The 144179-nt window shown below is 39.0% G+C and overlaps 5 protein-coding genes and 2 long non-coding RNA genes across 10 annotated transcripts in view; 4 read left to right on the top strand and 3 right to left on the bottom strand.

Moving 5' to 3' along the window:
• The window catches only part of dhx9 (DEAH (Asp-Glu-Ala-His) box helicase 9), a 34407-nt gene extending 12680 nt beyond the window's left edge, over positions 1-21727 (bottom strand). The window contains exons 1-18 of one of the 3 annotated variants that reach the window (XM_059344921.1): positions 21657-21727; positions 19050-19206; positions 18826-18966; positions 16007-16145; positions 15060-15253; positions 13332-13480; positions 10734-10780; positions 8135-8271; positions 6456-6545; positions 6202-6363; positions 4544-4621; positions 4275-4466; positions 3381-3522; positions 2592-2674; positions 2317-2473; positions 1208-1305; positions 901-1114; positions 1-39 (exon numbers count right to left, since the gene is read on the bottom strand). The exon at positions 1-39 is cut by the window's left edge and continues 56 nt beyond it. In XM_059344921.1, the coding sequence (XP_059200904.1) occupies positions 1-39; positions 901-1114; positions 1208-1305; positions 2317-2473; positions 2592-2674; positions 3381-3522; positions 4275-4466; positions 4544-4621; positions 6202-6363; positions 6456-6545; positions 8135-8271; positions 10734-10780; positions 13332-13480; positions 15060-15253; positions 16007-16145; positions 18826-18966; positions 19050-19160 (2173 nt within the window). In that variant the 5' untranslated portion in view covers positions 19161-19206; positions 21657-21727. Of the gene's footprint in view, positions 40-900; positions 1115-1207; positions 1306-2316; positions 2474-2591; positions 2675-3380; positions 3523-4274; positions 4467-4543; positions 4622-6201; positions 6364-6455; positions 6546-8134; positions 8272-10733; positions 10781-13331; positions 13481-15059; positions 15254-16006; positions 16146-18825; positions 18967-19049; positions 19251-19836; positions 20365-21656 lie in introns of those variants that run through there. The other 2 variants (XM_059344920.1, XM_059344922.1) reach the window with 2 other exon arrangements.
• A 3958-nt stretch (positions 21728-25685) lies between these two features.
• On the top strand, positions 25686-46129 carry lamc2 (laminin, gamma 2). The gene is made up of 21 exons (XM_059345320.1): positions 25686-25887; positions 31986-32162; positions 32246-32363; positions 32875-32990; positions 33099-33230; positions 33650-33839; positions 34684-34796; positions 36165-36557; positions 37391-37624; positions 38310-38446; positions 38595-38751; positions 39956-40161; positions 40740-40819; positions 40907-41044; positions 41206-41350; positions 41441-41590; positions 43466-43580; positions 43676-43872; positions 43973-44131; positions 44616-44715; positions 45484-46129. The coding sequence occupies exons 1-21, from the start codon at positions 25806-25808 to the stop codon at positions 45735-45737; spliced, it is 3393 nt and encodes a 1130-aa protein (XP_059201303.1). The 5' UTR covers positions 25686-25805; the 3' UTR covers positions 45738-46129.
• LOC131981031 (uncharacterized) lies at positions 33672-37497 on the bottom strand. The gene is made up of 3 exons (XR_009395264.1): positions 36983-37497; positions 36006-36570; positions 33672-33809 (listed from the first exon to the last, which is right to left on the bottom strand). It is a non-coding gene; the product is annotated as an uncharacterized LOC131981031 (long non-coding RNA).
• Positions 46130-50152: 4023 nt separating the features above from the next.
• Positions 50153-85058, bottom strand: nmnat2 (nicotinamide nucleotide adenylyltransferase 2). Its single transcript, XM_059345051.1, has 11 exons — positions 84870-85058; positions 80714-80802; positions 78561-78628; positions 77296-77374; positions 75862-75988; positions 67726-67806; positions 67251-67295; positions 67007-67083; positions 51948-52049; positions 51791-51858; positions 50153-50481 (listed from the first exon to the last, which is right to left on the bottom strand). Exons 1-11 carry the CDS (start codon positions 84952-84954, stop codon positions 50379-50381), a joined length of 924 nt encoding a protein of 307 aa, XP_059201034.1. The 5' UTR covers positions 84955-85058; the 3' UTR covers positions 50153-50378.
• On the top strand, positions 63126-64625 carry LOC131980750 (E3 ubiquitin-protein ligase TRIM35-like). The gene has a single exon (XM_059345050.1). It carries the CDS (start codon positions 63126-63128, stop codon positions 64521-64523), a length of 1398 nt encoding a protein of 465 aa, XP_059201033.1. The 3' UTR covers positions 64524-64625.
• A 7772-nt stretch (positions 85059-92830) lies between the features above and the next one.
• On the top strand, positions 92831-121588 carry smg7 (SMG7 nonsense mediated mRNA decay factor). Of its 2 annotated transcripts, XM_059344244.1 has the most exons (23): positions 92831-92940; positions 93763-93794; positions 95702-95819; positions 95934-96066; positions 102089-102260; positions 102919-102990; positions 104441-104591; positions 105392-105527; positions 106174-106336; positions 107810-107969; positions 108053-108123; positions 109611-109671; positions 109753-109872; positions 111530-111956; positions 112111-112246; positions 112390-112760; positions 113409-113786; positions 114584-114733; positions 115596-115682; positions 117058-117205; positions 117289-117468; positions 117690-117850; positions 117928-121588. In XM_059344244.1, exons 1-23 carry the CDS (start codon positions 92915-92917, stop codon positions 118036-118038), a joined length of 3564 nt encoding a protein of 1187 aa, XP_059200227.1. In that variant the 5' UTR covers positions 92831-92914; the 3' UTR covers positions 118039-121588. The 2 variants fall into 2 exon arrangements, with proteins under 2 accessions (XP_059200227.1, XP_059200225.1); XM_059344242.1 differs by lacking the exon at positions 114584-114733.
• Positions 97366-101702, top strand: LOC131980085 (uncharacterized). Its single transcript, XR_009395181.1, has 2 exons — positions 97366-99186; positions 99218-101702. It is a non-coding gene; the product is annotated as an uncharacterized LOC131980085 (long non-coding RNA).
• Positions 121589-144179: the final 22591 nt, after the last annotated feature.

Below are 144179 nucleotides of genomic sequence, written 5' to 3'. Positions count from 1 at the left end.
TCTGTGAGTGGAGCGGCAGGATCCGGTACCGGTTACTTCCTGGAAACAAATACAAGACACAAAGAACACTTTAATTCCATTTGCACTAACCAGATGGTAAATGGGGTGCACTTATGTAGCGCTTTTATCCAAAGCGCTTTACACTACAGACTGCGCTCATTCACCCACTCACACACACATTCATACTGGTGGCCGAGGCTAGCAGGACACTCCTGCCACCAGGGAATTCATTCACACACCGATGAACGCAGCAGGGGTTCAGTATCTTGCTCAAGGATACTTTGACATGTACGGGATCGAACCACCAACCTTCCGGTTACTGGACGAAAGCTCTACCAACTGAGCCACAGCCGTCCTGCTAAAACATTAAATTCTGCTTTAATGTATCAATCATATCTTAAAACACTTTGAAGATATGATTGATCAAACGTGACAAATATTCACTGAAAATCTGTTTACAAAGAGCAGAGAGGAGAGGCTGTTTACACAGAGCAGAGAGGAGAGGACAGGAGAGGCTGTAAACATGACAATACTTCAATATGTACAATATGTGGTACATTCCTGACATTTGGAAAAGTGTTTATATAGAAATTACATTTAACTGACATTTTTTTTAAAATGTCAGAGAAAGTTTTTTTCTGATTTCTGTCAACCTTACTGTGTTATTCTGCACAAAAACATGTTTGAGTTGTCCCCATTTCTAGCCGTTGGAACAACTAATAATTGTAAAAAAGAGCAAAAACACCCTGAAACTGCTTGTTGTGGTTCAGAGTGATAGGCTGAGAATGAACTTATTGGACTATTTTTTATCAGTATCAGGCATTGTGTTTTTTTAGTTTCTCTGTAGGTTTCTGGTGACGCGGCTGCAGTCGGCCGGCTCTGGTGGGCATGGTGACCTACCAAAGTGCGGGTTTGTCTCCAGGTGTCTCTGCATGGAGTAGATGAGGTTCCAGCCGGGCAGGAAGATGAGCACGGCTCCGGCCACCTGCAGCGTCTCGATGTACCTCAGCAGAGCCTCGACCAGCTCGAAGGACGTCTCCTTCTCGTTAATCTGAGCCATAGATCGCTTCGTCTCTGGCGTGTAGTCCGGCCCACAAATCACATTACAGTTCGTCTGCAGACAAAAAACAATCTCTTTTTATCGTCACTGAGCTGAACAAAAGTTGTGTTTTACAATAGCTGAAACATGAAGGAAAAGGCTGCTTACATCTTCGTCTCCTCCCTCCTCGTCTTTGTCTTTCTTCTTGCGGTCCATCGGCGGAGGGACGAAGTTGGTCATCTGGATGCAGTCTTCCAGGAAATACTCTGTTTTTAAAGCAAAGATTGAGTTACAGTCCCAGCTGTGGCTTTGTTTAGTTGGACAATAAATAATGATGAAATGTTATTTCTAAACATTGGTTTCTGCTCTTTCATGTACGGTAATTTTCGGACTATAAGCCACGCCTTTTTCCCAATTTTTCGATTCTGCGGCTTATATAACGGTGCGGCTAATCTATGGATTTTTACAGCTAACGGCCACTAGGTTACCTCCTAAATCTATGGATTTTACAGGTTACAGTCCACCAACTTTAACTCTATGGGCTCTATGACCGGTCCCCGAGGAGCGGCGGGCTCCAGCAGGAAAAGCTGGAGGCAGGTGTACGTACCAGATCGGCTCGGGGTCCTTCATATACTTTTAAGCTATTTTTCACTTGTCTGTGTGTATTTGTGTCGAAAGCTACTTAGTTTGTCGGAGACGCCGTGCCGTAGCGTTTTGTGTGACGTAATCAGCGGCAGACGAAGGACCCCGAGCCAATCTGGCAGGGCGCCGGAAAAGAGTGAAACAGGTAGCGCGCAAAAGTAAAAGTGAAACCGAGAGTGGTACGAGAGACAGAACGAGAGCAAGACCGACATTACGAGAGCGAGATAGTTTGTGTAAAGGAAGTTTTCATGCACAAACCCTCATGATGGAAAACAAACGTAGAAATGCATATGATGCAGCTTTTAAGTTAAAGACAGTCAATCTGGCTGTAAAAGAAGCTTCCTCAAGCAGCCATCTCTTTCCCGACAATCCCCTCTGTGCACGAACCCTTACATATGGTAATTAAACATTAAAACACCTGCGGCTCATAGTCCAGTGCGGCTTATATATGTACACATCATTCAATTTAGCTGCTGCGGCTTATACTACGGTGCGCCTTATAGTGCGGAGAATACGGTAAAATGAAGACAAAATACCAACTGAAAATTGCTGAAGCATTAAAAATCGGGAAGGAAAATACAAGTGTAGGCGAGCCAGGCAGGTGAGGTGAGCCAGGCGAGTAAGGTCAGAGGTACCTTGCACAGGGAAGGTGCGTCCGAACACCTCGATGATGGGGGCGTTGAAGAAGTATTCTCTGAACATGGTGGTGTCGATGGTGGCTGACATGAGGATGATGCGGACCTCTGGGTAGGCCTGGACCACGTCTCTGAGGACTACCATCAGGAAGTCCGTCTGCAGACACAAGGAAATTCAACATTTTAACCTGAACCACTGAGAATCCTTTGAAACGACTCTGATGACTCGAGAGTTTGATGGAAGCACCGCGTCCCTCCGTTACAAAAAAACTCACATTGATGTCTCTCTCGTGGATCTCGTCGACGATAACGTGACTGATGCCTCTGATTCCTGCTTCAAGCTTCCGCAGCAAAACACCTTAAAAACACAAAACACACTCAACATCCTGCTGACACTTGCTGCTTATTTGAGTTAGTGGAAAATAAATAGCGAGAAGTTCAAACAGTTTAACCCATAAGAACCCATGGTGACACCCGTGTAACAAACACGTTAAATCTTCTATTTTTTGTTACTAGGCTAAGTTTAAACCCATTTAACAATTCTAATCCGTTAATAGTTTGTCCTGTATTGCATTTAACTTGTTTTGACCATATTTCCTGAACAAATTAAAGTCACAATTTTGATAAACAAAAAGACACATGGTTATTTGTATTTATTTATTATCGATTTATTATTATAATGCTACCCAAAAACAAATCTAAAAAATAATTTGTTGTTAAACAGAACTAATAATGTCACAATTTTGATAGATGTTGTGGAGATGCAGAGAAAAAGGCAAATTTGTGTCTAGTTTTTTTAAATTTTAAAATACGAAATATTATAAACATAAATACTTGAAAAAAAAGCGCCTAATGTAATGTTTATGTCACATCACAGATCTTTGACATTTAGGGATAGTGTTTTTGAAAACACATCAGAAATGGTGGTATATCCCCCATAACTTTCCTTTAAGGATAACTGGGTCTGGGTTCTTATGGGTTAACAGCAGTTTTGATCCAGCAGCTTCCAAAACACTTCCTTTATTTTGTGTCCTGATGTGAAGCACTTTTTCATTTTGACGTACCGACAGTGCAGAAGAGGACGCTGGCGTGCGGTCGGGGCAGGATGGACTCGAAGCGGACGCTGTAGCCGCAGCTTTTCCCGACATCCTCTCCTCTCTCGTAGGCGACTCGCTCGGCCACCGACACAGCGCTGATCCTCCGCGGCTGCAGGGACAAAACCAGAAAATACTGTCAAATATCTACAGGCAGCTGTTTGCTTTAATTTCCTTTAAAACTTCTTCCTTCTTCCTTTAAAAATCTTAATCTAGCAGATTAAAAGTTATCTTTTCTACACTGTCGGACAATTTGTGTTTATCCTTCAATCCATTCACCATTTCCAAGTTTTCAGTGTGGATTTCTCTAAATTAGGAATCAGAATCATAAAAATATGAGGGGAAATAAATCCGAAGGCGGTTAATAATTCTACATTTCTACCAAGTTCTGTTTTAATTTGAGTTGCTGCGCACAAAAATGAAGGTGGCAAAATAAAACATAAATAAATGCAGGAATAAATGAATTAATATGCTGTTGAATGTATCAAAAATGATATTAAAAATAAATGTATACCTAAAAAATGTTTTTGAAAGAAAATAAAACAGAAGGGAAAATAAATTGGCAGAAAAATTTAAGCGGAAAATAATCCATAAATAAAATACATAAATTAATTAATTGATTTTAAAATGACTAAATAAATATAAAATAAATGCAACAATTATTAAATATATTTAAAAAGAAATACAAATACATAAATTAAAAGGGAAACCAAATAGGAAAGAAAACAAATATGAGAATTAATACAAAAACTGAAATATCAATGTCACATATTATCCAGCTGTTAATGTCAACAATTACTTTTTATGTCAATTTGATGTAATTTATTTATTTATTGTAATTTATTGTGTGAGCTCTGGTATTACCTGAGTGACGACGATGTTGCAGTCGGACGCTGCTCCTCTTTTGATGAAGCGGTCCAGGATGAACTGAGGAACCTGCGTGGTTTTCCCGCAGCCCGTCGCTCCTCTGATGATCACCACGGCGTGCTGGTCAACGGTCGTCATGATCTCCTCCTCGAACTGTTTGACGGGCAGCTGGTCGCGATCCGACAGGATCTGAAAGGCAGGATTTAAATTGTGATCTCCTCATTCTACTTAATAAACAGGAGAAGAAGAATAAAAATCAGACCGACCTTCTGCAGGTTGTCGTCGTGGTCCAGCTGGTACATCAGCTCACTGTGCAGATCGCTGTTGATCTGCTCCGGAGTGCACTGAGGAGGAGACACGTCACTTATCACACCACTCAGTGTAACATGGCTCAGTCAGAATACCAAGCTATCAACAAATAAATGTCACTAGAAACGTCAATCGGAAAACTAAATGTCTTGTTTCCTGAAGCGGTTTTACCTCCACCCCAAGATATTCTTCCTTTGTCTTTGCAACCAGATGTCACTTATTAAAGAAAACAGTGTTTGATAAGATCAGTAACAGTTCAGAGAGCAGAGCTGCAGTACAGGACACAAAATTAAAAAAAACATTCAGATAGAGTTCTGGGAAACTTTTATGAGGGAAAAGCTGCTAAAAACAAGAAGAAGACGCCACAGAAGCCGAAGAAGAGAACGTTACCCGCCAGACCGAGGAACACGGACAAATAACACTTTTACACGTCCTCTGTTAGTTGATTGTGTGTTTGCAGAATTACAGAAGATGTTTGAAATGATTCAGAAAAGATGGGAAGTCTAGTTTTAGCTCTACAATTGGTTGGTAATTGAAGTCTTGTCTGTATTTTCATTGTTTGACTAGTGTTTTGCAGAAACAGACAGCAGCTTTGAGCTGGACTGCACAGGTCACAGCAGCGGCTTTAATCTTCTTTTCAACTTTGTTTGTTGACTCCATCCTTCAGGTTACTGCAGGCACCCGTAGCAAAACTAAAAACCAGTTGCTCAGGCAGGATCCACATCCCACTGCAGTCCTGTGAAGCAGATCACTGCAAACCTGAGCGGTCCTTCAGCAGACAGCCGTAAATGTGCACATGAAGTGTTAAGCTGGTCGGCACAGCAGTGTGAGAGATCAGCTGCAGACAGACAGAGCTGAACACGTTTCTCTGTAGGTAAACCACTTAACAAATAACATAAACCCAGTGTGGCCTGCCGCCAGAATGATACGCCACATTTTTTGATAATAATAATAATATATATGATAATGATATCATATGAAACTAGAAGATCTCTAGAAACATAGAGTCCAAGCATGTTAGGGTACCATGTCGGGAAGTTGTTGAAAAAAAAAAACTAGAGACATTCAGAAGAAGTGCTCGTCATCCAATCACTGAAAATACAGAAATCTCCAAAATGACCAAAGTTTTTGAACCCAAATCTCAGCATGGATTCTTGATATATAGGTCTTGATATGTTGATGTGATATAGTGGAGGATTTTTGGACCATTTTCGATATGAATAAAATTGCCTTATTGAGCACCCAATGTGTGTAACAAATGGTATCAACCCAAAAATTGTTGCAACAACTTTTGGGACACAGTTGAACATGGACTGGACTTTAGAAAGCGTACCCTAATGTTATGACCCTTTATTCACCATAATAGGTTTCAATAAATAAATAAATAAATAATGAATTCATCAAGTTATTTTTATTAGATATTTTTGACCAGAACAACTTGACACACAATGCTGAGCTGCATCTCAAAATAATCTTAAGATTCTCAGCTTTCAGAAGACTTTAACCACTTCTATGTTGCATTTAATGTTGACCTGCTATCTCCCCTTAAACATCCACTGCCCACAACCTCCAAAAAGGTCTTTGAATAGTTAGAGGTTAAAGAACAGAGACTCACGAAGGCCAGTGGTCCCTCGTCGATGTTGCTGCTGGTCCAGGGGTTCCAGTTGACCTGTGGGGGCGACCAGGGCACGACCCCGGACACGCTCTGACGCTGAGACGGCTCAAACGTCGCAATCTTCCCCTGAACCAGAGACACCTTGTTGGAGGGGTCTGCAGGCTGGACGAGACGACAGCAAGAGAAGTTAGACATTAAAGTTCAGGGTATAAATCTATCATCACGTTAATGCGGTCTGTGCTCAGGTGACTCACGGGTGGGGGGATGTGGACTCCGATCTCTTGGACCACGTTGGCCAGCTGCTGCTGCAGCTCAGGAGACACGTTGACGTCGTACACCTCCAGCTGCACACAAAACACACGACGACACAGACTGTGATAGAGAAGACCTGACATGCTCATCTTGATGTTGTGGATGAGATAATGCTCTAACTAAAGGTAACATTTTGATATTAGACTTTGTTGTGAGCTAACGGCAGCCCCGCGGTCTAAGGAGCTAGCTAGCACAGACTGCCTGGTGTCGATCAGACTGCAGTTAAACCAAGGGTGTAACTTTGAGTTGAACATTGGTGGGGTTGAGATTTCCGCCTGTGAAGCAGGTCTGAGGACATGAGAAAATATTTAACTACACACATATACACTACCGGTCAAAAGTTTTAGAACACCCCAATTTTCCAGTTTTTTTATTGAAATTCAAGCAGTTCAAGTCAAATGAACAGCTTGAAAGGGTACAAAGGTAAGTGGTGAACTGCCAGAGGTAAATAAAAAAAGTAAGCTTAACCAAAACTGAAAAATAATGTACATTTCAGAATTATACAAGTAGGCCTTTTTCAGGGAACAAGAAGTGGGTTAACAACTTAACTCTATGGAGTCTTGGGCTATTTTGTCCATTTTTTAATTCTTTTCATGTCTTTGTAAGTCATTTTGTGTCTTTTGTGTCTTTTTGTGTCTTTTTTTGGTCATTTTGTGTCTTTTTTTAGTAATTTTGTGTCTTTTTTTAGTCCTTTAGTCCAACATAAAATGTGATTTTCTTTTTTTTTAACTTTCAAAACACTATCATGCTCAACAAAGAATTTTAAATGTTGCAAATGTGCATTAATTTCACAGTAGACTGAGACATTAAACTGCATAATTTTCAATTAAATTCTGGAAAAGTTGGTGTGTTCTAAAACTTTTGACCAGTAGTGTATATATATATTGCAGACAGATACAAACATTTATTGTCATGTTTCCTGCACACCCAAACACGGGTTCTCCTTTATCTCAAGCACATTTACTGCTCTCAGCTTGTGTTAAATGGCCGTTTTTACATTACTTATTAGGATTTACAGCTGATACCGCCGATAGTAGTGATCAGACACGGTCACGAAACAATCATCGCCATGTATATAGACGGCTGATAAAGTGACCTTTAGCCCATCATGTGACGGTGCACGGGTATTCTGTTGGACACACCGATGGGCTCAATGGAAAGCTTTAAGTGTACCGGTTGAAAAAAAAAAAGAATTATGTTGCTAGATGCCGGCGACCTCTTAATTAAATAGTTAATATGATGACAAAGTTGCCATGTTAACTGAATAGACACAGCACAGCAAAAAGAAGACTAACTTTTGTTCAAAATCTAACCTTTGACTGGTGAGTGGTGGCACTGGAGCCCTAGCTGTAGCTACCTCCTGTTGGGAAGATATTTTCATTATTTTGCCCAACCAACAACTTAAATTGTTGTTGGTTGGCTGTCCGACGTACAGCCAATCACAATGTACTCCTATTCAAGCGTACAGCCAATCATATTATGTGACATAATCAACAGACAAAGAACCCTGAGCCGATCTAGTACCTACACCGGTCCTGCCCTGGTGGAACGCTTCATCCCTAGCATAGACAGCTAGATAAACACTACCAGATGACTCAAACCATCCAACCAGCCTACTCACAGTCTCTCCATCCTTCTTCTTGGTGACGCCCGAGTACGCCTCCAGCACCCCGAGGTGGTACAGCTGTCGGACCAGAGACAGAGCACACGACTGGGCCGCCAGCTTCTTGTTGGAGCCGTGCTCTCGAGACGTGATCCCTGCAGAGCACACGGAGCCAGACACGCTTTATAACCGGATCAGGTTCTATATAAGGTAAGGTAAAACTAATGTGTTTGATTTACCGACAGTAGTATAAGACGAAAGACATAAAATACAAGTGCAATAAGTACAAACAACACAGTTCCAAATTGTCGCTCACTGTTAAATGTAGTAGGATAATAAAAGCATAATGTCCTGACATCACTGCTTTTTTAGAGTGGCGGATGGGACAGAAGAGAACCTGGACCTATTGGTGCTGCATTTAGAGAAAAACCTTCACGCTGAAGGAAGAAGCTGAAACTAAGCATGCAACGGGTTATTAGAGTCAGAAACAATGGTCTGAGCCTTGGAGATGAGCCTTTCTTCATGTAGCTGCTGAAGATTTTAAGGCAAACATCAGTTATTTTACAGCACAGCCCGACCAGTTTGTTTTGGTGAGATATCCAAACCAACTGATAACGTTAAAGGAAAGTTCAGACTCATAAAAGCATAATACAAAATTTTCATAAGAGTCCTGTCTACATTAAAACTCTGTAGCTTCCTTATAAAAAAAGACACAAAATGACCAAAAAAGACATAGGGTTTAATAACTTGACTGTAAATGCATGACTGCATTTTTTTTTGTCATTTTGTGTATTTTTTGGTCATTTTTGCATCTATTTTTGGTCATTTTGCATCTTTTTTGGTCATTTTTACATCTATTTTTGGTCATTTTGTGTCTTTTTTGATCATTCTTGATAATAACCAAAATCATGATAAACAAAACCATGTTGAATGTCTAGATATCAGCTCTTAAATAAAACTCTTATCAGGTATTTTTGTTGTTATCATTAAATTTGTCCAAAAAAATGTACCTTTAGTTCTACCAGCCATTAAAATGAACAAGAAACTGAAGAAAACAAACAATGGTCTAATGATTTTTTCCCGTCACTGTATAATGCAGGAAATGTTGCTTGGCGTGATTAAGAAATGTGGCTGGCTATTAATTAATTGATTTTTTTTTAAGTCAGCAGTTGACTAAAACTGAACAGTACTAATGTCTATTTTATCTCCTTCTTATTCTAATTTTCTCAGTTATCATATATAGAACAGGCTGACATATTTTGTATCAATTATATTAATGTTAAATATTATATAATACAGTTTTATGTTCGAGAAAGTAGCTCTCTGGGGACATTTGCAGAGCGGTGAAAAATCGCTGAACGATCTACTTTTTTTAAAAAAAAAGGTATAAAATTTTAATTCCAGCTATATGTCCCATTTTGAAAACCTTTTTTCACAATATATAATAAAGAAAATATTGCTTGCCGTGATAGATTTCGTTTAGAAATGGTCTAATTTATTTTCTTATTCTTTTTTTCAGTCAGAAATTGGCTGAAACTGAAAAGTAATTATGTTTATTTAGCTGCTTATTTTATTCCTATTTATTGTTTATTATCTCATATATACAATTTTCTAAAACTGAAATACACTGTTTGTATAATAATGTATAATAATCTTAAATATTATTTAATAGAATTAGAATAAGAATATCTTTATTGTCATTGTAACAAGTACAACAAGATTTAAAAGTGCCATCTCATCTGTGCAGCATATAAAATCAATCAGTTTTAATCCGTTTGTCCTTGTTTTTATTGCTCTGTAGCGTTTGCCTGACGGCAGCAGTTCAAACTGTTTGATTTAAATGTTTGAGAAAGTTCTGTCCCCTCTCTGGGGACATATGCAGAGCAGTGAAAAATCGCTGCACAATCCACATGAAAATGGTTAAAAAGTTTTCGTTCCAGCTAAAAAAATGACTATCGGCCACCATGTCTGTTATCAATCAGTCTTTTTGCTCTAAAATCATCGGTCTCAGAAACCCAGATTCTAGTTAACGTCCCCACAGTCTGGAAAAACTGCGTCAAAACCTTTAGGTGTTGTTGAATATAATATAAAAAGCATGTCTTCACACGATATAGGGATGAAAACGGGTGTGTAAAATGACAGTAGGTGGTTATTGTTGACGTTTTATTTTTTAAATGTGTTACTATTTTTTCTTTTTTGTGTGTTATTGTTGTTTGTTTATTCATTGTTGTCTCATTGTGACTACATGGGTATATGTGTACTTATGTGTTTGTAAGTTAATAACAAGTTATGTGTGTTAATAATGGTAATAATGAGTTTATAAACTACATTACTATGTGTTATACATACATACATATATATAAATATTATTGTTGATATATAACTGAATATAGTAAATTAACATAGGGAGAAGGGATTTAATAAGCTTTGACTCATTTTGAACACAAATAAGTGTTGAGTCTTGTTGTTTCATTTGTATTGTTGTTTTGTATTTATTGTTGTTCGTTTGTTTTTAAATGTTCATCTTTTATTTTGTGTTCAAATAAATTCTCGATCAATCAAAAAAATCAAAGCGTCTCAGACAGTGAATCTACAGAAGAATATCTGAGAGTCTTACTTCTGCCGAGCTGCCTGACAAACAGCTGCATCTCAGCGATGAAGCTCCTGCAGACACAAACACAACAAACATCGCAGTTTCACTTTCTCCGAGCCTTTCAAAATAAAACAGTGACTAAGCCGTGATCAGAGCGATGGACTCACCTGCCGCGGCGTCAGGAGGAAGCCTGTATGTTTTTCTGCCAGACTTGAGATTAAAAAACACCAATGAGCAGCTGAGATACTCCGTCTGGCCCTGCGGTGACACAGCGACACCAGAAATCACAACCAGACTCCAGCGAGCCGCACCATGGGACAGCTTTAGTGCACCTAAACGCTGTCCCATGTCTTCATCAGTGAGGCTGTGAGTTCTGGCGTCGCTCCTGACCCCTAAACGCCTCATTATGATTATAGTTCTGACTGCGATTAGGCCTGTCACCATAATTACTATATCGACTATTCGACTATCGTTCCATATATAAAAATGGATACAATAGTTTTTTCTGGACTCAACATATTGTCTTTTACATGTGTGACTTTTTGTGCTTTTTTGTGTTTAAAGTAAAGCTGCAATAGTTGACAGGCAGCACGAACTGCCAAAAAAACCCTATATTTCCCAAGCAGCCATTCCAGCTGTTTATACGTTATTTTATTAATAAATCAATATAATACATAATGATTATCTCATTGCAATGTTTTGTTAACAGAGCCTGAAAGTCTATTTTATTTGTTTTGGTTGTAGTTTATTTATTTATTTATTTATGTTTTATTATCTAGGATATTTTAATATTTCTATTATTATTATTGTTTAATATTCTTGAGATTTGAAACTTAATTGCTGTGGAAAAAGACACACTTATTATGCTCTAATATGGTTCAAACTAAAACAACATTGATACAACGATACTATTGTTTATCCTGAAAACATATCGTCCTAAATAATGTGTTATGGTGACAGGCCTAACTGCGATATGATTCTTGATGTTGGAGAGAATTATTCTTTATTATAATGATTATGGGGGGATTTATTGGAAGGATTTGCACTAAAAAACTAATATTTTTTTCTGATTTGATTCTGATTTGGAGACCATATGTAAAATGTAATAAACTTGATCAATTGTGCAGCTCTAGTTGTTTGTTTACATTTTTATGGTGATTAATCTGTTGTCTTTAGTGGACAAAATGTCAAAAAATTGCTCAAGAAGTTATCAGAATCACTTTTTATTGTCACTGTACCAGGGTACAATGAAATGAATAAACACCACCAAGTCAGTGCGAGAGACAATGTCTCAGAAATAATAATAATAATATACAAATAATATACAAACAGACATAAGGTGCACACTTTGAATTTCAGCAGTGAAAAATAAATATGGTCCATATACATGTGAGATATTGCACTTGTTTGGAGGTATTGCACAAGAGGGAAGATCAAGATTATTATATCAATATTATTTCCTACTTTAACAGAGTTAAATATTTTAACATAATCACAAAATAAAAATTAATATTCAGATAAACTGTTCCGATTGTATTAAAATGCCCTTTTAAAGTTTTATATAAAACAGTCTTATTTGTCTTAGTCTTAGTTGGACATCGGTAATAACTGACTTTTTAAAATTAAAACTGTACATATATATAATTTGATTATTATTATTTTTTAAATTATTATTATTTATATTTATTACATTTTTTAATATAAATTCTTATTTTTTATTTGCTTGTGTTCGTTTGCAGTTTAATATAGGTATTTATAATTTATGTTCAGTGTAAAAAAAAAATTAGAAACTTGAGAGAATAAATTTGATGTCTTGGGTTTTTTTTGCGCATCAAAACATGAATTAAATTATGAGTGATACGTTTTTGTGTTCTGATGGTTCAAACTGAAACATGAGGAGATGTTTCTGATGTTAGAATGACACAGTGAGATCTCTGTGGTGTAGCCAACACACTGCGGAGGTCTCTGGGTTACTGCAGGCCAGCAGAAAAACATACAGGAGCATCCTGACACACACACACACACACACACACACACACACACACACACACACACACACACACACACACACACACACACACACACACACACACACACACACACACACACACACACACACACACACACACACACACACACACACACACACACACACACACACACACACACACACACACACACACACACACACACACACACACACACACACACACACACACACACACACACACACACACACACACACACACACACACACACACACACACACACACACACACACACACACACACACACACACACACACACACACACACACACACACACACACACACACACACACACACACCTGAATGATCTGAAGGAACTTAATGACAAAAACTCATAGAAAATCAATTAAGAGTTGAAGTATTTTGAAATGTACCTAAAGCCCAAAATGCCATCATCATCATGCGACACTAAATGCTACTGAAGAAATGAAAAGCAGATTGGTTCTTACTGGTCAGTGTTAAACTTTGGATATAAACTAGTTTTAAATGTCAGGTGTGACACTGCTGAGCACCTGCAGTGAACATTAAAACCTCATCAGTAACATCAGACTGGGTTCGAGCTGCTGGTCCAGACCTGTTGTGGTCCGGTCCCACTTGGCTGTATTTATACTCAGCGCTGGTTTTCTCCTTCTGGAAGAACTGGTTCAGACGGGCCTTGGCGTTCTCCAGAGTCCAGTTACCATGAAGGTTGGCGTTCAGGTCCACCTCCTCCGACTCCAGAGTCTGCAGAGGAAACACCATCTATTTCAGCCTTTCTATAAATATATATATACATATAAACAACTTTCCAACAAGTGTCCACGAGTTAGTTAAATTAGTAAAATTAGTAAAACCAGTTTTCTCCACATACTGAAGTATTGTCATGTTTCCTGTCCTCTCCTCTCTGCTCTGTGTAAACAGCCTCTCCTCTCCTGTCCTCTCCTCTCTGCTCTGTGTAAACAGACTCTCCTGTCCTCTCCTCTCTGCTCTGTGTAAACAGCCTCTCCTGTCCTCTCCTCTCTGCTCTGTGTAAACAGCCTCTCCACTCCTGTCCTCTCCTCTCTGCTCTGTGTAAACAGCCTCTCCTGTCCTCTCCTCTCTGCTCTGTGTAAACAGACTCTCCTGTCCTCTCCTCTCTGCTCTGTGTAAACAGATTTCCAGTGAATATTTATCACGTTTGTCAGCGTTGGTCTCAGCCGAATCAATCATGTCTTAACAGTGTCTCTGAGGAGCAGAATTTAATGTTTAGTGCAAACGCTCTATTTTAAATGACACATGTAGGAATAGAGAGATTCTGGCACTAATATCAACATTTAACACAAGTTTGGTCACTTTTTGTAACATTAAACCGGGAGGTTTAAAGTCGGGAGGTTCAAACTCTGACGATAATGTCTTTCTTGTCATAAGAAAACATACTTTTTTAAACCGGCGGGATGGTTCAGAGTGTTAAAAATCAACTAATTGAAAGCAACAAAGAAATAGCCACAACATGCTGCTCCTAACATTATTATTATTAAAACACTTTGTCTTGCAATCTGATGTGTTTAAAGCTCTCCAGTGAAAATAATTCCATCTCTTATTTCGCATCCCTGCTTCCCTCACTTGCGTTGTTTCCTTGCGTCTTAGTCCCGCCCACCGGGGATGCATGGACCGAAGCAAGGAGAGAGGAAACGATTTAAGAGATTTAAAATTAGGCCCCATTTCAAGAGAAAATAGTAATAAAACCTGAATATTCTTTTTAATGATTCTTTTTTTTTGTTGCTGCCATCCAAAAATGAACAATGTTTTCAAAACATAAGTTTCACTAAAAGTTGACATGAGCTACTCGGTGCATTCCCATCAAGAAATTATTATTTCACTGTAACCATTTTTAAAAAATCAGGTTTTATTACTTTTTTTCCTGTTGAAATGGGGCCCTAATTTTGTATATTTGACTAAAATTAATAAATAATAATGACAAAAAAATTATATATCAATGTGTTGGTCTTGAGTTGCCTTAAAAGGTGAAAAAAAAGTTGTTAATTTTTTTCTACATGTCCTAAAACCAGTCTGATGTCATGGGGTCCTTTTTGACCCCTGAGGACCATGGGTGCTATAAAAATGTATAAAACACATAAAAATATATGAAGAAAGTTGAATTTGCAGGATGCAGAGGGGCACATATGCACATAATTACAAGTAATTCTATGAAAGTTAACGCATATAAATGGTATGATGAAAATGATTTTTGGTTAAGAACATTACTCATATTGAGGCTGCAGAGTTCAGAGAAACAGAAGGAGGGAAAGGATGTTGTGGACGAAGTAAACGGGAAGTGTCCTACCGCCTGAGCCTCCTGTTCGTCTCTCCTGGCGTAGTACTCCTTCAGGTTGGCTCCTCGGTCCCACTGAGCTCCTCCCTCTCCTCCTCCTCCTCCTGCTCCTCCTCCTGGTCCTCCTCCCCACCCAGAGCTCCCTCCTCCTGAGTATCCCAGGCCAGTGACTCCTGGTACTGGCCCGCTGCTGAGGCCACCCTCATCTAACGAACAGACAGAAAGACTCACCATCAGCGGACCGACATTTAAAACATCGGGGCTTAATGTCATTAGTGTGAGCAGCAGGTCAGGGAGTAAAAACATAAATAAAAGCAGATTTAATGGTAAACGGCTCCACTCTGGAACAGAAACCGAGACCCCAGAGCCAAGAAATGAACCCAATGGTGAACTTTGAGCAGCCCTCTATCCCTTTTCTCTTTTATTCCATTAATAATCAGATAAAAACAGCTTAATGTTATTATTTCCAGCATGTCATTCCAAAGATAAAACATTCTGCCTCTTCTATACTGCCCTACAAAGTCTAACTGCAGTTACTACACAAAGGATAAAACTGAGAAGAAACTGCTTTAAAGTAAATATATATTAATAGAAATTCTAAGTTTATTTGATAGGGAAATTATTATCTAGATAGTGATGATGTAAAAAAGTGAGATACAATGATATTAAGACTAAAATATAACATTACTTTATGATATTAAGTCTTTTTCTCTAATTCATTTCTAAGTTGCTTCCAGTGTTTCCTCACTGCTCAACGTTGTTGTTTTATTATGTTTTCTTTTTTTTTTATTATTGTTTTTCATTTTTCATGTGAAGCACTTTGTGTTACATTTTTTTTGTATGAAAGAAATAAAGTTTGATTGAGTTTGATCAAAATCTGATAGACTCAGACTGAACATCACCTCAACATTCGGCTGATGTTTGTACGCCATCAGACAAACTCTATAATGACTAAATACCTTTTTCAGCTTTGACTACGAGGTGAGGGGGCAGAGGGCCGCTGGAGGGGAGGCTCCCAAAGCCGCCGTCTGCTGCTCCTCCTCCTCCTCCTCCTCCTGCTCCTCCTGCATCCATCTGGTCTCCAGCTGCAGCGCTCACCTGGTGACACAAGACATCTACCTGTGAATGTGCCGCTTTAATCCACATTAACAAACAAACAAACAAAGCTTTTTAATGCAGCATCAGGCTTCTAAATGAGATGTCTCAGAATCTCCTTTCTGGTCATTTTCCAGCTGCAAAAAATGTTTTTAGAAATCCTAAAAATCTTAATGTCCAATTCAGCTGCAAGGGCCTTAAAATGACATTTTACATTCACCTCTCTGTGTATTGAAATAGATTATTAGTTAATTGTTTCGTTAAATATCATTACCCTGTGGAACTGTGAGCTGTAAAACCTGTTAAAACATGAAGTTCAAAACATTTAATTTAGTTAAAAAAATCTAAAATTGGAAAAATTAATGAGCCTGAATTGAACATAATTTTGATTTTCTAGCTTAAATTTTTGTTTAATAACATTTATAAAAGCTAAATTAGCTGTCTGTGCTGTTATTATCTTTCTAATTTTGAACGTCTTTTAATTCATCAAAGGTTTTTCACCTGTGCCAACTGTGACTAAAAACAAACTAAAATGCACTGAGTGGAGAAGATAAGGGCACATTGTTCCACTGTATATGGTCATGTCCAAAAATAAAGGAATTTTGGGAAGAGGTTAGAGTAATAATACAGGAGATTTTATCAATTAGACTAGTGAGGGAACCCAAATTTTTCCTACTGGGCTTATATCCTGTAGGACATAACATAAATGGCTCTGAAAAAATGTTCATAAATATGGGAATACTACAAGCAAAGAGAGTGATAGCTCTAACGTGGAAAAATATTGGCAAACCAAGTATTACGCATTGGTTCAAAGAAATGTCTTTATGTTTACCATTAGAAAAAATTACATATACTCTAAAAGATAAACAAGAAATATTTCAGAAAATATGGGGGTGCTACATCCAGTATATTAAGAACAAAGATTTATCTGATGTACTGTGTGAAACAGGGACAGCATAATTTTTCCCTGTACAGGACCACAATCATATGCTGCATCCTGAAGATTGCTTTATATCATCTGTAAGAACTCTCATGGACTCAAGTGCTCTTATAGAATGTACCCAATGTTTGTATAGCGTTTGAATATGTTTGTCTATGTATTTTGTATATCTATGTAAAAACTCTAATAAATATATTGTTGAAAAAAAAAATGCACTGAGTGAAGTCCTGCGTCTGGTTTATAAAGAGAGAGTGAGGCCCTTCTCTTTCAGGGGTCGGAGAGCTGCACCAGCAGAACACTTGACATATAAAATCTATATAATGTATAAGTCCAGCTCAATGGAATCAGCACAATCAGAACAACTCAAATTTACACCACCTCACCTGACGCAATCACCCTCCATCATGGCTTCTCATACCATTGTTTCACTGATGATACCCAGCTGTTCCTTTCCTTCCCACTAAACGACCTCACAGTCTCGGCTCGTATCTCTCCTTGTCTTGTGAACATCTCCACATGATGACAGAACATCACCTTCAGCTTAATCTCTCATAGACGGAGCTCCTCATCATCCCACCCCATCCCACCTTATATCAACCTCTCAATCTTCAGTTTAGATCCATGCAACTCGTCCCACAAGCTCTGCATGAAACTTGGGTGTCATGACTGATGACCAACTGATCTTCAAGGTTCATGTGTCCTCAACTGGCAGATCTTGTTGATTCTCCCTGTACAACATCAGGAAGATCAGACCCCACCTGACCAAACAATCCACACAACTCCTGGTTCAGGCCCTTGTGTTATCCCGTTTAGACTACTGCAACTCTCTACTGGCAGGTCTTCCTGCTGCACCACCAAACCTCTGCAGATGATCCATCTGGTCTTCAACTGACCCAGGAGAGCACATGTCACTCCGCTCCTCAGCTCTCTCTCTGGCTCCAGGTCTCAGCAGCATCACATTAAAGCCTTGTCTGTCTACAGACAGCAGCACAGCTCCTTCTTATCTGAACTCCTTTGTTGGGATTCACAAACCCTCCCGTCCACTACGCTCTTCCAGTGAAAGATGTCTGGCTCCTCCACCACTGAAGGCCTCTGCGTCTCAAACCAGACTCTTCTCCTCTGTAGTGCCCCTATAGGTGGTGGAACCAACTTCCAAACTCCATTCGTTCAACTGAGTCCTTCTCAATCTTTAAGAGACTGAAGACCAACTCTTTACTGAACACCTTCTCTCTTGGTCTACACTGACGACTATGACAAGTATCGCACTGACCGCTCAGCGAAAGACAAACCAACAATAAATGAGTGGATTGATGTAATATACAATATATATGTTATGGAGAGAATTAAATTTAAACTGAGGAACCAAACTGATATTTTTGCAGAGAACTGGTCAAAATGGCTCAGCTATGTGTTAACTGTAAGACCTGATTTCATATAGATCGCAAAGATAAGATCAAACCCTTTATTAAGATTTAAGTTTTTCCCTATTTTTGAGCATCTTTATATTTTTATATAAAATGTGCTTATGTTGACTGTTGTTTTAATTAATGCACAATCCTCCCCTCGTCATGTTATGTTTATGTAATGTTTATGTTTTTGTGCCCAACTGGCACATATGTGAAGAAAAAACTGATAAAAAGTCAATTAAAAAAAAAAGTGACCTTGTAGAATTGTTGAAACATGTCTTTGTGCAGAATAATACAGAATGACAGAAATCAGAAATATATAAATTAATTTTCTGACCCCCATAGCCGGGACCTCCGCTGCGTTCATCTCCCCGATGCGGACCAGGTAGTTGACGAAGTCTCTGGCGGCATTGGTCTGAGCGTCCTTCTTGTTGGTGGAGTTTCCCATCCCGGTGTAGTTGTAGCTGTCGACTCGGACCTGAGCGCGGAAGAGTTCAGGGTGAGGAACGGGGACTCTGGGATTAGAGGGACAGCGAGTTCACAGGACAGACAGAAACTCACCTCACACATAAACTTCTGGCGGTTCTTGTTCCCTGCAGCTCGGATGTCGTAGCTGGGAGTCAGCTTCTTCTTCCCGCACCAGGCGTACAGGAAATTCTTAATGTCCGCCATGATGGACCACCGGGCGGGGAGTTTCCTCCTCTGGAGACCCTTTAATCTGAGATTAATCTGAGATTAATTTAAGGTTAATCTGAGGTTAATCTGAGAAATCAAAAAGAAAAAACTCCTGTCAATTAACTAGCAAACTGTGAGAATGTTCCGCTGCTGTTTCAGTGACTGAATGTGTTGATGACAAACTTCAAAAAGTAAAACAGAAGCTCCTCAGACTGAGATGGGACCAGTGAATCCAATTATTTGAACAAAAACAAAACTTTTCCTACTGTGCAAAATGTATATTCCACCTTGGTGCAGTAATGTTCACCACATCCTGTTTATATTCAAAGTGAAAAAAAGAATAATTCAAAAATATATGTCAAATGACATACAATTATATTCCCTTATATGTGGATAATTCATAACTGAATGTGTTCATTTCTAATTCTTCATATATTTGGCATATTATTAACTTTTGGTGTGGTAGTCCTAAAATGTGTCCACCGGTGCAACAAAATAATGAATGTCATTATTTAATTCAGAGAATGTTGGACAGATAAGATAGATAAGCCCAAGGCATATTAGTTATGAATATTTTTTTTTATCAATTTACATTATTTTCAATGATCAATCAATGTAAATTGATAAAAAATATTCAGATGAATATTTAAACTGCGTTGTACCAAAGGACTACCTTAAGACGACCAGTTCCAACACTGCATGGAAATAGTAATATTATGAAAATATTTGAGACAGAAGCGATCTTGTGTGCAGTCCACCTGCTCCAGAGATGTCTTCTGTCCTTCCTGATTCTGGAAGGACCCCTCTCAGTAATGGGGTGGTCACATTAATGCCTGTTTTATATCTACATCATGGCGTTGCTCCAGGAGGACAAAATGTAATGTGTCATAATAACTCTACATAGGGACCTTAACACTTATATCCTCTAGATTCATTAAGTAAACACTCGTATGACATGCATTCAAGTATTTTAATGTATTTAGATTAATTTTTCATTAAATTACAGTTGTTTTAAGATAAGTTATGCTACCTAGGACAGTTGCACCGGTGGACAAATGTCATGTTCAAAACAGAATATTTGCATAGTTGAAGAACGATACTCATTGTCTGCAGATGGATTAGATGTAGAAGAATGAACTTCATATTAAAACATTAATTTTAATTAAATTTTAGTAATATTTGTCACTGGGAACACAAAAATTGAGCGTCACGTCAACCACCCATATATATATATATATATATATTTATCACCCCCTTGTCCATTTTAAATTTAAATTGATCTTATATTTGTTCTACTTTTATACTACCCCTGTTTACACTGATCCTTCTTGCTGCTGTAACGGTGCAGTTTCCCATCGTGGGACTAATAGAGGATTATCTTGTTTTAGGGTAAATATCACTCAGTCATGAGTTTTTTGGAAACACCAAGAGAAGATTGAGATAGATGTAAGATTAATTACTTTATTAATCCCACAATGGGGAAATTCAACCTCTGCATTTAACCCATCCTTTTTTACACACAAGTGAACACACCATGCAAGGAGAAAACTATTGTTTCCAGTCAGACTTCAGAGAAACTAAAGAGAATCTGATAACCAAACTGCAGCCATTAATCAGAACATTTTATGCTTAACTAACCTTGGGGGCATACTAGATTGTAATGTCGAAAGTAAACACATTTAATGCATGACAAGACTTTCCTCTTAGACTCGGGTAGAAATTAAGACCCTATTACTTTTATTTCAGCTCTAGACCATACTGATTTGTAATGGGCCATTTGGCGTGGCAGACAAAAGATGCTTGCTTTAAATTCTGCTGTTTTAAAAAAAATGGAGTCTGGCTTGCAGCTCTGAATAAAAAATAACCCATAAATATAACTTGGTCTTGCGTTATCTGCAAAAGGACACAACAACAGGGACGAGAATCCTTATTTACTGCAAAACCTAGGAAACATAATATCATAACCAAACCCCACCCACAAATCAGTACATTTTATTCTTGCTAACATTGGGAACACACTGCCTAGTAATCTGGAAAGTAAACACTATTAATGCATAAATAGACCTATCCCCTCAGACTCGGGGTAGAAATGAAGACTTTAATATTATTATTTCAGCTCTAGACCAAGTTGATTAGTGAAAGACAGGTTTGGTTTTACAGATAAAGTTCTCGCTTTAAATTCATTGTTTTTTAAAGGACTCTGGTTCGCAGCTCTGGAAGAACAATTAAAACCAGACAAATGTTATAAAACACAACTCGGAGACGACGCTGTGTTTTCTGGAATTTAAGACGGAAAAACTAACACTTATTTATTAGCTTTATTATTATTATTTATATTTGTATTATTGTAAGCCAGTAAGCTAACATTAGCTTTTTGCTAACAACCGTTCAGTTATTTGCTCTGCCGCCATTTTTTGTCATTTATTAGTTAAAGCTGCACACAATAAACGAGTTAAATAATCAGTTTAGTGTTTAAAGAGCAGGTTTACTCACAGTCAGGATTTATTTAAACTCTCCCTTGTTCACACACACCGCCGGATCCTGCCGTCGGTCACTCGAACATCCTGCCGGGGCTGATGGACCCTGGTCGGCCTGTTTTCTGATCGCCGCCCCCTGCAGGACCGGAGGAGAACTGATCCCGTCAGTGGACATGGGTTTGATATTTTATTACGGTATATAGTTTAATGATATCAACATTTGAATCTAATAACAAAACAGTATGCTTTATAACAAATATTATGCTTCTGATGGGTAAGTTTCACATCCACAAGATGAATTTTTCCAAATCCCTCCCAAACTTTAATGTTTTCACAATGAATGAAATTTATATTGAAATTTTAGAGTTGATGTCAAATAAGAAATGTGAACACACTTTCATACACTTTAAAAACGTATTTTCAGAAACCCCAGAATAATATAAAGGTAAGTACCTTATACCCTATGTGCCTTATTATGTTATTATTTCTCTCTCTCATTATATATATATATATATATATATATATATATATATATATATATATATATAAAAGGTAGAAGGAAGACTATAAAGACAATCTATATTGAATTTTCATTTTAATTTGAATCACATAAAAGCAAGTCTATAAAGTGTTTTTTTTTTCAATTTAAAAATTTTATATTTGAATGTACTTCTATATTTTTTCCTGAATATTTTATCTGCTTGTTTTTAGACTCAAATTTTTGAGTCCAGTCCCGTAGGAGTAAATGAGTGATTGTCTGTCTCCATGTGTCAACCCTGTGATAGTCTGGAGACCTGTCCAGGTAAACCCGCCTCTCGCCCAATGTCAGCTGATTGGCTCCAGCCCCCCGAGACCCGAGGAGGAGAAACGGTTAAAGATAATGAATGAATGAATGAATGAATTACAAAATAATGACATAAATCATGACATTTTAAAAAAAAACACTTTATAGACTTGCTTTTATGTGATTCAAATTCAAATTTAAATTCAATATAGATTCTCTTTATAGTCTTCCTTTTACCTTCTAATTCTGTTCTTATTATTTTATCGGGATGCTGTTCTTTGGTATCTGAGAATGTCTTGTGATTGATCCTACGCTGTCTTTATTGTTTGTTTTTTTAATGTAAGATTTGTTTTTGTTTTGGCCTCATTCTATCATTCTTCTCTCTGATTAACTGTCAAAGCACTTTGTAAGCTTTTGTTTTTAAAAGGTGCGGTTTGAATAAAGTTATTATTATTATTATTTTCATTATTATTATGATACATACAAAATTTAGAAATATATATAGACACTTAACAAAGAATAATTATTGTTTTATTTGTTATAGTCATTGTTTCTGTATATAATTATTTATACAACTATAACAAAACATTATATATTATTATTATAACATAATATAATATAATATATAACATATATTATAACATAGTCATATATTATTTTTCAATATATCTTCATATATCTAAAGTACAGTAAATGTTTTTTTTATTCGTACCATCGGCAGATATTTTAAAAACATATTACAATAATATATATCCATTGTTGTCATTACTTATTTCCTAAAGTTCCTAAAGTTATAATGATAATATTAATAATAATGATAATAATAATAATAAAAATAATGATTATAATAATAATGGTAATAATAATAATAATAAAAAATTGAATTTATCAACGCCTTTCTAAACACTCAAGGACACTGTACAATAATATATATATAATATTACATATAACTATAATATAATAACTAATAATTTAACAATAAAATATATTATATATAAATCAATTAAAATAAAATAAAATAGAGTTCTTATAGAGCAGAATTTATTTTTCAAAATATCTTATTACACTCAATAAAAATGTGGGAATTTTCCAGAGTAAACGTCTCTCTACAGACTGAAGTTGAAAGTGAAGTCAGAGTTGAGAAATGCAGCCAGGTGTTGATAAGGTGTGTGTTCAGGGTGTGGCGTCGGCACGGCAACAGGAAAGAGCCGGGTGTGGCTATGTGTGTGTGTGTGTGTGTGTGTGCGTGTGTGAGTGGCCTGCGGCTGTGTATTTGTGCAGATTAGCGGTGGGGAAAGTGTGTGTGTGTGTGTAACCAGGTATTGGAGGCAGGGTGTGTGTGATGGATCATTATGTGTGTGTGTGAGTAAGTGTGAGTGTGTGTGTGTGTGTCTGGGACGCAGGGTGTGTCTGCTCGGTCATACCTGCAGCCTCAGGACACAAAAACACACACATGGAAACAACCAGGAGGAAACGTTTCTGCGGGTGAAGAGTAAATGTTCCACACTCAGATATTAAACTGATTCATATTAAGTGTAATAAGATATTTTAATCTGTAATAATCTTATTTAAGTAATTTTTGCTCTATGAGAACTCTATTTTATTTTATTTTATTTATATTGTTCTTATTATTGTACAGTGTCTTTGGGTGTTTAGAAAGGCGCTTATAAATTAAATGTATTATTATTATTATTATTATTATATCTTTAGGAACCTTAGGAGATAAGTAATGACAACAATGGATATATATTATTGTACGTATGGTACTTTAGATATATGAAGATATATTGAAAAATAATATATAATTATGATATAATACATTATATATATGTTATATATTATATTATGTTATAATAATATATTATGTTATGTTATAGTTGTATGAATAATTATATGTAGAAACAATGAATGTAAAACTGATTCATATCTGGATATTATTCATTAACTATCAGAAAGGAAGATTCTTATGATATTCTATATCTAATCCAAAAAAAAAAGTTTAAAAGAAAGTAAGTAAGTCATAAGTCAATAGAGAAATAAAATAAATAATAAAAAATATAAACAAAAAAGGAAAATGTTTAAGTAAGTAAGTAAGTAAGTAAGTATAACAAAAATAAATAAATGAACAAATAAATGATAAAGAAAGGAAAGAGTTAATAAGTGATTAGCTAAATAAGCAAATAAAAACATAAGTAAGTAAGTAAGTAAGTAAGTAAGTAAATTGATAAGTAATTAGATTTACAAAGTTTAATAAAATAAAAATAACTAAATAATGAAATAAATACAAAAGTAAGTAAGGGAGTAACTATGTAAGTAAATAGATAAATAAATTAAATGAAATAATAAAAAATGTGTCACAAATGTGACATTTTCCCAGCTGAATAAATGCAAACTAATAAGTAAATGAAATAATTAAGTAGGTAAGAAAATAAAGAAATAAAATAAAATAAAATGAATGAATGAATGAATAAAAAACAAGCAGTTAAAATATATTCTGTAAGAAGACTCATTTCATAACAAAAAATTAAGATAATTAAATACTTTACAATCCTTTATTACTTGTGTTATTGTGTTTTATTGGTGCTGTTCAGTCTGATCAAGGTTCAGCTTCACAAGTTCACTATAGTGGTGGAAAGTAACTAAGTACATTTACTTAAGTACTGTACCTTAGTACAATTTTGAGGCACTTTACTTGGGTATTTCCATTTTATCTAACTTTTTACTTCTACTCCACTACAATTTGAGGTAAATATTGTACTTTTTACTCCATTACATTTAGCTGACAGCTTCAGTTACTTTTCAGGTCGAGATTTAACATGAAAAACATGAGCAGTTTTAAGTGATTAGATATATTTTGATACTTTAAGTACATTTTGATGTTGATACTCTTGTACTTTTACTTCAGTAAGTTTTGAATGCAGGATTTTAACTGTAGTGGAGTAATTTCACAGTGTGGTATTAGTACTTTTACTGAAGTAAGAGATCTGAATACTTCTTCCACCACTACTTAATTATAATATTTTCCGTCTGTGGAACAAAATGAGTATTCACATGAGATTTCTTCATTTCTGTCTTGTGAAACGTCTTTGTGTCATAAACATGTAAAATACAGAAGAAGAGCCCCAGAGAACACACGCCGCACTGTCCACACACACACACACACACACACACACACACACAGTCATATCCTCTGACCGTGTGTGTGTGTGTGTGTGTGTGTGTGTGTGTGTGTGTGTTTGTGAATCATGAGTGTGTGTCAGTATTTGAGCGTGTTGGGACCTGCAGAGCTGCAGCAGTTAAAAGGCGACTCTCTGAGCAACTCTGGGATTTTGTGTCTTGGACTCTGACACACACACAGACACAGAGCGACACACACACACCATGAAGAACAGCTGGATCTGGATTTTACTCTGCGGACTCGTGGCTGCAGTTTGTGGCGTCCAGGCGACCTACACACTCTACGGTGAGTCCCTGAACACACCTTCTCTCTCTATAACTGTCAGACTGAAACTCACTGAGAACCTCCAACAGTCAGCGAGTCAGAAAACTTTATATAGTTCTTTATATTATAGTTCAGAATATTTGTCTCATTACCCTGAATAAACTTCTAAGTAAATAACCACATGAGAACATAGATGGATGAATAGAATAAAATGAGAATTAAAATATTAATCTTTGTTGTCTTTACTTATTGGTGAAGTGACGTATGTTCCCAGTAAAATTCATAAATAAAGTTATTCACTAATTCTGGCAGAAAATTTTACTTTTACAGCTTCTTATAGAGAAGAATTAAGTACAGTAATTTCTAGTCAAATGATTATATATATATATATGTATATATATATATATATATATATATATATATATATATAATATAAATACATAAATATTATATGTATTTTTATTTAATACAAGAAAAAACAACATTATATTAATTGTTTTCTTAAATAACTTTGGACAAAGATAAAAAGCAAAACTTATCAACGAGTGAGAAATCATTATTTCTTTACACTTTAAATCCTTAAAAACGTTTTCTCATTTTTGTTTCTCCGACCTGAGATACAGAAAATTAAATCAGTACTTCACAGTTTTACCACCTCAGGTTTCACTGAGGATCAAAGTCCTTTAATCACAAACCTCCAGTTGTCCATAAACAGATTAAATTATGATCAGAGAGAAGATAAGGTGGGACGTTGAGGGGGAAACTGACTTTATCCTTTATAAACTAAAGTTAACATCCACAGAGAAATGTTCATTAACTCTGGCAGGAAGTTTGACTTTTCCAGCATCTGAAAGAGCAGAAAAATAACAATTAATACTTAACAGAAACAGCTGATTAGATTTATTAATGTACATATTCAGCTGTAACTCACACATATTTTAATTCTCAGTGATTCTGCAGATTATTTCCATTTCAAAGACTTTTTAAACACACCTTTGTTTTAATAATACAGAGCAAACTAGAAAGGAAAAAAAAAGGAAAGAAAAAAAATTGTGGGTGAGGCCGAGTCGTGTCGCCGCAGGGAGGGAATGTATTACCCTTCATGTTTTAACGATGTGTTGCTCTGATGAATGACTTACAGAGAATTAAATATCTGTGTCTCAGTGTGTCAGAAGAAAAGTTAATAACTTTACCTGAGCAGAGGTGATTCTCACGTCTGTCAGCTTCCGATCTGAGGACAAGAACACACGGAAGGAAACAACATCTCAGAGGTTACACACTGAAAATGTTTATAAAGGATTCAAAGGAAGCAGAAAACTGTAAAAAGTTGTTTTTTTGACAGTAAGATGAGACAGATAAGACTGACAGATTAGGCTTCTGCATCATCACAGGTGGCAGACAGTTATTTTCTAAAAACTATTTCTTCTAAAAATGAAGAATGAAGCCCTGACAAGATCCTTTCACTTTACAAAAATATAAAGAAAAGAACAAAGAAGATAAAACATGTCATCCTGCAGTGTGGTGTGTGTGTGTTTGTAGTCAGTTGTACAGAAACAGCTGAACATTTAAAAGGTATCCCTCAGGGTTCTGTCCTGGTGACGCTGTTATTCACTATCTTTGCTAAGATTTCAGGTCTAAATGTGGATGGTGGCTTCACTTCTTTGAAGATGATACCATCATTTATTTTGACAGTTCCTCTGCTCAGCTGATGCTGTTTTTAACATGATTCAGATTCAGGTTTCTTAATTCTAGCTGGTTTAAAATGCAGATAAACTGAAGGATGAAGCCTCTATGAACACTCTGGATATTTCTGACTGCTCAGGGAAAGGTGTGAGACATTTTCTACTGTTATAAATATCTCAAGCGTCGACTCGAGGCATGGAGATGGAAGGGAACCAAGGGGGCTGAGAGTCAGGGTGGGGAGGTCTCTATATCCCCCCTGGTAGTTCCTGTCTATAATTCTACAATTAGTGGCGGAAGAGCCAGACGTCCTTCACTGGAAGAGCGTAGTGGGCGGGAGGGTTTGTGGACCTGAACAAAGGAGTTCAGATTAAGAAGGGGCTGTGCTGCTGTCTGTAGACAGACAAGGCTTTAATGTGATGCTGCTGAGACCTGGAGCCAGAGAGAGAGCTGAGGAGCGGAGTGACATGTGCTCTCCTGGGCTGGTTAAGAACCAGATGGATCATCTGCAGAGGTTTGGTGGTGCAGCAGGAAGACCTGCCAGTAGAGAGTTGCAGTAGTCTACACATGATAACACAAGGGCCTGAACCAGGAGTTGTGTGGATTGCTCGATCAGGTAGGGTCTGATTTTCCTGATGTTGAACAGGGAGAATTAAAACGATCTGGTAATTGAGGACACATGAACCTTGAAGGTTAGTTGGTCATCAGTCATGACACCCAAGTTTCGTGCAGAGCTTGTGGGACGAGTTGCATGGATCCAAGCTGAAGATTGATGGGCTGATATAAGGTGGGACGGGGTGGGATGATGAGGAGCTCCGTCTATGAGAGGTTGAACTGAAGGTGGTGTTCTGTCATCATGTGGAGATGTTCATAAGACAAGCAGAGATACGAGCCGAGACTGTGATGTCATTGGGTGGGAAGGAAAGGTGTCCTGTAATGAAACAGAGAACTCTGAAATGTAAAAAAGTTGTGGGGGAGGGATGGTTAGAACGAAGTCAGAGGGGACGGCAGTGAGTCAGAAGTTTGTGTGGAAGCGGGTTGTGTTTGAGGCGCGGTCTCTGTTCCTGAACCTTGTTTAATAATAATAACTAGATTTCTTGATGACAGTGATCTGCTGTATGAATGCACCTGAACACTGTTTGTGCATGTTAGATGCTGAACATCACACGTGATGCTTCTGTTGTCTGCTCCCAGTGAACAGACTGATCTGAGTAGAAAGCTTTAACTTGCTTTGTCCTCTCACTTGAATCAGCCTTCAGAAAGACAGAGATTTGGTGTCTCTGCCTTGTTCTCTTTAAGTGCAGCAGTGAATGACATTTTAAGCTGCTTTCTTGGCCTGATCTCAGTGTAAAAGGGATCATTAATCTCCACGGGATATATTTGGTTAAATATGGTTTAAATAAAAATGTAAAAATCTGCAGCAGAAAGAGCGGAAAACTCTAAGAATAAAGGAAGCCCAATAAAAAAGGTGTTTTTGAGTTGTTAAAGAAGAATAAATTCCATGTTTGGACAGCTCTTAAGTTTCACATTTGAGGTAATATTTTCCACATTAGAGTGAGATGTTTGAGGGTGTTGATCTCTATGGAGAACAGAAACAGTGGAGTTGTGAAATAGCGTTTATTGTTTTTACCGTCACGTTTCTGAACATTCAAAGGACTCCTCTCAGACTGACACATGTTGGAAACTGTCCCACAGCCGTGATAATATCTGAGCTCAGGCTGCCGGCAATCAGCTCAACATTGACTCTATCACAGAGTGAGTCAGAGGATGAGTGATCTGAGGCGAACCTCCAGCCGACAGACAGACACACCAACAAACAGACGCACCTTAAACTCACCTCACACTCACCTGGATGCTTATATTAGGGGCAGCTGTGGCTCAGTTGGTAGAGTTGGTTGGCCCCCAACTGAAGGTTTGGTGGTTCATATCCTTGAGCAAGATACTGAACCCCAAATTGCTCCCGATGCTGCGTTCATCGGTGTGTGAATGAATTCCCAATGGTGGCAGGTGGGACCGTTTAGGGTAGCCTCTGCCACCAGTATGAATGTGTGTGTGAAAGGGTGAATGAGCGCAGTCTGTAGTGTAAAGCACTTTGAGTGGTCGCAAAGCGACTAGAAAATCGCTATATAAGTGCAGGTCCATTTACCATTAGTCTGAGAGGAGAAAACATCATTCTCACTGACTGACAAGTATTCAAATATCTTTCACTTTGGAAAAATCAACAACAAATAACTCCTTTAATCATCGTGTTTACAGACATGCCCACTTTATGCTGATAACATGGGTCCATTGGGTCCATTTTCAAAGGGTCCCTTGACCTCTGACCTCTGACCTCCAGATATCCAAATAAATTGGGTTCTATGTGTCCCCATGAGTTTCCTCTTTACAGACATGCCCACTTTATGCTGATAACATACAGTTTGGGGCAGAAACCTGCAATTTTCTCATGCAAAGGGGATATTTTTGCCCAAATTCCACGACTTTATGTTAGTATTTCTGCATCCTGGGTTCCCTAAACAGTCTGTGAGCTGCATAAATCAGGTCTGACTGGAAAGCTGAGACTCTTGTGGATTCAATGAGCCCAATGTTCTTCATGTGTGATGATGTTGATGATGTATAAAATGAGCTGCTGTGACCTCTAGGATAATCACAGCCTCATGAAACTTTACAACCACAAACTAGAGACCTGGAGCATTCAGAGGATGGATGGCTAGACACTAGATTCACAATAAGCAGCAACACAACACAAGAGCTGACATACAATCACACAAAATACACAAATCTACTAAATGAAACCAGATCACAGCATGGATTTTTCTCTTCTGTTTTAAAGGTCTTGGAGTCTGAATGTGGGATTTTAAAGCTGCTGTTAGTATTTCTATGTTCAACACATTTCCAAGAATAGACTGGAAACAGACTTGCAGTACATCACAAAGCTTCTCACGTCTCAAGAAGTTACGATCAAGAGTTTCAGATTAAATGTAAAATATGAATTATTAATAGAAGATGTTGAGGTTACTCTGGTTCTTCTGCTAAAGCTGCTGATATGTGTGACTCCAGCAGCAACAAGCAGCAGCCTGTTGAAACTCTGTCAGAGTTTAAGAAGCAGCTTTAACAGAGCTGATCAGGTGTGTGTGTGTGTGTGTATGTGTGTGTGTGTGTGTGTGTGTGCGTGTGTGTGGGGGGCGTCGGCTGCTCTGGGTGTGACCGTGTGGTGGTGATGATTTGTCTGCAGGCTTCAGGCGTGGACCTGCAGCTCTCTCAGGGATTTCTGAACAAACCGCAGAACGAAAGCTTGGCCTGTCGCTCTGTAAACAGACAGACGGAGCGCAGTGTCTCCCCCTGCAGGCCGCATCACACTCTGCACTGATACATTTCTTCACTCTAAATATTCTATGAAGAGTTTAAAGACTTTCTGACGTTTCCTACAACACCAGCATCAGTGCAAAGCCTCAAAAAAAACTATTAAACAAATACTTTTAAAAAAATGTCCTGGACAACTTTTAAAAACATGATCTTTCTTCGTGCACCATCCACAGAACAAACTTTATATTTATACTCAGGAAATGTAAACATCTACAGGTCAGACTGACTGAGAGGTGATCCTTAAAATGTATGTTTTAAAAAAAAAAAAGTAATTTATTCTGGAGTAAAAAAAAAGAATAAAAACAAACAAAACAAAAAGAAAATAAACCTGAAAATAATAATAATAAGTAATAGTGAAAATAATGAAAATAATAAAGAATTTAAGAAAATGTAGAAATATAAATGTAAACCATTTTAATAATAAATGCATGTGGGCATACAACAAAAATTAAGAAATTATAAAATTATATTTTAAATGCTATTAATGAAAGGATAATTACATGTGGAAATATAAAAAATATTTTATGATAATCGCAAGAATTGTCATTTGTTTTCACTATTAATTTGTTAATTTATTTCTGTATTAATGAATTTATATGTTTTTGATATGATGCAAATTAAAGATTCAATAAAAAGATATATATATATATTTTAAAGATATATAATATATATATATATATATATTATATATAATAATATGACTATATAATAAATCAATATTAATATAAATATTATTAAATATAAATAAATAAATAAAATATATATAATAAGATTTATAATATCTATAAAATTACAGAATAATCAAATGTGGAAATATAAACAGAAATAAATAGATATAGGTGGTAAGAAAAGAGAAATAACTAAATATTAAGATTTTTCATTTATTTGTGTTTATATGTTTTTTTAAATGATATATTTAATTGTTGTTTTTTTTGCATTTAAATGACATAATATAAATAAAAATACAAACAACCTGAGCAATCAGTAACTTCATAATAGTAGATTCTCAAATGTATGGTAAAGGATATATGATAAATGATAAAACAAACTAACCGTGGCTCCTTCCCCTGCAGCGACGGCGCGCTGCGACTGTAACGGCCGGTCCCGGTACTGCCTGCGGGACGCCTTTGGCCTGCACTGCGTGGACTGCCAGGGGAACACCGAAGGGCGCCACTGCGAGCGCTGCAAGGACGGCTTCCACCTGCTGGGGGCGTCTCCAAGCTGCACGCCCTGCCACTGCAACCCCGCTGGTGAGGAACCACAACAACAAACAGCTTCTTACTGAAAACCCTCCTGATGTTCTGAAACTGATCGTTTGGTTCTCTGCCTCCAGGTTCTGTCGGCGCCACGTGTAGCAGCAGCGGGCGCTGCAGCTGCAAAGACGGCGTGACGGGAGATAAATGTGACCACTGCCCAGACGGGCCGATCGGTCCGAACGGCTGCTCGCAGAGGTGAAGAAACACTTCAGATTCCCTTCATGTTAAACTGACACTTCAACTTTTTTCAGCACTTCAGTTCCTTTCTGTGAATTCACTTCAACTGAAACTTTAACTTTTCTCTCCGTCTGAGTTCAATCTGCCACTTTCAATGTACTTTTTTAAGCTTAAACATTAACTGACGCTTCATTTCAGCCCAGCCACTTCAATTGACACTTCAACTTCTTTCAGCACTTCAGTTCCTTTCTGTGAATCCACTTCAAATGAATCCTAAACTTCTTTCTTAAACTTCTCTCATCGTCGGAGGTCAATGTGTCTCTTTAAATGTGTTTTTTTTTTAAACGTTTAAACCTTAACTGACACTTCAACTCCTATAATGCAAATACAAAGAGTCAACATTCTGAGTATAAACTGAAGCTCTGCAGCTCACACACTTTATTAGAGATTTATTACATTATCTTCACTTCCACTTCATATTTTTTTTTAAATCAGTTTGTCACAAAATTCTGTTTTTTGTGTGTTCCAGCCGGCAGCCCAGAGAGGATTCTGGGAGTCAGATGTGTTTCTGTTTTGGCCACAGCACTCGTTGTTCTGCCACTTCCGGTTTTATCATCCGCGACATCACCTCAACCTTCTCCGACGGTAAACTTTCACCTCACCTCTTTACAATAAAAGACCCACAGTGGATTCTGGGTGTGACTTCAAAATAAGAGCTTCCAGAGGATAGTGGTTGACTCTGTGTGTTTTTAGGTTTGGACGACTGGACGGCGGCGACCTCGCAGGGCGCCACGCCCGACAACGTCCACTTCCGCTGGTCACCGAAGCACCAGGACGTGGAGGTGATCTCCTCCAACATCCTGCCAGTCTACCTGTACGCCCCAGGTGAGAAGAAGCACCGCCCCTTTCACCTCCTACTGACAGCTCCTCTTTTCAGTTGTTTCCTCACCTCGCCCAACTCCCGTCCTCTCTTTCCTTTCCTTTTGTCCTCCTCTCCTCCTCTCCACGTCCTCCTCCTCTCTCCTCCTGCTCCTCCTCCTCCTGCTCCTCCTAACCTCTCCACTCCTCCTCACTTCTCCTCCTCCTCCTCCTCCTCTCATTCTCCTCTCCTCCTCTTCCTCCTCCCCTCCTCTTCTTTCTCCTCCTTTCCTCTCCTCTCCTCCTCTCCTGACCAGGTGTCTTCTCTCCTCCTCCTCTCCTCTCATTCTCCTCTCCTCCTCTTCCTCCTCCCCTCCTCTTCTTTCTCCTCCTTTCCTCTCCTCTCCTCTCCTCTCTGACCAGGTGTTTCCTCTCCTCTCCTACAGCTCCTTACCTGGGGAACCAGCTGCTGAGTTACGGTCAGAACTTGTCCTTCTCTCTGCGTCTGGACCGTGGCGTCCGTCACCCGTCCACCAGTGACGTGGTGTTGGAGGGTGGCGGCCTGCGGGTGGCGTCCTCGCTGGGCGACCTGCGCTCCATTGTCCCCTGTGGACAGAAGATCAAGTACAGCTTCAGGTGAGTTTGTTGTTCTGACCGTTTGAACCTGTTCGTTCTCATTCGAGTGTGAACATTCCTGAAGAAGAATTCTGAGCAAGTAGAAACAAACTTCTGCTGAGAATGTTTACACATGATTTACTGCACAGAAACAAGCTGTTTTATCCATAAAGCTCTCATGTTAAAACAAAGTTATTTAACTTTCTGTGTGAGACTCACCTGAAGCATCTCAACAGGCAGTGGTGGAAAGTACATTTACTCAAGTACTGTACTTGAGGTACTTGTACTTTCCTTGAGTATTTCCCACATTTGTAACTTTATACTTCTACTCCACTACATTTTTAGACAAATATTGTAGTTTTTGCTCTACTACATTTAGCTGACAGCTCAAGTTACTTTTCAAGTCAAGATTTATCATGAAAAACATGATCAATTTAAAGTGATTAGACATTTTTTTTAAATCAAACATCATTCACTTCCTCCTTTGATTTCACACTCCGTATTGCCACTTCACGGACACTAGATGGTGCCAACAACAACATAGTGAACATAGCAGCCGATAAATGAGCTGATAACAACCTGCTGGACCTGCCAGCAGGTGGAGCAATACTGATAATAAACAACCATTTCACAGTGTGATAACGACTGAATCTGCAAGATCTGAGAGAAAAATCTAACATTGCCATTAACAACAATAATAATCTAAAGAATCTGAGCTGAAACAATGTTGTTTCAACACTGTTGGTGGAGCCCTAAAATAACAGTAATAATGGATAAAAATAGGGGAAAATAAAGTCAGTATGGTGTCACAATGGTGAGAAAAACTAATAATAAAAAACAATGTGGAATGTTTTGCTGTGGACAGACTGGACGAGCAGCCCAGCAGCAGGTGGAGGCCTCAGCTCTCCTCCTCTCAGTTCCAGACGCTCCTGCAGAATCTCACCGCCATCAAGATCAGAGCCACGTTCGGCGAGAATGGTGAGCTTTCCGTTCTTTTATGGTTTTCCTTCTTTAAATTCTGCACTTTGTCACTTCCCTCTCTTTTGTTCACATCCTTTCTTTGTTCCATCCAGCCGGCCTTCCTCTCTGGAATTCACTTTTCTTCTGTCTTACTGTAACATTTAGGTCTCAAGTTTTCATCTTCAGTTTGACTGCAGTATCATTTATAACATCAGCTTCTGCAGGAGCTGTGTCTGGATGACTGCCAGTACAGCGTTAATACATCAGTCTGGAAGTCTGAAGCTAAATAAAGACATCTATCTGTGATTTAATGTGAATAAACGGATCTAAAGTATGCAGAAATAGCTACAACATGATGCTGATGTGGAAAAAGTCTGAATTGATTCTTTGTCAGGTCTGTGAGCAAGAACACAAGAACACTGCTGTTAAAATGATGGTTTCTATATATGGAGTCTGGTGCAGCAGAGTGAAGCTGTGCAGGGGAATCTCAACGCGGTTGGCTTTTACAACACAACGTCAAAATTCTTGAAAATGTTCAGCTTAAGTGGCTGACTCGTGACATTTCATCATGTTTCAGCTTTTAGCAGTCAGACTTCTTCCGATAGTTTCTCCTGGTATAATTAGGGACCAAGCACCGATGGTGCGAGGACCCTATTGAGATTGGTCTGTTTATTATTATAAGGGCAAATGAATTTGTTTTTGAGGGCTTTATCTTATTCCAAAACTAGAATTGAGCCCCCAAAACAGGTTTGTTGTAGAGACACAAAATTTGGTACATACATGTATCATGGGAAGATGCACCAAAAAGCCTCCAAACAAACAGGAAGACGGTCATCTTGGATCGAAAATGCAGTTTTAGACATTTTTCGCCATTTCCACGCCGCATACTACATAACATACATAACAGACTCCTCACTATAGATTTAATCCGAACGACTTCAGACTTGTTCAGTACCATCACAAGGCGTTTGACATCAAAAGTTATTAAAAGCTTTGCAGACCATCACACTATGTGGCTGTGACATGGCGGCAAAATATGGCGTTTTTCATAAAACACGAGACCTTATAACTTGACCATACATTGTCCAATCTGCCTCAAACTTGTCATGCATGAAGATGGTCCATCACTGAAAAGTTATACATAACAATATTTCATAAAGTCCCGCCCTTTTAGATTAGCCATCTCCCCTTTTCCTAACTAATGAACCGTTTGTCGTAGAGACTTACATGAGGTGCCAGTGTACTCAGCAGAGAGTCCTTGATTATCTCGCCCCTTCAACAATCGGTGGACCTAGCATGGCTGGCTCCCCCGACGACTCCACTTTGCTCAGGTCCGTTCATCGCTGCTTGCTTTAATGACATTTTGTGTTTTTTTCTGTCTTCCAGGCCGTGGTTACCTGGACAATGTGAAGCTGGTGTCTGCGCAGCGTGGTGACGGCGCCCCAGCCAGCTGGGTTCAGACCTGCAGCTGCCCGCCGGGTTATGAGGGCGACTTCTGCGAACGCTGCTCGGTGGGCTTCAGACGCAGCCGGCCCGCAGACGGATCGTTCAGCAGCTGCGAGCCGTGCAAGTGCAGAGGAGGCAGCTGCGACCCGCAGACGGGAGACTGTTACTCTGCAGACGAGACACCCGGCGAGCAGAGCTGCTCCCAGGGCTTCTACCGTGACCCCTGGCAGCTCCGCAGCTGCGTGAAGTGCCCCTGTCCGGACGGCGTGTCCTGCTCGCTGCCTCACGGCTCACTGCAGCCGCGCTGTGAACGCTGCCCGGCTGGAGCCACAGGTCGGTGATGTCACTGTGACGTCATGAATAACATAATATAGACCCTTTTTCAACTGACGTCACAAAATTTTGCATGCGCATTCTATCAACAGAAGTGGTGTTGTTCTCCAGTCGTTCTGACTGACAAAGAAGCATTTATAAGCATTTACAAACTGTTCCCAGCATCATTAGTGATTGGTCTCTAGTAGCTTTGTTGTTTTGTGTACATAAACACAGATAGCACAAAATCAGGACTACTAGAGTCCAATGACGCCTCGCCTGCAAATAAAACACAAGCACGTTTGTTTAGCTTAGCAGGCTACTAGCTAAATCTAACGCCAGCTTACGAACTTTAGCTGTATTTGATTACAATTCTACATAGTAAAGGCAATCCCTAATGTAAACAAGGCCTCCCCTTAAATCAAAGAGTAGATAGATAACCTTACCTGATATAAAGTGGGCGCTGCAGACGCCAGCATTTCTGCTTATGTCCTCATTCCAGTCCACGTGTTTAACCGCCTGCAGACACAGACGCCGCCGGTTGCTCTGAAATGGTCGTGGTCCTGTCGGGATCCTATAAAACTTTAGTCCACAGGTGGAATAGCGATTCATACAACCGTATAGGCAACAACCAGACATGTTGATGCTGGGAACAGTTTGTAAATGCTTATAAATGCTTCTTTGTCATTCAGAATGAGTGGAGAACAACACCACTTCTGATGACAGACTGCGTGCATACTTTCTACATCATCATTGTGTACAAACAGTACAAGGGTCTATAGATTCTAAACCCAGTCGGATAATAGTAATAATCTGATGATGTGATGATGACATTGAGTCTGTTCCTCCTGCAGGTTTCCGCTGCGATGTCTGTCAGGAGGGGTTTTACGGCGACCCGACGGGCGCTAGCGGCGAGCGGCGTGCCTGCAGGCCCTGCCAGTGTAACGGACACATCGACGTCAGCGTGGCAGGAAGCTGCGACCGCAGCAGCGGCGAATGTCTCAAGTGTCAGAACAACACGGAGGGGCGGAGCTGCGAGGCCTGTCAGCGAGGATTCTACCGCCAGCGGGACGCCGACGCCTGCAAACGTGAGAACGACCAATAAGTTTACCCTTTAATGATCAGAGGAGTCACAGGAGAGCTACAAAAAATAGATCTGGGAACAAACAAAACAAAAAAAAATATTTTTTTTTTAAATAGTCATTTATGTGATAAAAAAAACGAAATATATGTATTTCTATGAATGTAAAAGATAAATAAAAATCCTCATGATTATTCTTTCATAATTTTTTATTTGTCTTTATATTTCTATTTATTTATTCTTTGATTTTATTTATCCTCTCTATATTAACACATACATTTCCTTATTTATTTTTTTAATCATTTCACATCATATTTCTACATTTTTCTTTACTTTTTTATTCTTTAATTTACCCTTTTTATGTTTCCATATTTATTTGCTGATTGTTTTACAGATTAACTACCATGACTCCCAGAAACTGAAAATGAAGAATGAACAGAATTGTTAGTTGCAGATTTCTTAAAAGAGATTATGTATTTATTCCACAGAGGGCTGCCTGTAAACCTGCTCGAGTTTAATTTAACATGTGAAGGACAAAAAAAGTGAATAAAATGTTTGATATTTGAGATGAATCTGATTAAATACAGTGTTAAATTGGACTTTAATAAAAGGATTTCTTACGTCTTTGCTTGTATGATATTAAAACATTTCCACCTAGTTGAAATATTAACTTTTGTCTGTGTTGTGGACAGCGTGCAACTGCGACCTTCAGGGGTCAGAGGTCAGACAGTGTGATGACTCCGGCCGCTGCCGCTGCAGAGCCGGCTTCGAGGGTCTGAAGTGCGAAAGATCCAACTGCCCCGCTTGCTTCAGCCCCATCAAGAACAAGGTTAGACCTGAACACAGTCACAGCAACTCTTCAAACGTGTCGTCTGAAACCTTATGCCACAGAGAGTATTATTGGATCCAGAGTCTTTGGAACAGGTCGCTGATCAGAAATAATGATGTAAAAATGTGTTTCTTGTGTTCTTTTGCAGATGCAGGCGTACGCGGACAAACTGAAGGAGCTGGAGGCTCTGCTCTCGCAGGTGGATGGTGGTTTGAAACCGGCCAACAGCCCCGACATCGAGGCTGCTCTGAAGGTGATGGAGGAGCTGGTGGACGACCTGCAGTACGACACCGAGCTGCTCACAGGTGAACTTCCTGTCATTACCAGCAGACATTAAAGGGACAGTTCAGGCAGGCAGGATGGATTTTAGACACCGAAAGAAATCAGTTTCCTCTCAGTCAGACAGGCTGTCACCAGACTCCTTTGTTAAAAACAGTCATTTTAGGGAGCTGCCTTCATCAGATTATGTGTTTGTGTTATTATGTGACTTAACCCCAGTTATTATTCAGAGGTCCCGTCGGAGGGCGTTGCTCAATTTTAGGAATAAACTGGAGATACTGATATTATATGAAACAAAATGGTAAATGGTAAATTGACCTGCACTTATATAGCGCTTTTCTAGTCGCTTTGCGACCACTCAAGCCGCTTTACACTACAGACTGCAGTCATTCGCCCGTTCACACACATTCATACTGGTGGCAGAGGCTACCCTAAACGGTGCTACCATTGGGAATTCATTCACATGCCGATGAACGCAGCATCGAGAGCAATTTGGGGTTCAGAATCTTGCTCAAGGATACTTTTACATGTAGGCTGCCATGGTCAGGGATTAAACCACCAACTCTCTGATTGGTGGGCAACCCGCTCTACCAACTGAGCCACAGCCGCCCTGACTAGAATGTGACCTCTGAGGTCATGCTATCTGAATGAAAAAAGGCTCTCTGGGTGCCCACGTCTTATCTTTACATAAATGCAGTTTAATGCAAAAACAACAGTTTCATGAATAAAATTGCATTATTCAGCACCAAATGTGTGTAGCAAATGGTATCAACCAAAAAATTTCTGCAACAACTTATGGGACACAGTTGAACATGGAAATAGACTTTAGAAAGCAAAACTAATGTTATGAGCCTTTATACACCATAATAGGTCTCAATTAGTAAATAATAAATTAATTAAGTCACCACCTATTTGGAGAACCACCTATTCTCCAAATAAAGGAACCAGAATAGTAACTGGTTAAAGTGTTGTTTCAGATACACCAGAGACAAACAATAACACAACCAAACTCACAGACTGAACTGGTGTTATATTTAAAGTTTAGCTTAGAGGAAACTGAAGCTGTTATCAATGCTGTCCTCGAAAGCCACCAGACTCCTTTGATAACAACAGTAATTTTAGCTCACAGAACACAGCAGTGGTTGGTGTGTTCGCTGCCTCCAACGTTCAGACGGTTTGTGCTCGTTTTGTTCCACATGTGATAACAGTCTAACCTCCTGCCTCCAACAGGACAGGAGAAGAACCTGCAGGGCCGCCTGTCATCCATCAGCAGGAGTCAGCTATCCGACGGTCTGGAGCTCCAGAACCTCGCCGACGCAGCTGATGACATCAAACGAACGCAGCAGACGTACAAGACGAAGGAGAAGGAGCTTCAGAGTCTGATAGAGGACATGAAACGCAAACTGGCCAAGGCCAAGGCAGACCTCAGATCAGCTGTAAGTCTCTAACTGACCTCAGATCAGCTGTAAGTCTAACAGACCTCAGATCAGCTGTAAGTCTAACAGACCTCAGATCAGCTGTAAGTCTCTAACTGACCTCAAATCAGCTGTAAGTCTAACAGACCTCAGATCAGCTGTAAGTCTCTAACTGACCTCAGATCAGCTGTAAGTCTAACAGACCTCAGATCAGCTGTAAATCTCTAACAGACCTCAGATCAGCTGTAAATCTCTAACATACCTCAGATCAACTGTAAGTCTCTAACAGACTTCAGATCAGCTGTAAGTCTAACAGACCTCAGATCAACTGTAAGTCTCTAACAGACTTCAGATCAGCTGTAAGTCCCTAACAGACCTCAGATCAGCTGTAAGTCTCTAACAGACCTCAGATCAACTGTAAGTCTCTAACAGACCTCAGATCAGCTGTAAGTCTAACTTACCTCAGATCAGCTGTAAATCTCTAACTGACCTTTGAATTAATCAGAACTGAACTAAAATTAAAGTAACAGTTGGTGTAACCCTGACGATGAGATGATTGGCAGGTATCCTCTAACAGCTGTGACTCTTCTTCCTGTCAGGAGATTCCTGTGGGCGATGCTCCACTGGGTCCGGACCCGCTCTCCTCTCTAGTGCCGGTGGCTGAAAGTCTGGCTGATAAGTGAGTCCTTTTCATTGAACCATTTCATGCTGTAACTGATAAACTTTTGTTCCCGTGCTCATCACTTCCTGTCCCTCTGTCCTGCAGACACCAGACGACGGCCGGCGGCATTGAGCAAATCGCCAACGAAGCTCTGAGCGACTCGCAGAAGAGTCTGGCTCTGGTCCGAAACCTCATGAACAAGGAGAACAAAGTCAAAGAGCTGATCGGAGATCTGAAAACCATGTGAGTCTTCTTCTGCCTCACAGTTGATGTTCCAGTCCTGTTCTTTGTCCTTTTATAGTCAGAACATCAGAAAAAGTACAAGACCGTTACAAAAGTTGCACGAACCAGAACAGAACAGTTCTGTGTTGGTGTATGAATACTGATGATGTTCTTGTATTCAGGTACGATAAGACTTCGGCCCAGGTGAAGGGTTTGGAGAACCAGGCGACCCGGCTGAGTGCTGAGGCCAAAGATGAGAGCAAAAGGGCAGACGGCATGTTGAAAGACATCGCCAGTCTGGAGGGAAACATCCCGACTCCCCTGAAGGTAACTAACTGTCAGAGGTCCAGTGCTCAGAAACAACCGGTGCTGACCGATCATGAGTAAATTCTAATCCCGTTCTCCCATCATGCTCAGGGGCTGGTGGACACCATGGTTTCTCGGTTGGACGATGTGAAGGGGGCAGTGGACAACGATATCTCAGGCCTAGAGACGCTGCGGGATGGCGTGCAGCGAGACAAGACCGCCACAGAGGACCTGCTGGCCAAGGGCAAAAACGCACAGCAGGTACTGACGGATTACAGATCGTTTAAATCTGCTCTGAAGTGACGAACCGAACCAGCAACAAGATTCATAATTATAATAATAATAATACATTTTATTTGTAAAGCAGTTTTCATGATGATGATAATGATGGACCAGTTTTTCATATACAGTTGTGTGTCGTTAGTGTAGCAGTGGAATGATACAGATTCAGACCTCACCCAAGGTTATAATAGTTTTGGATTTTTCATTAGTTTTAGTTTTAATTTCATTGTGAATTTTTGTTTTCAAATTCAGTTAGTTTTAAGAGTGAGTTTTCTAGTTTTAGTTTAGTTTTTGAAAATGCTTAGTTTTAGTTTAGTTTTTATTAGTTTTAGTGTTAGTTTTAGTTTTTTTGTAATGGGCTATGTGTCGGGTGCCAGATTCAAAGAGTTCATAATAAATTTTGCCTTTGTTTCCTTTGGTTTATTCATCTCAGCCCCAATAAGGTTATTAACTCTTACAGTTCTGGGTGTTTTGAATTTTGGTTGGAGTGTAGACATCCCAGTCTCAGTAAACATATTTACCATGTGTTGCATGTTCAAATAGAAACACTGAATTACGAATGAAAAAAGTTAACAAAAACGAAAACTAAGGACATTTACACTATAATTTTAGCTAGTTTTAGTTAGTTTTGTAACCACGCAATACAGTTTCAGTTAGTTATCGTTTTTTTTAAAACTCTAGTTTTTATTTTTATTTCAGTTAACGAAAATCTTTTTTCAATTCTAGTTTTCGTTATTTCGTTAGTTTTCGTTAACTATAATAACCTTGACCTCACCTTACACATGGAACATAAAGTCAGTTTTCAAACAAGTTAGGAAGATGGTAAATTTACTTGGTTGATGGTGAGGAACCTGCAGACACACAACGCAGATACTTCGTCAGCTTCACAGCTACAGACCTTGAAGGCTGTTGTCTCTACTTAAAAACTCCCCACAGCTTGTTTCTACAGCAGCTTATTACAAACCATGTCTTCATCTGGAGTTAGTAGCGCCCTCTTGCGGCTGTAGTAATTGGGAGTATAAAGCACAAAGTCTCAGTAAGGGTGGGGGGGAGCGGACCAGGTCCACCGTTCCAGGACGTTCACCAGGAGATGGAAAGGACAGAAAAAATAAAGCCATAAAAAAAAGTATGTAAAATGACCAAGAAAGACACGTAAAGATACAAAAAGACCCAAAAATATGTAAAATTACTTAAACCAAGTCATATAAGACATCAAAAGCTGTTACCTGTTCCCCAGCAGACTAGTATTGGTGTCCCATGTTGTCCCAAGTGTAGCATGTGATTCAAACATCTCTTAACTTCCTGCATCATGTTTTTACTGAACTATGTCACTTCCAGTAGTCACGTCGTCCTCCTAACTACTTCACTTCCAGCATTTTACTTATTTCCTCTTTAAAGTGTATTTTAGAGCTGAACCAGGAACTGCTTGGCCCTAACCTTAGAGAAGTGCTGACGGAGCACAAATTCAACCAAACTGAAGCTTTTTGTTCCAGCAGTGATGTAGAATGACATGTGTCTGTTTCTAGAAACTCTGAACCAGTGAAACGCTTAGGCGACGGAGATCTTGTTGCTTAAATCATGTAGTTCTGTTTCAATGGAGCTTAATTCATTTTGCCAGTGTGAATAAAGCTGCTGGAGTGTTTTGTAACCCTTATATATCAGTCATCATGCTTGTTTTCATAAAACAGCATCGACACTTTTCTTTGTGTTTGTTCTGAACAGACTTTAAGATGAACAATAAACATAAAAAACCTCTATCAGAATTTTCACAGCACAAGAATATAGATCTTGAGTCTGGTCTGGTTTTTGTGTTGAGTTGACGTGAAAGTTTTCATCCAACATGTTTTCTCGCAGGTGTTCGACCAGCTGGTGGACAGAGTCGATGTCGCCGAGGAGGACACAAAGGGCGCTCTTCGACTCATCAAGAGCAATACCAAGGAGCTGGACGACGCCCTGAACACCCTGAGAGGTGAGCACCCTGACACCCAGAGGGAATCTCTGTGTTTTTTCTGTAACAACTACTGACTGACTGACTGACTGACTCGTCTCCATCTTCCTCCACAGGGTTCGACAAGCAGATCGCCGACAGTAAAGCTCTGGCCGACGCCGCCGTTGGCCGTCTTCCTGGCATCAGCGCCACCATCAAGGAGGCCGTGAAGAACAACGCGAAGACCGCCTCCGTCCTGGGAGACGTGTCCAACGACTTCAGCGGCGCAGTGGGAACCATCAACATGGCGGAGAACCTGTGGGACAAACTGAAGGTAACGTCTTATTCATGGACAGACGGTTTAACTAGACATTAACAGCCTGTCCATCAGAGACACGTCCGCTCTATGTTCACTTGGTGTCTTCGTTCTTCAGGGAACTTTGGATACTTTGCCATCTCCCACCAATCTACTGAATGAAGCGACCAAACTGAAGGAGGATGCCAAGGATCTAAAGACGCAGGCTCAGGGGACAGTTGGAGACGTGGCTGCAGAGCTGGACGAAAGCAGGACGCTGAAGGACGCAGCTCGCCAGGTAAAGTGTCCTCACAGAGACGAGAAAATCCTGAAAGTCATTAGGAGAAACATCCTCAAAATAATGATGTATCGTCTAAGAAAGTTCTCATTATTTAGAAATAGTAAATCATTATTTTGAGAAAGTTTCTTAGTTGTTGCGAAATGTTCTAATTATTTTGAAGTTATTATTGAGATATAAAGTCTAAAATACAGTTTGAATAAAACATTTTTGTTATTATGAAGTATAAAGTTGTTATTCTGATAAAGTTTCTCATTCTTTTGAGTTATTGAGATATAAAGTCATTTTTTAAATAAATGTTCTTGTTATTTTGAGAGGATTTCTCATTATTTGGATAAAGTTTGCCGTGATGACTTAAAAGATATTTTTTTTACTTCATCACAAGTTTTCTTTTTCTTTTTTTTTTTCATTTTACTGGTGGAAGTGTCCTTCCATAGAGATAAAAAGTCATTAAGTTTTAAAGATGTGAATGTTCTCTCTGCAGGCTGCTGCTGAAGCCGTTGAAGCTTTCGACAACGCCAGAGGGACGAGGAGCGCTGTGGGACAGACGCTGAGAGACGTCAACGACCTGCTGGCCAACATGAGTGAGTTAAAGAGCGACTTCAACCTAAAAAATGAGAAATACATATTACTGTTTTATATATTAAGACAGTTTTGGTTTGATTTGCAAGAGTTGGGCTGTAGAGATATTGGCCTTCTCTCCAGTGTAATGGAACTAAACTCCTCAAAAAAAGTTTTGAGACAACGCTAATTGGTGCTAAATTCTATATGGTTGTAAAACCTGATTAGTTGCCTTTACAACGAGGTACAACTTGGAAACTCTGTGCATTCGTGAAATGAGCAGCAAAGCTAAACATGTGGGTAGTGCCCCAAACAAATGTGCAAAACCCTCTGCAGTATCTCTTGTTATTGTTCTGGTTCTGAGCTCCAGGTGCTGCAGGTGTGAGACCTGATTGGCTCCTGATTGACAGTAGTTGTGTGCATTGGTCCTGCAGCTCTGTTGAGTTTGTGTGTGCATCCAATACACCAGGCAACTCAAAAGGGAGAATACTGCAGGGGGTTTTGGCACATTTTGTTTGGGGCACTCCCCAGACATTTCGCTGTGATGCTCATTCCACAGAAGCATGATCCTTACAAGTTGTACCTCGCTGTAAAGGTGATTAATCAGGCTACCCAACCATATAAAATACAACACCAGTTAATATTATTAAAGGAGAGAAATAATTGACTGAAATAAAGTTTCAAACCTTCTTTGAGGAGTTTAGTCTTTGATAAGATTCCAGTCTTTCATGCAGGATGAATGCATGATTTTCACTTATTGTAAGAAGAAATATTTTGATTCACCCTCTCAGACCAGACTGGGACTGTGGACGAGGAACAGCTGAAGCAGCTGGAGGACTCTCTGGCCGGCGCTCAGAGAGACGTGGAGGCAAACCTGCGCCCTCGGCTCAGGAACGTATTGGATCAAGAGGCTGCCCAGCGCCGCCTGCTCAACCGCCTCAATCTGGACTTGGACACCATCCTGGGAGACATCAGCAACCTGGAGGACATCCTGGCGGCCATCCCCACAGGCTGCTACAACAACGCCCCCATCGAGGAGGCCTGAGGACCGCCAAGTTCTGGTTCCACAGAGTCCTGATCCACTATCAGCCAACACTATCCACTACCATTCCAACAAGAATCTACCCACTTGTATTAAAACACATGGTGAAATCTGACAAAACTCAGTGAAATGCTTGTGCTGCGTTCATGGCACATTGTATCTGTTAATATCAGTTTCTGACTCTTGACAACTGTTCAAGTCAAACCAAACAAATCTGACCTGAACATTACTAATTGTTACTAAGGATTTTTTTCTGGTATTTTACAGAAAAAAACAGAATGATTTGAAATAAACTGGGTAAAGACTGAATGTACCAAAGAGCTGATTCTGCTGCAGACCAGCAACATATTAAAATAAAGATATAAACAATGTTTGACCCGGAAATAGATATATATATATATTAACACTATTGCACTTATCGACTGATAACCTTTTGAAATAAACATTAATAACGTTTAGTATCAAACTTTTCTGTCTCATATATAACTTTCTGTGTATATGAAACCACATTTTTCTGTTTAGGATTTGATGTTTGTGCGTAAATGTCAGTGTTTTTTTATTTATAACTGTAAAAACAGTTCATGAGGTTTTTTTTATTTGTTGTGTTGTCTCGCCAGCAGAAATATTTATGTTTTGTAACCTTTTTGAAATAAAACCTGCTGCACTTTTTTATGTTTTACAACAATTTGTAGTTGTCTCTTTTTTCATCTCTCTGATAATATTTATAGATTTATGATTTTTCTATTGGAAGCACCTGCTGAGATTATGGAAGCCAAATCAAATAAATAAATACATTTAAAAATTAGATAAATTACAGTTGCAGAATGTGTAAAAAGTGAATCAGCTGACCTGTAAGGTAATAAAAAGTGTAATAAAAAGTGTGTTGGTGAATAATAATTATAATGAAGCAGCCTGCATTCATATTACAGAATAAACTTTATTGTGTTGTTTTAATGACAAGAGTTACTGTTCGAGTCACACATGCAGGATGAAGTCAGAGAGGCGGAGCTACGAGCCTGTCAATCAGCCACACCGACACGCCCACTATGTGTTTTAATGTATATATCTACGGAAGTGGCAGATTATGACTCTTGTAGTTATTATAATGCAGGTTTTAAAAAAACAAACATGAAGATCCATCGTTTAGTCTCACGTTAAACTGAATGTGTCATTTGCAGAAATTCTGCCAGTACCCAAGAAAAGTGCCGACCCCAGCTTTAAATAAACATCAGTTAGCCGGGGTAGGTGGAGTTACTTTAGTGTCTTTTCTTTCCATCAAACAGAAGAATCTTTGGGATTAGCCGCAGAAATTTTGGATTTGTCACAAAACTTTTAGATTTGCAACAAAACGTTTAAATTGGCCACAAAAACTTTTAGATTTGCCATAAAAGTTTTAGATTTGCCACAAAATTTTAGATTTGCCACAAAACTTTTAGATTTGACACAAAACTTCCACATTTGCCAACAAAACTTTTTGATTTGCCACAAAGCTTTTTGATTTGCCACAAAATTTCGAGATTTGCCACACAACTTTTAGAGTTGCAACAAAAATTTTAGATTTGCCATAAAACTTTTAGATTTGCAACAAAATTTTTTTGATTTGCCATAAAACTTTTAGATTTGCAACAAAACTTTTAAATTGGCCGCAAAACTTTTAGATTTGCCATACAACTTTTAGATTTGCCACAAAACTAGCAGATTTGCCACCAAACTTCTAGATTTAGGTTTTTAGATATTACATAAAACTTTTTGATTTGCCATAGAACTTTTAGATTTGCCACAAAACTTTTAGATTTGCCATAAACTTTTAGATTTGCCACAAAACTGTTGGATTTGCCACAAAACTAACAGATTTGCCACAAAACTTTTGGATTTGCCAACAACACTTTTGGACTTGCCACAAAACTACCAGATTTGCCACAAAAGTTTGGCATTACAACCTTTTTAAAATGCAGTTTAAGAATTTATTTACTCTCTAAATAATTTGCATAATAAAGACACACAGTAACTCCGTAGCATTCCGGATTAAACAATGGCGGTTCATCCACCAATGAATTGATATTATTTGCCAAAGAAATATTTTATTTAAATAGCATAAGAGGGTTTTCACTGCTTCATGTAACCAGAGTTTTAAATTATTTAAAATCAGGAGAGCAAAAAATCCCAAAAGAAAAATCCTAAATTTAAATATTTTCAAATTCAGTTTGGTTCTGATCTTTTCAGTTGAGTCCTCAGTTTATAAATGTTTGACAATAACATAAAATGAAATTTAGATCTGTAAACACACACACACACACACACACACACACACACACACACACACACACACACTAAAAATGACAGATTGTTGTTCAGAGTGCATCACTGTTTACAATCAAAAGAAGTCAGAGCAACAAAAGGCAGATTAATACAGAAGACAAGATAAATTTTCAGCTACATAGTTCAAAAGGTGACACACACACACACGCACACACAGATGAGGCGTCGGTCTCGAGTACGTACAGATTTACAGCGTGAATAGAAAATGGACAAATGTGGGCGGGCACGGTCCCCACTGGATATTATATTTATATATTTTATATATATTTACTTTTTGTGTCGTTCCTTTTCTCTTTTTTTTGCAAACACGTTTACAAACGATCATTTCCTACCAAGTGATGAACACTCATGCCAGAACAGAACCAAACTGTTGAAGCATGCAGTCTATAAGAAGAGCTAACAGCAGAAAGAAAACAGCCTTAAACACTCCAACAACAACAACAACAACGATAACAACAACACGACAACATCAACACTGCTGCTGAGGATGTGTTCTAGAAAAGTCCATCATCGTGACGTTCAGGATCCTCAGCGCCTGATAGAAGACGGAGTTGATCTGTAAGCCTGATAAACCTTCAGCTCCGAGGTTAAACTGTTGACCTGAACTATGATCTTGTGTCTCTATGTACACTTTTAGCTACAGCGGGACTGAGACCGCGGCGGCAGCGGGAGAGCAAACAGAGCAAACTGGTTGGAGAAGTTAAATTAGTTTTCCTTAAAACGGCCTCATGCAAGAACACGTTTACCTTCTACCTCTGCGTTCACACAGAACATATAAAAACACGGCTGGTTAGTGTTTATGTTAGAATGTTACCTGCCAACTGAACGGACGTTTATCAGCAGCTTTTATTAGTTTACCTGCGCCACCTGCTGGCAGGTCCAGTAGGTTGTTTTCGTCTCGTTCAGTAGAGACGGAGCGCAGTGCGTCACTCTCTGAAAACCACATCCACCGCCAAGCAAACCACCAGGAGCTGAGACGCTAACAAAGTGCCTGAAGCTAAATAATAACATTATATTACAACTTCTGAAATGGTTATTGTAGCAATCTGCATCTACCAGAGAGGACAAGGTAGCTGTTAGCATGCTAATGTTAGCTGTGTGTTAGCACGCTAATGTTAGCATACTAATGTTTAGCGTTTTAGAAATGTTTTAGTGTTTAGCACTTGTTAATAACATTACCACATACACTGTAAAAAAAATCTTTAAATCTTGACACCGTCAAATATATATATTAGTTATTTTACAGATAATTTCTATAAAAATACAGATAATATACAGTAAATATCTGTATTTAAAATGTATATCTGTAGAATAGCTAAAGTTTTTTTTAAAAACTTTAATATGACAGTAAGTGTTGCTGTCAGATGTTTAACTGTTTGTTTTTTTTACTTTTTTTTTTAAAAACATTACATTTTTACTGAAAGAAAAACATAAAGTTTCCCTAATGTAACATTTAGCAATATGATGTGTATTATTAGAATTTTTACATACAAGATCATTAAGAAACTAAATAATACTGTAAAATAAATTGATAATGTCCCGTTATATTAATTTACAGATTTCAACTTTAATTTTATTGGTAATATTTGGAATAAAATTTGTTATTTAGTTATCTTATATCTTAAACATTTAGTCTGGTAGAATAAATTGAGAATAAAGCATCAAAGAACAAAAAGGACCAGTAGTTTATTTCATACATGTAGGTGCATGTCGTATCTTGTTATGTTAATGAAAGTGAGAATAGTTTGTTACTTTCTAGTTTCATAAAAATCAGGCATTCTCCGGGCGATAAAAATGGGAAAATTGGTGAATTTAACCCTTTCCTTACAGAATCTGTTGGTTGGAGTGGTTCTTGCATGAGGCCCAGTCAGCCTGTCGTCTCCAGCTCAACGCCACCATCATCCACAGGTTGTTTTTCTCTGAGCATGCCTGGCTGTGAGTCATGCACCGCTAAACTTTAATAAAGACAGAAAACAGAAACACTGCCATCACTGCAGTGAAGATACATCAACGACACCTCTGCAGCCCTTTGGGATTTCCTCCGACCCTGCTCTGCAACCCCCCCCCCCCCCCCCCCCCATCCCTAACCACCCCACCACCCCACCCCCCGACCCTTGACCCCTCCCTGATGGTAAAGTCACATGACACAGACAGAGGGAGGGACACTAATGCTCCAGTCAGAAAGCTCAAAGAAGAAGAAGAGTATATGTTTGACACAGAAGACAGAGAAGGTTTGAGTTGTTTTTTGAGGTGGGTGGGGTCATGGTTATACAGAGCCCCGCCCCCCTCCTCCCCTCCGGTCTCCTCGCTGTCAGGGAGTCGTCTCTATCCGGAGGCGTTGATGTACAGCTGACTCTGCAGGATGTAGTCGATGACGGGCTGACTCAGGTAGTCCACCACATGGCCGTCACCGTGCTGCAGCGCCAGTCTGAAATATCAAATAAACATTTACAAAACATAACTTACACAAAAACATAACTCTTTAGCTTATCTTATATTTATTTCTGTATATTTGATTCATGGACTTTATGTCTACTAACACACAAGTGGTGGAAGAAGTATCCAGACCCCTTACTTCAGTAAAAGTACTAATACACACTGTGAAATTACTCCACTACAGTAAATGTCCTGCATCCAGGAAGTAAAAGTATCAAAGTATCAAAAGTAAAAGTGCTCATTATGCAGAATGGCCCAACTCAGATTGTTTTATATATTCCACGTTATTGGATTATTATTATTGATGCCTTTATGTAATTAGTGCTTCAATTTTCTCAAGAAAGGGCTACTTTATACACTGTTATGAGGTTTAATTATTTAAAAAAAAGTCACAAATATATATTTTATGTATAAAGTTACATAAAATGGAAATACTCAAGTAAAGTAAAAGTACCTCAAAACTGTACTTAAGTACAGTACTTGAGTAAATGTACTTAATTACTTTCCACCACTGCTCACAACAGACCAGAAACTGTTTAGTGATGAGCTAAAAGAAAGAAAAAACATCTGTTTAAAGGAGAGTTTAGTTGTTTTGAATTGAGGTTGTATGAGGAACTGACACACAGTCAGATTATGATTATTTGACTATTATTACTCATCATATTGACAAATGTTAAATTAAGGCAACTTTCCATGTACCGTAAAACTCAATGGTTCTACAGTTGAGAAAAAGTAGTGCCAAATGAAACGGCTGATAGCAACAAAAATCTTTGGGTATATTGTGAATATAGCGCACATATAAACCAGCCTGTTCTCACACATTCATGTGGAATGACCACGACTTCTTAACACTGAATTCACTGAAACAATGTCAATGTAAAGGCAGTAAAAATCCTTTTTTGGCACATGGCCTCCCTGTGTAACAGCATCACTCAGTGACGTGGCGGTAATGATTGGACAGGTGGACGGGTCCAACAAACTTTCTCCAGGAGAACGGGGTTTGTTTCCAAACTATGGACCTGCAGACCATCATCTGCTGCAGAAACACACTGACTGAGGGCCAGTACCTCATACAACCTCACTGCAGGAAATCAGAACCACCTCCAGTGGCCGGAGCTATTATGGTGGAGTAGGATGAACACAGAATTTGATGCAGGTCGCTGTTTGTGTTCAGTGTGAAACCAAAAGTCAATGTTGTGTTACTTTAAAGTCCCCATGAAATGAAAAATTCCTAGTTTTAAACTGTTACTGAGTAGGAACATATTGTAGGAACAACATCAGAGACATGGGTTAATCCCGACCTGCTCTTGGTCGAGCTGACGACAGACATCGGATGGCTCGTCCCGTCCTTCACCACGGTGATGTTGTCCTGAAAAGCAGAACAGAGTCAGATGAGACAGAGTTGGAGGACGTTTGGGGGTAAAAGCTGACTCTGTCAGAGTGAAAAGTGACACTGACCTTGAACTTGCGGAGGATGGAGGAGTGATTCATGATCCTCTCTGTGTCGGCTCCGTCACGGGGAACCACCACGATCCCAAAGTCCCCCACGATCACCTCCATCTGAAACCAGAACCACAGTTGGAGCGAACCAATCCATCTCTTGGACCCCATGATCACAATTAACTTCTGTGGCGAACTTTGACACATTAATTATCACTGCTGATAAACTACAACCCCGATTCCAAAAAAGCTAGGATACTGTGAAAAACAAACTGTACAAAAAAAAGATTTAATGTTTCACGAGATGGACATGCACAGGCCCCAGCTCATTTGACATGGACTGACACAAAGTCCATATTTCAGATACAGACAGAATCAAGGATTAGGAGACAAAGTCAGGAACTGGCCAGGGACTGGGACCAGGCCAAGCTGGTGGTAAAATAACTGGGCATAGATTTAACAAGCAACAACCAAAAGGTTAAGCACAATATCTGAACTGTAATTAATGATTTGGTTTAATGTGTGTTATTAAGTATTGTTGTGATACCTATACAGGTTACTGGCAGCAGGTTTTGCCACACCACTGAGTTAAATGTTAGTTTTGCTTTACGCAGACACAGGATCTTGCATGAAAACTAACTATTCCCTTTGTAACCTGGCACTGCCAAATTACACAATATACTCTGAATTGGCTTTTCCAAACACATCGATTTATTTATGCTTTTATGATCCTCATCTTACCTTTGTTTTAAAAAAAAAAATCATGCTGATTTAGGTGAAATGGCTATTTTCTCTGTCTTACAGATCTGAACGGTTCCCCACATGGGGTTACTCAGAGTAAATCAAGTCATATGATTAATATATTTTTTTATGATTATTAATTGTGCCATCTTAACACATAATATAACTGTGAGAACCATATAAGTGGTGCTCAAGTTTGAGGCATATGTAAACCCCAACATGTCCCGAATTGTTTCTGGCCCTTCCTGCCTCTGATCTATCCATCTCGCCTGACTCCTGGTAAACTCCCTGACTTGGAGTTATTCAGCTTGTTGTATCTACTGCTCTGCTGGAGACTTTATTGAGAGACTTGGCGGTAGCATTCAAGCTGTTCTGTGTGCATATGACTTGCATTGGCCTGTAACTGCTGACTTTTACATTAAAAGCCATTACCAACTGTACCAACTATAGAGTAGAACACTGCGTCAGGAAAAAGGAGACAAAGTTAGGGACTAGGAGGCAAAGTCAGGGACTAGGAGACAAAGTCAGAGACTAAAAAACATATTCAGAGACTAGGAGCAGAGACTGGGAGACAAATTCAGAAACTAAGTCATAGATTCATAGAGTAGAACACCACACCAGGAACTAGGAGGCCAAGCTCATCAGAGAAAGACTGACACAAAGTTTAACAGCACTATCCTGGACTCTTGTACCAGGGGAAACTGATCTTTTTTCATTGTGAGATCACGTGAAAGACTTTCAGAGGGAGATTAAATAACTGTAGAGTTCGGTTAACATTGGACCAAAAGGTAATCATGGTAGGTTTACTACCTGCTGAATATGATACATGCCTTAGAGTTGTGTTTATTGAAGAGTCATCTGACTTTCTTAAAATGACCAATAAATCAAAGTTCACTGTTTGTTAAACTTGTTGACTGGATTTAAGAATCTCCCACAACTCTTCCCCTGATTCGACTCATCTGACACAAACCAGGCAACAGGACACACACATACCAGGAGACGATAAGATTCACCTTCAGACCAAAACCTTTTCTTGGACTGAAAGAGGACATTTACATGAGGGAACACTGGGAATACTGGAACTACCACTTCACCCAGCTGCTGATCCACAAGAAAAATGTCCTGCCTGCTGTGATTTCACTCAGAGACTAAATGGCTTCCAGATTAGAGGCAGAACTCTGCTGTCCCGTCTGTCATGACATCTTCAAAGATCCTGTCATCCTGTCCTGCAGCCACAGCTTCTGTGGAGAAAGAGACCAAAGAGTGTCCAGTTTGTAAGAAAAGAGACTCAAGGGGCTTGATGCCTCCCAACTTGGCTTTAAGGAACCTGTGTGAGGCCTTTTTACGGGAGAGAGATCAGAGAGGTTCAAAGGATCTCTGCAGTCTGCACTCTGAGAAACTCAAACTCTTCTGTCTGGACCATCAGCAGCCAGTGTGTCTTGTCTGCATAGACTCATTTGAACACAAGGATCACAGCTTTAAACCCAGCGATGAAGCTGCACAACAACACAAGAAGGAACTTCATGAAACTCTGGAGCCTTTGAAGGAGAAGTTAAAGGTTTTTAAAGGAGTTAAAGTGAAGTTTGATCAAACAGCAGAACACATTCAGGTCCAGGCCCGACGCACAGAGATGCAGATTAAGGAGCAGTTTAAGAAGCTTCACCAGTTTCTAGAAGAGGAAGAGGAGGCCAGGATGGCTGCACTGAGGGAGGAAGAGGAGCAGAAGAGTCAGATGATGAAGGAGAAGATGGAGGCTCTGAGCAGAGAGATAGCAGCTCTTTCAGACACAGTCAGAGCCACAGAGGACGAGCTGAGAGCTGAACACGTCTCATTCCTGCACAACTACAAGGCTGCAGTGGAAAGAGTCCAGCAGCGCCCCCTGCTGGAGGATCCACAGCTGCCCTCAGGAGCTCTGATAGACGAGGCCAAACACCTGGGCAACCTGACCTTCAACATCTGGAGCAAAATGAAGGACATGGTCTCCTACAGTCCTCTGATTCTGGACCCAAACACTGTTGGTCGAGGACTCCTCCTGTCTGAAGATCTGACCACACTGAGAGGAGGAGAGAGACAGCAGCTTCCTGATAATCCAGAGAGGATTGGTTACTGGTCTGTCCTGGGCTCTGAGGGCTTTAACTCAGGGACTCACAGCTGGGATGTACAGGTTGGAGACAATACATTTTGGTCACTGGGTGTAATAGCAGAGTCTGTCCAGAGCAAGAGACGTGCATGGTCTGGATTATGGAGAATACGGGTCGCTTATGGTGAATACAGAGCAGTCTCTCCATTTCATCCAGACTCTATTTTCTATGATGTGAATTCCCAGAGGATCAGAGTGAACCTGGACTGGAACAGAGGAAATCTGTCATTCTCTGATGCTGACACTAACACACACATACACACCTTCACACACACTTTCACTGAGAGGATGTTTCCATTTATTAGCACTGGGTTTAATCTTCCAGTAAAGATTTTACCATTGAATGTCTCTGTGACTGTAAAACAACAGAAATAGATGATGAGTCTTTGAGTAAAGTGTCCAGGTCATGTCGTTGGTTGTCACCTTGATCTTCATATACGGTATAATAACGAATAATAACATTTGTCAACATCTGTGATGAAAAAAAAAATCCACAACATGATCCAGATAAACACTTGTGTTTGATGGCAGCTTCTGATATATTTTGGGGGTTTAGGATTCTATTATTTTTCATATCTTTAAAGTGAACTTATTCCTCATGATTTCTCTATTCATGTAAATGTTTCTAGATTATTATTCACTCAGCCAGGAAGGTCGTTTGTCTGTCAGCAGAATTAGGGAAAAACATCTGGCCTGATTTTAACCTGCTGGAAGAGTTTAGCATGGGCCAAAGATGAAGCGTACATTTTTGAGCTAAAATGAATCAAAGGGCAGATACACAAGTTGTGAAGTTATTTCGCACTTTCATTATCATTGCAAGAATGGAGGTCTGCACTCTCCAAAAGTCATGTGATTTGTTCAAGTGATCTGTGATTTCAGAGGGTTAAAGCCTCACCTGAAAAACTGAAAGACTAGGAAACGAAGTCAGGGACCATTTGACACATTTCGAAGCTTGGACAGGGACCGGGAGACCAAGCTCATCTTAGATGGACTGACACAAAGTGGAAAAACTCTGTGGAGCTCACTTAACACGGGACCAAAAGTTAATCATTATATGTTTACTCCCTGATAAACAACACATGATTGAATGTTTTTGCTGCCTTAGAGCTCACCAAAGTTCACTGTTGTACTATCATTTGTATTTTTGTTCCTTTTGTCATACATGATATTTGCCTTTTTTTCTTTTGTTTTTTGTTGCTTTGTTTTTCCATTTATTGAAGCACATTGAGTCTACGCCTGTCGTATGAAATGTATGAAAAGAATCAGCTACAAATCATCCTTTTATACAACAGATGGAGATTGTAGAGTTCAGTAATGTGATGTCGTTGCTGCATTACCTTCAGAATGAGTGTAAATTTACAATAAACAATAAAGTTTGAACACTAAGTATATTGTCTTTGTACAATTATTATTTAAATATACATCAAAAGCAAATTAATGCACTCAGTTGTATTTATGTTTTATACAGCGTCCTAACTTTTGTGTCTTTCAAATATCGATGCAAATTTGTCCCTCAATCAGGGCTTTTGGAGCCATTCTGATATTTCTTTGGGCATTTTTCTCCTTAATCTGTCTTAATTTCTGACACTTACCCAGGGGGCAAAACCCATATTTTTTGGAAAACTGACACGGAATGTTGTAAAAGGTTTCACACCAGAAATGATATCTAGGACCTTCAAGGATCACAACCTGGGTGGACAACCCGGTCAACTAGCTACTGGAAAGCTACAGGGGGCCAAAATCCCCCTTTTGGGGACATTTTCCTGGCGAAATTTTGTAAATGCAAATATTTAGGTACTACAAAGGCATAAATAGTCCTACAACTTTAAAATTTGGCAGAGAGTATCCTGACACATAGGGGAAAGCAGGAAAAAAAGATGCTGGGGTTTACTGCAACTCTAGTTTAAGATATCACCCTCAACATGCCAAAAAAGACAAAAAAAAGTACTGTTCGCCTGACAAATGCTCATGAAAATTCATATTTTTCAACACTTTATGTTGAGTATCTATACCTAACATATATATAGAAAACTTCCCTAATTCATAAGCTTCCATTTGAGTCCAAGATGGCCTTTCTACTAGCTACTGGAAAGCCATAGGGTGGGTCCAAACAATGCAACCCCTATTGTGAAAAAAGAGTCAATTATGCGGATCAGACTCCATTCTATTTCTGAGTGGTTATTTGGAGATAGATTTGGAGAGATCATTCTATAAAAAACTGAGCCAACCTATCAAAAGAGCACAAAATACACTTTCAGATGATGCCTTGGTTAAGCAGCTTGGTTCCCACTAAAGCTACATGAGGGAACTGTGCATTTTGTGGTCTCCCCAAAATGAACAAGCAGTGCACTTGTGGTCTTCTGGATTGCTTGCTGTTCAAAATAGGTAAATATGCTTAAAAAAATTATTTCTTTATAAAATACTGAAGGATTTACATTAATATTATATACAGAAGGACAGTATGTATGTTTGCCACCTATGCTAATTTTAGATTTTTTGATGTTTCAGAAACTGAGAACTGTTTCAGCTTGCTAGCTTGCTAGCAAGCTATTAAGCTAGCAGCTAACATTCAGCTAACATTCTGAAAGAAACTGTAAGTCCCTTGTACTGTATTTTTCATTTTATCAATATATATTTTATATATATGTATATATATATATATATATATATGTTTATCACTGATTGAGAGTATTCCATGTGATGTACCAACCATTTGTTGCAGTGCTGTATGGGATTGATGCCACACCATGATGTACACGATGAAACATCTATACTGTATTTAGCACAAGTAAAGAATAGAGTGAGTATATTGAGACAGGCTGCACTACATATGCTTCAATATATTTTTATAGAACATTATATTCAGTGGTGGCTAGTGGTGAAATTGATTGGGTGGGTTAACAAATAAATTATAAAGTAAAAGTAACTCTCTCTCTCTCTCCCTCTCTCTCTCACACACACACGTGCGCGCCGTGATCCACCTCATTCATGTTAGCGCCTGCCATTTTTCTTCTTCTTCTTCTTCTTCTTCTTTTTCTCTCCCATCTTGTCATTGGTCTGAAAACAGCAGTATTGGGCTAAATGAAATCAGCCCAAATGACAAGTAAGTCACGGGGGAGTAAAACGACACCTGTCAATAAGTTACCGGCCACCAGCCTGCTTCTAATTGGTCAGAACCGATCGGCCTGTGGGCTGAATGAAAGTAGCCCAAATGGACAGCAAATGGAGAGGGCGGGACATGGACGGGCCTGTCAATCATTTACACCCTGAAAATAAATTAGAGCACCCATTTAGAGATATCCATGTTTTCCTTTTAACTATTTGGTGCTTTTGCCACTTTAGATTTGACTAAAACTACATTACATTACATTACATTACATGTCATTTAGCAGACGCTTTTGTCCAAAGCGACTTACAATAAGTGCATTCAACCTGATGGTACTAGACATAGACCACAGGAATCAAGTAAGTACATAACTTTAAGAGCTAACTGTCATTGCTACAGGATACCAAAGAGGTTGGCTCCTTTCCTCGCAGCCACTGCTTATTGCAAATTATACACCTCTTCTTGGATTTAAATTTTTCAGTGTTTCGCCTGGTGAACCTGACATCATGGTGTGAGGAGCTGAATCCTGGATCAGCTAAATCTGATGCTTGTGCACTCACATCAGCTGAACGTCTCTTCTCAGCATATTGGTAGCTCCTCTCATTTATGTACCAATTCCGACATTTTGGGTGCCACTTTGGTGCACTGTCTTCCAACCATTTTTCTGACACAGAATCATGGTGCAGTCTTTGGAAGACTTCATCTTGACGCGCATTAATGGCTTTTTTAAACTTGGATTTCGTTATGGGAGTAATAAAGTGTAGGTATGTATCAGACTGTCCTTGACATATGATACACTTTGTGTAGTCAGTGCTTTTGTCTTCACAACCCTTGCCACCAGACCATGTTTCAGCCGCATGGCAATATCTCCCACGTTTCTTTGGCTGGCTTGTCATCTTGCTACAAGAAGGAACATACAAAGAAATTACTCAAATTATATAATTGTAAATTTAAAGTAGTGGATTAAATTGTGAAAAATTACAATATAATCAGTGATGGCTGGTATAAATGGGCTAGCAGGGCTAAGCCCTCCCTATATTATGCAATAAAGATGAGAAAGTTATAGTTGTCTAAATAACATACAAAAGATTGTTGTTTAAAGTTTAGTTTTAGTTTGTCTGAAACACAGGCAGCAGCACGTATCTCTGCATGTCTGGCCGACATCTCCCAGTGGATGTCCTCGCACCACCTCAAACTCAACCTGGGCAAGACTGAGCTACTCTACCTCCCAGGGAAGGGCTCTCCCACCACTGACCTCCACATCACTGTCCAGGACACAGTGGTTGTCTCCACAGAAACCGCCAAGAACCTTGGCGTGACTCTTGACAACCAACTGTCCCTCTCCACAAACATCACCGCCACCACCAGATCTTGCAGATTCTTGCTGCATAACATCAGGAGAATCCGTCCGTTTCTCACTCAGAAGGCAGCTCAGGTCCTGGTCCAGGCACTGGTCATCTCACGCCTGGACTACTGCAACTCCCTCATGGCAGGTCTGCCTGCCAAAGCCATCCGACCTCTGCAACTCATCCAGAATGCAGCTGCTCGATTGGTCTTCAATCTTCCCAAATTTTCATACACAACACCCCTCCTCCGCTCCCTGCACTGGCTACCAGTGGCTGCTCGGATACGCTTCAAGACTCTAGCTCTGGCGTACTCTGCTGCTAACGGTTCAGGTCCTACTTACATCCAGGACCTTGTCAAACTCTACACCCCTGCCCGTCCCCTACGCTCTGCATCAGCCAAACAGCTGGCGACTCCCACCCTGCGTGGGTCAACTCGCCTCAAAACCTCCTCCAGACTTTTCTCTGTCTTGGCTCCCAAATGGTGGAACGAGCTCCCTACCGACATCAGGACCTCAGACAGCCTGGACGTCTTCCGCCGCAGGCTGAAGACCTATCTCTTCCAACAATACCTCGGTTAAGCCATGGTCACCTAAAACATATATATATTTAAAAAAAAAAATTGCTCTTCTTCTTCTTCTTCTTCTTTTCTATTCTTTTCTTCTTTAACATATAGCACTCCTGTAGCAATGATAGTTAGCTCTTAAAGTTATGTACTTACTTGATTCCTGTGGTCTATGTCTAGTACCATCAGGTTGAATGCACTTATTGTAAGTCGCTTTGGACAAAAGCGTCTGCTAAATGACATGTAATGTAATGTAATGTAATGTAGTTTTAGTCAAATCTAAAGTGGCAAAAGCACCAAATAGTTAAAAGGAAAACATGGATATCTCTAAATGGGTGCTCTAATTTATTTTCCGGGTGTAAGTGATTGACAGGCCCGTCCATGTCCCGCCCTCTCCATTTGCTGTCCATTTGGGCTACTTTCATTCAGCCCACAGGCCGATCGGTTCTGACCAATTAGAAGCAGGCTGGTGGCCGGTAACTTATTGACAGGTGTCGTTTTACTCCCCCGTGACTTACTTGTCATTTGGGCTGATTTCATTTAGCCCAATACTGCTGTTTTCAGACCAATGACAAGATGGGAGAGAAAAAGAAGAAGAAGAAGAAGAAGAAGAAAAATGGCAGGCGCTAACATGAATGAGGTGGATCACGGCGCGCGCGTGTGTGTTTGAGAGAGAGAGGGAGAGAGAGAGAGAGTTACTTTTACTTTATAATTTATTTGTTAACCCACCCAATCAATTTCACCACTAGCCACCACTGAATATAATGTTCTATAAAAATATATTGAATCATATGTAGTGCAGCCTGTCTCAATATACTCACTCTATTCTTTACTTGTGCTAAATACAGTATAGATGTTTCATCGTGTACATCATGGTGTGGCATCAATCCCATACAGCACTGCAACAAATGGTTGGTACATCACATGGAATACTCTCAATCAGTGATAAACATATATATATATATATATATATATATATATATATATATATATATATAAAATATATATTGATAAAATGAAAAATACAGTACAAGGGACTTACAGTTTCTTTCAGAATGTTAGCTGAATGTTAGCTGCTAGCTTAATAGCTTGCTAGCAAGCTAGCAAGCTGAAACAGTTCTCAGTTTCTGAAACATCAAAAAATCTAAAATTAGCATAGGTGGCAAACATACATACTGTCCTTCTGTATATAATATTAATGTAAATCCTTCAGTATTTTATAAAGAAATAATTTTTTTAAGCATATTTACCTATTTTGAACAGCAAGCAATCCAGAAGACCACAAGTGCACTGCTTGTTCATTTTGGGGAGACCACAAAATGCACAGTTCCCTCATGTAGCTTTAGTGGGAACCAAGCTGCTTAACCAAGGCATCATCTGAAAGTGTATTTTGTGCTCTTTTGATAGGTTGGCTCAGTTTTTTATAGAATGATCTCTCCAAATCTATCTCCAAATAACCACTCAGAAATAGAATGGAGTCTGATCCGCATAATTGACTCTTTTTTCACAATAGGGGTTGCATTGTTTGGACCCACCCTATGGCTTTCCAGTAGCTAGTAGAAAGGCCATCTTGGACTCAAATGGAAGCTTATGAATTAGGGAAGTTTTCTATATATATGTTAGGTATAGATACTCAACATAAAGTGTTGAAAAATATGAATTTTCATGAGCATTTGTCAGGCGAACAGTACTTTTTTTTGTCTTTTTTGGCATGTTGAGGGTGATATCTTAAACTAGAGTTGCAGTAAACCCCAGCATCTTTTTTTCCTGTTTTCCCCTATGTGTCAGGATACTCTCTGCCAAATTTTAAAGTTGTAGGACTATTAATGCCTTTGTAGTACCTAAATGTTTGCATTTACAAAATTTCGCCAGGAAAATGTCCCCAAAAGGGGGATTTTGGCCCCCTGTAGCTTTCCAGTAGCTAGTTGACCGGGTTGTCCACCCAGGTTGTGATCCTTGAAGGTCCTAGATATCATTTCTGGTGTGAAACCTTTTACAACATTCCGTGTCGGTTTTTTTACTTTGCCCCCTGGGTAACTGGCTTTCACCACACTAACATGAAGTTTAAATCAGTGAACTTGTTGACTGGCTCAAATTATCAGAACAAAACTGGTAGATGAGGACATAAGTTTAACAGCACTATCCTGAACTCTTTATTAAGAGAAACAGATATTTTCTCACTGTGAGATTAATAGTCAATCATAATAGGTTTACTGACTAATAAACATCATACACGCCTTATGAAATATCACCAATAAATCAAAGTTCACTGTCATTGAACCAGTTGACTGGATCAACAAATGGCCCATGTAAGGGACACGGGTATGCCACGAGTGTTCATTTATATACATGAATGAATGAATAATAATAATTTACAATAATTGTTAATAAATTGGATAGCCATCTAAACCCACAACATTATATTGTCCATCCCGTTTACTAATTTTCTTAGAATTTTGGTGCCCCTTAGAGATATATCCATTGATTTATTTGATGAGGCATAATCACATATTCAGTACATTTATTTATACATTTACCCCTATATCTGTACCAGATACCCCTATATATTGGTGCCCCATCTGAGGCACCATATATTTTACCAGATACCCCTACACCCACAACTTGTCCTTTCATACAACAGAAGGAGAATGATAAGTTCAGTCATTTCTTTTTGAAGAAGTGTTGTGTGTCAATTTATTCAACTCAAACCAAATTATTCCACATAGTTTTTTGTTTTCACCTTCGTGAGAATTTCCAACAAGTTAGAGACAAGGGCACAAAGTCATGGACTGGGAAGCAAGGCCGATCTGAGATGGACTGAAACAAAGTGTAAAATGTGCTGTAGTCTGATGAGTCCACATTTCCAATAAAGACTAATTCAGGGGCTAGGAGACAAAATGAGGAACTAGAAAACATATTCAGAGACTAGGAGCAGAGACTGGAAGACAAATTCAGAAGCCAGGAGACTAAGTCATAGAGTAAGACACACCACACCAGGAACTAGGAGGCCATAAAATGACCAATAAAAATCAAATCAAAGTTCACTGTTCTTGTTCTTGTGTTGAACTTGTTGACTGGATTAAAGAATCGCCCACAATTCTTCCCCTTATTCTGCTTAGCTGAGACAAACCAGGCAACAGGACACACAAGTACCAGATAGACTATAAGATTCACTTTCAGACCAAAACCTCTTCATTTACAGGAAGGAACACTGGGAATACTGGAATACTAACTTTACCAAGCTGCTGATCCACAAGAACAAAGTCACTTTCTGCCTGCTGTGATTTCACTCAGAGACTAAATGGCTTCCAGATTAGAGGAAGAACTCTGCTGTCCGGTCTGTCATGACATCTTCAGAGATCCTGTCATCCTGTCCTGCAACCACAGCTTCTGTAAAGACTGTCTGCAGACCTGGTGGATGGAGAAAGAGACCAAAGAGTGTCCGCTTTGCAAGAGAAGACATTCAAAGGATTTTTTACCCCCCAGCTTTGCTTTAAAGAACCTGTGTGAGGCCTTTTTACAGGAGAGAGATCAGAGAGGTTCAGAGGATCTCTGCAGTCTGCACTCTGAGAAACTCAAACTCTTCTGTCTGGACCATCAGCAGCCAGTGTGTCTCGTCTGCAGAGATTCAGAAAAACACTCTAACCACAGATTCAGACCAACTGATGAAGCTGCACAACAACACAAGAAGGAACTTCATGAAACTCTGGAGCCTTTAAAGGAGAAGTTAAAGGTTTTTAAAGGAGTTAAAGTGAAGTTTGATCAAACAGCAGAACGCATTCAGGTCCAGGCCCGACGCACAGAGATGCAGATTAAGGATCAGTTTAAGAAGCTTCACCAGTTTCTAGAAGAGGAAGAGGAGGCCAGGATGGCTGCACTGAGGGAGGAAGAGGAGCAGAAGAGTCAGATGATGAAGGAGAAGATGGAGGCTCTGAGCAGAGAGATAGCAGCTCTTTCAGACACAGTCAGAGCCACAGAGGACCAGCTGAGAGCTGAACACGTCTCATTCCTGCACAACTACAAGGCTGCAGTGGAAAGAGTCCAGCAGCGCCCCCTGCTGGAGGATCCACAGCTGCCCTCAGGAGCTCTGATAGACCAGGCCAAACACCTGGGCAACCTGACCTTCAACATCTGGAGCAAGATGAAGGACATGGTCTCCTACAGTCCTCTGATTCTGGACCCAAACACTGTTGGTCGAGGACTCCTCCTGTCTGAAGATCTGACCACACTGAGAGGAGGAAAGGAACAGCAGCTTCCTGATAATCCAGAGAGGATTCATTCCTACTACTGGTCTGTTCTGGGCTCTGAGGGCTTTAACTCAGGGACTCACAGCTGGGATGTACAGGTTGGAGACAATACATTTTGGTCACTGGGTTTGATATCAGAGTCTGTCCAGGAGAAGGGATGTGCATGGTCCAGATGTTGGAGAATACGTTTCTGTGATGGTGACTACAGAGCACTCTCTCCATCTCATCCAGACACTATTTTCCCATTGAGGAAGAAGTTCCAGAGGATCAGAGTGAATCTGGACTGGAACAGAGGGAATCTGTCGTTCTCTGATGCTGACACTAAAACACACATACACACCTTCACACACACTTTCACTGAGAGGATGTTTCCATTCATGTACACTGGGTCTGATCTCCCACTGAAAGTTTTGCCACTGAACGTCTCTGTGACTGTAGAACAACAGAAATAGATGATGAATCTTTGAGTAACATGTGACTGTGTTGTCCAGATCATGTTGGTTGTCATGGTTATGTGGATGGCATCTACAGTATAACCACAAATAATAAGAAAACATCTGTGATTTAAAAAAAACAACAATCTGCAACATGATTCAGATAAACATTTGTGATTGGCAGCAGCAGTAATTTTTCCCTTTCATTGATGTTTTGCTTCTAGTTAATGTGTTTCTGTGCTGCTGCACTCAGCTGATAAAAAATGAGATTAAAGCTTTAGCTGGAAATTAAGAGACCAGGACACAAGTCAGGGACTAGGAGACTGAGTCAGAGACTGGGAAACTGTGTCAGAGACTGGGAGACTGAGTCAGAGACTAGGAGACTGAGTCAGGGACTAGGAGACAAAGTCAGCGACTAAAAAACATATTCAGAGACTAGGAGCAGAGACTGGGAGACAAATTCAGAAACTAAGTCATGGAGTAGAACACCACACCAGGAACTAGGAGGCCAAGCTCATCAGAGAAAGACTGACACAAAGTTTAACAGCATTATCCTGGACTCTTGTACCAGGGGAAACTGATCTTTTTTCATTGTGAGATCACGTGAAAGACTTTCAGAGGGAGATTAAATAACTGTAGAGTTCGGTTAACATTGGACCAAAAGGTAATCATGGTAGGTTTACTACCTGCTGAATATGATACATGCCTTAGAGCTGTGTTTATTGAAGAGTCATCTGACTTTCTTAAAATGACCAATAAATCAAGTTCACTGTTTGTTAAACTTGTTGACTGGATTAAAGAATCGCCCACAACTCTTCCCCTGATTCCACTCATCTGACACAAACCAGGCAACAGGACACACACATACCAGGAGACGAGTCAGAGACTAGGAGACTGAGTCAGAGACTGGGAGACAGAGTCAAAGACTAGGAGACTGAGTCAGAGACTAGGAGATAGAGTCAGAGACTAGGAGACTGAGTCAGGGACTAGGAGACTGAGTCAGAGACTGGGAGACAGAGTCAGAGACTAGGAGACTGAGTCAGGGACTAGGAGACTGAGTCAGAGACTGGGAGACAGAGTCAAAGACTAGGAGACTGAGTCAGAGACTAGGAGACGAGTCAGGGACTAGGAGACTCAGTCAGAGACTGGGAGACAGAGTCAAAGACTAGGAGACAGAGTCAAAGACTAAGAGACTGAGTCAGAGACTAGGAGACTGAGTCAGGGACTAGGAGACTGAGTCAGAGACTGGGAGACAGAGTCAAAGACTAGGAGACTGAGTCAGAGACTAGGAGACGAGTCAGGGACTAGGAGACTCAGTCAGAGACTGGGAGACAGAGTCAAAGACTAGGAGACAGAGTCAAAGACTAGGAGACTGAGTCAGAGACTGGGAGACTGAGTCAGGGACTAGGAGACAGAGTCAAAGACTAGGAGACTGAGTCAGAGACTGGGAGACTGAGTCAGGGACCAGGAGACTGAGTCAGGGACTAGGAGACAGAGTCAAAGACTAGGAGACTGAGTCAGAGACTGGGAGACTAAGTCAGGGACTAGGAGACTGAGTCAGGGACTAGGAGACTGAGTCAGAGACTGGGAGACAGAGCCAAGGACTAGATTCTAAATATAAATTTACATTCCTAAATAACTGTAGAGTTTACTCAACACTGAACCAATAATTAATCATTATAGGTTCATACACGCCTGATAAAATATCAGCAATAAATCAAAGTTCACTGTCGCCAAACTTGGACTAGATTAAACAATTGCCCATGTATGAGTGTTCATTTGTATATATGAACTAAGTTGAATGAATAATAATTATTTACAATAATTGTTAATAATTCAAATAGCCATCTAAACCCAATTTTAAACCCTAACATTATATTGTGCATCCTGTTTACTCCTGTTAATATCCATTTATTTAATTGATGAGGTATTATGACATGTACAGTACATTTTTTATAAATGTATTTGTAACCCCTATACAAGTACCTGATACCCCTACATATGTTGGAGCCCCATGTGAGGCATTATACATCTGTACTAGATACCTCTAAACTCACAACCTGTCCTTTCATACGACATAAAACTTTTATGGAACATGTTGCTGCATTAAATTGAGAATGAGTGGATATTCACAATAAACAACATTAAACATTAAATATATTGTCTTTGTACAGTATTCATCTAAATATATGTCAAAAGCAAATAATCGCAATCTAATTTATGCTTTAGACAGCGTCCCAATTTCTTTTGAATGTGGTTATTCTTGTACTACATCATCAATTTTATCATTCAAACCTTTAATACCTTCATTGTCTCTTGCTAACAGCTAGCATTCATATTAGCATGTGTGCTAGAAGAGTAACACTGCATGCTAACACTTTTTTTTTGCAGGGGTTCCCTTTGTTAACCATCGAAATGATCTGTCGGGGTTATTACCCGTCGGAGTTATTACGATGGAGTTCAGAGGAACGGGTTTGGGGGCGGGGCTACAGTGTGCTTACATCACTGTCCTTCCACAGGCCAGGGATGCAGAAGGACTCCAGGAGATCACTGCCACACAGGAGCAAGATGCGTAACTCTACAGACGACAAACAGGCAGGAGGAAAGAGACACGTCCTCAGTAAACAACATGTTTACTCAGTAAACAACATGTTTACTAGATACAAACAAACCAGAAGGAGTTCAGACACAGAAAGGAAGGAAAACCAGACGACACAAGAGTCAGTACTGGTTCAGACGACTCACCGATCTCCTCGTATCTCATCGCTGTCCCCAGGTTAGCGTTTTCATCTGACACAAAGAAGCACAAAACAAACGTTATTTTGTAAATCTGCAGCGTGCATTTGAATAATAATTTTGCCTACATTGAACTGAAATCAACTGATCAACTTTAAAAAGATATTATAAATGATTTATTGTATTCTCTGTTGTTTTGTTACCGCTGTTGCTGCTTTCCTTTTAACAATAACAATAACAATAACAATAACAATAACAACAACAACAACAACAACAACAGCAACAATAATAACAATAATAATACGTCTTCACCTAGGTAAATTTGATAACTTTTTGATTATAATACAATAATATTCTGAAATGGGACCAATCAGCATAATGACTACTTTTATTTGAATGCAGGACATTTACTTTAAGTTTAACCTTCGTACTTCTTCCACCAACGTTCAGCTGACTTTACTTTACTTTGCTGACGTTTACTTACCGACGAAAGTGAATCGTTCGATGTGAGGGCGCATGCAGCAGATCTTCCCCAAACTCTCGCTGACCTTCCCCCACAGTTTGACTGAGCAGAGAAAGAAAGAAAGAAAGAAAAAAGAAAGAAAGAAATAAAGACAAAAGGAAAAAAAGAAAGAAAGAAAAAAAGAAAAAAGAAAGAAAGAAAAAAGAAAGAAAAAAAGAAAGAAAGAAAAAAGAAAAAAGAAAAAAAGAAAGAAAAAAGAAAGAAAGAAAAAAAGAAAAAAGAAAGAAAGAAAAAAGAAATAAGGAATAAAAGAAAGAAAGGAAAAAAGAAAAAAGAAAGAAAGAAAGAAAGAAAAAAGAAAAAAGAAAGAAAGAAAGAAATAGGGAAAAAAGAAAGAAAAAAAAAAAGGAAAAAAGAAAGAAAGAAAAAAGAAAGAAAGAAAAAAAGAAAGAAAAAAGAAAGAAAGAAAGCAAGAATGAAAAAAGAAAGAAATATTTGAGTATTTCCATATATACAACTTTATACTTTTTACTTATCCTGACAGCCTTAGTTACTTTGGTCGAGATTTAACATGAAAAACATCAGTTTTCATTATTTTTTTTAATGAGCACATTAAAGCACATAACAGTATTTTAAGTAATTAAAACAGTAAAAGACTGCTAACATAAATGCATCAATAATAATATTCCAATAATATATTTAGAATATATGAAACAATCTGCATAACGAGTACTTTTACTGTAGTGGAGTAGTTTCACAGTGAGGTATTAGTACTTTACAGTAAAGTAATCTGATTACTTCTTCACCTCTGGTTGAAATAATACGATTTGTTGTTTATCATTAGATAACATAAAAGATAAGACATGACTTTATTTATCCCGCAGTGGACAAATTCAGTCGTCACAGCAGCACAAGATACAGACACATAGATATAGAAGATAGAATAAAAAATTTAAAAAGTAAGACATATGCATACATTCTATACACATTCTATACATACATTTCTGCTATTTGGCGTTTAATGTTTGTTTGTTTTCCTGAAAGTACCCTTTTTACAGACATTGCACATTGGAGAAAATATATTTTAACATGTTAACCCATAAGAACCCAGACCCAGTAATCCTTAAAGGAAAATTATGGGTGATAGACAACAGAACAAGTGGACCACATAGAACACATTTATGATCTTTTAAAAAAAAAAAAAACTACCCCTAAATGTCAAAGATCTGTGATGTGACATATTCGATACATTGGCCGTTTATGGTATTTATGTTTATGATATTTCTTATTTTAAAATAAAAAAAACTAGACACATTTTCTGCTTACAGAGACACAGATTTGCCTTTTGTCTTTGCATCTCCACAACATTTATCAAAATGATGACATTAATAGTGCTGTTTAACAATAAATTATTTTCAGATTTGTTTTTAAGTAAGAAAATAAGAATAAATCAAAAATAAATAAAAACAAACAACCATTTGCCTTTTTGTTTGCATTTCCATAACATATATCAAAATTGTGACTTTAATTTTTTTTTAAAAAGTATATCTTTATTAGTAATTATGTTTCACAACTTATTCACATATACAACATTTTCTCTTTTTTTTTTTTTGTTTTCAGATCCAAGTCCTTATTAAAAACCAAATCTAATTTCAGAGCCACTGCTACCCAGAAATCCTGGATATGCACACACGTCCATACTGTGTGTATAAAGCTACCAACTTCCTTATTACACTTCATACACAGAGCTGATTTCTTTGGGTCCATCTTATGTCTGAGTTCAGGTGATATCTGGAGGCGATGCAGTAATTTAAATTGTGATTCCTTTGCTCTATTACATATGGAGATGTTGTTAGCATGCTCCCATATGTCCGCCTCCATATCGTCATCTATTGCCACCCCAAGATCCTGAGCCCATTTTTGCATAATTGTATTTTTAGTCTTATTGGACTTATGAAAGGCCTCATAGCATCTTCTTACTATAGCTTTATTGTTATGTATTTTGTATAGTAGTTGTTCAAATGGTGACATTTCCAAAGTAAATTTATGCCGAATTGGATTCTGTATAAAGCTTCTGACTTGCAAGACCCTAAAGAAATGTGTGTGTGATAGCTTATATTTCAATCTTAATTGATCAAATGACATCATTCTGTCTCCTTCAAATAAGTCTTTCAAAGTTGTGATTCCAGCACTTTCCCACAGAGCAAACCCACTATCAGTCATACCTGGGAGAAAATCTGTATTTCTTTGAATTGGAGTAATTGGAGATAAAACATCAATTCTTTTTTCCCATTTCTTAATCATGTCCCAAGCCTTTAGCGTGGATTTCACAATGAAATTACCATCTGCAATCTCTAGTTTATTCCGATTCAGGATAAATGGGAGACTAGCTAATTGCAACGGTTTACCCAAATTCTATGCTTCAATATCGAGCCAGACAGAGTCCGGATCATTCCGTACCCAATCTACTAGATATCGAAATTGGGAGGCCACTTGATACAGTCTAATGTTGGGAATTGCCAATCCTCCCTGACCCGATGGCAATTGCAATTTTGCAAATTTAAGTCTTGGTCTTTTGCAGTTCCATATAAATGATCTAAACCAACCATTCACTGTCTTAATAGTATTATTATTTAGTAGGATTGGAATCATTTGAAATTTGTAGAGCAAACGAGGTAAAATATTCATCTTAATCAAAGAGATTCGTCCCAGCATCGAGAGTGGTAAGGATGACCATCTCTCTAGGTCATTGTGGATGCGTTTAAGTAGAGACTGAAAATTTGCTTTAAACATCCTTTGCAGCAGAGGAGTAATAAATATGCCTAGATAAACAAAACCTTCTGTTGCCCATCTGAAGGGTGATAAGCCGGGGGGGAGGGAGTGGTGCAACTGACCCAATGGCATGGCCTCTGACTTACTAAAATTTATTTTGTAACCAGAAAACTTACTGAACTCATTAATAACAGTAAGGACTGACATAATGGATATTTCTGGTTGAGTGATAAACAGTAAAACGTCATCGGCATACAGGGAAATCTTATGTTGTCTGTGATTAATCGATATACCATGAACAGCTGAGTGGGTTTCTAATGGCTTCTGCCAGTGGCTCAATTGCGATCGCAAATAACAAAGGTGATAAGGGACACCCTTGACGTGTGCCCCTCCTGAGAGCAAAATAGGGAGAACATTTACCATTGGTGATAACAGCCCCTAGTGGATTATGATAAAGCAACTTGACCCATTCAATAAACTCTTTACCTAAATCAAATTCCTTGAGTGTAAAAAATAAGAAATCCCATTCTATACGGTTGAACGCTTTTTCCGCATCCAATGACACTACCATACCTTTAAGATTGTTTTGCTGACACAGCTGAATAATGCTGAGTAACCTTCTAACATTATTACACGAGTTCCTTCCAGTAATAAACCCTGTCTGGTCGTTATTAATGATAAATGGAAGGATTTTCTCTAGTCTTAAGGCTAGTATTTTAGATAAAATCTTAAAATCAAGATTTAGTAAGCTGATAGGTCGGTAGGATGAGCACACATCCGCTGGTTTACCCTTCTTAAGAATCAGGCTAATATTCGCCTCTGTAAGCGTTTTTGGAAGAGCTCTCTTCTCAAAAGAGTGATTGAACATGGCAAGTAAAGGTTTCACCAACAGCGGCTTAAAATGTTTATAAAAATCCGAGCTAAAGCCATCAGGACCCGGAGCCTTTCCTGATTGTAAAACACGAACTGCTTCAGTTATTTCTTCCAGTGTTATAGGTCCATTCAATACTGTCTTTTGTTGGTCATTAGGCTTGGGCAGACTCAGATTGGAGAAAAAGCCCTCCATGAGTTTAGCGACCCCTGCTGGCTGCTCACTTGTACATAAATTTTCATAAAATTCTGTAAAAACCTTATTTATGCCATCGCTATCCATTTTCACCTGCCCAGAGACATCTTTAACTGAGGATATATTCTGAGAATCAGATCTACACTTGACCAGGCTGGCTAAATACTTGCTGGGCTTGTTACCAAATTCATATAGTTTTTGCCTTGCGAATCTTATACTCTGCTCTGCCTTCTGAGTGAGCAGCGAGTTAAGTGTTGCTCTTGTGGTCAAAGTTGCTTTAAGATTAATATCTGTAGGGTTCCGATTGTATGCCCTCTCACACTCAGATAGCTGTATCTCCAATTTCCGTTGCTCTTCTTGACGCTTTCGTTTTGTGCTTTTTTCATAAGAAATAATCAGACCACGCGAATAAGCCTTACATGTCTCCCATAAAATAGAAGGTGATACATCAGGTGTGTTATTAATTGAAAAGAATATCTGAAATTCAGTCTGAAAAAAAGATATGAAATTGGGATCATCTAACAGATGGTTTTTAAACCGCCATTTACTCGATCGTTGCTGGGCCTCTCCATGTGAGAAATTTAAGTAAACCGGAGCATGATCTGATATCGTAATGCTCCCAATCTCGCAAGATGAGACAGAATACAACATTGTTTTAGGGACAAACAAGTAGTCTATTCTAGAGCTACTTTTATGCACTCCAGAGAAGAATGTGAACTCTTTATTGTTTGGATTTAACGTTCGCCACACATCCAGGTATCCTAGTTCTTCACAAACATCAGCTGTTGCTCGTGCCCGCTTATTAGGTCTAGTTCCTTCAGCGGGTGACTTATCAATGTGAGGATCTAATATGCAATTGAAGTCTCCGCCAGCAATTGAATGAGCACAGTCTAATTCTGCTACTTCTGAAAAAGCTTTTGTTATAACATCAGGAGGATGACCTGGTGGGGCATAGACATTTAAAATAGAAATATTTTCGCCAAACAGGCTTCCTTTTATTGCGACGTATCTTCCTGCATTATCTTTAGTACAGGCTTCCAGTGTAAAAGGAAGACGTTTGTTAATAAGGATGCAAACTCCTCTGCTATTGGAAGTGAACGACGAAAAAAATACCTGTCCTACCCATTCTCGTTTGAGTTTTTTATGTTCTATGTCTTTTAGATGCGTTTCCTGAAGTAGTGCTATATCAACCCCTTTAAGATATGTCAATATTTTTTTTCTTTTCACAGGATGATGTATGCCTCTAATATTCCATGTACATACCTTAAGTACAGAATTAGTCATGGTAGTTGTAAAAAATTAAATATAGCAAGGATCGGTCGTTGCCTTAAGTCTGTATGCATTATACTATCCATACTCTAATTTCTTCCATGTGCCATACATTGTGACCAGAAAAAAATGAATTAATAAAAGAAACTCAAATAGCTGCGCTGTCTCCCATATCCCTAGAATAAACCCCTGAACACAACTATATACACACAGTCTCCCATGAACCAAAAAAAGAATGGGACCCAATATAAAATGAAGGGTGGAGACCCCAACTTCAGAAGAGAAACCCTTACTAGGGCCTCTTAACCTTACTTCAGATGCGGCTATGATGTTCCTGAGTCCGCAAGATCGAGTGCAGTCAGTTATTTAAATCAGCCCTACATCCACTAAGCTGATGTTCCTCTACTATTTGGATTTTTTCACACAGAACATTACACACAGATAACAGGGATATCTCAGTCAGATAATATGAATAATTGGTATCCAACCATCATAAAACAAATATATGAAGTCATAGAGGAGAGGAAAAGGATAATAAAAAAGAATCTGTGCTACCCCCTGGTGGTGACAGCAGGAGATGTACATACAGTCCGTATGGCAGGGCCAGTCAATCAAATGCTGCTACTTTCGGCCAACTCCGGCTACCTCCGGCATTTTCCGGGCCATCTCGGGCATGTCCGACATCTGTCGGCAAAGTTCAACCATTTATGGCTGCGTGCCGCGCTGGCCCCGTTTCCAAAATTAACTTCTGATTTGAAACAGAAGGGCGAAAAACAAACAACGAAACAAGAGTCCAAAAGCCCTTAACACAATAAACTTAACGATATTCTGCTACTGCCAGCCTCTAACATTAGCTCTCCAAAACATTAGGCTTCGGAAGGAAATGCTACAGCAGCATGAACTATACTTTCAATTCGTTCGTCACAGACCCTGACTAAATTGTTAGATCTTAAGATCATAATTACTCACATTTATTCGTCCAGTACAGTACCTTCCCCACCCAGTGTGTTTATATATGCCATAGCTTCCTCGGGCTTGGTAAAGGATTTGGTAGTGTTATTCACGGTGATCCTCAGAGTTGCAGGATAATTTAAGCCATAGGTGTGTAGACCGAGCGATTGGAGCCTCCTTCTGGCCTCGTCAAAAGCCCGACGTTTTCTCTGAGTCCCGCTGGAGAAGTCCTGGAAAAGGAAAATCCTGTTGTCCTCAAAGCGGACCTCCTTCGCCCGCCTGGCCGCCTCCAGCACCCGGACCCGGTCGCCGTAGTGGTGAAATCTTACAATCATAGCGCGGGGGTAAAGTCTGCACGAGTCGGCTCCCCTCCTCGTTGGCCCCGACACCCGGTGCGCCCTTTCCAGTTTTATTTTCCCGTCCTTGGTGGTCAGTGCCAAAACTTTGGGAAGCCACGACTCCATGAACTGTGCCGCAGAGGAGCCCTCTGAAGATTCTGGCAGGCCGATTATTCTGAGGTTTTTACGTCTACCTCGATCCTCCTGGTCATCCAGACGCTCCTGCAGCGAGACCACAGCTTTTTCCAGGTAGGAGAGGCGTTTTTCCGTCTCGACACTTTCGTCCTCCACTGTGGAGATGCGCTGTTCAGCTTCCCCAACACGCTTGGTTGTGTCTTGCAACTCTTTCGATATGTCTCCAATCTTTTGCAGAAAAGAATCAAACTTAGACTCTATAACCTGGGATATATTTGCCGTAAATGTGGCCATGGCCTTGGTCATTGCTGGGCTCAGAACGTCCGTCTCCTCAGTCTCCACGCCGCCATCTTGCGCCCTATCCGTGTTTCTAGCAGCAACATCCCTCTTCTCCTTTTTCGCGGATTTTGAAGCCATTTTAACAAAAGCTTTACCCCAGAAGTGGTCCAGTGACATCAGCTGAGTTTCTGCGAATGTTTTACCGAATTTGGCTGAGTTAGGTATAAGTAACAGGATATTTTTGCATCGACAATGCGGGAGCTCACACCGAACGCTGCTACTCGGTCCGCATCACCGGAAGTCCCCCCTTGTGACTTTAATTTGTTCAGTTCCCTATTAACAGACTGGAATTGTTAAATGGGTTTAAACTTAGCCTAGTAACAAAAAATGAGCTTTTCGAAATTATCTACTTTTTCACATTTCTGTTTCCAGTCACAGCCATATTTTGGAGAAGTCACTTCTTGTCAAAGTCACATGACCACCACACCAGGGTGCTGAGTATGCGTCGCTTAGAGATTTAATGAGTTAAGGTGAAGCATAAAGCTGAATATGGGAGATTATAGAAGAGTTTGTTTGTTTGTTACGCAGGTGTCACCGTGGGTTCTTATGGGTTAAACAGGTTCAATAGCTTGTTGCATGTAGTGGTACACTGCAAGAAAAGAAAAGTTGGGTGAACTCAAAATTTCAAGGCAACAAACTTCGATAAAATTTTAAGTTGGACAATTAAACTAAATATTTTAAGTGTTGTTTTTGAGTTTGCTCAACTCTGACTTCAGATTTTTGAACTTATAATTTTACATTGTAATAACTTTTCATCCTTACTTCTGCTAACTTCTACAATGTGCTGAATTGGCACGATTGTAACGCCGCTATGAAATGTCAGCTAATGTTGCGACCTCTATGGTTGCGACCACAATTTTGAGTTAGCATTGATACGCTAATGGCTACTCTTGTAGCTGTAACAAGCAGCACCGCTAGCATCAGTTAGCCGCTAGCATCAGTTAGCCGTTAGCTTTCGCTAATGACCGAATTTCACCGCTTTCCCGCATTTCACAACAAAGAAATAAGAGTTAGCAGAACTATTGTCCCTTGTTGTGAACCCCAACTTAAAGATATAAGTAACAACAACTCACAAACTTGTTTTTGAGCAGACAATTGGCTTCCTTTGTTGTGCTAACTTACATTATTGCCCTAAATGTCAATAATTTATATTTCCAAGTTTTACCAACTTAAATCACTGTTTTAGGCAAAAAATACAAGTTGGCTTTTTTTTGCAGTGTATGAACATTAAATAATGCATTTTTATTATCTCTGCGGATGTCTGAATGTGATGAGGATGCGACTCACTGGCCGTGGGCTTGTGATTCATGTTGCTGTGGTTCTGGTAGATGGGAGGAGTCTGGTTCTGTGGCTGACCAATCACAGGAGTCGTGGACGGCGTGTTGACGTTGGACAGAATGCAGCCGGTGACTCTCTGAGGAGCAAAAACATCACGATCAATACTAAAAAAACACAAAACAACGAGCTACGAGCTCATAATACAATAAAATGGCTCACACTTACTTTTTAAATATTTTTGAATAATATTAGACATTAAAAAGTATTTTTATTTTCCACAACAACATAAACAGAGTACATAAAAAAGTATAAAAAGAATTGTAAAAGTAAAAATGAAAATGTGAGACATGAAAAACAGGAATAAAATATAAAATATATGTCCAATATAATAAAAAATATGATGTAATATAAAGTGGAATACTGTTGTGGACAATGGCTGTAAAATAGACACATTAAAATTATTATACATATTATTATACAACTGTACACTGTTAAACAAGTTATTTTCCAGACATTTATTATTTTACAGGATTTTTCATGTTTTATTATTATTATTATTATAATTTATTTAATATATATTTTTTTTACAGTATTATTCAACCGCTTAATTGTTTGTAAAAATACAAAAAATACACATATTGCTGAATGTAAGATTAAGGAAACTTTTTGTTCTCTGACAGTGAAACAGAAAGTTTATGTATAACTATTATTGAAAGAAATTGTAAAAAAAAACTTTCACCTACTGTCATATTTAAGTTAAAAAAAAGTTATTTCACAGATATATATTTTTTGAAATAGACAGATATTAACTGTATTTTATCCATATTTTAAAATAAAATAACAGTAAGTGTATGGCAACCTTTGCTGCCAGACTTTTTGCTGTTTTTTTAAATTGTTTTTTTGTAGTTTTGTATAGTGTGTAGGAACAAACATGAAGTAGTATGAAGGTAAAAAGATAAAGTGAGATTCACTAAACCTCCTACAGTGATAGTCAGGAATATTGACTCTCCATTAATCTAAGTTATTATTTAACAGTTCAGAGCGAGGCGCCACACTGTAAAAAAAAATCTGTTTTATTTAAAATACCGGCAGCTGTGGTTGCCAGAACTTCACCGTAAGAAATACAGTGAGCATATGTAAATGTAAATATCAGCAAAAAAACTGTAATTTATACTGAATAATCCCATTACTTTCAGGATAATTGTGTTATCATGGTATTTCTCCATTAATTTTACATGAAAATTGTTTATTTTTACAGCACAACTGTGTGTTTTCTACAGTTTATGACAGTAGAATTTAAAGTTTTATGCTATTCTTTGATTTACAGTAATTAAAAGTATCTACTACGGTGATGTACAATGTTCAATTTTACGACCTATTTCTGATGCAATTTGACAGTGTTTTACTGTAATTTCTACAAACATTTTTTACAGTGCATCTCACCTTCATCAGGTCGCGGTGATGCTCCAGCACGCTGCAGGTTGTCTGCCAGGTGTCCTGGTAACACTCCCAGGGGTCCACCCTGCACCGGGGCCAGAGACACAAACATCACACCTGTCCTGCACACGGATCATTTCAGTTCAGGTTCCTACTAGAACATATTAACCCTTAATAGGGCACTCATTGAAATACTTCCAAATTCCAAATTTCAACCCTAGAGAATATTGGAGGATATTACATACAGCCAGAATGTGTAAAAAAAAACATACGGACCCGGGGAGGGGGGTAATATTTTGAGAAAAAAAGTTTACGATATTAAGGTGTCAAATCACCTGTAATTTCTCAGCTTGGGATAAATAAAGTCAGTCAGTCAGTCTGTCTGTCTGTCTGTCTGTCTGTCTGTCTGTCTGTCTGTCTATCTATCTATCTATCTATCTATCTATCTATCTATCTATCTATCTATCTATCTATCTATCTACGAGAAATAATGTGCAGATTTATGAGATTTAAAGTGGTGAATCTGCGAGAAAAAAGTTTTTTTTTTTTTCCACTTTTGTCTCGTAAATCTGCAACTTTTTTTGAGCAGATTTCCCCATTTAAATTTCTTAAATCTGCACATTTTCGTCTTGTAGATTTGGCACTTTAATCTAGTAAATTTGCAACCCCCCTCCGGTTTGTATTTGTACAAGTCCATGTGGTTCTACGACCAAACAGAGAGACAAGGGGACCCCATTTTGATATCCACTGAAGTTACCAAATATAGTTCTTCGCCCGATAAAGGGTTAATGTGCTTTAAAAGGTTTAATATAAAGACGTTGTAGAATTTCAATTAACCCTTCGTACCCCTTGGTAGGATTTTATTTGTCTTTTTTTTCTTTATACTGTTTGTTTGTTTTTCATGTTGAAAAAAAAATTAAATTTTAATTTTTTTACATTTTACTCACTGTGTCCTGCAATATATACAATCTATATAAATCTATAAGTCCTGCAGCTCTAAGGAATCAGCACAATGAGAACAACTCAAAGATGTCTTTGTGCAGAATAACACATTTTGACAGAAATTAGAAAAAAGTTGAATTTCTCTGATATTATTTCTAAAAAAAATGTAATGTAATAAAATAGAATTCATATATAAACACTATTCCCACTATTTGGGTCTCCACATATTGTAAATAATGGACTACTGTCATGTTTCCAGCCTGGTTTAAGGTTCAGGTTTCTTATCTTCATAAAGAGATTCATAAAAGTCAAGACTGAATGTGTCTCACCTGATCCAGTCAGAGGACTGGACGGCCAGCTGACACATCGTGAGACGATGTCTGCTGGGGACCAAACCCTGAGGACAGACAGACAGACAGACAGACAGACAGACAGACAGACAGACAGACAGACAGACAGACAGACAGACAGACGTTATTCATGTCTATATTAAGTCCCCTCTCATGACCAATTATACCTCATAAGTTGTCAAATGTTTGGGTTGATACCATTTGTTACACAGATTTGGAGCCAAAATTAACTTTTTAAAACACTATAGAACCAATAAAACTGTTTATTCTCCTCCAGAATCCCTCATTCAGACTCCAGCAGAGTAAAATCCATGCTGTGATCTTGTTTAAGGAACTTTTAACATTTAGTAGATTTGTGTATTTTGTGTTGTGTTGCTGCTTATTGTGAATCTTATACACTGAGCTTAAGTTTCACTCACTAACATCATCACACATGAAGAACATTGGGCTCATTGAATCCACAAGAATCTCAGCTTTACACTCAGACCCCATTTATGCAGCTCACAGACTGTTTAGGGACCCCAGGATGCACAAAGATTCACACACAAGAGGACACAACAACACATTTACTGCAGGAGAAACACTGACTGTTATCAGCATAAAGTGGGCATGTCTATAAAGAGGAGACTCTGGGAGAGACAAAACTGTTGGAGCCAGAAAAAAACAGGTGAAACTAATTTAATTAACAAAGGCTCAGTTCCATTTAGTGTCCCAGAGCCTGAAACACACCTGAGCAGTGTGACTGATCTGAGCTCAGTCTGAAGACAATTATTAATGTGCTCATGAACTGAATCCCCTCCACCTGTTTTAACAGATGCTGAACACACTCCTGCAGGTGAGGATGTAAACAGAGTGGGAGGAAGTCAGTCTGAGATGAATGGGAAACAAAAGATCAACAGATCTGTAAGAATGTATACAATGAATAAAACCGTCAGAAGCCTGTGCGCAGGAAAAACCTCAACGAAAGAACTCAGATTCAGATTCTGGGTCACCAATGAGCTTCTGACTGACTTCTCTCCATGGCAACAGCAGCAGAGCAGCATGGGTATTGTAGTTTTAGAGCCAAAAACCCCTGATTCATCAGAAACAAAGTGAAAATAATTTAAGATGGAATTAAGAACATTAACTTAATTTAAGTGCATTAATACAAAAGTAGAATTTTACATTTTAAACTATTAAAGATGATTATTTTCATTCTGGATTCATCTGCTGACTATTTTCTCCACTTATCGGTTGATTGTTTGGTTTGTAAAAACAGTGAGAATATTTACAATATGATATTTATAAATGAAAAAAAGCAAACAAACAAACAAAAAAAGTATTAAAAAAATGTATTTATTAAAATTTATTTAAAATTTATAAAAAATGTATTACAAATTGTATTAAAAAATTATTATTTTTTATAACTAAATCAAAATAAAATAATATAATAATTATTTCTAAAATAAAAATCGAATACATACATTTTTTAAAAATTAAATTAAAAAGCAAAAAATGAATTTGAATTCTTAAAAATAAATAAAAAATCAAATAAATAAATAAAAATAAAAATTTAATTAAAACATATTAAATTAATAAATCAGAATATTTAAAAAATAAAGAAAAATGACTGAAAGTAAATGTATCTCGGATCGTAAATAAACAAAATCTGTCAGATAAATGTAATGGAAAATGTAAAGTTCAGAATGGCAAAAATAAAATACTCTGAACAGTATGTTTACATGGTGGTGTTTGTGATTTTCCTGCAGTAAAGCATCTGAATATTTCTTCCTGTAGATATATATATAATATATATATAAGGATAAGCGTAAGAATCAGTTTGGGGGCTCGTCAGCTTGTTTCCGGTATGATAAAAGTCGCCTTATTAACGAGGTCATAATAACTGATATGAATAATGTGGAACATGAATAAAGCATGAGCTGAAAAGCACAGATTCCTGATGTTTCTGCAGCATTTATTATTCATGTTGTGTGTTTCTTTAGAGGCAGAGTGAAAGTAGGACAAGAGCTTCATTAACTCCAGCGGGAAGCAACCTAGTGCAGAACAACAGCAGCGAGCTGCAGGCGTTTCATCCACTCTGATTACTGAGGAAACATGTCTGTGGTGTCTGTCTGCACAGCGACGGGACTTACAGGCTTTCCGTATGAGTCGTGCACTGGCGAGATGATTCCCCCGATCACGATGAAGCGACCCGTTTTGTGCAGATATTCTCTCGCTTTTTCTGCAGACAAGAAAAGAAACAGACAGAAAACATTTTGGTGATGAAAATGTGGAACATGAAGCCAGAGCAGGAGTAACTACGTACATTTATTCAAGTACTGAATCTGAGGTTCAACAATAAAGAGACAACATTAAAAATGATATTAAAAATAAATGATTTGGCCTCAATTCACATAAATATGCTTTATTTATTTACCTGTGTATTAATCACATTTTTGTTTACTTTCATGTTTCATTTTTATTCATCCCTTTACTTCATTTTATGCTGATAACCCACAAGTCTCCTCTTTATTGACATGCCCACTTTATACCGATAACCTATGAGTCTCCTCTTTACTGACATGCCCACTTTATACCGATAACCTATGAGTCTCCTCTTTACTGACATGCCCACTTTATACCGATAACCTATGAGTCTCCTCTTTACTGACATGCCCACTTTATACCGATAACCTACGAGTCTCCTCTTTACTGACATGCCCACTTTATACCGATAACCTACAAGTCTCCTCTTTATTGACATGCCCACTTTATACCGATAACCTACGAGTCTCCTCTATACTGATAAGCCCACTTTATACCGATAACCTACAAGTCTCCTCTTTACTGACATGCCCACTCTATGTTGATAACCAATGAGTCTCCTCTTTACTGACATGCCCACTCTATGTTGATAACCCATGAGTATCCTCTTTACTGACATGCCCACTCTATGTTGATAACCCATGAGTCTCCTCTTTACTGACATGCCCACTCTATGTTGATAACCCATGAGTCTCCTCTTTACTGACATGCCCACTCTATGTTGATAACCCATGAGTCTCCTCTTTACTGACATGCCCACTTTACGCTGATAACCCACGAGTCTCCTCTTTGTGCATCCTGGGGTCCCTAAACAATATGTGAGCTGCATAAATCGGGTCTGACTGGAAAGCTGAGACTCTTGTGGATTCAATGAACCCAATGTAGAATTTCAAGTCTATATATAGTTCCTAATTTCTATTTGTCTTCTTGTTTATATTGTATTTTAACTGTTTATTGTTATTTTTATTGATGTCTCTTTCCAATTAGGCTATACACTGTTTTCATACACTGTTTTTGCACTGAATTTCCCTGTTGTGGGACTAATAAAGGAATATCTTATCTCATTATTCATGGAGAGTCATTTAATCCCATACAGGCAGTTTCCTGAAGTGAACAACAGTCCTAATCGCTCTTCTAATGGTTGGGGAAACCTGCCGTTTATTCTGGATTTCAGTTCGCTGAAATGTTAGTGACATTCTTGTGATCACGTGCATGTTTGGATGATATTATATGATTTATAAACATGATGGAACTTAATAAATATATACATATATATATCATTACTGACACTGATTTTAGTCTTTTTTTAAATCTAGATTTGAATAAAAAACGATTTTGGGATCATGTTGGATGTTTTTGTGGCGCTCTGATTAATTCTTCTTCTCCACCTGCAGTGTGGGGACAAGAAGAAGAAGGAGAAGAAGAAGAAGAAGAAGAAGAAGAAGTAGAAGAAGAAGAAGAAGAAGAAGAAGAAGAAATGCTGAAACAGACAGAGAGAGAGAGAGATACGGAGGAGCTGCTGGTGAAAATAGGTCAGGACGGGAACATGGCTGCTGTGCTGCTGCTGGTTTGAACGCAGCAGGTGGACAGAATAACAGGAACACTGACCTCCAAAATAAAACGCTTTTATTTTTCTGTTGGTTTTTAAAGGAGCATGCTGGGAGTTTGTTTCTCTCTGGAAGGTCACCATGACTCAGCTGATGACATTTACAGCCGCCCCGCCCCCCCCCCCCCCCCCCCCCCCCCGACTGGATCACACACACACACACACACACACACACACAGCATGCCTGTCATCGGTCACTGATTCACATTCTTCAATATTTCATATGAACTGCCACGTGTTCCCTTCACTGCCCACTAACGTCAGTTTACAGTACATTTGAGGAGAAAAAACACAATTTTATATCTTCATCACAGTGTTTGAAGGGTTGGATATGAGCTCTCTGATTGGTCAATGTTTCAACAAGATGAGGCCAAGCCCGGTAATGTCTGGAGCCTGTTAATGTGCTTCATCATTTAGAGATAACCAGCTTCCAGGAGATGAAGGTAGCATTCCTGTTTTGTCTGATCGTTTGATTTCTGCTGCTGTGAACGCTCAAACATTACCAAAAAAGACCTAAAATGACCAAAAAACAATGTAAAATTACCAAAAAAAGACATGAAATGGACAAATAAGATGTAAAATGGACAACCCCCCCCCCCCCTGTAATTACAAAAAAACGGTAAAGAGAGAGAGAGAGAGAGAGAGAGAGAGAGAGAGAGAGAGAGAGAGAGAGGTGACTGTTGTGGTCTCAGGAATATTTGTTATGAAGTAGCAGAGCACATGAGCGGGTTAAACTACGATTGGGAAAAATAATTCAGGACAACCAGCAAGACAAAAATGTTACCAGCAGAGCACCGGTAAGCCCCCGTACATGTAAACAATAAGCATGTATTGATGGAGTGGATCAGCTGATCGATCCTGGAGGCAGACATGAGACCAGCTGACTGATCGCTTCACTTATCATCAAAAACCAACAACTTTTCTAACAGCAACACGAGACGTAGCGAGGCAGCGAGGCAGTGAGGCAGCGAGGCAGCGAGGCAACGAGCGTGAACAGAGAGCAGATCCCTGATGAGTCACGTCCAGTCTCTGGGTCAGGTGGACTCAGAACGAAAGTGAGCTCAGATTATGACGAGTCACCAGAATAAATACTGATGTGTCCAGAGAACCAGCAGAGAATCAAAGAGACAGTGACTCAAAGAGTCAGAGACTCAGAGAGACAGAGAGACAGAGAGACAGAGCATCAGAGAAACAGAGACTCAAAGAGACAGAAACTCAGAGAGACAGAGACTCAAAAAGTCAGAGACTCAAAGAGTCAGAGACTCAGAGAAACAGAGACTCAGAGGGACAGGGACTCAACAAGACAGAGACTCAGAGAGTCTGACAAACAAACAAACAAACAAACAAACTGAAACAAACTGCATTATTATCACATTATATTAATATGAGATAATGAGCAGATACATCAATGGTCTATATTATTATGTTTATATTTAATAGATTATTATCTGCACAGTTTATTTAAAAAAAAGCGAACTACCAACTAAAGAATCAGAGTTGTGTAGTTACATGTTACTGGGATCAGATTACTAAATATAAGAAACTATAATCAGTTTGAAAAATGTGCATTTAGATCATAATTGTCGGATATTCATCTATTACATTTTTAAATATGTTTTTTAAAACTGCAATACTTTTTAAATCATAATGATGCTATTAAACAATGCTGTATTTTGTTATGATAATAATAATAATAATAATAATAATATCTGTGCATCCTGTCTTTGTATTTCTGAGCCTCTGAGTCTCTGTCTCTCTGAGTCTCTGTCTCTCTGTCTGTCTGTCTGTCTGTCTCTCTGAGTCTCTGTCTCTCTGAGTCTCTGTCTCTCTGTCTCTGAGTATCTGAGTCTCTGTCTCTCTGTCTCTCTGAGTCTGATTTTCTGTCTCTCTGTCCCTCTGTCTCTCTGAATCTCTGTCTCTCTGAGTCTCTCTGTCTCTCTGAGTCTCTGTCTCTCTGAGTCTCTCTGTCTCTCTGAGTCTCTGAGGAGCTGCTTGTTTTCTGGGCTGCGCCACACGCCGCGTCTCTGAGGCCTCAGAGCGGCGGAGCCTCCACACGAACATTCCCGTGTTTTCCCCCATATAAATTTCCTCGTTTAAGCGGCTTCAGGCCGCGACGACCCGGGTAGCGTCATGTTGAAAATATTAGGCTTATTGAGCTCTTTGTGTGTGCGTTTGCGTGTGTGTGTGTGTGTGTGTGTGTGTGTGTGTGTGTCACAGCTGTGATCAGCGGACGTGGAGCCGTCGCCCATTTCAGCACCACCCTGCTGGACAGCGACCAAACCCCGACCACATTCACTGGATTCAGCTCACAGATGGAGCTACGTGTGATATTTATCTCCTAAACACACACACACACACACACACACACACACACTTACCGAACATATGGATGTGTCCCTTGGTGATGGGGTTGAAGCTGCCGCAGGACAGCAGGATGACGTGGGTTTTGATGTTTTCCGTCATGGTTTCTGTCTCTTTCTTCTCCTTTGTTTATTCTCCTGTGTCGTCCTGGTCCGGTCCGGTCCGGTCCCGGTCCTGGTGCGGCTCTGTGTTCCCGTTGTTTGTAGCAGGCGGCCGCCGCAGAGAGAGAGAGAGGCGAGGGCGGTGTGTCTGCGGCAGGAAGCAGCGTCACACACACACACACACACACACACACACACACACACTCACACACACACACACACACACACACACACACACACACACTCACACACACACACACACACACACACACACACACACACACACACACACAGCTGACTGCAATGTTACTTTAATATATTCGATCATCACTCAAATATCAAACTAATAATACACTGTAAAAAAAAATCTTTCGAAAACGGGGGGGGGGGAATCTCGCAGCACCGTAAATCAAAAAAACAGTTAACAACCGTTATTTTTAAGTTATATTAAGTTAAGTTATTTTACTGATAATTTATTTAAAAATACAGATAATAAACAGTAAATATCTAGATGTAAAACATATATATCTGTAGTGTAACTAGGCTACTGTCTTTTTCCCCCTTTAATTTGGTGGAAAGATTTTTAATCACTTTGTAATTTTCCAGAAATTTACTGGATTATTTTACAGGGTTTTTCTAATCCCATAAAAAGGTAAATTACTTTTATTACAGGTATTAACAATAAAATGAAAGTTGATATCAGTAAATTAATATAATGGGACATAATAGATTTATTTACAGTTTTATTCAATTGCTTAATGGTCTTGGATGTTAAATTAAATCATTGAATTATATGCAAGAATACATAAAATACATATCATATTGTGAAATGAATGTAAATATTTTATTTTATTTTTTATATTCATTTTATTTATTAAATTAAAAAACAAAAAAGGAAAATGTCCTCAATTGTACATTCAGCAATATGATTATTTCCCCAAAGAATTCACTGTAATTTAACAAGAAATAATTAAAAAGTACTGTAAAACTGTCCCATTATATTAAGTTAAAGATTTTTTAAAATTTATTTTATGATTCATATTTGTAATAAAAGTAATTTACCTTTTTATGGCATTTGCACTTAATGTAGAAAAAACAAGAAATTTCTGGAAAAATTCCCTTTTTTATTTTACACTGTACAATTATAAAGTTAAAATGTTAAAAATGTTTACAGTGACAACATTATTTTATTTAATTCTCATCTTTTAAAAAACTTTTTTATTTTTAAATTTGACAAAAAATAAGTGAGCATGAAATAATTCTTGAGACTAAAATTTGCGCTGAAAACGAATAATCTATTTCAGTAAAAGTAATAAAAACAAACAAACCAGGAGTAAAAGTTCAGAGATAAACATTTTAATCTAACAGAACTCATCAGAGTCATATTCATCATATATATTATTGTATTATTATAACTGCTGTGTGGTTTAATGTTTATATATGGTGCGTCATATTTCACACACTGATTAAATGTTTTACAGAAATTAAATGAATAAATAAAATGCTTTGAAATGTGGCAGAGAAGAGGGACTTGAAATTCAAATATAACTACATATAAAATAAAACAACGTCACAGCAGGTCATTAGAAGACGTCTCAGAGAAGGTGTTCATCATCTGAAAAAATCAAATGTAATCAGTGAATTGAAGTGTAACATGGTGTAGAACATTATGATGTGAGAATATGAAGTGTTATGTCTCTAAAGGTGTTCCAGGGTTGATACAGTTTGTTTTAGCTGATTTCATGCTAAATTTAACTACATTTAAACTCTGGATAATTAATAATTACACTGTAAACAATTGTCTTGTAAATTAACAGTAAAATACTGGCAGCAGGGTTGCCAGCGTTGTACTGTTCATTTTACAGTTCCTCTACTGTTATTTACTTTACAGTATGGTACTGTGATAAAACCACATACTGAATTACAGTAAAATCCTGCATTTCTTTGATTTTTTACAGTAGACTAAAACACAGTAGGCTACAATGCTGAAGCTAGTTGCAATATTGTTACAGTATACAATGCAGTCATTTTTTGTAAATAGAGCATATTACTGGCTGAAAGTCAATTACTATGAATTAAGCGCTGTCTTCACTGTAACCTCAGTCATTTTAATATACCATATACTGAATGAGTTAGTTAAGTAAAATACAGCCATTAAAAATGTGTACAAGAAGAGACTATATAGACTATATATATATATATATATATATATATATATATATATATATATATATATATATATATATATATATATATATATATATATGTATATATATATATATATACACTACTGGTCAAAAGTTTTAGAACACACCAACTTTTCCAGAATTTAATTGAAAATGATGCAGTTTAATGTCTCAGTCTACTCTGAAATTAATGCACATTTAAAATTCTTTATTGAGCATGATAGTGTTTTGAAAATAAAGAAAAGATTCAAAATCACATTTTATGTTGAACTAAAGGACTAAAAAAAGACACAAAATCACCAAAAAAAGAGACAAAATGACAAAAAAAGACACCAAAAGATACAAAATGACTTACAAAGACATGAAAAGAATTAAAAAATGGACAAAATAGCCCAAGACTCCATAGAGTTAAGTTGTTAAGCCATTTCTTGTTCCCTGAAAAAGGCCTACTTGTATAATTCTGAAATGTACATTATCTTTCAGTTTTGGTTAACCTTACCTTTTTTTATTTACCTCTTGCAGTTCACCACTTACCTTTGTACCCTTTCAAGCTGTTCATTTGACTTGAACTGCTTGAATTTCAATAAAAAATGGAAAAATTGGGGTGTTCTAAAACTTTTGACCGGTAGTGTATATATATATATATATATATATGTATATCATATATTTTATGGGAAACGGCAAGCTACCTACAAATATTGCCCAGAATACATTGTTTTCCACAGTATAATACCTTTTTAATGGAAAACAGTATGTTACTGTCACAATTTGGCTGTTTTCTTATTTGCAATTTGTTACAGTGTATGTTTGAACTCCTCCAGAATCCAACATTCAGACACCAAGACCTCTACAGGAGAATCCATGCTGAGATTTGATTCGAGACACTTTTGACATTTTGTAGCTTTGTGTATATGAGGATCACTCTGACACTCTGTGGTGCAGAAATCTGGATAATAATCACAATAACAAAGAAGGCAAACTATTAAAAAAACCTATAAGATAACTCACAGAGATCCTGTTTTCCTGCCGTGACTCTGTGATACTCCGCAGCGCCCCCTGGCTGCAGGACAACACACAGCTGCATCTGGTTGTGATCAGACACAAACACAAAACAAGGAACATGGATAATAAATATTAAGAGAAAAAAACCTGAAAAATAAATAAATGAAGAGATAAAAAAATAAATAAATAAAGGAATTAAAACTTCGAGAGAGTAAGAACATTTAAAAGGACGGAATAAATAAAGACATGAAAAAATATATATTGTAATATTAAAAGGTGTTATAACCATCCCTGTCTACCCTAATAGTGATAATAAATATTAAGTAAAAAAAAGACTAAAACAAGAATAAATAAATGAATAAAGAGATAATTTTAAGAATTTAAAAAAATAGTGAAATTAGTAAAAAAAAAGGTATAAAAATAAATAAATTGTGTCTTTCTTCTCTCTCTCCCCCTCTCTCTCTCTCTCTCTCTCTCTCTCGCTCTCAATTCAATTCAATTCAATTCAATTCAATAAGGCTTTATTGACACGAAAGTTAAAAAAAAAAACAACATTGCCAAAGCACAAGTACAATTTTTCCAAATATTTGGACAACACAAACTTTTACTCTTACAAACAGTAAGATATAAGAATCAATAAAACTAAATAGATACATTTCATAAAATATATGTTTGAGACAAACTAATCACAAATATACAATTTATTAAGTAAAATAGTAAATAAAGACAACAACAATATAGCAATGTGTGAGATGCAATATTGTGTAGTAGAGGAGTGAATGTGTGCTTATATATATATATATATATATATATATATACGTGCGTGTGTATATATACACACGCACGCACACACACACACACACACACACACACACACACACACACACACACACATATATATATATACAATACAAAACAATGTGGATACATTTCACAACATATACATAGATAAAATGTGAGACAAATCAATGACAAATATACAATTGATGAAGTAAATAAATAAAGAGACAACAACAATATATGACTGTGTTAGCTGTAATAGAGGAGTGTGTGTGTTCTATGTGTTATCTGGTTTTCTGATACTATGTTCACCAAGTATATGCTGCATTTAGTCTGCTCAGAGAGGGAAGCAGAGTCTGGGACTTTACGTCTCATCCTAGTAAAAAAAACTTTGTTCTCTGGTCTTGGTAGAGAACAAACATAAGAAGTGCTGCTCTATCTCCACCTCTCTCCGTGGACAGAGCTGACACAGCCGGTCTTCTGGAGGCAGCCAGGTCTGTCTGCGGCAGCCGGTCCCTACGGCCAGGCTGGGATCACTGAGTCTGGACCTAGTCAACGTCTGTCTCACTTCCCATCAGTCACAGTGCTCAGATAGTTGGACACTGTGTATTCTCTGTTCACAGCTGAGGAGCATTTGAGTTTGTTTTGCGTTTATATGGTAGATGTCCAATAGCTAACATAATGTTCTTTTTCTTTCATTCTGATCTGGTTTGTCCGGAGAGGAGCTGAGCCTCAGGACTAGCTGGCTGAGGGAACTCCTCTCCATGTTCTCCTCCTGGTCACTTGTTTTCAGGAGTTTGTTAGCCTGGGTATACCCAGACTGCCTTGCGCGCTCGAATTTAATTTCGAACTGCGAAAGGGTCTGGAATCCAGGACCGTTTCTTAGCCCTGTTTTAGGGATCCAATCACAGAGCGGGGAGGGACAGCAAGATGATGACGCGTACTACTCGGAATTTGGAAGCTTGTAGTTTTCCGGATCCAACATGGCTGCTGCAGACGCGAAACTTTCTTTAGCTGTAGACGGCGTTTTAAATAGTTTAGAGCGAAAGTTGAAAGGCGAAAGGTCTCTCGGCGGCACCGCTGTCCCCCGGCTCAGAACGAGATCACCGGTAGCGCCGGTGATTAGCGCCGTACCGGCGAGACCGCAGATCACCGCCGGTGATCTGGCTCCGAGCCGGGGGACAGCGGAGCCCCCAGAGACCCGCAGCAGCTTGTTTATTGCCCATAAAATCAGTGGATGTGTGTGGTAGAATGACATGAGGGGGAATAAAGCGTGAAAATAAATAATCTTGCAGAAAGCAAGAACTGGAGAAGCAAAGCAGCAAGCAACACTCTCTCACAGACACACACACAACAAACATCCATCTCTGTTGCTCTACTACGTCATCTGGTATAACTGATCTGATTGGCTAAGAGCTACCTACAGATGCTTTTGATAGACATTCTAAGCGCCCAATAAACGGCTCTGGAGGATCTTAAACCACACCTCCTCTACGGAGAAATCCATTGCTCGTTGCCAGACTAGACCTTATTTGAGAATAGTCTGGTGTTAGCCAGGCTAGGAGTTTGTAGTATTTGATTGCTCTTTTTTGTATCCTAATTCAAGGGGGGAATTGGCCTAGCTCGACTCGGCAGCAATTGTTGGGGGTGTTCCTGAGGACTCTGAGAATGCTCTTGCATTCTCAGCAGATCTCAGTGTGCAGGGTTTCCACTGGGTGTTTGTCCCATTTGTCAAAGTCTTGATTTACAAGAGGGCCCCACACTTCACTGCCATACAGTACAATGGGTTGAGCCAGATTCTAACAGGTATATCGATGTTTGAAGATTTTTGATGGCATAAAAAGCCCCTCTTCCTTTGTCTCTGAGATCATTAACAGCCAGGTTGAAGTTTCCTGTGGAGGTTATTTTTAGTTCCAAATATGTGTAAGTGTGTGTGTGTTTTATGTCGGTAGAGCCCAGTGAGAACCTGTACGGGTTTCTCTGACACTTGGGTTGTTTTTGGAAGACCATAAATCTGGTCTTTTCCAGATTGATTGTCAGGGCCCAGGTCTGACTCCAGTTCTGCTCTTGTAGTGCCTCTTTAGATAGAGCTAGCAGTATTTGATCATCTGCAAAAAGTAGACATTTAATGTGTGTCAGAGAGGGTGAAACCCGGGATATCTGGCTGTTCTAGTGATTTTGCCAGTTCATCAATATAAATGTTAAACAGAGTGGGACTGAGACTGCAGCCCTGTTTCACTCCTCTTTTTTGTGGGAAGAAATTTGTTTCCCTTTTGCCAATTTTCACAGCACATGTAATATTTGTATACATTGCTTTCATAATATCATAGGTTTTCCCCCTACACCTTTTTCAATTAATTTCAGCAACAGACCGTCATGCCAAATTGAGTCAAAAGCTTTTTTGAAGTCTACAAAACAGAAGTAAATGTTGTTGTTGTTTTGGTGGACATGCTTATGATTGAGTGTGTGGAGGGTATAGATATGATCTGTGGCGTGAATCCGATCTGACTCTTGTTCAGAACATGGTGTTCGCTGAGGAAGTCTTGTAGTCAGTTATTTAGGATGCTGCAGAATAATGGTTCAAATGTATTTCCACTTTTAAAGATTGGTGTGATAATTCCTTTACTCCAGATGTCAGGGAAATGTCCAATGCTCAGAACCAGGTTGAATAATTTTAAAATGTCAGTGCTGAACTTTTGATCGTTTCATTTAGAATCAGGTGAGGAACGCTGGCCTTCCCTGGTTGCAGGGCCTGGATTTTAGCCAGTAGCTCTTCTACAGTAATGTTTGTTGATGAGATCATTTAAGGCTGGATTCAGTGTGATGGTACTGTACAGGTTTTAAAAGTGTTTTAAAAAAAATATATTTTCCATATATCACCATTTTGAATAGCCAATTCTCTTTGTGTGGTTTGCTGAAAGAGTGCCATTTTTTCCAGAAATCATTTGAATCAATAGATTCTTCAATTATATGGAGCTGTGCTGCGCACGTTGCTCCCATTTAGTTCTCAGTGTTTTTTGTATAATTTCAGTGTTTCCCAATATTGGAGATGGAGCTCAGGGTTGTCTGGTTGTCTGTGTTTCTGATTTGATAAATTTGGGACCAATGGAGTCCCCTCGAAGCCGGCCGTTAACTATGAACAGACCCAGTGTTCGACATACCTGCAGCATTTGGTGGCCACTCGTCAAAGTTGTTTCTGTGGGGATGTAAAGGGAGGTACGGTGGCCCTGAAGTGCAAATCACAACGGCAAATCAGAAAACACAACGACAAATCAAAAAACACAACGACAGATCAGAAAACACAACGACAAATCAGAAAAAACAACGACAAATCAAAAAACACAACGACAAATCAAGAAACACAACGACAAATCACAAAACACAACGGCAAATCAGAAATTGATTGGATTGGACTGGTGGTCCGTAGTCACCAGTCCAATCAGTGACGACTCATGTCGCCCGAGGGTACCTATCTTTTGCAGTTTGGTTAATGTCGTTGTCGTTTCTGATTTGCTGTTGTGTTTTTAGATTTGTTGTTGTGTTTTTTGATTTGCCGTTGTGTTTTCTTATTTGCCGTTGTGTTTTTTGATTTGCTGTTGTGATTTGCACTTCCTTCAGGGCCACCGTAGTGAGGGGAATGCTGATTTGGCCAGGTATATGTTTGTCTCCCTGTGGGTTAATAGAACCTGGTTCTATAGCCTACCTGTCCTGGCATTAAGGTTCCCACAGATCAATACACTTCCATGAGCCTGGAAGTGATTGATGTCATCTTCAAGAATGGATGGAGAAACTGTGTTCATTATAGTAGGGAGATTCTGATGTGGGGATGTATGCTGCACACAAAAAAAAATCACCTTTTTTTTTTAATCCCCCCCCTCTCCCCCCTTCGCCCCCCCCCTCCTCCGGGTCAGAGTCAGACAGGAACAATATGGCGCCGGGAGGATCGTTAGCTTCTGGACCAGTCGTTGTCTGAGAGACTGGTTATCCGGCAGGATGAACCTCTGCGCCCAATATTTACGGTAAGCTCGGTTCGAGGTCCTCCTCCGGGTCCCGGACCGGACAGGTGGTCTCGGTCCGGGCCTCGTGGAGCCAACAGGTGACGTGTTTTGTTGGATTGCTAACGCTAAGCTAACAGTTTCGGGACCACCCCCTTAGCTGCGCTAGCTAGCTTCATATATCAACAAACAGTCGATGCTAGCTCCCGCCACCGCCGAGATACTATTTAATCACATTATATAAGATGTTTAGTGAAACATGGCGCCGTTAAAACAGATGAAATATTTGTTTTCCGCCGCTGAGTGAATTTAAAGCTGATTGTGCCGAAACACAGAGACAGACTGGATTCTCTGTTGTTGCGAGTTAGCTTTAGCTCGCTAGCGTCATTCTGCGTATGTCAGCTTAGCTAGCAGGCTGTTATTGGTTTATATAAATGTTAAATGTGATTTATGTTAAATAACGACACTCTCTGTCTCCACTGGAAGCTGGTTTAACTGCATGTTTAACAGAATAAACATAGAGCTTCACGTTAGCAGCGGGTTGCTAGCGGCTAGCTGCTAGCTGACGGGTTGCTAACGGAGGTTTGTTTGTGTGTATTCCGTCGCATTTTGGATTCAGAGATTAGTCTGAGCCCGAGACCACCAGTTTGAGACAGAGACCACCAGACCCGGTCCCCCAGGTGTTTACTGTATGTGTGCTCAGCTAGCTCTTAGCTCTGTCAGTCACCTGTGAGCTGCGTGTTTCTCATGTTATTGGCATGATTCAGGTCAGGTGTGTGTGTGTGTCTCTCTCTCTCTCTCTGTGTTTCTGTTTCTAATGGACTCTCTGTGTTTACCTCCGAGCAGACAGGCAGAGGCCCTGAAGGCTGACATGACAGGTAGGTCTGCACCAACACACACACACACACACACACACACACACACACACACACACACACCTGCCTGCTCAGGTTTTTTAACGTCTGTGTCTGTTAAATGCCAATTCAAAGTATGTTGTTTGTGAATTAGTGTGTGAGCAGATAAATCAAGGTAAAAATGGCCAAAACATTTGATGGTTGCCGCTTCTTAATAGGGCTGGGCGATATGGACCAAAAATCATATCCCGATATATTTAGGCTGAATATCGATATACGATATATATCCTGATATTTTTATCTCAAAGTGAGAGCAAATGTTCAGTCAAAGTCAAATATGAAATGTCACAAGTAGTATTATTGAAACAGTTTAAGTGAACATACTGTTATACTATATCTACAATACTGTATAACAGGAGTACCTTTTTTTTTTAATCAAAGCTCCATAAATTGCACATTTAAATAAAAAATATCTTAAATTAAAATAGCCTATGTAATGAAAAAGGCCAATCTTTTTATGTCTGAAATAAATGTATTTATATGAGAAAAGAATAACGAACATTACAAAAGAATTCAACATGACCAACCCTAGTAAGGGCAGCATTTATATATAAAGCAGCTTGCCTGGAGCAAGGATCACCGCTCAAATTTGAACTATATCAATATATATACAATATGGTCCAAAACCATATCACATTTAAAAATATATCGATATATTTTTTATGTTGATATATCGCCAGCCCTAGTCTGAGACATTACTCTCTGTTTAGATGCTATTTGATGCTTTTAGGTTGCAGAAAGTCCTCTTTACATATAATTATATATATAATAAATAATAATGCATTTTTATATGTATAGCACTTTAAAATGTACTTAATGAGACTTTACTAAACAACAACAACAACAGAGACAAGAAACGGTGTAATCAAAATAAATCAGGACGGTTACAGCAAGAACCTGTAATGAAATGTGTTTATATGTTAAAACTACAAACTACTCAGTGACAGCAACAACAGAAAACATCAACAACAATAACAACAGAAAGGAGACTAACTGATGAAGAACAAGTCGGACTACAGATTCATGCACAAAATATCTTAGGATTTTGATTCTGGAAAAGACAACATGCTCATGCTTGACCCACTCTTTTTAACAGAATAATTCTTTAGTGTCTTGATCCAGAGATTAAGGAGAATTTTTACCAATTTTCTCCTATTTTGAATTTTCTCTTCATCCTAAAACTCAACCTACAAAGCTCCAGCCCTGCATGGATGGATTTTTATTATGTGTTTATGTTTATATAATATTTTTGACGTCATGTTGAGTTGATAATAAACTGAGACAGAGACGGTCAGATTAGTTGATAATGAAATTATTTTTTAGGAAAGGTCAGTGCTGAAAGTGTCATTTTGGATTGGGGATCTAAATGTTGTGTACCTTAACGACCAGAGACGTTCTGTGTTTCCAGATTACATCACTAATGAGAATTTTTATTCAGATTTGTCACAAAAATCCACTTGAACGTCAAGATGAACTGATGAAAACGGGGGAAAGATTACAGCGACCTCAATATATTTAAATTTACATTTTTATGGAGTGAACAATCAGGTTTTTGACCTGATGCTGAAACATAACTGGCAGGTCAGCTGATAATTAAATTATTTCATTGGTCTACTGACCAAAATAAATCAGCTTTCAATTGATATGATGGATGAGAAAGCCACAGCTTTCCTGGAGCAAGGATCACAGTGCAGATTTGAACTAAATTAATACATGTGATACTGTCTAATTCCATATCACATTTAAAAATATATCGATATATTTTTTATCGATATGTCGCCCAGCCCTAATGCAGAGGGTCAGTGTACACACACACACACACACACACACACTGCTGCTGACTTCATCTGTTTCGTGTTTGTGTGTGTCAGATTCGAAGCTCGGGGCTGCAGAGGTGTGGACGTCCCGGCAGGCCCTGCAGGATCTGTACCAGAAGATGCTGGTGACTGACCTGGAGTACGCTCTGGACAAGAAGGTGGAGCAGGACCTGTAAGCTGCTGCTGCCTCAACCACACACACACACACACACACACACACTCTGCCACACACACTGTCAGGCAGGAGGAGACCTGCTGACGGGCCTTGTCTTCTCTCTTCCTGCAGGTGGAATCATGCTTTTAAGAACCAGATCACCACGCTGCAGAGCCAGGCCAAGAACCGAGCCAACCCCAACCGCAGCGAGGTCCAGGCCAACCTGTCACTGTTCCTGGAGGCAGCTAGTGGTTTCTACACACAGGTAGGGTCCAGGTGGAGCTCAGGGGGAACCAGCAGGGTTTACAGTCAGCTTTATAACATAAATCAGGTTCACAGCCTCCAGGTGAGGAAGCTGTGATGTCAGAGGAGCTGGAGCCGGCAGAGAGAGTGTAGGATCTGTGTTCACTGGACCAGGGTTCAGTTTCAGTGTGCTCGTTCTGCTGAGGAGCAGCAGTTTGTCTGTTGTGTTGGACAGAAAGCCGGTGATCAGCAGCATACAGACAGGAGACGCAGCTCTGCAGAGCCGTCTGTTTCAGTCTGGTGCTGAAAAGTTCCTCTCTGATGAAAGTAATGTTGCTTCTCGGGAAAAGCTCCCAGGAGGCCTCGGCCCAGCGTTCACCATCAATAGGCCTGTCACCATAACACATTTTTTAGGATGATATATTTTCCCAGAAACTATCACAATAAAAGATAGTATCTAGTTTTATAACAATATTAGAGCATAATGAGTTCATCCTTTTCCACAGCAATGAATTTTCAAATCTGGAGAATAATAAACATTGGAGTTGAAATATGGAAAATAAATATTAAAATATCCTCGATAAATAAAACATAAATACATAAACTACAACCAAAACAAATAAAATAGACTTTCAGCCTCTGTTAACAAAACATTGCACTGATATAATCATTATGTATTATATTATTTTATTATTAAAATAACATACAAACAGCTTGAATGGCTGCTTGGGAAATATAGTTGTTGTTCCGGCAATTTGTGCTGCCTGTCAAACATTCGCAGCTTTACTTTGAACACCAAAAGCACAAAAAGTCACGTATGTAAACAACAATGTATTGAGTTCATAAAACAACTATCATATCCATTTTTATACATGGAACGATAAGTTGATATCGTAATTATTGTGACAGGCATAACCATCCTTATATTATAGATACGCTGACGCCAACAAAACAAAATATATTTTTTCCCCTCCAAAAGTTATTTATTATTTTCACAACATGCATATACACCACATTTAAAAAGACAAACATACATGAAGAATTATAAAAGCTTCAATAATTACATTTGGATAAAATACAATATTATCATTATTTTTAGCAACAGTTTCGACCGTGATCCGTGTTCACATGCACAACGGATTAAACGCGGGAGACGCAACTGCACAGTGCAGTGTGTCCGGTGCTTGTTGTAAACAAACAGAGATCGCTAAGTGAACACCTCCTGCAGCAGCAGCACATACACACTGTACTGCTACAGAGCTAACTGTTAGCCTGTTAGGCTAACAGTTAGCTCTGCAGCTGGGAGAGACTGCTGCAGGAGGACTGTGCCGCTTCGATTTGTTCTTACTCTTCTTAACGAGATGCCGTCCCCTGCGACGTCATTCTGGCTGCCTGCTGCTTCCCCTCCTTCTCCTCCTCTTCTTCTTTTCATTTTACAGGACAGGTCATAAAAATAGAAGTTTGGATAACTAACAAATCTCGCGAGACTGATTTTTAACGCGATGAGAAATATGGTCGAGTTTAATCTCGTCACACCCCTATTCAACATACTTTTTAAAATTGGTCTTTTGTAATATTAAGATTTCTTTGAGACGCTGAATTTTAGGTCTTCATTAAAGGTAAGCCATAATCATTTTAATTAGAAGAAATTAAATAAATTAAGATATGTGTTATTTCACATTTTGGAATTGAATTACTGATAAAAATAAACTTTTCTATTATATTCTCATTTATTGAGAAGCACCTGTAATAATACATGTCCCGGGGAACTAAACATGAATCCTTAATTTCTATGAGTGCATTTTGTTCGCACCATTAAGTTTGAAGACAAATCATCAACATAAACTTTACAACAGAACACTGTGTTGGACTGAACACGTGTACCTTATTAAGAGGACACTGAGTGGACCACCAAGGTGCTGGAAAAGCTTTAAAAGTGCTTGAAAGTGCTTGATTTTGACTTTGGAAGAGATGTAGGAATAGATGTCACGGCGAGGAAATGTTAACCAGTGTTTCTGATCTCTCTGGTCATTTTACAAGAAGTTGTATTTTTTGTGGAGATGCTCAAAATCTGCAGGACTCTCACTTTGATATTACAGGTAGCTCTTTAGGAAACAGGACTTGCAATAGTTTTGTTTCTGTGAGCTGTGGATCCTTTTCTGTCACTGGGATGTTGATGTTTGGCTTGATTAAAATGTTTTATTTAGATATCAGTGGAAACAACAAGCAGAACTTCCATGGTGCATCAGATTTATAAAACCTTATTAATTGAGACACGATCAATAGCTGACTGATGCTGTCTGTCTGTCTGTCTGTGAACCTGCGTTTATTTTAAACAAACATGTTGATGTTTGTTTTCTACCATGTTTCTGCTTGTTTTACTGCATCAGCTGATTCTGATCAACTACGACTGGATAAACAGAGTCAGAAAATCTATGAATTATTTATCTCCTTTGCTGATGGAATGGAGCATTGACTTTAATGATTATTGATTAACAGTTTGTTTTCCTGGTCAAAGGAAGTCACGTCAGATGTTTGTGTGTAGTTGGAACATGTTGGACGTGTTTTCCAGCCGGAGCTGCAGAGTCAGTGGGAGATATCTGCCAGATATTGATTTGACAAAGCAGCAGAATCAGCTTCTGTGTCTGTTGTCTGGCTCAAACACACATACACTGGCCTCATTCAGATCTCAGTCTGCTTTCAGCTCATTATGCAGGTTTGAGTCAGCAGTTTAAGTCCACACGTCTGAGTCTGAGAATTGATCTTAGGCTATTGTATCTATGCCTCAAGCTGATAAAACTCTGCTGTGTTTTGTTTTTTAAAGGTGAAAAACCAAAGCATCTTTAGGCTTAGGTCTGTCATAACACATTATTTTGGACGATATATTTTCCCAGAAACTATTACAATAAACGATAGTATCGTTGTATCGATGTTGTTTTAGCTTTATAACCATATTACAGGGATGCAAACAAGTTGCTTTTCGGCGATTCTCGCTTTTTTCACGGGAGTTTGGGTGACTCGTGCAAATCGTGGGCGAGTAGTGACGTCATACGTCACCTCGCCGTCTTTCCCGGTCTTTGCTATTTCGTTCCACCTTCCAGGGATGCAAATTTTCGCTTTCCGGTGATTCCGATGAGCTTGGGTGACTTGTGCGATGTGCAGCTGTGAAGTAGTGAGACCCGGGAGCGCGTGTCCGTCATGAGAGCGATTTGAGATGGTGAACGAGTGTGTGTTAACCCATTGAAGCCTGGAAAGCGGATGCGTCATTTTGTAGTATTTGTATAAGCTCTCAAATACTTTTAGAATTTCATTTCTATCTGCTACAGAGGCTGAAAAATCTATTATTTAGTAGGAAGCGTTGACGCTTCTGTTGAATTTCCAGAAAAACTTCAGGTTTTAGGGGCTTATTTTAAAATCGAGTTTTTACAGGAAGTTTTAGGCGTCAATGGGTTAAGGCTAGTTAGTTAAAGGTGTAATAAGCGATATTCATCATTTTTAGATTTAAGAAATAAAAAAATCACTATGTGAAGCACTAGTGCTGTGCTCACACCCCCTCTCTGTGTGTTTCTGGAGGAATAACAACCACATACCACACCGCTCAAATCCAGAGGCGTTTATGAGCAACAGGAGTTTGTTTTTTAAACTTTTGGGGACTGAAAACATGAATTAATCTTTATTTTCGCCTCTCAAAACTTCTTATATCCGGTCAGTTTATAATGTTAAGGTCACATGGATATCTGTGTATAATCAATAATGTCGCTGCAGTATTTATGCCTTTAGATGTGTGCTTTGTGTGTGACTGTGCATGCCCGCACGCGGCACAGGCTGGCAGGGGCGACATGTCTCAACCTGTCTGTGCGCCGGTGATTTGATCAGCACTGACCAGTTTGATAGTCTGATGTGAATTTCGTTTCAAGTGAGTAACGTTAATACTGAACTCCATTGGAAAAAACCTTCTAATTGTGACGGATCACCTGGTAATTGGTCATTTAAGTTACATTGTTACTGAAATGAGTCCACATTTATCTACAAAATATGTGCCGAATTACATTGAAGTGGCTAAATGAATGTTATTTTTTCAATATCATCCATGTTGTTTATCCTACACTCCTCTAAACAAGGGTTGTTGTAAATAGTGTATTTTTATAAGGGAGTTCTGCAGGCAGCTGGACAGAGTTCAGTATCTCCAGCACACACCTCCAGCATTTCAGAGCAGATGATTCTGCTTATTGTTTCATGACTTTAAACATCATTTCATATACTTATTCATTTGTTAATTCTTCAGATTTCTGTTCTATTACATATTTATTTAGCAAACAAGACAGAGAGTCTGATTTGGTGATCAAATCTTACCATAAAAGTATGATTTTTGGCAATTAAGGTATTTGAATTGGAGCCTCATGCATATTTAAAGTGCTTGCTGTGGCCAAAATTGTTAATAGAAACACACAATTTATATATATATATATATATATATACACACACAGAATTTTCCTCCTTTTTTCACCATACCTATGTTTGCATCCCTGATATTAGAGCATAATAAGTTCATCCTTTTTCCCCAGCAATGCATTTTAAATCTCAAGAATATTAAACATTGCAATTGAAATATGGAAAAGAAATATTAAAAGAACCTAGATAAATAAAACATAAATAAATAAACTACAAACAAAAACAAATAAAATAGACTTTCAGGCTCTGTTAACAAAACATTTCACTGAGATAATAATTATGTATTATATTATTTTATTATTAAAATAACATATAAACAGCTCGAATTGCTGCTTGGGAATATATATTTGATTTCAGCAGTTCGTACTGCCTGTCAAACATTTGCAGCTTTACTTTAAACACAAAAATGCACAAAAGTCACGCATGTAAACGACAATATATTGAGTCCAGAAAAAACTATCAAGTCCATTTTTTTATATGGAACAATAAGTTGATATAGTAATTATTGAGACAGGCCTATTTAGGTTACATCATTTATCATTAAAACATAATGTAAAATAAATACACCCTGTGACCGTGAAATTCTCAGAATACTAGTCGAGGCTATTAAATGTTGTTGTCTTCTGATGTTTACTGTTATCCTGCTGGACACCGGAGCGTCTCCTCCACCAGCGGTTCTTCTGCCCGGATAGAAACATTTCAGACACACACTCCTCTGACTGGGACATCATTCTGACTAAATGTAAAGAAGTGAATAATATCTCTCCATCATAATAATAACAATATTTGGATATAATATAGGCTATTAGGCTTTATATATCACAATGTATAAATGAAATAGTTGAATGGTCCACTGCTACTCTGCTGACAGTGGCACTGATTTCCATCCTTTTCACTTTTTATGCTGCCAAACTAAAGCAGTTTGTTGTGTTGCAGCTGTTGGACGTCAGCGTTTCACTTTCTGACTTTGAGAAATTCCTCTTCTATTGGAATTAAAACTTACTCTAAAACATTGTTTACCTCCTGCAACCAAAAAGCTGTGAAGTCCGTGCTCCAAATGTAAAATATTCACCAAACTTGTTTGAGTTTATAACTATAAGTACTTTTATTTCACAAACCTCCGTCGCTGCGTATTTCTGTAATATGTCTATTTTTCTCCTCTGTACCTACCTGTAATGGTGCACTTTGCTAATAAAGCTGACTTTAGGGGGGGGAAAAATACTGTTTTTGGCCATATTGCGTCCTTCGGTGTCTTAAACTCTTGAGGTGAGCCATCTGAATCGGGTATATGTTATATATAACATATATAACATATGTTATATATAACATATGTCATATATATATATATATATATATATATATATATATATATATATATATACAAACAATAGGGATGGTACACCAGCCGATCATTCTCATGCTGTGATTGGAGAGGTACGATCGTTTGATAAATCACACGTGAACCCTGTCGTAAGGCCAAATAATATATGCTCAGATCTGCGCTGGTTTCTATGCTCGTTTGATAAATGAGGGCCAGTGTCTGCTGGATAAACTAAGCCGAGCGGAATATAAATATGTGTCTCTGTGTGCAGCTGTTGCAGGAGCTGTGCACCGTGTTCAACGTGGACCTGCCGTGTCGTGTCAAGTCGTCTCAGCTCGGCATCATCAGCAATAAACAGAGCAGCAGCAGCGCCATCGTCACGCCGCAGCCCAGCTCCTGCTCCTACATCTGCCAGCACTGCCTCGTCCACCTGGGAGACATCGGTGAGACACGTCCACGTCCTTCTAGTCCTTCTTCACCCTCTGAACCCCAACCAGCAGCTTAGCAGCTCTTTTTACATCCAACTCTCTACATTCTTGTGTTTCACTGCAATAAATACAATCTATATAAATCTATAAGTGCTGCAGCTCTGTGGAATCAGCACAATCATGTCTTCACAGTGTCTCTGAGGAGCAGAATTTAATGTTTTTAACAGGATCTGGATAGTGCAAACGCTTTATTTTAAATGACACATGTAGAATAAAGAGATTCTGACACATCAGCATTTTAACACGAGTTGTGGTCACTTTTTATAACAGAAACTTTCGTAACAGAAAGTTCAAACTGACGATAATGTCTGTTTTTATAGTTTATTCCTACGATAAATGCTGCAATATATGAAAACTATATAAATCTCTATTTAAATATATATACATATGAATCTCTAAGTCCTTCAGCTCTAGATGTCTTTTTTTATAGTTTATTCCTACGATAAATGCTGGATTGTTGGCAATTTGTTTTATAAGAAAAACATACTTTTTGGGTAGGGTTCAGAGGGTTAAAAGACTTTTTAACTTGATTATTGTACAATTCTGTATAGATCTGTTCAGACTAAACCTCTTCTTCAGCATCTGGTCCTCACTGTTGATGTTTCTGTTTCAGCACGTTATCGTAACCAGACCAGCCAGGCCGAGTCGTACTACCGGCATGCAGCTCAGCTGGTCCCTTCCAATGGTGAGTCTGACGCTCTTTCACTTTAATGTTTGAACCGTTAGCAGGTTCCTCCTGCTTCAGTTTTTGTGCCGAGCTGGGCTGAAGGGTTCAAAGGTCGGCAGGCAGTGAACAGCTGCTGGTTGTTTACAGTCTGATAAACTTCATCCATACTCTATGGATAGTAATCTAAACACTTGAGTATAACAGTCTTTTTTTCTTTTACAATTTTGGAATACATTTTTTAAATGCTTGAACCTACATAATTCCAATTCACTTTTTTAGTCAATGCAGAGGTGGGTGCATCTATTTATTCATTTTTATTAGAAATTTAAATTCAAATAGTATCATCTAACGTAATCCCAAAGAACACTTATTTCCAAAGTGTCCTGATGGAAACAACAAACACAGATGTGTATGTATGTATAAATAAATAAATAAATAAAATAAATAAGCAACAAAGGTCTGCATACAGATCTTTTCCTCCAGTTTCTGCATTTCAATCAATATCAATATCCTTTATTTAACCAGGGGAAATAACACTTTTCCAAGAGTGACCTGGCCAAGACAGCAACATAAAAGCAAAATGGTTACGCCAAAAACACAAGACACAAATAAAATACAGTTACACACGTCAAGAAAAACAAGAGTTGGATGACAGGGTTGCACAGAGCAATCACAAGATCCACCAGAGCTTATTTCCCCGACTTTTAAAATTGACTTGAATTCCCCCATGATGTGTCAGTTTCAAGTCCTTCTGCACATCGTTCCAGGTAGACAGGGCAGAACATTTAAAAGCCTTTTTGCCCAGTTCAGTTCTGACTCTCAGACCTGCATCAGGCCATGTTGGCTGAACTTTCTACATATGTGTAAACACAAGTATGTGGGCAGAAGTCCAAGAATAGATTTATCAATAAATGTCAACCAGTGAAAGAGTCTACGGACATACAGACATGGACAATGTGCGACAGCATATCAGGAACAGTGATGTAATGATGGCTGCAACCAGTAAAAAAACGCAAAGCACAGCGATATACAGGATCCAGTTTCTTTAAAAAAAAAAAAAGGTTTCCATAGTCCAACAAGGGTAAGAAAGTTGTGGTAATCAGATGTTTTTTTTTTAGAATGCCGAGGTATTGGTAAGATGTAACCATATCAATTTAACCACTTGAACAGTTGGCAATCTTGGAAGGTGATGGAGTCTGCTTGCCATTTGAAAATAAATACATTTCTGTGCAGATATTTTGTGGATAGATGAGGCTGAAGACTGACAGGCTCAGTAGGAGAGATCTCATGATTGAATTTCCTTGTTGTTGAAAGTAAATTCAACTCCATGAATGTTTCTCCTGATTCCTGAGATTAATTCACTGGAATGTGAAATCACTTCAAACTGCTCAACTTAAGGCAAAAGATAAAAAAAATAAAAACAAAGTTTGTAGTTCCTCCCTAAGAATGTGGCGTGTGTCTCCTGCAGGTCAGCCCTACAACCAGCTGGCCATCCTGGCCTCGTCCAAAGGAGACCACCTCACCACCATCTTCTACTACTGCCGCAGCATCGCAGTCAAGTTCCCCTTCCCTGCAGCCTCCACCAACCTGCAGAAGGCCCTGTCCAAGGCCCTGGAGAGGTAACCTCTTAGGCCCCGTTTACACGAGGGCGCTTGCGGGTAAAAACAACAAAATATTTTTTGGGAAGTGCCTTTCGTTGAGACGGTGATGGCGTTTTGGGGCCTTAAAAACGCAAAAATCTGAAAGCACCTTCCAAAGTGGAAAAGTTGAATCCTCTCCTCCGTAGCGTGTCATCTACACTGACAAGACACAAAACTCTGATCTGCTCACGTCACATACGTGTTTATGTCACATACACGCTCCAGTACAGGAAATAAACAAACGTGGGATTATTTCCATGCGTCGGACCTTCAAGCTGCTCTGGCAGCTCTAATAAACTTACAGGAGTCTTTCCACCAAATGTACAGGATATGTAGAGATAGTATTAGTGAACAGAGAAGGATCTGGAATTACCTCCATCACATTTTGGATGCAGCAATTGGTCGGAGGCGAGCCAGACGGCTGTGAACGAGACCTGGGAGATCTAGTGATGGTGGAGAACTTTGTGGAAGGAGTAGCTGATGAAAATGTGTGGCGTGAAAACTTCCACATGTCCAAAGATGCTCTTATCGCTTTAAGTGATGCCGCCTGGCTGCATACAATCCAATTTCACACACTTTTGCGTCACCGTATGCAGCAGATTTCCTCCCGAAAATGCTCATCTAAACGCGGAATAAAAAGTGAAGATGCGACGCCACTTTTGCGTCTTCTGTTCAGACCGTCCTCGTGTAAACGTAGCCTTAGTGATCAGGTGTGTGAGAGGAAACCAAGGCTGCTGCAGGTTTCTAACACCCTGCATCCTCTCTGTGTGTCTCTGCAGCCGCGATGAGGTGAAAACCAAGTGGAGCGTGTCAGATTTCATCAGGGCCTTCATCAAGTTTCATGGTCACGTCTACCTGAGCAAGAGCCTGGACAAGCTGGACGCTCTGAGGGAGAAACTGGAGGAGCAGTTTCAGGTGAAACACACTTCTGCCTGTTTGTTCCTGTAGCTGTTTGATGTAGAAGCAGTGGTGGAACGTAACTAAGTACATTTACTCAAGTACTGTACTTGAATACAATTTTGAGGTACATGTACTTTGCTTGAGTATTTCCATTTTATTTAACATTTTACTTCTACTCCACTACATTTTTAGGCAAATATTGTACTTTTTACGATGCTACTTTTATTTGACAGCTTTAGTTACTTTTCAGATCAAGATTTAACATAATATACATGATCAATTTCAAGTGATTAGACTTTAAAAAAAAAAATCTTATGAAAGTATATATAGTACAAAGTTATATAACATAATTATTACTACAAAAATGTACAAAATTAAAACACTGTTTACATTAAAGCATCAATACAAATAATCTAATAATATATTTAGAATATTTATAACCGTCTGAGTGGGTCCATTCTGCTTAAGGAGTACTTTTACTTTTGATACTTTAGTACATTTTGATGCTGATACTTTTGTACTTTTAAATCCAGGACTTTTACTGTAGTGAAGTAATTTCACAGTGTAGTATTGGTACTTTTACTGAAGTAAGAGATCTGAATACTTCTTACACCACTGTGTAGAAGTCCTTGTGTTGTGACCTGTGTGTGTGCGTGTGCAGAGGCTGATCCTGCAGAAAGCCTTCAGCTCTCAGCAGCTGGTCCACATCACCGTCATCAACCTGTTCGAGCTGCACCACCTCAGAGACCTGACGGCAGACGGTGGCGAGCAGAGCTACAGCAGCGAGCAGCAGATCAGCTGGTTCCAGCTGCTCGGACTCTTCAGTAAGAACCAAGGCTTCTTATGTAACACAGCTGAAACCACAGCGTCTCTCATGCACAGTGGGGCATGAATAAATATGCAGTTGCAATCAGAAGCTCACATGTTTGAGCAGAAACAATAAGAAAGATAACTAGAAAATTTCTAAAGAAATTTTGAGTGTTCTTGACTCTGGCTCGTGACTCTCACCCATACATTATTAGAAAAATTTGAACTGTTTTCAAAATGGAAAAGAGGAGGAAGTCATATAAGATAATAAAGCAGGTGGTGGTGTGTGTGTTTGGTTGTGTGTGTCTGTCTGACACTATCAAAATAACGAGAAAGAAGTCAAAGTCACAAGAAACAAGTCAAAATGAGGAGATAAAAGAGTCAAAGTCACGAAATATGTTTCTGTAGAGTGGCATCTGCGCCCTCGAGCGCAGTTTCCAAATTTATTTGACAAGTTTTTCTCTCCCTCTACACGATGATGTCATCCACTCTAGCCTCTCCATAGGGTAACATTGGGGGAATTTTTTGGTGTGTTTTTGACGAATAATTTGAAAACCGTTTGCCGAAACCCTTAGAAAAGTCATAGCACACTTGTCATGTCCGAGCCGGTCGCTTTGATACCTTTTTAGTGTATGTGTGACCAAAACTCCGGGAGTAGTAGTCAACAGAAAAAAACACGAAATAAACAGAAGAATAAAATCTAGGATAAAGCCCGTTGAATAGCATATAGTGTGCTTCTTCAAGCACACTCAACTACACATCTACCCACTTTCTGTGGAATTTTAATCATCTTAAACATGATTATTTCAGTGTAAAAGATTATTGTATAAAATGTATTTATCTTTAAAAAATATATATATTTTTCAGTTACAAGAATTACATTGTTTAATAATATCATCTGTTGACCCTCTGAACCCCACAACAGGATGTTTTCTTTAAAAACTGTTTATCATAGAAAGAAACTACGAAAACAGCCATTATTATCTGAATTTTACCTTTTGTAGGTTACTAAAGTTTCTGTTGTAGATAGGCTGTTTACACAGAGCAGAGAGGAGAGGACAGGAGAGGCTGTTTACACAGAGCGGAGAGGACAGGATAGGCTGTTTACACAGAGCAGAGAGGAGAGGACAGGAGAGGCTTGAAACATGACGATACTTCAGTATGTGGAGAAAACAGTTTTTACAGCATTCAGGACACTTGGAAAAGTGTTTTTATATAAATTCTGATTTATTAAAATGTTTTTAGTTGTTCCCACGTCTAGCCATGATTGTGCTGTTTCCATAGAGCTGCAAGACGTATAGATTATATAGATTTTATTTGGTGCAGTGAAACATGAGGACACAGAGAGGAGGATGTTACAGGAGAACTTTGGGGTTCAGAGGGTTAACAGTCAGTCATGGTGTTAGTTAATGTTTCTCTCAATGACTGTAATGAACCACAGTGTCTCAGACGTGGTGGACTGACTGACTGATGACTTCCTGTCCCCTCAGTGTCCTTCCTGGCGGTGATGTGCAGCCGTGCGCTGCTCAACAAGAGCCGCGGGGAGGAGATCATGGGCGAGTGTCCTCTGCCGGCAATCAAAGTGTCTCTGGACTGGCTCAGACTGAGACCCAGCGTATTCCACGAGGCGGCCGTGGACCAGCGGCAGCAGTAAGTCTTCTGCCCCGACATGTCGGCCTGGTTAATCGCTTGTGAACAGGAAGTCTGAGCTCTCTCCCTCTTGTGTCCTGCAGCGTCTGGCCCTGGCTGGTGTCCATCCTCAACAGCTTCCAGCCCAAAGAGGATGACGTGTCCTGTTGCTCAGGTAGCCAGGAGTCTTTATTTAGTCCAGCCATCGATCCCAGTCCTCATCGGGTTTCAGGAACATTTATTTTATGACACCTCTTCAGAATAAAAGCTGCTCTTCCTGTCGCTCCTGCAGCCTGACAGCTTTTTCACAGGAAGCTTTTCAGGAGTCTCCATGCTGAATCTGACAGTTATTTTTCTTCAATTTACTGGATGATTTTACAGTTTTTTTCTAAATAAAGTGCAAATGCCATAAAAAAGGTAAATCATTATTATTACGAATAGCATCCACAAAATAAAAGTTGAAATCTGTAAATTAATTTAGTGGGACATGATAGATTTTTTTTTACAGTATTAATTGTTTATTGGTCTTGAATGTTAAATTACAGTGAATTCTGTGTTTAAAAAACACCATATTGCTGAATGTAAAATTAGGGAAACTTTCTGTTTTCTTACCGTAAAACTTTTTATTAAATGTAAAAAAAGGAAAAAGAAATTGTAAAACAGTTGCCAAAATTATATTTACAGAGATATAATACACACATTAACATCTTTTTACATTTTTATATAAGTTACCTTAATTTGACCTGCAGCAAAATCGTGTGAATGAAGTTAATGAAGACATAAAATTCACTGCCTGAAAAGTATGTTCATCTACATGACTCAATACTTGGTTGACTTGAACTACTGAAATGGACTTTTCCATCATTCTAATGTATTGAGATGATCCTGATTTAAACTTTTATTTTTACGCTTAATATTTGTAATAAAAGTACCCTTTTTATGGCATTTGCACTTAATGTAGAAAAAATAAGAAAACCCCTGTAAAATTCTGAACATTTCTGGAATATACACTACTGGTCAAAAGTTTTAGAATACCCCAACTTTTCCAGAATTTAATTTAAAATGATGCAGTTTAATGTCTCAGTGTACTCTGAAATTAATGCACATTTGCAACATTTAAAATTCTTTATTGAGCATGATAGTGTTTTGAAAGTAAAAAAAAGATTAAAAATCACATTTTATGTTGGACTAAAGGACTAAAAAAAGACACAAAATGACAAAAAAGACACAAAATGACAAAAAAAGACACCAAAAGACACAAAATGACTAAAAAAGACACAAAATGACCAAAAAAAGACACAAAATTACTTACAAAGACATGAAAATAATTAAAAAATTGACAAAATAGCCCAAGACTCCATAGTTAAGTTGTTAACCCATTTCTTGTTCCCTGAAAAAGGCCTACTTGTATAATTCTGAAATGTACATTATTTTTCAGTTTTGGTTAACCTTACCTTTTTTTATTTACCTCTGGCAGTTCACCACTTACCTTTGTACCCTTTCAAGCTGTTCATTTGACTTGAACTGCTTGAATTTCAATAAAAAACTGGAAAAATTGGGGTGTTCTAAAACTTTTGACCAGTAGTGTATATTAAACATGTAGTTGAGTGCAGTGGGTTTAACTCTGCTGACGAGTAGATGGTGTGTTTGTTCTCTCTGCAGTGACGCCCCTGCCGGAGGAGTTTGAGCTGCAGGGTTTCTTGGCGCTGCGTCCTGCTCTGAGGTACTGACTCCTTCACTCAGCGCTGTGTGATCTTAACGTTCAGTTGGAATGTTTCTGTTCTGACGTCTGTCCCTCTTTCAGGTCCCTGGACTTCACTAAAGGACACCAGGGCATCCTGGTGGACCGGGACAGGCTGCCGGTCCACACCAGGCACCAGAGACTCATCAGTCTGGGCAAATGGGTGGCAGACAACCAGCCGGGGTGAGTGTTGGTTGGTCCGGGGTCATACGGTGCAGAGGTCAGAGGTTACACTGAGTCATGTTAACCCTCTGAACACCACCATGAAACGTGTGTTTTCTTTAAAAATTCACCAAATACTTACTAAAACTGTAAGAATATTATTATCTGAGTTTGAACTTTCTGACGTAACTAAAGTGCATCCTTTAACTGATTTGATTTAAAAAATGAGAAAAAAAGTGGCTTAAGTATGTTTACCTGCAGCCCCGATCCGGTCAAAGGTCAAACAGTGACCTGTCAATCATGCTGTAGTCCCGCCCTAACCCCCTCTCTGCTTCCTGTGACTCAATCAATCATGAAACATAAACTCATTATGAATATGTTTACTGAGGTCGCATATCATTTTCTCATAGACTTCTATAGAGTCAGACTTCTTTCTGCAGCTGGTGGAGTCGCCCCCTGCTGGAGGTTGCGGTTTGATGCGTCCTTTTCTGCCGCTCCAATTTTCATGGAGACACTGGCCCTCATTTATCAAACGAGCATACGTCAGAAAATGAGCGTAAAGTGGGTGTAAGATTATTTCTACGCAAGGCTCGGCATTTATCAATTTGGATGTGAGCGGATGGTATAAAGAGGTGAATAATACATCTCCATCATAATAATAACAACACTATTTGGATATTATGTAGATTATTAGGCTTTATATATCACAATGTATGAGTGAATTACTCAAACCTCACAGGGAGTTTAATGGTCCGCTACTCTGCTGACAGCACCGCTGATTTCCTTCATTTTCACTTTTTATGCTGCCAAACAAAACTAGTCTGTTGTGTTGCAGCTGTTGGACGTCAGCGTTTCACTTTCTGCCTCTGAGAAATTCCTCTTGTTTTTTAATCAAAACCTACTTTAAAACATTGTTTACCTCCTTGAACCAAAAAGCAGTGAAAACATTTTAGTCTGTGCTCTGAATGTAAAATATTCAGTGAACTTGTTTGAGTATATAACTATAATTACTTTTATTTCATAAACCTCCATTGCTGCGTATTTCTTTAAAATGTGTATTTCGCTCCTGTTGTTATTGTAACGGTGCACTCTTCTTATAAAGCTGGTTTTAGGGGGAAAAATCCTCTTTTTGACCGTATTGCGTCCTTTGGTGTCATAAACTCTGGAGGCGAGGCGTCTGAATCAGGTATATTATATATATATTATATATATTAGGGCGTGACTATTTATATGACGCTCGTTTCGAGCCGGCACATTTATCAACAGCCGATCATTCTTACGCTGTGATTGGAGAGATACGATCTTTTGATAAATCACACATGAACCCTGTCGTAAGACCAAATATACACTCAGATCTGCGCTTGTTTCTACGCTCCTTTGAGAAATGAGGGTGACTGAGTTTTGTGTTTTCATTATCTGTAAGCCATAATCATCAAAATTACAAGAAATACAGGCTTGAAATATTTCACTCTGTGTAATGAATCTATATAATTTACGAGTTTCACTTTCTGAAATAATTGACAAAAAATATTGCACTTTTTCATGTTATTACATTTTTTTGAGATGCACCTGTACACTTTCAGTAGCTTGACATGTGACGTTAGCACAGCACAGAGTCTCGGTCATTAATGGGTAATTAACCCTGCGCTGTCTGGACCTGGTCTGTCTCCTCCTGCAGGCTGATCCAGTGCAGAGTAAGTGAAGACGGCCTCCTCGTCTTCCTCACCGACATTCCAGAGCAGGCCATTGAGGAGCCTCAGGAGAAGGAGGCTCCGGTGCTGCAGGAGTCGTCCAACGCCGAGCAGACACCCCACGACGGCGGAGGCTCCGGCCTGAAGTCGGTGCTGTCGGCGGGAAAGACGCAGAGCTCGTGGCCCGATGGCAGCGAGCGGCCCGTTGTCACCTTCAAGGAGAACATCAAGCCGAGGGAGCAGAGCCGTGAGCCCGCCAGGAACCACCATCTGAAGGACAGCGGCAAGGAGCGCCGAGACTTCCTCGCCAAGGGCAACGCGGCCGTTGGGAAGGGAGAGCTGAAGAGGGACGGGAAGAGGAAGAGCGAGCTGAAGAAAACCGCTCACGACAAGACGGCCGACGCTGGGAAACAGGTGAGGACAGACAACAAGCACTGAGGAGGAGGAGGAGGAGGAGGAGGAGGAGGAGGAGGAGGGGACACCGACACGTTCCCTGTCTCTGTCCCTGTTGGTCTGTCTCTGTCCCTCTTGGTTTAACTGTCCCTCTGGTCTGGTCTGGTCTCTGCAGGTGAAGGCTCAGACGGAGCTCAGGAAGACTCCGGTATCTGAGGCCAAGAAGAGTCCTGCTACTCAGACTCAGACCACCTCCCAGTTCATCCCCATCCACCATCCTGGAGCCTTCCCCCCCCTACCCAGCAGGCCAGGTACACACACACACACACACACACACACACACACACACACACACACACACACACACACACACACACACACACACACACACACACCAGTAAACAGTAACATGGTCTTTATACCTTCAGTATCTGACTGACTGGTCTCCCTGCAGGGTTCACTCCCTCGGCCTACGTGATCCCACCCCCCGTGGCGTTCCCGGGGCTCCAGGTGAACCCGGGCTTCACCTTCTCCCCTGGAGTGTCGGTGCCCAGCCCTTTCCTGCAGCCGGGCGTGCACAGCCAGGCTGGCAGCCAGGCTGGGAAGCAGTCCCACATTCCCTACAGTCAGCAGAGACCCTCTGGGCCGGGGCCGGGGCAGGGTCCTGGCTCCGCCGGCCAGGGCCCAGGGCCCATGAGCCAGGGCCCCTCCCAGGGCCAGCAGCTGCAGGTGCAGGCCATGAACCAGCAGCAGCAGTCTCCCACCAAACCGGTCCAGCAGGTGGGGATGGGGAAGAGTCCCCCTCACCACCCGGGGCTGCAGCAGGTCAGTGGACAGCCTCAGATACAGAATCCTTCATTTGAACTCTTCAGGTCAGGAATATGCTGCAATCTGAATATACTCGACTCTCAACATAATCTGGTCTTTCATCCACGCAAACGAACACTTGTTTTTCATGAAGAAATGATCCTATAGTCATGTTTAGTTGTTGTGACACCAGCAGAGCTCTGTCCTCTGATCCTCAACTGTAACATGAAATGCTGCTAAAACACACACGCTGGCAGTATGACTTGCTATGGGGACTAATTTTACTTTTCATTACATGTCATTTGGCTGACGTGTTTGTCCAAAGCGACTTACCATAAGTGCATTCAACCTGATGGTACTAGCCTTAGACCACAGGAATTAAGTAAGTACATGACTTAACCAGGGTATTGTTGGAAGAGATCGGTCTTCAGCCTGTGGTGGAAGATGTGTAGGCTGTCTGAGGTCTTAATGTCGGTGGGGAGCAAACAGAAAAGCAAAATCAAAACATTTACTTGACCAGAAACAAGTAGCAAGGTTAAACCCACAAGTGCTTGAAAAGTGTTTTTGACTTGAATATGTGTACGGACCCTGATGAGCCGTGTGTGGCTCTGTGTGTGTCTCTGTGTGTGTCTCTGTGTGTGTCTCTGTGTGTGTCTGTGTGAGCAGTACATGCAGGTCCAGGACCAGCCGGCTCAGATGTGGACCCAGGCGGCGCTGCAGAAGATCCCGAGCCTGCAGATGCCCCTGAAGCAGCCTCAGCAGCCTCAGCAGCAGCAGCAGCAGCAGGCCTTCTACCTGGCGCCTCAGGACCCTCTGAAGCTGTACGAGCACCAGCTGCAGCCGCCGGCCCAGCCGCCGCTCGCCAACATGGACAAGAAGCTCAAGTACCCCAACGTCAACAAGATGCAGGACTTCTACTGGGAGCCCACCTACAGGATGGGGGACGGGCTGGCCGTGATGGCCGACCGGATGAAGAGGCCTCCTCCGGGCGGGATCTGCTCCGAGCAGGACGGCTCCGCGGGGCCCCGGGGCCCCCCGTTTGAGGTGAGCAGCCATCAGGGGACAGAGAGGGGAGGGGGTCCAGTCCTGCTGCTTCCGTCACTGCTGCTTTCTACTTCACTTTTTCTCCTCGGGTCTCTTTACTGCAGCTTCTTCTTTTTCCTGCTTTATTCAAACAGTTATTACAGGTGCATCTCAATAAATTAGAATATCATAGAAAGTTTATTCATGTCAGTAATTCATTTACATTTAGTCATTTAGCAGATGCTTTTATCCAAAGCGACTTACAGGAAGAGTAAAAGCAAACAATCAAGGTATAGTGCAATAAGAGCTATTAGTGCATCAATAAGTGCTAGTGACAATTCTTTGAGGAGTAGAATTATCATGTGGTCTAGGAGAGAAGATGCTCTCTGAAGAGATGGGTCTTCAGGAGTTTTTTAAAGGTAGATTTCAATTCAAAAAGTTGAAATAACACATTATATAGATCCATTACACACAGAATGAAACATTCCATGTCTTCATTTATTTAATTTCTTCTAATTAAAATGATTATGGCTTACATTTAATGAAGACCTAAAAATTTAGTGTCTCAAAAAAATAATTTGACAAAAGACCAATTTTAAAAAGTATGTTTAGTATGGAAATGTTGCTGATTCAGTTCAGTCTCATGATGTTCCTGTTCCTGTCAGACTGTGATGTTGAACTGATCTGTGATCAGCCTGCTGATTTCTCTGAGCCTCTTTCCATCTCAGTCTTACGGCTTGCTTCTTTTCTTTCTTTCTTCTCTTTTTTCTACCCCCCTCTCCTCTTCTTCCTCTTCTTCTGGCTTCATCTCTCACTAGGACAACAAGAGCTCGCCTCTTCTACCTCCTGACCTGTTAAAAACTCTAGCAGATTTTGAGGAGGAGGAGGAGCTTGTCTTTTCTAAGCCTCCTGATTTCTTCCAGGCCCTGGCCGGCCCCCTTAGCACGGCTCCTGGACCAAACATCTTTGTATGTAGCCCTGTCTTCTGCCTCCAACAACATCTAGTCCCCCCCAGCATCTAGTCTCCCCCCCCCCACCATCTAGTCTCCCCAAGCTTCTAGTCTCCCCCCAGCATCTAGTCTCCCCCCAGCTTCTAGGCTCCCCCCAGCATCTAGTCTCCCCCCAGCATCTAGTCTCCCCCCAGCATCTAGTCTCCCCCCAGCTTCTAGTCTCCCCCCAGCATCTAGTCTCCCCCCAGCTTCTAGTCTCCCCCCAGCTTCTAGTCTCCCCCCAGCATCTAGTCTCCCCCCAGCTTCTAGTCTCCCCCCAGCATCTAGTCTCCCCCCAGCTTCTAGTCTCCCCCCAGCATCTAGTCTCCCCCCAGCATCTAGTCTCCCCCCAGCATCTAGTCTCCCCCCAGCATCTAGTCACCCCCCAGCATCTAGTCTCCCCCCAGCATCTAGTCACCCCCCAGCATCTAGTCTCCCCCCAGCATCTAGTCACCCCCCAGCATCTAGTCACCCCCCAGCATCTAGTCCCACCCCCCAGCATCTAGTCTCCCCATGCATCTAGTCCCCCACAGACCTGAAGCCACACTTCTCCATCTCCTCACTGTTCCACATCCTGTTATGAGTCACAATCAGCTGACTGAATGTACCAAACAAAAGATAATTAACACTTAACACTTCACAGAGTCTGAAAGTTCAATATGACTCCTCTTAATATTTTCTTCACCTGTGAAGTTTGAATTTTGATATGAAAAAAAATAGATTTTTCTGTTTTTGTCTGAGACTGACAGGAGGCACTTGATATATTAAAATATATTAGACTTAGCTCTACAGTGTCTGTCTGTCTGTGTGTCCTCATCCGGTCTGTCCCTGGTCTCTGCAGCTGCCGAACCAGACCAGGATGGAGAGCGGGCCCGAGGTTGTCAGCCAGTCGTCGTCTCTGCTGCCCATGTCTGGCTTCCCCATGCAGGTCAGACTCAAGCTGATTGCACTTCTCAGAGGCTGTTAGACTCGCTTCATTAACCAGACAACCAAACTAACAAAGTGACTGTGAAGTCTCTTGGTTTGGTTTCTCTATGTAAACTCTTGGTCTGTTGGAAAGAATATTTTTTCAATTTTTACACTTTAATGTGTTGTTGGAGAGTTTTTGATCCATTCTGAGGCAAGGCAAGGCAAGTTTATTTGTATAGCACAATTCAATACAAGGTAATTCAAAGTGCTTTACATACACATTAAAACAGCAAGACATAATTGAAAACAGTAAAAACAGTCAATTAAAACAGGGAAATAGAAATAAAAATATAAATAGGATAAAATAAGTTATAGCAGGATAAAAAAAGAGAGATAAAATAATAAAAAGCACAAGTCAAACATTGTGTAGTTAAAAAGTAAGGGCAGTAGAGTAGAGCAGATAAGTGTTAAAGTTAAGAGTACACTGCAGTAAACAATAGTGTTTTTAGTCCTGATTTAAAGGAGCTAAATCATTGTTCACACTTTGACTTGTTAGAGTTAAGTTGAAAACGTGCAGAAACCACAAAGGGAACCTTATATCCATAGTTTCTGCTGTCAGGCTGATTTAAGTTGTAAATGAACAGTTTGCAGAGAAATGTGAAGTTTGTTGTGACGTTGTTCAACCACCAGATGTCGCTGTTGATGTTTACTCAGTAAACATGGTGTTGATTTAAAAACCTGAATCAGGTAAACTGCAGAGATTTTTTTTGGTGTGTTTAAAAAACTAAATTAGAAACAATGAGATTGCGCCAACTTACATTGGTTCTTGATAAATAAATGTGAATGTGTGAAAATATGCAGGACTTTTGTGTGCAGGTGGGCAATAAGGATGGAAATCTGTCTGGCATTTTATATCACTAAATTGATAAATATCTTGATTTATTTATTTGTTTAGTTGACAGGGACATTGCACAGCTTCTTAGCTGTACTAAAGTCAGCTACAAGCTCATTTTGGTTGTTGTAGAAAAAAAGGAAAATAAAATATGATTACGAACAGTACAGTGTTCGTGTTTATACATGATACTTGATAGACGTTATTTGAATTTGATTCAATAACCAGACAGGAATATTAATGATTTTATCTGATCAAACTGTTCAAATTCTAAATATTTAAAATTTAAAATATAAAAGAGGACTGTGATTTCAAAGAAGATCAAGTTCATTCAAACAAATTTGTGAATGTTGAATGTGTTTGAACTTAGAGTAAAAAATGACCGTTCGACCTCCAGCTGCCGAACCAGAATGATTTGTTTTACATCTTTGAGCTGTGACTGTTTACTGCGACTCAGACGGTGGTTATCTCCCAGCTAATCCATCAGTATCTTTGTGTTCAGGAGTACAACCAGAACAGCATCTTTAGTCAGGCCTACAGGAACCTGCCGCCCAGCTCCAAGCCCGACGCTCCCATGATGCACGAGGGGGGGGCCCTCTATTCCCTGTTTGAAGTGAATCCCTGGTCCCCCTCCCTCCCCGCCAGCTCTGGTACGTCTCGGCCGTGCAGTTGAAGCTGTGAGGTGTTTATGTTTGATCCTTGTTCTGATGTGAAGCTGTTCTCTGATTGGCAGATCACTCAACCCCAGCCAGCCAATCCCCTCACTCCTCCAACCCCAGCAGCCTGCCGTCCTCCCCGCCCACGCACAACCACGGAGCCATGCCCTTCTCCAACTTCGGGCCCATCGGGACTCCGGACAGCCGCGACCGCCGCGTGGTGGACCGCTGGAAGGCCGACAAGACCGACAAGACCGGTGAGGATTGGGCTGGGTCCAGAGAGACACAGAGACAGGGTTCAGAGGGTCTAGAGTCCAGAGAGACAGGGCTCAGAGGGTCTAGAGTCCAGAGAGACAGGGCTCAGAGGGTCTAGAGTCCAGAGAGACAGGGCTCAGAGGGTCTAGAGTCCAGAGAGACAGGGTTCAGAAAGACCAGAGGGTCCAGATGTTGACCTGTGGATGGTTTTGTTCTGGTTCAGGAGCAGTGAGCGGGTTCGGACTGGACTACCTGCCAGCCGCGGCCTCCTCAGCAGCGTCAGACTCAAGCTGGCACCAGGCGGGGCCGACGGGCAGCTCCTGGACCAACCAGGAGTCTCCGATGGAGGAGTCGTCCTCCACCGTGCTGCTGGACAGACTCAAGGTGGGCCGTTTCCCCAACAGAACGCTGTAACTTATTCTGTTCTGTAGTCCAGATGCTAACTCTCTGTTCCCCTGCAGTCTATCTGGTCCAGCTCCATGATGCAGCCGGGCCCGTCGGCGCTGGAGCAGCTCCTCCTGCAGCAACAGAAGCAGCAGCGAGGTCACGGCGCCATGAACCCACCCCACTGAACGGTAGGCCGAGGCGGCGCTTTGTGTCCGGAAGTCAACAAAAACCACCACCAGGAGAAGAACGGGAGGAGAAAAAAACAGAAGTTTGACGAAGACGAGCTCCAACTAAAACGGAAAATTAAACCGGCGAGAAAAGGTGGAAGCTGGGGAGGCGACACCCCACCCCCACCCCCTCGTCTGCCGAGGAGCGGTGACGCCCCTCCTGGACCGGAGGGCGCGGGAATCTCTTCTACCGCGGTGCCACGCACCACGCCACTGTTGGGTTTCCTTCAACCCGCAGAAACCTGAACATTGAGGAACATAACCCCCCCTCGCCGCCAACACCGCCCCCCCCTGGTTTTGGACAGACGCCACGCCTCCACAACTCCTCTCCCGCCGGGAAGAACTTCCTCTTCCTTTGAGACAAAATAATAATAATAATAAAAAAAATAAAATGAAGCGACCTCGTGGACGTCTGCTCGGGCCGGTCGGAGCGCCGGTTTTTAGTGTCTCCGCCGCCGCAGACTGAAGCGGGTGCGCTGCGCGGGAGATCGAGGACGCCGTGTTGGTCGGGTTCAGGGAGGAGGTCAGGTGTAGCACCAGGGGTCAACATAGACATCAACATTTTATTACTGAGGAGGAGGAGGAGGAGGAGGAGGAGCAGCTCTCTGCAGCTCGGGGTGTATGACGAAAGGGAAGGTTTGGGTTACAGCTATATAAATATATAAATAAATATATATTGCCATAGTTGGACTTTAAGCGGGCCTTGTCTCTTCGCCGCGTTGTGAGGATCGGGGCGGGACGCTGCTTTGTGAAGCCGGGTGTCACCTGGACTGACGGAGAGCCCGGGCGCCGGGCCGGCGGGACGCGTGACGGGACGGATGGACGGACAGAGGAACAAGGGAAGCGGGCTAAAGACACAAACACCCGTCAAATCTTAGGGATAGTATTACCGTTAGCTTCAAGAGATTGCAGATATTAACACAAACAAACTGTATTTTGTGATTTGTTCGTAGCAGTTTTAGCTTCTCGCCCTCTGGGGTGGTACAGGTATGTCTATTAGCCTCCTGCTTGAATATTTTTGGGGTTCTCTTTCCTCTTCCTGTTATTTCTTTACTTAACAAAGAAAAAAAAAAAGCAAAAGATGTAACCCTGCTCGCTTACTTAACCTGCATTCACTGTTTCTTTATGTTCCTGCTCTGCCTTCTCACCACTTTACCTGGTTTAACTGTTTCACCTGTTCCGTTACTGCAGCTGCTGCAGGGGTCAGACAGAGGGGCAGAGAGACAGAGAGACAGGCAGATGTGCAGACAGACAGGCAGATGTGCAGACAGACAGGCAGACGTGCAGACAGACAGGCAGACATATAGATGTACGTGCAGACGTACAGACAGACAGACAGACGTCCAGACAGACGGCGTGCAAATGTACAGACAGACAGACAGACAGACAGACAGACAGACAGACGGCGTGCAAATGTACAGAGAGACAGACGTGCAGACGTGCAGACAGACGTGCAGACAGACAGACAGACGGATGTGCAAACGTACGGACGGACAGACAGACAGATGGACAGACAGACAGTTGCTTGGCCTGAATGTTTCCACTGTGTTTCTATGGTAACCACTACTGCAGCTCGACCTGTACAGCTGATTTTTAAGAGTCATAGCGTCTGGAAGCTCTGCAGCTTTTCTTTCACCTGTTGACCTGAAGGTCCTGACAGTTACCCCGAAGGTCCCGACAGCTCCAGAGAACCACAGGAACCAGACTCTGGAGCTCAGAGCTCCCTTTGTGACGTCACGTTTCCCTTCATGTAGAATCATGAATGTGAGTCCTGCAGTGGAGCGATTTATTATTTAACCCATGACGGATCACGGTCCTGATTTTTGGATCAAAAGTGTGGAGATGACGGCGTTACGGTTGTGTCTTTATTATGCGATCTAAAAACACCTTTGACTCTGCAATTAAAAAATGTTTAATGTCAAGATATGTCTGTTTAAAACTGTGTGAATGTAAATCAGAACCTTTTATTTACTGTTAAAACTTTTGGATTAAAAAGCAAATTTAAGGATTATTTTTTGATTCACATTATTACAATTTTAATCACAAATTAATTTTACTTTTACATTTTTTAATTGCAGTGTTGATCTGTCATCTAATTTTTCTCTTTTTGTGTTTGATGCATAATAATAATAACATAAATAATGCAGCGAAAGAAGCAGAGTTCAGCGCTCAGCTTCAGCTTGATCCACATTTCTTTGTTTAGTTGATATTTGCTGTAAAAAAACAACAACCCTCAATCGATGAATCAACTATTTTCTATAAAATATCAAGTAATTACTTTTGAATCCAGTTGTGTGTTGTTACATCAGAAAAGCATCAACAGATGTACAGAAGCCCAGAGGGACAAATCTGATCACTTTCATCTTCTGAAAATAATAAAATAAAAAGTTCACTCTTTCTTTTGTTTCATCTGTGAAACAGAAAAAAATATCCTGATTAAAAAAAGTTACTTTTATTTTGAAAAATGGGATTTTTTATTTAATTTTTATTTTTTTCAACTGTGAAAACAGGTTAAAATGTGTTTTTTGTTTGTTGGCACGTATAAATCAGGATGGTTTTTCAGTGACCATTTTTCATTTAAAAACATGAAAGAAGTTTTGGAAGATTATTTATTGTGACGATCATTTTTTTCACAATTTTTCTTTTGGCAGTATATTTTTTTCCTCCCTGCGCTCAGGACAGAAGGGACAGAACTTTATTTTGGTTTGAAATATATTTTAAATGATAATTGACCCAGAAGACAAACATGAATGCTTCTTTTGGCTTTTCATCTTTTTTTCAGAAGGAAAAAAACTCAACAGTAACTTCTAAAAATTGATTTTGAAAAAGGACAAAACTTTCTCCTGTACTGAGAAAAATGATTCAAACAAAACTATTTTTACGTCTGTTTCATAGATGAAAGAAAATAAAAACAGGGAAACATCCTGTCATAAAGATGTTTGTTTCGTCTCTTAAAACTATAAATCTTTAATAATTTAGTTTTCCTATGAGAGAGAAACGGTTCTGAGTTCCTGCAGTTCTCTGTGGTGCTTCAGTCCGTCTGGTTTTGTTTCTGCAGCCATCGGTCTGGTTGTTTCAGAGCCAATCAGAAGGCAGAGAAACAGCTGACCAATCAGGACGAGTGCTGTAAGTGACCTGTCCGGTAGAAACCAGCAGAAAGCTGTTTTTGTTGTTTTCTTTCCTTTTCTACCTGAAACGCTCACCGTTGGGTTCCGAGGGGTTAAAAGATAAAAAGCTGTTTTATGGAAGCAGACTTCAGAGACGTGTCTATTTTCCGTGTGATTGTGCTTTTCATGTTGCATTTACAAAATGTATTTGAAAAATAATAAAAGAGAAAATATTAATGAATGTGAGGATGGATTTGGCCAGAGGCGAGGGGAGAGGTCCAGGTTTTTTTCTGGACATTCCAGTCTGTCGGGTGTTTGGAGGTTCAGACCTGAGCTGGTACCGGTTTCTGTCTCTGTGGAGGACTGGTCGGTCCGCCTTTAAATAAACTCTTCTCCCTCCACTCTCTGGCTGTTCTCTTTATTCTTCATTGTCTTAATTCTTTATTCTATCCAGTTTGAACTGGAACAAAGTCAGATCGAAGCAACATAAACCATAAGAAATATAAAAATATTAACAATTTAAACCAGAAGAAATCTATAAAAAAAAGAGCTTTACAGTTTATTTCTGTGATAAACTGGATTTTTGGTGATTCTTATAAAGTTCAGAGGGTTCAACTTTATTTTACTGCTGCGGAAATAATGTGGTTGATAAAAAAAATAAAAAAAAGCTCCAGAGTTCCTTTAATAACTGAATGAGCTGTTTGTGTCCCGTCAGGTCACGTGGAGTCTGTTTCTGTGTTTCTGTCTCAGAGCCGATCAGATAAGATGAAAGCCACCACAGTGAGCTGACAGGGGAAACCTCAAACTGGCTCCATAGAGAAACAATTCAACAGTTTTTGTACGACGGTTTTTCACTGTGTCTACGTACCACAGTGACAGAATCAGCCTGAGCGCCGTACAAAAACCTCCTGAACCTGAACCTAAAGAGTCTCAGCACTAAACTGTCACATTTAACTTCTCAGTTTCCAGAAATGTACTGTTTTATTCTTTACATGGTTTTCTTGTTTTTCTACATTAAGTGCAAATAACAATAAAAAAAGTAAATTACTTCTTTTTTTTTATTATTACAAATGTTAACCATACATTTTTTCAGTATTATTTAATTTAAAGTTTTACTGTAAGAAAACAAAGTTGCTTTAAATTAACATTCAGCAGTATGATGTGTATTTTTTATTTAATCCATTTAAAAAAAATGTAGAATTCATTCACTGTAATTTAACATTGAAGACCATCAACAATTTTAATAAATAATATTAAAAAAACCCTTAATCTTAAAATAAATAAATAAGGCAAATTCAATTAAAATGAGTTATATTTTTATAGTTCTAGTTATATTATTATATTGAGTTATTCTACAGATATATTATTATATAGGAAAGGAAATGACTTAGCGCTTGCTTCAGGTCTACCCTCCGATGGTTCACATCCTACCTATCAGGGAGGTCCTTTAAAGTATCTTGGAAGGGAGAAGTGTCCAAACTACAAAACCTTTCCACTGGGGCGCCTCAAGGATCAATGCTAGGCCCCTATTTACACCACCTCACTTGGCACAATCATCCGCAATCATGGCTTCTCATACCATTGTTATGCCGATGATACCCAGCTGTTCTTTTACTTCACACCAAACGACCTCACAGTCTCGGCCCGCATCTCTCCTTGTCTTGTGGACATCTCCACATGGATGACAGAACATCAATCAGTGGGGAACTGAGCGCACTCCTTGACTCCTTGTCACGGCCCGCATCAAATTCAAAGCCTTGTCTCTTGCCTACAAAATAGCAACGGGCACAGCTCCTTCTTATCTGAACTCCTTTGTTCAGATTCACAAACCCTCCCGTCCACTACGCTCCTCAAGTGAAAGATGTCTGGCTCCTCCTCCGCTGAAGGCCTCTGCGTCTCAAACCAGATTCTTCTCCTCTGTAGTGCCCCTATAGGTGGTGGAACCAACTTCCAAACTCCATCCGTTCTGCTGAGTCCTTCTCAATCTTTAAGAGACTGAAGACCAACTCTTTACTGAACACCTTCACTCTTGATCTACACTGATGACTACGACAAGTATCACACTGGCCGATCTTGTGAGCTATATAGCACTTGCGTCCTAATGGACTCGAACTTAACCCATGGCACTTACTCTTGCTATGTTCCTTGTCTTCATCCTTGCTTGTGTTGTATTACTCTCATTTGTATGTCGCTTTGGATAAAAGCGTCTGCTTAATGACATTGTAGAATATACAGATATATATCCACCGTGTTCTGGATCTACCCCGGGGCCTCCTGCCAGTTGGACGTGCCAGGCTCAGCTCCTTCTTCACCACAACGGTCCGGTACAACGCCCGCATCACTGCTGACGCAGCACCAAACTGCCTGTCCATCTGACGCTCCGTTCTACCCTCACTGATGAACACCTGAGATACTTGAACTCCTTAACTTGAGGCAGTACCTCTCTCCACCCAGAGGGGGCACCATTTTCCGGCAGAGAACCATGGTCTCAGACTTGGAGGTGCTGACTTTGGAGGTGCTGACTTTCATCCCAACCAGCCATCGCACTCAGCTGCAAAGTGCCCCAATGAGTGGTGGAGGTCACTGTCTGATGAAGCCAAAAGAACCACATCATCCGCAAAAAGCAGAGATGCAATTCTAAGGTGACCAAACCGAATCCCTTCCTCCCCCCGGCTGCACCTTGAGATCCTGTCCATGAAGACCACAAACAGAATCAGAGCCAAGGGGCAACCCTGGCGGAGGCCAACACCCACCGGGAACGTGATTGACGTTGTGCCGAGTATGCGGACACAGCTCTCACTTTGGTTATATCGGGACTGGATAGCTCGTAGTAACGAGCCCAGTACCCCATATTCCCGCAGTACCCCCCCACAAGACTCCCCGAGGGACACGGTTGTAAGCCTTCTCCAAGTCTACAAAACACATGTAGACTGGATGAGCAGACTCCCATGACCCCCCCAGAAATCTTGCGAGGATAAAGAGCTGAGGCCTCATGTGTCAACGCTGCATATGCACAAAAACATTGCATACGCTGTTTTTCCAGCACACGCCACATGTATGAAAAGTGAACTTGCCGTGAGAATGTGCGGACCGCTCCGCAACCTTTCGAGGTGCCATGAGAATGTGCGGTGACACCGCAAACTGTCTTTTATGCTCTATTTAAAACGTGTTTCATGTCTAAACCCAAACTACACACAACTGGCATTATTTTTTATAGTTTGTAGCTCTCGGAAAATGGAGGGAAAATGCTGTTTTTTTGCTGAGTTAGAAGGAACGTGTGTGGAGGGACCCTTCTGCCATGGTGCAGGTCTCTCTGGCTGCGTTAACAGCCACAGTGACATCTTGTTGCTCATCCCAGAGCTGATGCAACAAAAAGCTAATTTTTCCTTCCTCCACCCGGAGATCACCATGTCCACCTCGCGTGCAGTGGCAGTAAGTTGATTTGCCATTGTTTTGTTGATAATCAGCGGGCATGGTGGTGATTTATAGTCATTTGCATGTCATCTACATATTCATTTGTGGGAGGAGCCGGGGCGTGGCTGGTGGCTGGTGGCTGGTGCATGTGCGCTCAGTTCCCCACTGATTGGGTTGTATCAAGGAAAGGTGCGCTGAACCTGGCGTAAGCACAGTTTGATACATGTGGAGGTGAATTTGCGTACGTACTTTTCTAGTTTTGGGAGTACGCCATCTTCCAGTATGAAAGCTACGCACTCTTTGATACATGAGGCCCCTGGTTCACTGTTCCACGGCCAGGACGGAAGCCACATTGTTCCTCCTGAAGGTTCGGTCGGGGCCTCCTCTCCAGCACCCTGGAGTAGACTTTCCCGGGAAGGCTGAGAAGTGTGATTCCACGGTAATTAGAACACACTCTCCAGTCCCCTTTTTATAAATGGGAACCACCACCCCAGTCTGCCACTCCACTGGCACTGTCCCAGACCTCCACGCAACACTGAAGAGGCGTGTCAACCATAACACCCCAACAGTGTCCAGAGCCTTCAGCATCTCAGTGAGAATCTTATCAGGCAGCTTTTTTAAGACTCTGGGTTAAATAGTTCAGATAAAAATAGTTTTTATGTTGTTTGGATGTTCTGATGCTCGATCGTTACTCAGCGTCTGTCTGACCTCATTTACTCTCCGTTCACTTTTGACGGACAAATGCACAATCACAGGTTCAATGAGGAAAAAGTTGATGATTTTAGAAAAAAAGAAGATTCACCAGAAAATAGGAGGCGATCAGGTAGCGTTATATAAATAGATGTAGATGGGCAGCGGTGGCTCAATTGGTAGAGCGCCACCTACAGATCGGTCCCGACCATGTCGAAGTATCCTTGAGCAAGATACTGAACCCCAAATTGCTCCCGATGCTGTGGCTAACGCCAGACTATATCACAAATGAGATATAGTCTGGAGACCATTTTTCTGTTTTGGAGACGTGGTTTACGATCATCCAGAGCCGTTTATTGGGCGCTGCGAATGGTCTAAAGGGTCTGTACGTAGCTCTTAGCGAGTTCATCAATCAATTAAACCAGATGACGTATGTAGAGTGACAGAAATTCGAGGAAGCATCGAGCAAGAAGACGACTGATGTTTACATAGCCAGACTAGCCCATCTCTATTTTGGGACTAAAATGCTCAATTCTGCTTCTGCAACATTTTTCTGCAGCATGTTCTGGCTCTGGCTGCTCTGTAGTTTCAGCTCACAGTCTACCAGCTGTGTCAGTGTCTGTGAGAGAGTGTTGTTTGCTGATTTGCTTCTCCAGTTCTCGCTTTCCGCAAGATTATTTATTTTTACGCCTAATTCCCCCCTCATGTCATTCAGCCACACACATCCACTGATTTTATGGGCAATAGACGAACTGCTGTGGGTCTCTGGGCGGCTCCGCTGTCCCCCAGCTCGTAGCGAGATCACCGGCGTTACAGCAGTGAGCGGTAGCGGAGCTAGTTGGTAGATTAGGCTTTTGCCAAATCCTCTCGGAAGCAAGGTTAAAACATCAACAGCTAGATCCAAAGAGAGCTTCGCGTCTGCTGCAGCCTCGGCCACCAGTATGAATGTGTGTGAATGAGCGTAGTGTGTAATGTAAAGTGTTTTGGATAAAAGCGCTATATAAGTGCAGTCCATTTACCATTTACCATTTAGATGATGAGAGGACAGGAGATGCTGTTTACACAGAGCAGAGAGGAGAGGACAGGAGAGGCTGGAAACATGACAATACTTCAATATGAAATTGTTTATATATTAATTCATTTTTATTACATTTTTTCTTTCAATTATTATTCATCAGAGAAATTCAACTTTTTTTGTGGTTTCTGTCATTCTAACGGTGTTATTCTGCAAAAAGACAAGTTGGAGTTGTTCTGATTGTGCTGATTCCACAGAGCTGCAGGACTTATAGATTATATAGATTTTATACATTTCAGTGAGAAATGGGGACACAGAGAGTTAAACTGTGAAATAAAACATTGTATCAAATTATACTTTTGTGTAATTTTCTGTTTTTACCTCGGAGCTGAGAAGTTGTTGCCCTGACCGTTTTTTCCAATTTAAAACAGATGCGAATGTCATTTTACTTCATATTTGTAAAAAATATGAAAGTAAACAAATATTAATAAGGTAATGACTTTTATTTTTTTGTTTTTAGTTGATAAAGGAGCAGGAGGAGTTGTTCTTGTGTGCGGCGGCTCCTCCTGCAGATGCGGGAGGTTTTTGTACGGGGTTTTTTCACGGTGTTGGGGTGGTCCCACAGTGATTCAGCCAGCACACAGAGCCGCACAAAAACCTCCAGTCTGCTGCAAAGAGTCAGTTTACAGCCTGGGAACACCAGAATCTGCTCAGAAACATCATGAACATCAACAGAGCTGCTGAGAGCGGCAGGGACTCTCTGGATCTGCTGCTGCGGATCATAAAAACTGTTGGATTTGTTGAGTTTGCTGCGGGCTCGGCTCGGCAGCCGCGTCTCTCTGTTGCTCAAATCTTGGATTTTCTCACATTTACAGACCAACAGCTCACCCAGACTGTGTGTGTGTGTTCCTCTGTTTGTGTGTGTGCTCGCTGTGTGCATATAAAGTGGATTTTGAACCCCTGTGAGCTGCTCTGAGGGGCCTGGCAGCTGGCAGGTTTTTGTACGGGTCTGAATCACTGTGATGCTTTAGTGTTTGGGGACCCGATCAAACTCACCGTCTTGCCTCAAGGTAAGAAAACTTCCTTCACTTTCTGCTTATTAATATGATCAGAATTAATCACATTGACCTCCTGTTCAGCTCTGAAGTTTTAAGTTTTTATGTTTTAAAGCTTAAACTTTAGTGGATCCGTTGAGTCGAGCTGCAGACCTCCTGAAAGACTCAAAAGAGAGACACAAAATGTAGATTTGATATAAAAAGATTAACCTGAACACATCAGGGCTGCACCAGCAGGCTGAAATCTCTCTAAATTATGTTTTCATAGTCTTTAAAGGCCTGAAATGATCCAGATCTGCGACCTGCAGGTCTCAGGTTAGTCCACGGGTCTCCAACAAAGATCACAATAAATAAAGATTAAATTCAGTGCAGTATAAAACAGCTGAACAGCTTTAAATGAACATGTTCGGACTGTTTCAGTGACGAGTTAAGACATTCATAAAAATAAAAACATCTCTGAAAAAACATGTATTTTAATATACAGACTTCAGAGGTTTTAAATATCTGCAGTCAGATCAAATGTTTCAGGTCTTAAAGTTTCCTTTAAACAGACCTGATGATGAATTAATGTGTTTGTCTGCTGGAAAAGTCAAACTCAGACTGTTTATGATTAAAAAATAAAAAAATAAAAATAATAATAATAATAATAATAATGAGAAATAATTAAATCTAATAAAAAGAACATTGGTTTGTACTTTCAGCTGAAATTGATTTATGTTGAATATATATCTGCAGTCAGATCAAATGTTTCAGGTCTTAAAGTTCTGTTTCAACAGCTCTGATATTTTTATTTAATTTGTTTGTCAGCTGAAAAAGTCAAACTATATAATTTATATAGTAATAATATTAAACACTGAAAGCTTCTAATAATGATAATAACTGAATTTTTGCAAAAAGAATCAAATAAAATCTTTTAGGTCTTTAAAAGCCCTGATGATGTTAGTTAATGTGTTTGTTGAACTATATAATAATTAAATCTTCTATTAATAAGATCTTCGGTTTGTTCTTTCATCTGAAATTGATTGATATGAAAAGAAAATAACGAAGTTCAAAGCATTAAAAAGAAAACAAACTCTTAAAGGAAAATACAAAGTGATTTATTGAATCTGTCTGAAAATCCGTTTTTGAATTTTCAGGCTGAAGATTTAAAATATTTTAACATCTGCAGATCAAATGTTTCAGCTCTTTAAAAGCCCAGGTGATCATATTTCGTGTGTTTGTTTGCTGGAAAAGTCAAACTATATAATAATGATGATGATAAACACTGAAATATTTTAATAACATTTAACTTTAATTTGTTGCTTGTTTTATATAAAATGTCTGAAATCACTTTATATGAAAAACAATAGTTTGATATAAAAAGGTTTTTTCCCAAATTGACAAGAAACCTGCAGTAAAATAAATTCTGTTTAAAAACGTTCACTTAAGACTGTTACAATAATAATTATGAAAATATTAAAATTTAACAATAATAAGAACTGAAGTTTGTTGTTTCAGCTGAAAATGATTCATATGAAGAAATAAAATAACTTTGAATAATTCCGATAACTGAACTGTTGTAGATATAAAACAGTGACGTCTACATAGAGACACAGTTTGTTTAATAAATACTGACTGAATCAAATGTTTCTGATAAATATGGAGCTCTGATGATCTGATAATGTGTCAACAATAATAAATAATTCTGTTCCAAGTTAAATAAAAGCATGTGTTCATGCGTTAGTTATGCATGTGTTAGTTAAAGTGTTTGTTTGGTTTATTGTCTGCTGAGAAATTAATTCTAATAAATCTGATAATGGTAATATTGTTTATTGTGATTCCATCTATTGGACGATAAAATCCTTCATATAAGTTAAGAAAACAATTTATAGTTAAATTGTTAAAGAACATTGAAATAATAAAAATATATTTAAAGCACATAAAAATCACTTTACATCTTAAAGTTGTTTTAATTTTTAATTTAAACTTCAACAACATTTAAAAGTTTTAAAATATGAAGAAATAATGTCAGTCCCAACAACATGATCATTAGATAGATTAGATTAGACATGATCAGTATATTTATAATATCAATAATATAATTATAAACTGTGGATAACGTTGTGATTGAGACTGAACTTTTTATTTGTGCCGTTCATATAATAATAATAATAATAATAATAATAATTATTATTATTATTATTATTTCACAGATATTTAATCTTTTCTTCTTTTTTTCTGACTAAGTACAGTACACATTTTCATTTAGTTTAGATTGAGTTTGAATCATTTCTGTGTAAAATATTGTTGTTAAACTTTCATATTGAACCTATTACCTCCCCATTCTGTTACTAAATTGTTCAATTATTAGTTGTTTTTTTGTTGTTGTTGTCACTGTACGGTGAACTTGAGTGATAAGAAAAGCACCTATAAATACAATGTATTATTATTATTATTATTATTATTATTATGGTAATGGTAGTATTGTTTATTGTGATTCCATCTATTGGACGATAAAATCATTCATATAAGTTAAGAAAACAATTTATAGTTTAAGTGTTAAAGAACATTAAAATAATAAAAATATATTTAAAGAACATAAAAATCACTTTACATCTTAAAGTTGTTTTAATTTTTAATTTAAACTTCAGCGACATTTAAAAGTTTTAAAATATGAAGATATTTTTATATTTAAAGAACATAAAAATCACTTTATGAAATGAAATGAAAATGAAAATGAAATTATTATTATTATTATTATTATTATTATTATTGTTGTTGTTGTTGTATTGAGATAAGTGTTTTCAGTGTGTTCTGCTCAGTTTGTTCTGTTTGTTCTGTTCTGGTTTCTGGTTCTGATTGTTGTCTTGCTGCTGCAGATGAGGCTACGGTTCGTCCGACCCTGTTCGTGATGAGTCCTCTGCAGCCTCCCCCGCCCTTTAACATCAGCAGCGAGCCGCTGGGTCCAGATGTTTGTCTGGCTGCAGGTTTCCGTCCGAAGGAAGGCGAGCTGGTCCTGAACATAAAGGGGGGTCATGTGAACGAGAGCGTCCAGGCCGCCGTGCTGTCCCAGAATACCTCGACATACTTCTACGCATCGTTCTACAACGGGACCATCCACTCCTGTGAGCTGCAGAACATGGCGGGAAACCACGAGAACAGTGAGCCGTTATTATTAGTAATAATCATTATCAGTAAATATAACAAGTTTTTATTGAAATCATCACATTGTTCTTCAGGTTTATTTTATCAGATGAAAAATGTGTTTTTGAGTTCAACAGTTTTCCAGTTTAACACAAAAAGGTTTCTGAAAAAACTTTTCACACTGCAACTAAAAAATGTTTTATTTCAAGTAAATTTTTACATTTGTGAATAAAATCCAACATGAAATAGCCACGGATTTGCTTAACTCAAAATCGGAATCACTCAAATTTCCGTGAAACTGACACGGATTTCGCTACAATGCAAGTTAATGACAGTCATATCCCGTGGCTATTCCAACATACAAAGTGATTATGTACATTCACTGAGTGAATATTTAGAAAATAAAACATATATTTCTCGCTAGAAATGTGATCAAAATCCATTTTTATGCAGAAACTAAGTCAAAATATTGATTTTTTCACTAAAATTTTGAGAACTGTCCGCCATGTTTTTTGTTCTGACCGCCGGGACCTTGAAAGTCACGTGACTTGGAACAAACCAATAGGAACAAATATCCATGGAATAGCCACGCGATATGACTGTCTTTAACTTGCATTGTAGCGAAATCCGTGTCAGTTTCACGGAAATTTGAGTGATTCCGTGGCCTGGCTAACACCAGACTATTCTCAAATGAGGGCTAGTCTGGCAACGAGCAATGTATTTCTCCGTAGAGGAGGTGTGGTTTAGGATCCTCCAGAGCCGTTTATTGGACGCTTAGAATGTCTATCAAAGCGTCTGTAGGTAGCTCTTAGCCAATCAGATCAGTTATACCAGATGACGTAGTAGAGCAACAGAGATGGATGTTTGTTGTGTGTGTGTCTGTGAGAGTGTTGCTGTTGCTGCTTTGCTTCTCCAGTTCTCGCTTTCTGCAAGATTATTTATTTTCACGCTTTATTCCCCCTCATGTCATTCAGCCACACACATCCACTGATTTTATGGGCAATAAACAAGCTGCTGCGGGTCTCTCGGCGGCCCCGCTGTCCCCCGGCTGGTAGCCAGATCACCGGCGTTACAATACCCAGGCTAGTGATTCCGTGGCTATTCCACGGATTTTGAGTTAAGCGAATCCGTGGTTATTTCACGGATTCCTGTTAGACCATGTTCATAAAATGTATTGATGCGGATAAAATAATCTTGTTTGAAGTTTTAACATCATAAAACATCATAACTCTTTGATTGTCATTAATACATACACAAACTTACACACACGCAGTTATGCAGTGACCATAAATCAGTTTATCAGAGTAATAATGTAAATAATAATTAATAATAAACTCTATGATCACAAGTTTTCACTTTTTCACATCAGATATTTTTCATGCATGCAGTCAATAATAATTGTGACATTATAAACTGCACATGTTGAAATATGAAGGAATGTTAGAGACGGAAAATTGATTGAAGATTTTATGTGAAATTGTTGCTTTCATGTTTGAAATATCTAAAAATCATGTGTTGTTCAGAAAGTTAACTTTTGAACATGACAATTCACTTTTCTTGAAGCTCATTTCATCGCTGAATGTTATTATATGATATAATGATATTATTATTATTGTACGTATGTTGCTTTTTGTCTCTAACTGTTTTCTGTTTTCACCAACAGTCGACCTGTGTGCCGACACTTATCCAGGTGAGTCACCAAGCAAACAAGCAAACAAACAAACAAACAAACAAACAAACAAACAAACAGACTGATATGTGACATGTGTTGGTTTAGAGGTGGAAGAAGTAATCAGATTACTTTACTGTGAAGTTACTCCACTGCAGTAAAAGTACAGAAGTATCAAAGTACTCAGTAAAAGTACTCGTTGTGCAGATTGTATTTTTTCATATTATTAAATATGTCACATACCACTTATACTATATATCTCTGCATATATTTGATATATTTTTTCATTGATGTTCATACCACTACATGCAACAACCTATTGAACCTATTTAACATGCTAAAATATATTTTCTCCAATGTGCAATATCTATAAAATTCAAAGTACTCTCAGGAAAACAAACAAACAATAAATATATATATTTAATAACTAATGCCAAATAGCAGCCATATACGTTATTTATGTATAGAATGTGTATAGAACGTATGAATGTCTTGTCATGTTATGTGTCTGTATCTTGAGCTGCTGTTACGATTAAATTTCCCCACTGCGGGATAAATAAAGTCTGATCTTATCTCTTATCTTTAGGGTTGTCATTATACTAAAATTTTCAGTTTGATACCGATACTCAGGAAAATATTCGATACTCGATACCATTTTCGATACCACCAGGATAAAAACAAAGACCCCAAAATTTAACAGAAATATTTTTTTTTGCAACTATGATTACAAGCTTCAGGTCTGAGGTAGTGCAAAAAAAAAAAAATACAATAAACAATAACAATTAGAACAATATTTTGTATACTGTGCACAATATTAGGAAAGCTTGATAAGTCGACTTTTTTTTCTCTGCTTCATTCTGGGACTTCAAGAGAGAAAATAAGACTTTTCATCGATACTTTTGAAAATGAGTATCGTATCCGGATACAACGTTTTAGTATCGATACTTTTTTGAGTATCGATACTTTTGACAACCCTACTTATCTTGTTGTTTTATTATTATTGATGCATTTATGAAAGCATCATGTTTCTGCCGTCAGATCGGCTCATAAACTATCTTTACTTTTATGAGCTTTAGTTTATAAAAATGTGTAATCATTTTAAATGTATCGTATTTATTTTGTTAAATCTCGACCTGTAAAGTAACTGACGCTGTCAGATAAATGTAGAGGAGGAAAAGTATAAAGTAATAAATGTGGAAAGACTTGAATAAAGAACAAGAACCTCAGAGTTTTACTTCAGTAAAATGAGTAAATACTCAGCTGGTTGCATGTAACGTCTTTTTTCTCTCCCGAACAGCGAACGCGAAGCTGAACTACTTCCTGCTGGTGATGAACGCCGTCAGAGTTATCTTCCTGAAGACTCTGGCCTTCAGCACGCTGCTCACCATCAGAGCCGTCATCAGCTGAACCTCTTTATTCTTTCAAAAATTTCCGTCTTCACGTTTTACAGCAGGAGCTGTCAGAACGCTACAGTGGCCTCTGAGGACAAACATTAAGAAAACACCTTCTGATTTTATTTTTTACTGAAGTTGACGATCAGCAGCGAAAATCGTTTTTGCATAAAACTAGAAAAAAGAAAAACAATCAAATAGATTAACAGCATGTCGACATGAGGGTTTAAACCTGGGACCACTTAAATAGTTGTTTTGTTCATAAACAAATCAATTCTTCACCTTTTTATTATTTTATTGCGCATTTTTCAGCTCTATCAGACAGTGAAGAGAGAGTGAAGGGAGACAGTCCTCTGCTCTCTGATGTTCTGAGGTTTTCTCTGGATCCTTTGAGTCTGCAGAGAGTTTTCAGACCTTCAGCTGATAGAAGGCTGTTAATGTACGAGACCCAGACCTGGATTATCCAGACATTTGAAACCTCTTAAGACAGAAATGTATTTTTTCATCCAGAGCTCATTTATAATTTTGAAAATTGTGCAACAGAAAACTGAAACACTGAGAGAACAATAAACACTGCTCTAAATAATAATAATAATAATAATAATAATAATAATAATAATAATAATAATAATAATTAAAACATGCTAAAAAACCTAAAACACAAAAATAACCAAAATAAAATTGTGTTCCATTTTCCAAAATATACGACTAATATCAAAAAAACCTCATGAGTGCAAAGAGAAACTATTTGTTGAATTTTTGGAAAACCGGATGCAACAAACATTAAAACAAAGAAGTTAAAACACAATTGTTGCATTGAATTCAGAAATGCTGAAATTATGATTGACAACAAAAACTTTATTTCTGTTCTCCGAGTGTTTTTCTTTTTATGTTTTTGTTTAGTTTTGGTTTTAGTTTTCTGGTAGTTTTTGTTTGTGTTTTGTCCTCCTGAGCCACTGTAAAAACCTGCCCGGTTACAGCTGCTTCACCAGGTCACCTCCTGCTTTAAATATCTTCTATCTATCAAATATATTAAACATTCTCTGTGTAACAGTTCATGTAGGCTTATAACAGTAAGCTTATTGATCCTGTGTCTTTATATTTATGTAAATTGTTTTGCCTGATTGATCAGATTTATTGTCACAGCTTGATTTCACAAAATGACGTGAAATGACCACGACTCCTGAACATTGAGTCTCTGCTGCAGACAGCCACACGTTAAACATGTACGGTTCAGTGGTAAAAAAAAGATGGATGGATGGATGGATGGATGGATAGATAGATAGATAGATAGATAGATAGATAGATAGATAGATAGATAGATAGATAGATAGATAGGGGGTCATCGTCAGTTCACGTGGTTTTGTGAGTTCTGGCTGGTTTCAGTGTGTGATGTATTTTGATAATGTATTTTGTGCTTTTGCTGTTTTGTTATTTTTTGCATTTTCCTGGTTTCCACATTAAAATATTTTATTCAGAGAATGAGTTTTATTTTCTGATTGTGAGCTGGAGGATAAACCAGCAGTGTGTTCTCATGGTGGAGGTTTGTTTGATTTCTACCAAATGTGACAAATGTCTTTTTAAAAAAATAAAATAAATAAATGCAGAAAAATAAATGGAATCCAACATTTTTACACTTATTGTATGAATTATTTAGATATTTCTGTATTTATTAATTTATTTCTACATTTTCCTTTATTTATTTAGTTATTTCCACATTTACTTTTACATGTATTTATCTATTTATACTTTAAAAAAAATCTCCATATTTATTTCTCTGGTTTTAAATGAATAACTAAATAACTGAATAAAATTAATAAATAGATAAAAGGATAAAAAGATAAATAAATAAATGCAAAAATAAATGGAAATTCTATATTCTTTCATTATTTAAAAAAAATATATTTATACATTACGTACCTATTTATTATTTAATGGGTTCTAAACCGAACATCTAGGAGGTGAAATGAGGAGAACATCTAGTTCTATATTTTATACAAAATATATTTGAGCTTATCTCTGGCTTTACTTGGCCTATAAAGTAAAAAGTTGCTGTAAAGTTCAAAGATGAACACATTAACCTGAAAACATGCGTCAGACCTCAGGGTTTTAATCTGAGCCCACTTTAATCTAATTTATAAATACGTCAACATGTGTTGTGATCATTTCTATGCAGATGATACTCAGGTTTATTTCTCACATCTCCTGTTGGGTTAAATGTTTCTCACTCATCATTTTGTTTTAAACTTTGGCTGTAGTTTGTGGATCTGTCACTGTGTTTGTGTCTGTTCCTGTTCCTGTTCCTGTCTGTTGGTTTCAGTGCGGCAGTTTCATCAGTTGAAACCACAGAAAGCTGAAACAGTCAGACTGTGTGAAAGTGCAGATAAAGATCAGATTGAGTTACATCAGCTCGTCTGTTCTCTGCTCCGTTAATGTTCAAGTCAACAGTTAGATACAGAGTTTAGTTTTAGTTTAGTTACATCACCAACAATAAACAGATATTAAACGGATCAAAGGGCTGTAAATGTGAAGTTTTAACTGAAAGATTTTGTTTAATTTTAAGGAAATTATGTGTTGTTGATATTTTTTCATGAATTTAAAGAAGATTTTCCACAGAAACATGAAGACTTTAAACTCCCAGTGTTTCCTGATGGAATAATTAAAACATTTATCTGAGAATAATCATTTACACAGATGCATTTTAAAATATTTTTGATTTTGTTTTTCCAAAAAAACTCCAAAATTCACATCTGTGGGTTCATTTACATGCACACTAATATACATATATGAATTATTAATGTGAAAATATTCTGAACTTGATACGTGTAATGTAAACCGCACATTGTGATTGGATATCAGCCTCTTTATTTTCATGTTTTTTTTACAAACACAACAAATACAGAAATAAAATACAATAAACAAACAGAATCAAAAGACAGACCAGCAGCTGAAGGCTCATTTAATCTTTGAAACACAGAAAGAGAAGTATGAAGAAATGATAGAATAAATATGAAATAATTCATGTAACTGCACATTAATATCCAATCCACTGTATTTATATAGCACCAATGTTAGCACAACAATAAATAGATAACACAATACAAAGAGATGAAGTAAACAATAGAACAGTAAAATACAATAAGATAAAATAAATTAAAATAGAATAAAATATAAATAAAATGTACTGCCCGCACAAAATAAAACATGCATGTATGCAAATAAAAACATGAAATAATAAAATCAACACTCTACATGGTTTTAAAAGCCAAAGAGTAGAGGTGGGTTTTAATAGACTGAACGTTACAAACCATCCAGTCGACAGTTTGCAGGGAAAACTAACTGACTTTTAAACATTATTCAAGATTTCAGATCAACAAGTTTATGGATACGAGCAAATATGACAGCAGAGTGTTTGATATCTGCTCAGGGCTCAGAGAGATGCTGCTCCCTGCTGGACAGAGAGAGAGAGAGGCACATTAACCCTAACATAAAATCTCTATGAATCTATAAATCCTGCAGCTCTTTACAATCAGCACAATCCGAACAACTCAAACATGTCTTAGTGCAGAATAACACAGTTCGAATGACAATAAAAAAGTTAAATTTATCTGCTAAATCATGAGTTAAAAGTGTCATGAATGTTGTTACAAACACAAAATGACCAAACAAGACAAAATGACACAAAAAAGACACAAAATTACCAAAAAGACACATAAGGACCAATAACATGTATTGTAAGTAGTTAAAATGAGATCTATCTTGATCCAATTGAATGGTGCTTACATTAAAGTATGATAATATTAATCTAATATTATATTTAGAATATATAAAACCTAACAAGTACTTTTACTTTTTATACTTTAAGTACATTTTCATGCTGATTATTTTGTACTTTTACTTCAGTAAGTTTTGAATGCAGGACTTTTACTGTAGTGAAGTAATTTCACAGTGTGTATTATTACTTTTACTGAAGTAAGAGATCTAAATACTTCTTCCACCACCGGGTACAAGTATATATTCTTTATAATGTCTCATCAGTTGTTGCTGCAGTTTTTGTGTTTGCTCCAGATTTGTTGTTGGAGAGAAGGAGGCGGAGCTTCAGAACCAGGTCAAAGTGAGCTGCTGCTTCCTTCCTACTGTAACACTATAAACCATCTCCTGGAGGAGTTTAGATCTTACAGGAACACAAAGTGAAGAGGATCAGCAGCTTCAGGGATCTGCCAGGTTTCACACTGCAGCTCACACTTCTGTAATAATACATTGCATTTTGATTTTTATAGCGCTTTTAAAAGGTACTCAAAGTCTCTTAACATAGACACACACAAACACAAAATGCAGAAAAAACTAAACAGAGATTAGAGATTATGAGTTCAGGTCTTGTAAACTATTTTGAAAAGGTTTTGAGTTGATTTTTGAAGGCATGGAGTGAGTCTGAATTGTGGATGTGAGTAGGGAGGGAGGTCCAGAGGGCTGGGGCAGCAGTGGAGAAGCTCTGTCCCCATTGGTGTGGTGCTTGGTCCTGGTGATAGGGGTCTGTAGGTTGGCGTCTGAAGATCTAAGGTGGGGGAGGGACGTTGGAGGAGATCTGTGAGGTTCATGGGGGAGAAGGTTATTGGGGGCTTTGTAGGTGATGAGCAGGATCTTGAAGTGGATTCGGTGCTGATAGTGAGCCAGTGAAGGTGCTGGAGGAGGGGAGTGATGTGTTCTCTTGGGCGGGAGTGGGTGAGCAATCGGGCAGCTGAGTTTTGGACATATTGTAGATTTTGAATGTTGGTGGAGGGGAGGCCGTAGAGAATGCTGTTACAGTAGTCCAGTCTGGAGGTTATGAAAGCATGAATTAGTGTTTCGGCAGCGGAGGAGGAGAGGATTGGACGAAGGCGTGCAATGTTACGGAGGTGGAAGAAGGATGTTTTGGTGATGTTCTTGATGTGAAGGAGAGAAGGAGAGAGTTGGATCCAGGGTGATGGGGAGGTTTGGGACAGAGGGGGAGGGGATGACTGAGTGTCCATCGAATTAACTAACTAACTTCTTCAACTTCTGTAACTGGTTTTATTCTGTGTCCTCACCTTGTCTCTTGTTTCAGGTGACATCACTTCCTACCTTCATGTGTTTCCCACCAGTGTGATTCTGGGCCCCGCCCTGATTGGTTCCACCTGCCCCTCATCATATCCAGCCTGTCTGCTGAGGGTCCAGCTTTCAGTTTCCTTCTGGTTTCAGGCACAGACTCTAGACTCTGGAGTCTGTGGTAACTTTACCTGCTTCTGATGGTTTTACCTTTATACTGAACCTGCTTCCATTTCATCTTGTTGTTGAGCTTCTGTCAGCTGGAACCAGTCAGTCAGTCTGTTGGTGGATTGTGCCATAAAGAAAGAGGAATGTTTTCCTCTCAGCTCCACTGTCTGTATGAAGGATTTTATTCCTCTTCAGAGTTTAATGATCAGATTCCTCTATGCAGACGATACGCTCATCTCTCCTGATGTTAAACTAATTATTCATTTAGTTTCTCTTCATGTTTCATTGTGACTTGGTGTTCATATGAGCGGTTTGTTTTGTTTCTGCAGTATTTTATGTCTAAGGCTCAGCAGCAGGTCTCACTGTTAGATGGTGTAAGGGTCCATGAGTTTATGAGTTCACTGGTTCAGAAGGTTTGTCTTTGTAGAGGCACTTTGTTGGACAGTTGGACACTCAGTTTGGTTTCTACCTCTTCTCTCACTCAGGCCACAGCATCTCACCCACAGCTGGACATTCTGGGAAACTGAGGACCAACAAACTGCCTCATGGACCTGATGGTCCTGAGATGTGGACTCTGCAGAAGGTGGAGCCTGAAGTGGACTTGATGGACTCGATGGACTTGGTAGACTTGGTGGACTTCCTGAAGCAAACTCTGTGGACTCGGTAGACTTGGTGGACTCCCTGAAGTGGACTCGATGGAGTCAGTAGACTTGGTGGACCCCATAGGACTCCCTGACGCAGACTTTATGGACTCGGTGGACTCCCTGAGGCGGCGAGGACGGACTGCTTGGTGAGTTTCTATCAAAACCAACTTTAAATAATCCAAGCTTTTTTTTCTGTCAGATGAATTAACTATATTTATTAGTGCAGATATGATTTTTTTTAGAGGAACTGGTGAAAAAACACAAGCAGAAAAGAGATAAAAAAAACTTCTGTTGAGATAAAACTACTTGTTACACAGCAGAGATGAAAAAATAAACAGAAATAATAATAAATAATCCAGATTTGATGGATCAGTTTGAGTCACAGTGTGAAGGATCAGGGAGGGAACAGAGTTTACTTCAGCAGAGGAACCAGACTCACTGTAGAATCTGGTAAGATTCACGTTTTATTGTTGAGAACTTGTTTATTTCTGATTTTAGTTCAGTTTATTTAATCTCTGTTTGACTGATGCAAACTGAGCTGAACAGCTGCAGCTCACACTGTTAAAATGATTAAAAGTTAAAACAAACTTAGAATTTGCGTTATAAAAATCATCAGAAAACAGTGAGACTGAAGCATCAGCTGCATGAATACGGTGGAACATAAAATATTATATTAAGCATTTATTTAAAAACAAATATCAGTGAAAAAAGTGATAAAAATGTAAGTTTGAGAGTCAACAGTTTGAGTCTCAGTCTGAGTCACAGTGTGAATAATAAAGGAGGGAAAGTTTTCTTCAGCAGAGGAACCAGACTGACTGTTCACTCTGGTAAGATTCATTCACATACTTTTTATTATTATTATTCTACATTTATAAAATATATATGAACTAATGAACTATCAACAACAATCATAAACCAGAATAATCATTAAACCCTTAATGTGAGAGAGAATAAAATAATGACGATCAATAAATATTTACTGCTGCAAAGTCAAAATCTACAGTTTTAGTCCAAAAATTAAATTATTTTTTAGTAAGAATTACAGGATTTATTTCAATTTTAAAGTAAAAAAATAATCATGTCACATGAACATAATATTTTAATGGTTAGTATTAATTTTGACTGAATATAAATATTATTGAAAATGAATTAATCTGGAGTGAATCTGGTCCCAGTCTGGAGATAATCTGTTCCCAGTCTGGAGTTAAACTGGTCCCAGTCTGGAGTTAAACTGGTCCCAGTCTGGAGTTAAACTGGTCCCAGCCTGGAGATAATCTGGTCCCAGTCTGGAGATAATCTGGTCCCAGTCTGGAAATAATTTGGTTCCCAGTCTGGAGATAATCTGGTCCCAGTCTGGGGTTAAACTGGTCCCAGTCTGGAGTTGATCTAGTCCCAGTCTGGAGATAATCTGGTCCCAGTCTGAACTGGTCTGGTTCTTGCTGGGCCCTGTGTGGCGGTGTGACTGCTCAGGGAGGATACTCCATCGTGTTTGCAGATGGAACTAAACTGACGGTTCAAAGCTGTGAGTCTTGTTTATTTTCATCAGATTATCAGATTCAGGATTATATTTAATCTGAGATTAATGTGAAAATGTGAGTTGTATTATTATGAAAAAAGACTCGATAAGAAACTTTAGAGTTGAAATAATAAACATGGGATAAATGAGGTGAATCCTGAAAAAAAAACTATGGATTCAAACTTAATGGAAAGTTTGGAGGATTTTTCTTTCTCTTCTTAAAAAAAAGGAAGTAAAACTGCTTTAAATGGCGTTGAATAAATAAAGAATTCAGTAAACATGTTCAGGTTGTGGGGAGTTCAGATCAACATTTAAGATGAATGTTTCTGTTTGACACTTTAACACTGAGAATAAAAAGTTTATTCATAAAATACACACAAAGTTACAGCAACACAACGATTAAAAATAAATCAAATGAAGAAAATAAGACCAAAAAATAAATATAAAGTTTATTTAATGTTCAGATTTTGAAGATGTGTCATTTGAAGGAAAATGGATCTGAGACTTTGTGAGTTTTTGCTGAAGAGTTTGATATTGTGTGAAAACTGGAGCAGGACAGAAGCTGGTGTTTGGTGGAGGAGCTCAGCTCAGCGTGACGACAAGTAAGAAGTTTAATCTGAAAATACAAAACAAACACGTTCAGGAGGAACGTTTATGGAGGAATATTGAATTTAATTTCTTCATCTGGCCCCACTTTGTGTGTCTTCAGAGTGAAGACTTAAACTTGACGTGTAAGAGATGTTTCATCAACAGAAATCTGTTTAAAAAGAGATAAAAAGTTGTTGATCTGAGTGAATGAACGTTCTGAGGTGAAAGTTAAATAGTTTCTGAGGAGTTAAAAGATAAAATTGAATTAGTTTCTCTGTATTCTGCTGCTGGATGTTTGTCCTGATGCTGATTTGTTTTAATTCTCAAACATCAATTTCTACTCTGATGTTATAACTGAAGTTTAGTTTCACTGGTTTTGTTTTTCTGTCAATAATTCAAACTTTAAAAATAGTTCTTCAGTGTTTCTGTCCAAAAAACTGAATTAATTATTCAGATTTTAAAGGTTCTAATATCACTCTGCTAAATAATATGCAAGTTTTTAATTTAATTTAATGTTTTATAACTGAAATATGAGAAATGTATGAGTGAGTCTCAATTTAAACACACAGAAGAAATCAAATGTTAAAAAAAAGCACAAAGTGAAAGGGTCCAATAAGTAATCATATGAAGAATACATCAACTTATAGTATTTCTATTAATAACTCACTAAATAGAAAAGATATTCATCATGATTATTGATGATAAAAATGTTTAAAATGTCCAAATGGAAGCATATTTCTCTCACTGTAAAGTTAATATTCAGTTGAATGTTAAAATGATGTTTTTCTGAATGGAGTCTGGTTCGGTGAGTTTGTGTTGAGGATCTTCATGTTGTGTGAATACTGGAACTCAAAAACTGATCTTTGGAGCTGGAACCAGATTAAACATTGAACCCAGTGAGTACTGACACATGTTATAATCCATATTTATATCTTTACACTAATTACTTGAACACACAAAACCAGAATAGTGGATTAAAACTGTTGAGAGGTAAAAAAAATTAAGAAAAATAATAACAAAATCAAGCTGAAACAGATGCAGTTTTTATCAACAAAAATTAATGTGCAGTAACAACATGATTTATGTTTGTTTTAAATGAAAATAGTGTCATTATTTGCAGCTGGAATGTAATATTTTCAGCTCAAGTCTCAAACGTAAAAACAGTGTTTTCCTGAATGGAGTCTGGCTCAGTTTGTGTTGTGGAGCTTCATGTTGTGTGACTGGAGGTGCAACTAAGATGATCTTTGGAGCTGGAATCAGATTAAACATTGAACCCAGTGAGTACTGATATTTTTCATAATCAATATTTATATCTTTACTATGTTTTAAACCAGAATAGTGGATTAAAACTCAGTTGAGAGGTAAAAATCTAAGAAAAATAACAACAAAATCAAGCTGAAACAGATGTAGCTTTTATTAACAAATGAATGTCTAACAATATGATTTATGTTTGTTGTTAATTAAAATACTGTCTCAGTTATTGCAGCTGGAATGTAATAATTTCAGCACAAGTCTCAAACGTAAAAACAGTGTTTTTCTGAATGGAGTGAGTTTGTGTCAGGATGCTTCATGTTGTGTGACTGGTGGAGGTGCAACTAAGATGATCTTTGGAAGTGGAATCAGATTAAACGTTGAACCCAGTGAGTACTGACAAACATTTTAAAAACTCTGTTGAGATGTAAAAATGTAAGAAAAATCATAAGAAAATCAAGCTGAAACAGATATAGTTGTTATTAACATAAATGAATGTGCAGTAACGACATGATTTCTGTTCGTTTTTAATCAAAATAATGTCTCAGTTATTGCAACTGGAATGTAATTATGTTAAATAATTTTAGCAGAAGTCTCAAACGTAGAAACAGTGTTTTCCTGAATGGAGTCTGGTTCAGTTTGTGTCATGAAGCTTCATGTTGTGTGACTGGTGGAGGAGCTGCTGGTAAACTGATCTTTGGAGCTGGAAGCAGATTAAACATTGAACCCAGTGAGTACTGATATATTAAATTAATATTATTTAAACACAAACTTCACTGTGTTTTACTGCAACTTAGTGTTTAAATCCAGAATATAAAGATGTCAAAACACTGCTGTGGGGGAAACATGTTTCTAGAAAAAGTCAGGAACTCAGAAAACGTAAAATCACCAAACATAAAAATAATAATTTTAAAAACAAATAAAACAAAGATCGTGTTTTTCTGAATGGAGTCTGGTTCAGAGAGTTTGTGTTGTGGAGCTTCATGTTGTGTGAATGCTGGAGGAACTACTGGTAAACTGATCTTTGGAGCTGGAACCAGATTAAACATTGAACTCAGTGAGTACTGACATTTATTATAGATATTAATATGAAGCTTCTTTAACAAACTGTACAGTTCACCAGCAACTTGCAGCCTTTAAAACCAGAATAAAACTTTAGTTTCAGGAACTCAGAAAAATAACTAAAAACAAAGAAACAAAGTTTCAAATATTTTTTTTTGTAGATTTGTAGCAATAATGAAATACTCTAATCACTCAGACAAAAGTCTTAAATGTTAAAATGATGATTTTCTGAATGGAGTCTGGTTCAGTGAGTTTGTGTTGTGGAGCTTCATGTTGTGTGAATACTGGAGGAATACAAAAACTGATCTTTGGAGCTGGAACCAGATTAAACATTGAACCCAG

This window comes from Centropristis striata, chromosome 11 (assembly GCF_030273125.1).
Source record: "Centropristis striata isolate RG_2023a ecotype Rhode Island chromosome 11, C.striata_1.0, whole genome shotgun sequence".
In the NCBI taxonomy this organism is placed as follows: Eukaryota; Metazoa; Chordata; class Actinopteri; order Perciformes; family Serranidae; genus Centropristis; species Centropristis striata.
The sequence above is the reverse complement of the archived record's forward strand: the minus strand, read 5'-3'. Positions and strand labels throughout refer to the sequence as shown.

What these genes read in the sequence shown, in the direction of transcription:
- nmnat2 (XM_059345051.1), bottom strand. Translation starts at nt 84,954, where the DNA reads ATGACGGAAAACATCAAAACCCACGTCATCCTGCTGTCCTGCGGCAGC. An exon ending in GGGACACATCCATATGTTCG is followed by an intron (nt 80,803 to 84,869) that starts GTAAGTGTGTGT and finishes TCTTGTCTGCAG; the next exon opens with AAAAAGCGAGAGAATATCTG. An exon ending in GAATCACAAGCCCACGGCCA is followed by an intron (nt 67,807 to 75,861) that starts GTGAGTCGCATC and finishes TTCTCTGCTCAG; the next exon opens with TCAAACTGTGGGGGAAGGTC.
- smg7 (XM_059344244.1), top strand. Translation starts at nt 92,915, where the DNA reads ATGAACCTCTGCGCCCAATATTTACG. An exon ending in CCCCCTACCCAGCAGGCCAG is followed by an intron (nt 112,247 to 112,389) that starts GTACACACACAC and finishes GTCTCCCTGCAG; the next exon opens with GGTTCACTCCCTCGGCCTAC. An exon ending in TGCTGCTGGACAGACTCAAG is followed by an intron (nt 117,851 to 117,927) that starts GTGGGCCGTTTC and finishes GTTCCCCTGCAG; the next exon opens with TCTATCTGGTCCAGCTCCAT.
- lamc2 (XM_059345320.1), top strand. Translation starts at nt 25,806, where the DNA reads ATGAAGAACAGCTGGATCTGGATTTTACTCTGCGGACTCGTGGCTGCA. An exon ending in CACCTCAACCTTCTCCGACG is followed by an intron (nt 32,991 to 33,098) that starts GTAAACTTTCAC and finishes GTGTGTTTTTAG; the next exon opens with GTTTGGACGACTGGACGGCG. An exon ending in TCAGCCCCATCAAGAACAAG is followed by an intron (nt 38,447 to 38,594) that starts GTTAGACCTGAA and finishes GTTCTTTTGCAG; the next exon opens with ATGCAGGCGTACGCGGACAA.
- LOC131980750 (XM_059345050.1), top strand. Translation starts at nt 63,126, where the DNA reads ATGGCTTCCAGATTAGAGGAAGAACTCTGCTGTCCGGTCTGTCATGAC.